This window comes from Netta rufina (assembly GCF_964035555.1).
Source record: "Netta rufina genome assembly, chromosome: 1".
NCBI lineage: Eukaryota > Metazoa > Chordata > Aves > Anseriformes > Anatidae > Netta > Netta rufina.
In genome coordinates this window covers 80,093,135-80,237,313 of record NC_140123.1, presented here as the reverse complement: position 1 = coordinate 80,237,313, position 144,179 = coordinate 80,093,135, and the positions used below count along the sequence as shown (strand labels likewise).

General features: G+C 39.2%; 4 protein-coding genes across 10 annotated transcripts; 2 read left to right on the top strand and 2 right to left on the bottom strand.

Annotated features, from left to right (window-relative positions):
* Positions 1-12,904: 12,904 nt before the first annotated feature.
* RBBP7 (RB binding protein 7, chromatin remodeling factor) lies at positions 12,905-21,090 on the top strand. The gene is made up of 12 exons (XM_084281515.1): positions 12,905-13,022; positions 13,124-13,268; positions 15,125-15,267; positions 15,751-15,924; positions 16,214-16,329; positions 16,908-17,068; positions 17,467-17,593; positions 17,687-17,764; positions 18,333-18,409; positions 18,849-18,906; positions 19,710-19,820; positions 20,623-21,090. Exons 1-12 carry the CDS (start codon positions 13,007-13,009, stop codon positions 20,689-20,691), a joined length of 1,275 nt encoding a protein of 424 aa, XP_084137641.1. The 5' UTR covers positions 12,905-13,006; the 3' UTR covers positions 20,692-21,090.
* A 7,989-nt stretch (positions 21,091-29,079) lies between these two features.
* On the bottom strand, positions 29,080-48,373 carry TXLNG (taxilin gamma; the record flags this gene model as incomplete). Of its 3 annotated transcripts, none has more annotated exons than XM_084306858.1 (10): positions 29,080-29,603; positions 30,652-30,747; positions 31,262-31,354; positions 33,499-33,573; positions 34,592-34,711; positions 36,068-36,262; positions 36,972-37,142; positions 40,341-40,432; positions 41,139-41,451; positions 48,203-48,373. In XM_084306858.1, 10 exons carry the CDS (start codon positions 48,371-48,373, stop codon positions 29,283-29,285), a joined length of 1,647 nt encoding a protein of 548 aa, XP_084162984.1. In that variant the 3' UTR covers positions 29,080-29,282. The 3 variants fall into 3 exon arrangements, with proteins under 3 accessions (XP_084162984.1, XP_084162985.1, XP_084162986.1); XM_084306859.1 differs by lacking the exon at positions 48,203-48,373 and adding an exon at positions 47,646-47,787; XM_084306860.1 differs by lacking the exon at positions 48,203-48,373 and adding an exon at positions 43,193-43,196.
* An 8,342-nt stretch (positions 48,374-56,715) lies between these two features.
* SYAP1 (synapse associated protein 1) lies at positions 56,716-74,136 on the bottom strand. 2 transcript variants are annotated; one of them, XM_084291261.1, is made up of 10 exons: positions 73,848-74,136; positions 72,161-72,202; positions 70,939-71,057; positions 68,592-68,658; positions 66,963-67,036; positions 66,487-66,626; positions 65,689-65,837; positions 60,390-60,448; positions 59,282-59,429; positions 56,716-57,856 (listed from the first exon to the last, which is right to left on the bottom strand). In XM_084291261.1, exons 1-10 carry the CDS (start codon positions 74,065-74,067, stop codon positions 57,729-57,731), a joined length of 1,146 nt encoding a protein of 381 aa, XP_084147387.1. In that variant the 5' UTR covers positions 74,068-74,136; the 3' UTR covers positions 56,716-57,728. The 2 variants fall into 2 exon arrangements, with proteins under 2 accessions (XP_084147387.1, XP_084147388.1); XM_084291262.1 differs by lacking the exon at positions 72,161-72,202.
* Positions 74,137-74,250: 114 nt separating this feature from the next.
* Positions 74,251-141,907, top strand: CTPS2 (CTP synthase 2). 4 transcript variants are annotated; one of them, XM_084306142.1, is made up of 19 exons: positions 74,251-74,286; positions 76,977-77,182; positions 79,180-79,350; positions 79,635-79,735; positions 81,551-81,667; positions 83,060-83,143; positions 87,355-87,435; positions 90,227-90,378; positions 90,627-90,759; positions 92,885-92,973; positions 93,734-93,828; positions 94,750-94,812; positions 95,431-95,474; positions 125,895-125,991; positions 126,954-127,009; positions 128,723-128,819; positions 132,171-132,315; positions 140,211-140,321; positions 141,884-141,907. In XM_084306142.1, exons 2-18 carry the CDS (start codon positions 77,017-77,019, stop codon positions 140,278-140,280), a joined length of 1,761 nt encoding a protein of 586 aa, XP_084162268.1. In that variant the 5' UTR covers positions 74,251-74,286; positions 76,977-77,016; the 3' UTR covers positions 140,281-140,321; positions 141,884-141,907. The 4 variants fall into 4 exon arrangements, with proteins under 4 accessions (XP_084162268.1, XP_084162271.1, XP_084162270.1 ...); XM_084306145.1 differs by lacking the exon at positions 74,251-74,286 and adding an exon at positions 75,015-75,167; XM_084306144.1 differs by lacking the exon at positions 74,251-74,286 and adding an exon at positions 75,355-75,490.
* Positions 141,908-144,179: the final 2,272 nt, after the last annotated feature.

Below are 144,179 nucleotides of genomic sequence, written 5' to 3'. Positions count from 1 at the left end.
AATCCATCAGACAAAGAAATTCAGGGGAAAAAATAAAATGGAGAAAAAAATAAAATGGAGAGAGAGAATGATTATTGGATCATTATTGGATCATCATTGGAGAATGATTATTGGATCAAATGGAGAGAGAGAATGATTTATTTTTTTCAGGGGAAAAAAATAAAATGGAGAGAGAGAATGATTATTTTTCCAAGATAGACCTCTTTCATATTGATGATTTTAGTCCTGTGACTGCAATTCATTGGCATTTGAAATGAATACTGTTTATTCTCAGTGATAACAAACGTTGTTTTGAGCTTGTCAGTAACCTGTAATAACTGAAAACGTGTCAAAGCCTACTGTGCTTAATCAAACGAGAAAATAATAAAGGACAAATTTTGAAAGGTTGTTGTCAACAGTTTTTCACATGCACTAAAAATGTACGACTTGAAAAAAAGGTTAAAAAAAAAAAAGAAAAAAGTGGATTTTATTCTATAAATGGCCTGACATAGCACATCTGCAGCTCTGAATATATGCAGCAAGAAGAAGCAGTTTGGCATACATAAGTGTTTGGAGAACTTGTGTTAATAATTGTTAAAGTGGTTTGTTAAAGTGGTCACCCCAAGTGACCTGCTGAAAGAACTTTGTACTTCAATGTCTTTTTTTTCCCCCCTCCAGTTCCAGTCATAAATAAATAAATAATCAAAGCATTGCTTCTTCATATAAGCTTTGTATCTGTCAAGGAATGCAAGGCATTCCCCCACTTTCTTCTTTGCGATATGGGGAGGAATATGGATTGGAAAGGAGGAATCAAAGGAAAGTGTCCAGGCATGGAGAGGGGCTTGGCAACTCCATCAGCCAGTTCCCTCAGGACCCTGGGATTCATGTCATCAGCTCCCATAGACTTGTACCTGCTTAGATTTGTCAGGTGGTCTCGAACCCCCTGTTCACTTACAGTGGGTGGGACTTTGATCCCCCAGCCTCTGTCTGTGGGTTCAGGGAAATGAAAGACTTGGGAAGCCCATCTACCGGTGCAGACGGACGTGAAGAAGTTGCCGAGTACCTCAGCCTTCTCCATGTCTGTCATTACCAATTATTCAGATACAGAAACTCATTCCTAAGATAAGAAATTAGCCACCCATAATCACTTACACACTACTGTTTTCACCCCTCATCTATTTTCACAAATGTTTAAGGCACGTGGCGGCCCTTGGGTTCTCCTCCTGTCACCCCAGTGCAGCAGCCCGAAGGGAGCTGGGTCTCTTGTGCTCTTCCTGAAGGCTCTGCACAGAAGGGCTGCCGCCTCTCGCACAAGGGCTGGGGATGGGAAAGAAGCACTCACACAGCCCTGAGAATTGGCAACACAGTTCTTTATTGCCGGGACATCCTGCAGGGGAGCCTGGTGTTTGGTGGCTCCAAGCTAATGCTGGGGATGGAGCCTGCATGACGAGCAGGGAGCTCGCCGGGCACTGCTGCTCCTGCTGGTGCGCTTGGATGGCAGGGAGCAGAGGCAGGCCGGGGCAGTTGTGGGTCTGACCTGGCCGAGGTGGATCCAACCCCATTGGTTCCTCCACATCTTTTGGTGCATCCATCTCCATGGGCTCCACGGTGTCTGGCAGAAGGACAAGCCCGTCCTTGCCCGGGACTGCCCACACAGGATGCCTTCCATCTGGAATGTTTTCGGGCCAGGGTGCCGAACCAGGGAGTCGTCCAGTCCCACGCTAAGGTCCCATGCCACTCACTGGTACCGCCTGTGAGTGTCTGTGGGCTGCGCGCCAGAGGTCCCTCAGGCACTGGTGTCTTTTGTGCCACGGGCGCTATCCCTCTGCCCTCGACACGTCTCCTTCTTGTTGGGTGCACTCCTTCTCGGTGCTTCTTTGGACTGCATTGCTCACACCAGTCCTCACACCGAGGAGGCCTGCCGTTCGCCTTGCTGCTTCGGCTCTCCTTCCTGCCACGCAAGGTGGCTGTCAGAGGGCCTGGAAGCTCAGCGAGTGGTGGCCCACCCGCAGGGGTCCTGTTTCATAGGGCCCGCGGCAAACACGCAGCAGTGGTGGCCACTGTGTCCTCAGCAAGCCCCTGTGATGGAGCAGCCCATGTGTGGCCAAAGGCGGCTGTGTTGGAGGCAGCCTAGAAGATGCCCTCATGTGGAAGAAGGAGGAGGGTTGGGGAGCTGAGGGCCCCATTTCTGGGGCTGGTTTCCCCAGGCCATTTGACTTATCTGCCTTGGCTTATCAGCCTTATCTACCTTGTTTCTCATGCTCCACAGGACATTTTCCAGCTCAGGCTGTAGCCTTTCACCAGTGTAACACAGAATCACAGAATTCAGGTTGGAAAAGACCTCCAAGATCACCTGGTCCAACCATCCCTCTACCGCCAATGTCACCCACTGAACCATGTCCCTAAGCACCACGTCCAACCTTTCCTTGAACACCCCCAGGGATGGTGTCTACCAGGATCCCCAGTACCTTTTCTGCAAACATCACTTCCAGCCATCTGGCTTCCAGCATCTCCTAGTACACGAGATTTCTCCTCTCCAGGTACAGGTCTCAGCATTTGTTTGGCAGATGGCTTGTTTGGCAGGGTTTGGCATAGGAAAGTACTGTTGATGTCTTTCTGCAATTTAGATACCTTAACATTGCCTTCTAGGCAGAATTTCACTGATACCTTCCAGACAGGCATATCATGTTCAGACTGTGTGTTTCTGGGAGGCGCTGCAGGTGGTACCGTACCCTTGCAGACCGCATCTAGTAGATGGCAAGGACCCTAAACAACCGCGCTCTGTTCTCTTCTTATCTGTTTTGCCTGCTTCACCACTCGCACTAGGGACAGCGAGTTGTTTTCAGGACCTGAACATCTCATTTCAGTGTCACTGAAAGAGTGGGAGCCAGACTCTAGTAGTCTCTCTGGTTCTTCTCGTCCCTTTTGCCAGAGATCCCAATAGGAACCATGCTCACCAAATCACATTCTACGTGGATAGGTTTGGTTGGGTGTCAGAGACCTGGCTGTTGAAAATAAAAGGAAAAAGAACTCAGTAAATAAAAGTGAAGAACCTCAGTAAATAAAAAGAAAAAGAACCTCAGTATAAAAGTAAAAGAAACTCAATTCTTTTAATACCTCTAATGCATTCTCATGCTGTTTATCCCAGACCCATGATTTCCCTTTTCTAAGCAGATTGTATAAGGGACAGAAAATGATAGCAAAAACAGCGATAAGTTTATGCCAGTAACCTAAAGCTCCTTGTTGTAACTCCTTTGTGCTAGAAGGACTCATGCTCTGTTTTCATGCCCATGCTCTATTTTCCCCATGGCGGCTGGAGGAACAGAAATGGATCCTTTAATCCACCAGATTCCCAAGAACTTGAGCTCTTGACATTTTGACGGAGGGATGTCTAATCCCAAAACTATCAATTCTCCACATACAGCTTCCATTGCATGTCTGACTCCCTCTGCATTTTTCCCTCCTATCAATACGTCATCGATCTATCATCTATTACGATGCCTGGCAGGCTGGTGCTTTCTGTTAAAACCTTTGCCAAGGCATTGTGAGCAATACTAGGGGAGTGTTTGTATCCCTGAGGCAGCCTATTCGAAGGCATACTGTATCCCCTTCCAAGCAGAAATGAATTGAGCCTTATCACATTCCTGGAGAGGAATCAAGGAAAACATGTATGTAACATCTAAAGCTGCCATCCATGGGTGTGATGCTCCCTGAGTTTGGGTTACCAATTCCACGATATTTGGCACAGTGGCAGTTAAAGGTGTAGTGTTGGCGATCAATCACCTATAATCAATCATAAGCCACCACTGTCCATTTGGATTTTTCACTGTCCAAACAGTAGAATTTTAAAGGGAATGTACACAAGCAATAATACCTCTTTTTTTTTTTTTTTTTTTTACAAGTCTGATACCACCCTGTCACTGCCCAAATGAGAAGATGCTAGCACAGGGTACTGCTTTGCATTGGTAATTTTTGATGGGAGTAGAGGCACAGAAATCTGTAAAAAGATCACAGATTTAGGTTTATCCTCTTCAAAGCATACTATTTCCCATTCAGCTCATCCCATTAAATGCCAGACTGATCCATCAGGGAATCAGTTCCCATGTTCTGCCACACAACAAATCAAACCCTAAAACATTGGTATTAGCAGCACTGACCAATACTTTAGCATGGGTCGATTTCTCTTCACCTGGGAGCCACAAGGTGATTTTTTTCTCTAGGCCATTCCTTTATAACTCCATCCATCCCTGTAAATTTTACCTTGTGTCTACCTAACTTTATATTTAGCTCTGTATTGGGTTTACATGGCAAGGTTTTGGTAGCAGGGGGCTGCAGGGGTGGCCTCTGTGAGAAGAGCCCAGCAGCTGCCCCATGTCAGACCAGAGCCAGCTCCAGGCAGCTCCAAAAGGGACCCACCACTGGCCAGAGCTGAGCCAGGGAGTGATGCTGGGTGGGCCTCTGGGAGAGCAGAGTTAAGAAAGGGAAAAAAAACTGCTGGACAACAGCAGCTGGGAGAGTAAGGAGTGAGAAGCAGCCCTGCAGACCCCAAGGTGAGTGCAGCAGGAGGGAGGGCAGGAGGTGCTCCAGGCAGGCAGCAGCAGTTCCCCTGCGGGCTGTGCAGGGAGAGGCCCCTGGTGGAGCAGGCTGTCCCCCTGCAGCCCATGGGTCCCACATGGAGCAGATCTCCACGCTGCAGCCCCCCCATGGGTGGGGGAGCCCCCGGTGGAGCAGGTGGATGTGGCCTGGAGGAGGCTGCGGCCCATGGAGAGCCCCTGCAGGAGCAGGCCCCAGGCTGGAGCTGCAGCCCGTGGAGAGGAGCCCACGCAGGAGCAGGAGGCCTGGGGGGAGCTGCCACTTGTGGGGGACCCGTGCTGGAGCAGTTTGCTCCTGGGGGATGGATGGACCCCGTGGGACGGAGCCATGTGGGAGCAGTGCTTGAAGAGCTGCTGTCTGTGGGTAGCCCCTGCAGGCACGGAGGGACCTTGAAGGGGCAGTGGAGACGAAGTGTTAGGGAGTGACCGCAGCCCCGTTCCCCATTCCCCTGCGCTGCTCAGGGGGAGGATTTGGAAGAGTGTGGACGGAGGGGAAGGTGGTTTTGTTTTTCCTTCAGTTCTTTCTGCTCTAGTCCACTAGTGATAGGCAATAAATTACATTAATCTCCTTATGCTGATTCTGTTTTACCCATGATGATAATTGCTGAGTGATCTTTCTGTCCTTATCTCAGCCCCTGAGCCATTTTCATCCTATTTTTGCCATTTTTCTTCGAGAAGGGTGAGTGAGAGAGCGGTTGTGGTGGAGTTCAGCTCTGTAGCAGAGTAAAACCACCACAGGCCACACATGGGAAAGAGGGAAAAGTGTTTCCAAATGTTTTGCTGAACACAGAAGGTATTTTTTTAACATCTAGCATTTCAAGTCAAAATCCTCTGAGGCAGAATTCTGACCTTCACTATCTTTAACTCTTCTTTTCCGTATAACCTGTGCCACTACCAAAATGCTAAGCAGTCATTTGAAATGTATCGTCAATACACCATTTCACCTAACAAGATACTTGCTGTGCATCTAGAAACTTTGTCCTGAAATGGGTGCGACTTCAGTGCAAATACTGAACAAATCATATGATACTACCTGAGCAAATGGCACTGAGGTGTTACAGAAGAAAGCATATCAGAATATTTCAGAAATTAAGCCAAAAGGCACTTGAAATGCTCTCAAAAATATATAAAATAATTCCTTTCAAAAATATGTAAAAGAAACAAGATAATGTATGTTTACAGTACCAAGTAATATCATGCAATAGGAGTGGATCTTTAGAGCAAAGCAATTGATTTTGAGGACCTTGACTCCATACTAAACATGTTTTTGTTGTTGTTTTTTTTATTTTTTACTTTACAATTATCTCTTGTTTGATTCTGTAGGCCTGATTACCCATTGGCAGTATGAACACACTTCTGATTAGTTTCCCTCAAAAGGAATCCAATTCACGTGCACAGGGACCTCTCTGCAGTGTAAAGCGATGTGCAGTAAGAAGGGACAATCAGAAGGTTTGCTTCAAAAACTTGCTCCTGATCCAACCTAAAATGTTACTGTTAACCCCAGAAGACTTACAATCAAGGTCCTGGAGCAACTCTCTTGGGAGGTAACCTAAATAAATAGCTTCTCCATAAGCACTCACTACTAAACCGTTTTGTGTCTTCTAAGTTCTCATTATGTATTTTTTCAGCTACCAAGGAGGCTGTAACCATGACGAGAAAAGAAATGCTTATTTTGCTACCTATTATTGTTGCCTTGGGCAGCTCTATCTTCCTGTATCCAACTGCCTTTGTCTCAAAATCTAAGAATAAGACAGACCTTCAAGTCAACAGCTGACGTCTTCGTATAGTGTCTGTAGAGTGCTGACAGAATCAGATTCTGACCTGTGACTGTGGTATACAGATGTATTGATAAAAGATAACAAATAACAGAGCCATCCCAGGATCCAACATACTGCATGTGAGTCACTCTTTCAAAAAAGAAACCAGGTTATTCGCACCCTCCTTAATCTTGCATGTACGAACTTTTTTAAAAGTGAGGTTATAGCCAAAAATGACTTTTCACACAGAAATACATCATCATGTAGTCCATCTTGCCTCCCTAGGTCTCAGCAAAAGAGAGGTCCTTCTAAAGAAAGAGGGCAGAGGTGTGATGTTCACTGTCTTCACTGCAGGATTGTCCCACAATGTACCTCACTGCAGGAATTAAAAGGAAAACACAAAACAATAACCCCAAACGTTAACATTCTCAGCATGTGCTAAAAACTTGAGCTAGGATTAGCAGTCAGCAGTTCTGAATCCCTAAATTACTCTGGTCAAGCCACTTAGGCCCTGTTTACATTACATTTCCAGCTGTATGGAAATATGAAAGCTCAGATTTTTCTAAAGCCCCCAGTGTTAGGGATTTCCTCAGCTGATGGATGTGTAGTGTCCGACACATCTTAGAGTGGCTTTCTGCAGTATCTCAAATCACAAGGTGCTTTTAAAATTCAGGCTTTATTTAATCTGACCCAGTTGTGCTACCTCTCAGCAAAGCATTGATTTTGTGAAATCTTTTTTTTTTTTTTTTTCTTGAAAGAAAAGGAAGGAAGGAAGGAAGGAAGGAAGGAAGGAAGGAAGGAAGGAAGGAAGGAAGGAAGGAAGGAAGGAAGGAAGGAAGGAAGGAAGGAAGGAAGGAAGGAAGGAAGGAAGAATAAGAAAGAAAGAAAGAAAGAAAGAAAGAAAGAAAGAAAGAAAGAAAGAAAGAAAGAAAGAAAGAAAGAAAGAAAGAAAGAGAAAGAAGACTCTGTGAAGAATATTTTAAATGCATGTCAAGTCAGGTCTCAGCAGTGTCTCATGAAACTGAGAGTCCTTGTACTCATATTTAGCTCAGTTGTCTCCTGCTTCAGTCCTAGTTATATATTCCCTTTATAGCAGTAACTAAGCAGAAAATGTAAAGCTTTCCTTCCACGCTAGAAAAATGAAAGCACGTGAGTGGAGTTTTCACCTTTCTCAATTTCCTCATCTGCAGAAGATGGACAAGTGGCAGAGAGACTGCACTGCTGGCTGCTGAGGGAGCTGAACACTCTGGACACTGCAGTGATGCAGCAATGACTGCTGACGTTTCTGACTTGCAGGGTCTATGTGCACAACCTCACAACCGATATAAAATATCTAAAACCAGGGCCTGAATGGAGCCATCTCTTCTCTTGCCCTCGTCCATGTGCTCCCCGCTGTGCCAGGGTCAGAGACCAGGCAGTCATGCAGTGAGTATGCTCAGCTTGGTGATCTGGCTGAAAACCAGCTCTGCTTAAAAAAAAAAAAAAAAGAAAAAAAGAAAGAAAAAAGAAAGAAAATATCATCTAGACTGAAAAAATCTAGACCATATGAATGTCAGGCCTACCAAGAGGGGAGATCAGGCCTACTCCTTGCAGCTTTATTATGTACTTAGGTTGGTTTAAGCTGCTTCCAAAAGCACGCTCTGAAATGTCATGCAAAATGCATTAACAGCATGATGAACTTTAGGTCACTTTAAGGTCTTTAGAGCTTCTGAAGACTGCACCTGAGAGTGATCTGCCAGAACAACTGAGCAAATCAAACAGAACAAAAATCTTCCTTGCCACAGAAGGTGATTGGTGAGCTAAAAGAGCCTGGCACAGTTCCTTTCTCAGTGGACCCACCTCTGAGATACCCAGAACCCTGAAGATAATGCCATGATTAATTGCTTCAAGTCTCAGAAGGATGAGGGTGAAGAACAAAGAAAGGAACCATATGGTGACCTCACGGAAGTCTGAAAAAAAGAGGCCAGGGAGCCCAGGTAGGGAGAGATTCCCAAAGATTAGAAGGAACGTGCAGAGATCGCTTTTGTTCATTGAACACTGTAGAAGTCCTCAAGTGGAAGATGAGGAGGAAGCAGGTGATGATAAACATCTCCCCTTCACCTTCTTTGGCACCTCTTGTTACAGAAGGTTTACACTTTCCTCTGCTTCACTCTGCTTCAGTGCATTGTGGAGAGCAGCAGTTTGCCTTCACTCCTTCCAATACAACTGCAAACAGCAGCTTCTGGATTAGTCTCCCCTGAGTCCTGTGACCCAGACATACGCTTGGAACTAACCCACCCCTGCTCCCCAAATTCCCCTGAGATCAGGAGGGGAAAGACCAAGGCTACAAGTGATGAGGAACTTCACTGTGCTGAGCTGAATGCTGCAAGCTTCAGAAGACAGATGTGTCCCTCCTTTTATTGCAAATCCCCCCATTTGCACTCATTTAAGCATCTGTACTTCTAGGAAAATAAATTGGTTTTGTACAAATTCTCACATCTGTTACTTCTATCTAAAAGCCAAAGCATATTGTGCAGAGCAAAATATTCTCTTCCTGTCTTCTAATACCCCTACAGGTCCACACACTCTGCTTATGAGCAGTCATCTGTGCAGACCAGCAGGCAGCAGAACTACAGCAGACTATACAACAAAAGCACACCCTTTTGGAAATGCATTGCATGCAAAACAGCACATAGTGCAGTTAGTTTCAACAAAAAAGTGTTCAGCAGGGTTGGATTTATACGTCTAGGCTCTGTGCCATAATAATGGTGTTTTGGGGGGACTGGGGTAAAGAAGGGAGACTTGCTATATGAGAAGAAGCTCTGTTTGTGTTTGTTACTTCCAGCACGAACATATTCTACACCAAAGGTAAAACATTAGGTAAAAAGGTAAAAGGTCTATTCCTGAATACTGGGGGAATGCACAAGACGGGCAGAGGATTCCTTCTTGTTTGCAGCATGAAGTTCAATATAATCTATGAAAGTCCACTGGAAGTGTGAAAACAGTGCTAGTTATCCAAAGCATGCAGCCCAGGAGTTCCTCCTGCAGTATCCTGATACTTGGGAACAACCCCACCTAGAAGCTGCAAGTGGAGAATTGGTCTCCAGTGCTGGATGTAATCTCAGGGTGAGTTGTGCCATCCCCTTAACACCGATGTTCCTACAAACGTACTTTATCCACTGTAAAGCAAAAGCTATCGTTTGCACATGGCCACGCAGGGTATGTATACTGCATATCAGGATGAAACACAGCCAGGCCCATTTAGAAGTGAAGTGCCAGAAACATGCTGTCACTAGACTGATCCCAAACTTCACGTCACATAGGACAAGAACAAGTCCAGGTCACTGCTGCAGCTCAAGATCTTCTGTGATGGCCAGGTATTGATGAGATTAGGTGAGACTTTTTAATGAGAAGGTAATAGCTGTTGAGTAAATACAGAGAAATAGTGGATGAGCAATGGGAAAAAGAATGCCATCACACTTCAGGAAATTCTGAACAGAGGTTTGCATCGATTAATCTGTGGTGTGCTTTTCTTACCGGCATGTTTGATGAAAACGATGCTTTATTCCAAACAGGCTCCCAAGACCATGCAATGGTAGCAAATATATTTGAGAATAATAAGTCATGGGGCTGCTACTTTACTTTTCCAATGACTATTTTGAGGTTTTGTACAAGCCCACTTCTCGTTAACCAATGTTCTAACCGAGATAGTTATTCACAGTAAGGCCTACACCTACTTGCTGAGTTGTTGCTATGAGCATCCATCAGCTCCACATAATGTATAAGAGACATAAGCACCGGCAAGCCAGCTCATTCTTTGCAGACTAATAAATCAGCACATGTCTCCAAGCTGAAAATTAATAAGTGCAGATAATTCTCTGTAAGTGTATCTGGCAATTTGAATCACGATGCAGCACATACAGTTGAGGATGCAGAAGACAGATTCTTTTTTTACTGAAATGAAAATGCAGTATTTCACGCTTAGGCTTGAAAGGAGTATAGCTTAATAAAATAAAGCTTATGATTCAAGTCACTGTTTTACTTCAAAACTAATTTATCGTACCTTTTACACATGCTGCATATGATGAACAATGGCCTTGGATAATTACTTTCCTCACAAAGTGTGGGATCAAAGGATATGTTTTAGATGTGTGGCCACAGATACGACCGTGCTGATGAATTGCAAATAACCAGCTTGAGAGCTGGTGATGTGTATTCTTTGATAGCTGTACGGTTTATAAACTGTCTTTCCCGTGACAGTCCCAATGTGAAAAAAGCACTAGGATTTGGGTGTTGTGTGGGTTTAAATTAAAAGCAAATTTGGCTGTGTGCAAATATAATTGCTAACAAGGAAAAGAGAACTGCACAGGTCATTTTTGATATATAGGTGTGGCAGATTTTGTTCATCAAAACTAGCACTGCTCCTTGCACCCCATTAGAATCCAGCTTGATTTGCAGATCCTAAACAGAGTCTATAAAAATTGTGGAGGGTTGAGGAGCAATTCCTGTCTAAATCTATAGTTCAGCTAAGCCTTACATGACATCATTGAATCATTGAAAGATAATTTTGTTTACTGTTCCAAACACAAATCGCATTTTTCCCACCACATTCCAGGTAAGCTATGGCAGAAAGTACTGCTATCCACAGCAAAAGGCACAAACAGCATCCCACCCCACACTCATGTGGGGTTGATCCTTCAAGAGGCCCTGTAATCACACTTCAGCGAGAGCTAACAGAGGTCACTCGCAGCCAGGAAACCCAACAGAGATTTCCTTTATCCTGTATCTGTGTTTTAAGTGATCAACACTCTGCAACAACACACAGCCTCTGAAAGGCTCAGTCTTCACTCTAACATATTAGGAAGGCCTCGGCACTTTGTAGGATTAGACACATACTTGGCAGCAAATCCCAAAACAATGAGTAAGCATCGCCAAAGTCAAGCTGGTAACACATCTTACATGATCAGGGCTCTGTGTCTGCGCTAACACATTCACCCATGCTCTCCTATGTAGCAGATTAGTTTACAGCTTCCAGTTAACAACATTTGTGTTTCGAATATACCATGCATGGCTTTAATTCCAGTTTGTGCAGGTATAAGAGGAAGACTAGTATATAGTTATTCAGCTTTTTCACTGGAATATTTCTCTTTTTTGACACCCTGGCCAAAAAGGCAGCGGTTCCTTACAGAAGGCTCCCTGCTGGGGAGGCAGCTGGCTGCCTACCTCTGACTTCTTCCCCAGTTCCCGTGCTGCAACCTTTGGCTGCTATTCCCAGCCTCGGTGCCCGCCGGCCTCTCCTATAAACATTTCCTATAACTGGGTTCCTTGCTGGAAGGACTGGAGGCCGGGCGGTGGGAGGCTCAGCCCACCAGGACTCCTTTCACAACGGGAAATTAAAAAGCACTGCCTCTTGTTCGCCCTGTTCCCATTTCATTATTCTGCTGGAAGGTGTTATTATCTGCTCTGGTTAAGGGTGACACCTGCGGCAAGCACTGTAGATTCAAGCTGAATAGAAAGCAAGTTATTTATTTATTTTTTTGTTAGTAGTAGCCAAAACAAGAGAGGAGAACAGAACAGCTGCGTGGGCACCGCGGCAAAACCATCATTCTGCCTTGTATGTGACAGCTTGGAAGAAGCCGTGTCCCCACAGCAGTCCGACACCACTACTGCCCCCATTTAAACAACAAAAGGACTTAAAACTTGAGTAACTGGAGTAACGCTGAGTGAGGGGACCACCACACCCCCGGCCCCGCCACACGGCCCTGCCGCTCCCGCCCGCCCGGTGGCACCGCGGCGCCCCCTGCCGACCGCGGCCCCGCACGGCAGCCTGCAGCCGGCTCCCTGCCCCAAAGACTTGATCTTGATAAGATCGTCTTTTAAACCGATGTTAAATATATATATATATATATATATATATATATATTAATTCTAAGCCGTTAGGATATGTAATTGTTGGAAAGCGGTCTTTACATTTTTTTTTTTTTTTTTGGGGGGGGAGGAGAAAGAGCGCGTTTGTTTTCATTCTCCTCTCGTCGACAGCACTGCCCCTCCTTCCCGAATTTACCCGGGGTCCCGTTCATAAAAACTTATAAATGTGCCAATAAATAACAGCACCGCTCCTCTCCACCCCCAGCGCCAATGCCCTGCGTGCACAGGCTGCTGCCACACGGGGAGGAGAGCTCACAGAGGGGGCCACGGCATGGCAGCGTGCTTGCTCCTCTCCCAAATCTGGCACTTTCAGGGGTGTTGAATTATTATTATTTTTTTAATATTCTCCCCCTCGCGAGGAATTTGAGCGCAAGTCACATTTGGGTCACAGAAATTTGAGACACGTTCATCACCACCGATAGATAGATAGATAGATAGATAGATAGATAGATAGATAGATAGATAGATAGATAGATAGATAGATAACGAATAAATAAATAGAGTCCTCAGCCACCACCGCCGGCGGATCTGTTTTTATTCACGTAAAGCCCCCGCAGTTTTTATTTACAGCCCCACCTCCCCTCAGCCCTCCCTCCCCTCACAGCGCCGCGGGCGCCATTGGCTGAGGTGCCCGGGCGGGGACGGCGGCGGCGCATGCGCGGGGCGGCAGCGGGCGGGCGGTGGCGGGAGCCGCGCGCGCTCCTCCGTTCCCCCCCCCCCCCCCACCCCTCCAACCGCTCCCCGGGCGACCGTTAACGGCCGCCCCCCAACATGGCGGGCAAGGAAGGTAGGCTGAGGAGATTTGGGCGTTGGGAGGGGGTGTGTGGGGGGGAGGTTGGTGTCCCCCTGCTCAGCCCCTGGCTGCTCTCCCCCCCCCCCTTATGGCAGCGCTGGAGGACACGGTGGAGGAGCGCGTCATCAGCGAGGAGTACAGGATCTGGAAGAAGAACACGCCGTTCCTCTACGACCTGGTGATGACACACGCCCTCGAGTGGCCCAGCCTCACCGTGCAGTGGCTGCCCGACGTCACCAGGTGAGGGGACGGCGGGATGGGATCCCCCCCAGCACACACACGCACACATAAGGCACCCGGCTCTGGGGGTGTTTGCCCTGCCCGCCCGAGGGTAAAACCGACCGAGGTTTGGTAAAAAAGCAGCCGTCGGTTGCTTGCTTTGGACTGTCGTGGTTTGTTGTGCTTGCAGCGGTCAAAACCCTTTGGGTATGCGGAAGCTTTGAGGAAACAAAGTCATAATTTGGTACCCTAGGGAATGGTAGCTCAGCTAAACAAAAGATGTCATGAGGTGTAAGGGAATAAATCTTTACCACTTCATAGATAGGAGAAACAACAGTCTTCTGTAGCAAATTCTCAGAAAACTAAGAAACAAACTCAACTTCCTGAAGATTTTTCTTAATTTACCCTACAAATTATTCTGTAGAAGCTGTATCATCTCTCTGTTTCCTTGTTTGTTTTCTTGCTGTTCCTAGTTCGAGCTTATTTAAGGGGTTATTGTTCTCATAAGGCTGATGTTTGTGCCTGGCTTGCTGTTGACTTCTGGTGCTTTCCCGTTTTTCCACCTCCCTCTGAAAGCTGTATGCTTGCCAGTTAATTTCTTAAAGAGTTTTGGAGAGGAACATAGATTCTGTTCATGCATCAGCTACTAGAGAGATTCAGCTATCAGAGTACCCACTCAGGACTCCAGCTGTTGTAATCCAAATACAGTCAAGTTTTCAATTATCTTACATGTAAAGTTCATGGGATAATTGGAGGATGGTCACTTCCCACTCTGAAATTCCACCTTACGTAAATGATGTTTTGCTTAGTGGCTAGATAACCAGTTTTGCATACCAGGATGTTTGGGGGAAGATGTTAAGAGATGTGAGCTAGCTAATCATGGCATGGAGAAAATGGAGTGGGGATTTGAGGGTGTGGAGCCCTTGTGAGGAACACTTCTGCTTGCCTCGTGTTTTGCAGATTGACTTAATGTTCAGTTTAAAACCTGGTATTTCCAATTACCCAGTGTCAAAATATGTAAGCCATTTAAGGCAAGGACTGTCTCTTTGTATGGCACCTGACATGATGGGACACCTGTTCCTGATGCAAGTAAGTGTGCGTGCATTCTGTGTGCATTTCCTTTTTGCTGTCAAAATGTTTGTATTGTATTACACTGCCTTGGAAGTGGTGTAACAATACCTGTGGTGGTTTATGGTTGCTTAAATGACTCCTGCTTGCTTGGATTCAGACAGCCTAATTGTTTTTTTTTTCGCTTTCAAAAATGCAGAAGCTGCTTGCTCTTGACTGTTCAATTCTTTCCTTTAGGAAACAAATGACACTGCCCCTCCAGCCTTTTGCTGGTTACCTAATATTGCATTTAACTGCCAGAAGAGGAGTTTGATCTGGTTAGACAGGTTTAGTTTAAAAACAAGAATCTGAAAACTCTAATAAAATAGTAACCAGTAAAAGCACATAAAAGAAGTAACTAAAATATGTTGCCCCTTTCCTTAGTATGTGTGTTTTATAGAACATAGCATCAATAGCTTTCTAAATCAGTACCATGCGATTGCTAGGAGAATTGAAGATAGAAATACGTGTTAGTATCACTCTGCATCTACTGTGCAAATTTCAGTTGTCCCATTTGAGTAACAGTGGCAGTTCTTACTGATTTGTATCATCACGCTGGGCTAGCTGGCTGTCTCACTGGATTGCCTGTGTCAGTCTAGCTCACTCTACTGCACAAGTCTCTTGTGACAAAATAATCTCTTCTGTGAGTCTCTTTTTTTTTTTTTTTAGCTCCCCAAAGAAGTTTGGATCTTGAGTGCTATTGATGCTAGCTCTCTAGATTCCAGAACTAAGCATGTAATTTTATTCCGTGAATTAATTATTCCAAACAGGCCAGAAGGAAAGGATTACGCGCTGCACTGGCTGGTTTTGGGAACACACACCTCTGATGAACAGAACCACCTGGTTGTTGCAAGAGTCCAGATTCCCAACGACGATCAGTTTGATGCTTCTCAATATGACAGTGAGAAAGGAGGTGGGCGGAGCATGAGTTCTTAAATTATGCTTTAGCAGTAATAGCACTAATAAGTGTCCTGTCAAAGGGTATTCTAACTTCCTGTTAAATACTAAAGCTGGTGAATCCTTACCAGTTCAAACTAATTCTAGATCATTAGCGGCAAATAAATTCTTCCAAAATAAGAAGTTCCCTCTTTTTATCTGATGCTATGATGTGCAATTCCTACTAGCATTTCTGCCAACTTTGTTATGATGAGAACTAATATACTTAAAACAGACACTAAAGCTCTGGAAGAGTTTGTCAGAGAGGATTCAACATACCTAAACTGTCAGCAGTGTTGTGCCATGTGCTGCATGTCTTCCATAGGCTTTCCTGTATTGTTATGCTAAGATTCTTACCGTTGTTTCTTGAGGTGGGAGAGAAGCCTGAAATACTCTTCAGCCCATTTTAAGGAGTTGATATAATCAACTGACTTTTTTTTTTTTTTTTTATGACAAATAGAGTTTGGTGGCTTCGGATCTGTGACTGGCAAAATTGAAACGGAGATTAAAATTAACCATGAAGGTGAAGTAAACCGTGCTCGTTACATGCCGCAGAATCCCTGCATCATTGCTACAAAAACGCCATCCGCTGATGTGCTGGTGTTTGACTACACTAAACATCCTTCAAAACCAGGTGGGTCAGACTCCATAAAGCTAAGCAAAATGCCTTGTACTGTGCATTAAACTCCAGCTTAACTGTAACTGGGAGGAGAGGGGATGGGCTTTGCAATCAGAATATGAAGCCTCAGATCTTCAGTGACTTTAAATGTCTGGTTGTTCTTAATGCCCTCAATCTCCAGAGCAGCACTCTGCTGTGAGGCTGATGGATGAAATATGATTATTGTGACAGAAACAGTGACAAATATGCTCTCATGGATTGATGTGCAAGAAAAAGTAAACAAAGGGAATTTCCTTTCTTTCAGACCCAAGTGGAGAGTGTAATCCAGACCTTAGATTAAGAGGGCACCAGAAAGAAGGCTATGGTTTGTCATGGAACTCAAACTTGAGTGGACATCTTCTCAGTGCATCAGATGATCACGTAAAAAGCACATCATTTCCCCTTTAAAAAAAAAAAGGCTGTAACAGATAATTAGGGAAAAGCTGTCTGAGTGTAACTTTGTTATGTAGGAAAACTCTAACGTGTTGTATTTCTGAAGGATGTTGGTTGGCTTTTGGCTATAATCAACAACCAGTTCTTTGTTATCAGTCTGGCTGAAGAGAGAACAGAATATTCTTACAGATGTCTGCTGGAAGAAACTGGTGTGCAACAGCCCTCTAAACTGACTTGAATTTGAGGCCACAAATTACTATGAAACTGATCCACTGCGCTAACAGCTAACTTTTTTGTCACTTTTATAAGTAAATCACAAGGTACTGAAATAGGGATGCTTTTTGTAAATTGCTGTTGTGACCTCAGAAATAATCTTTGGGCCTTGAATTTGCAGAAAACTGATCGATAACTCAATTGACTTCTCATTTATGGCATGCTATGTTTTTTAAAAAACAAAGTACTGTTTCAAGAGTGTCATCTCTGTTTATACGTAGAATGTGATCCTTTTTTTTAAAGTTAACACAGTTAAAGTCCAGATGACGATACAACGTGGTTCTTATTTACAGACTGTGTGTTTATGGGATATAAGCGCTGGACCAAAAGAAGGCAAAATCGTTGATGCAAAAGCAATCTTTACTGGGCATTCTGCAGTAGTAGAAGATGTGGCGTGGCATCTGCTCCATGAGTCTCTGTTTGGATCTGTGGCTGATGATCAGAAGCTTATGATGTAAGTTTGGGTTAGGGCAGTGTCTGGGTAGTACCTGCTGTGTGCTGTCAGTATACTTGTCCAGAGCATGTGAATTGTCATTAAAAAAGAAAAATCTGCAATGGTCTGATGCAGCTTTCCAGTGTGATCAACTATAATAGTGCTGCAGATTCTCCAAAATCTGCATCTCATTTGAAAATAAACTGTAATTAATCTGTATATCAGCTTCCTGATGAGAACTGCTTGTGTGCAACAGGCAAAAATCCTGAAAGGTTTTGAAATAGAAACGGTAGCTTCAGTCTACTTTTAGTAAAGTACTCTGTTAAACTAATGTGTAGTGTAGTTTAAAAAAAAAAAAAAAAAGAAAACTTAATTCTTGTTCTTTCTTACTCCCTCCTTCTCCAAACCCTTGACGACAGCTGGGACACAAGATCTAATACAACGTCAAAGCCAAGTCACTCTGTAGATGCTCATACAGCTGAGGTCAACTGCCTGTCCTTCAATCCATACAGCGAGTTCATCTTAGCCACTGGTTCGGCTGACAAGGTTTTTACTTGTGTTTACTTTAAATCTGTTCATATTCTTAAATGATATTTCGAAAGCCATTATAGGAAAAATGATGTGTTTTCCTTCTCCCAGACGGTGGCTCTGTGGGATCTTCGAAACTTAAAATTGAAACTCCATTCTTTTGAGTCTCATAAGGATGAAATTTTTCAGGTGGGTAAACTTTTTACACAGCCTGTAAGAAAATACTAATTAGTGACTGGGACGAGAACGTAGATTTTTCATCTGGTGACCAAACACAATGAATTCAGTGCTTAAAATTAAGCACTGAATTTTGGTTCAATTAATGCAGACTACTACGTAGTTCAACAACTGACAATGAAGCAAGTAGTCAACAACTTACTGCTGTAAAGATATTGGGAGCATGTAACTACCCTCAGTAAAGGTAGAGGTTTTCTCTAAAATGTCTTGCTGTGGAGAGAACTTAGCTTCATGTCTAATGTTGTGAACTCTGCCTTTTTAGTAGTATCCAAGTAACACTGAATTTTAGGCAATTAAGTTTCATCATAATGCAAATCTGTAACAGCGAAATAATGTTGGTTGCTTGGCTTGAGAAATCAAAGACTTTAAGGCAATCTATTTGTGCTGCTAAATGTGTGATGTACTGGAAGAAACTAATATATTGGGTCTAGCCGTTGAGAATTAGTGGTCAGGTAGTGTTTATTCAGGATATCGTTAGAAATCAATAATTGTGCTACGGTCAAATTTGCTCTTTCAATAGGTTCACTGGTCTCCTCATAATGAAACAATCCTTGCTTCGAGTGGTACTGATCGTCGGCTTAATGTGTGGGATTTAAGGTGAAGAGCAATTCCTTTCATTTGCTGTCTTGAACATCGACAAATGCTTTTTTTAAAAAAAAAAAAGCCTTCAGACTTGCTTTATCTGGTAGACTTTATTTGTACTGTTTTCTAGCCTTCCTTGCTTGCTTAACTTGGACCTGGCTGTTCAAGCAGCACAGTATTTCTGATGTTACTTTTCTGTGAGGATTTCTTGCAGATAAAATTGCTTTCTGCTGTCTTTAGTGCTTTCTGCCTCAGCGTGCTTCACAGGTTAGATTTTATTTCAGTATTGAAAACAAAACGGTTTGTTTTGTATCTGTGGCTTGTAACCGTTTAACAGTGAGGGAAACAAAAAGCAATAGCAAGTTCTGGAAACAAAGGCTAGGAACTGGTAAATTAAATTGATACAGGTTGCAATTTTGCTCTTTAATAAAAGGTATAAACTACTTTCTTGCAGTAAAATTGGAGAAGAGCAGTCTGCAGAGGATGCAGAAGATGGGCCTCCTGAACTCTTGGTATGCTTTTGTCCAGATTTCAACTGCTGACAAGCTATATGGCAGTATGATGCCTTGTGACTGCTACTAAAACTGCAGCAATTCTTGCACCTTCTCACTTACCCAGCTTTTAATGCACTGTTGTAATTTGCAGTGGCTCCCTCTGTTCAGTTCTAAAGACAGTGATTTTCAAAGCTGCACTAGATGTGATTTACACATCTTCATTTTTGATCATCCTTAGTTTGGCCATATGCTTCTCAGTATTCTCACAACTGAAAGCGTGTAAAGCCATGGCCTGAGACTGTTTATTTTGCCTTAGACCAAGTAGGTCCTGTGTAGCCAGCTTTAATGATAAAAATAAAGGAAGTCCAAAGCTTGGGTTTTGTTTTTGTTTCCTCAGGAAATAAGCTACTAAAGATGCTTATACCTCGTTTTCTCCACTTCCTGTGTAAACTGTACAAGTGCTAGTATAATTAGATGAGAAAGTGGTTATAAAATGTGGCTGGCTTTCGTAGGCCAGTCTTGTGTGAAGTAGCACCTTTTCAGGGATGTCATTTGGCTGTTGCTATAACATGAACTGCTGTCTTAAATGCTGCCTCAGCAATTGCATCCATATCCATAAGCAATGAATAAAACGTGTTATTTCGCACACACCTTCTTTACATCTGTGTTGTGAACTTCTAGCAGCAACTTTTTCATCTTTGTACAGTCGTCAGCATAACAAATTTAACTTCTGAACCTCTGTTTTTCAACAGATTTTTCTTTAGAGATGAAATGGCTCGCTGAAGCTTGTGTTCTTTGTTCATTTTTGTTGTTTTTAACAGTTTATTCATGGAGGACACACTGCCAAAATTTCAGACTTCAGTTGGAATCCTAATGAGCCTTGGGTGATCTGCTCTGTATCGGAGGACAACATAATGCAGATATGGCAAATGGTGAGTGTCAAAACAGCTCCTTAGTTCCTCTGAAGCTTGTTGCATAAATGGAACTGAAATGGCTTGTTCTTCCTAGAGCAGCTTGTGCCTTCAGTGACTGAAAGCAGTCTTTCCTCAACATTTCTCACACTATGTGATAGGAGAGTAAGACTTTCAAAAGAAAAAGAGTAAAACAGCCTGATTAGATGCAACAGATATCTAATTCTTGACTCTGAGACTTAGGTACTACTTCATGTTAATATTTGTGGCAGTTGGGAATTTCTATCTGATACTAGCAAAGACTTGATTTTTTTTTGCCTGTTGACTGAAGCAAGATGCCTTTTAACTCTGCAGTTAGTTCACAGTGTTTTACATTACAAGAACTGATCCTATAAAAATTGAATAAAATCACTTTGCAATAACAGAAGTCCCATCTTTAACCAAAAACATTTATCAAACGTAAAGTTGTGTCACAGGTCAGCCTTTCAGTTAGCTTTAATACGGGTTCTTCGGTTTATTTTGTGTGTTCAGGCTGAGGTTGAAGCATGCCCACAGAAAGAAATGTTCATGTTAAGGAATTGAATGGTTAAGGCTCATCCTACTGAAATAAAATAATGTGGGAGAGCAACTGCTGAAGTCAATGACATTGTGTGCACGTTCCAGAGTTTGGCTGCCCTTTAAGAAAAGGCAGAGAGAGGTCCCCTTAAGAAGGGGATGATTTATCTTCTTGGTATTATCATGTTTGTTTGTTTATATGTTAGGTATAGAAGTTTGCTTAAAAACAGTTGTCTACCACTTGTAATGTAACATTTTGTGTCTTTAGGCAGAAAACATTTACAATGACGAAGAACCAGATATAGCAGCGGCAGAACTGGAAGGTCAAGGGACGTAACTTCTCTTCCTTAAGGAAGTACTGGATGTGACATAGTAATATAATTTGACTACTGTATAAATTTAAGGGGGGAAAAAAAAGCAGAAGCATTATATCAAAGCAAGAATATCATTAATCGGGCACAAAAAAGGTTGTATAGTAAAACTGTCATGGGATACCCTTGGTTATTTGGGCACCTTGAGCTATTGTATGCTGTACAGCAGTTAGCTTTTAGGGAAAATAAGAGTGACTGAATACCTGTGTCTATATTTTTAAACGAACTTAGTGGGTTCCTGTAAATAAAACAGTTAAGTCTTCACTCTTCCCACAACGAAATTGCAAAAAACACAAGTTTTTATTAATATGTAAAAAGAGCTTTTCACTTTTACATAACACTTTTGGATTGGCTTTGCATAAATAAAATTTATTAAATAAAATGTGTTTATTATTGTCTGTTAACATAAGGTAAATGCCTTCTTGCCTGAATATAAGATCTCATAATAGAGAAGAGTCTCGTTTAATTTCTGTAATAAAGGTATAGAAAGTTCAGCATTTTGTTCCTCAGGAAGATGTGCTTCTGTATAGCAGGGAGAGCTAACTTCTTTCCAGCATGTCTTCTCCTTGTCTCCCTGTGCTGGTACACAAAGGCACAGCAATGCAGCAGTGCCACAAAGACCTCGTGAACTTCCTTGTGCACCGCTTGGTCAGTGGTCTTTCAGCTCAAAGAGTCAACATCTGTTGACAGTGCAGCTAAGCAGGCCAGCAGTTTTCTTTCTTGTCCTGCCTCCTGTGCACTTTGTTGGAACACAGGAAGTATTCCACAAAGGCACCTAAAGGGAACTGTTGCAGTTGTGGATGTTAATTTAATTTGCAAGTGGCTGCAGATGATAAGCATTAAATGTGCTTAACTCAGGACCTGAGCAAAAATGGTACCCACTTCCTTTAGACATACGCAGCTTTCGAACAATAGGAAATGAAGAGGTCAATACCCTGATATTTACAGGAAAAAGCGAAAGTGCTTACCGGAGGGCAGGGTAGTGGCTCTTCCAGGCACAGACTTTGCTGTGGGCTGTTACATGACTGCTCCTGTTGCTGGTGCTCTTCAGCTTTTACCTCAAGACCTACTGCATGTGTACTCGAGTCTTCTTAGTGCCTTACTAACTGGAGAGAGGGAGAAGGGGGTATGAACGACTTGCTGCAGCTCTCCCCTCATGGCCTTGTTTTAAACTCCCTGCCTGCCGTTACCAGGCCCTCCTGGAGTTGCAGGCACTCAGTTATCATGCACAGACAGATCTCCTTCTACACCTCTTTCTGGAATGGCTCTTCTACAAGTGCTGCAGGCAAATGCAAAAGCACTTGGGTATTCCAGTGGAAGGCGGCTTCAGCAGCCAGGCTAACAGGAGGAGTCCCAGCTGCTGGGGGGCAGATGGAGCACTCCCCAGTTAACTCCCCTTAACTCTAGCTGCTAAAATGTCACGTCCAGGACACCCTAAAATGTCATGTCCAGGAAGCGGAGGTGCGTGTGCTCGCTAAGCGTGGTTTTGGTCTGACTGGTAGCTCTCATGGGGAGGCCGGGGTGGGGGTGGCTGCTGCTGCAGGCAGTGATCTAACCTGGGAGGGCTGTTCAGGGGCCATGCTCACAGCTCTGCCCCAGCTGGCTGACTCACCAGCTCCAGAAACGTCTCAGGCTCCCTACAGCAAGTGGAAGCTGGTGCTCCAGTGTGACAGACCCTGGTGACGATCATTGCTGTAACTTTTACTTCAGCTTCTCTCAGCTCATTCAGGTAGGAACAACAGGGTTACAAAATATTGTAAATTAGTGGCATAGTCATAAGAGAAACTTCAATACTGATACAGTGCTATTGTACAACTGCTTTTCAACAAATAAATATAATCACAGAATCATGGATTGTCCTGAGTTAGAAGGGACCCAGAAGGCTCATGGAGCCCACCATCCCTTGGGTCCTGTCGCTGTCCCCAGAGAGCAGAGCTCAGCGCCTGCCCTTCCACCCCCCTCGTGAGGGAGCTGCCCGCCACCATGAGGCCTCCCCTCAGCCTGCTCTGCTCGGGGCTGAACACACCAAGTGTTGGTCTGTGTTCCTGGTTTCTGTTCTTGGAATTCCAGTAAAATTCACCTCACAAAGCCCTACTGCTCCCTGGGCAGCACTGAAGATTCAGGTAACTGGGGCTTAGGGATGCATGCACTGCCCATGCTCACAGCTGAAAGGCAAGAGTAAGGAGTGGCAGCAGGATGACACATGAAACATATATTATTATGAAACAAAATGAGAATTTTTCTTTCCCATGATGAAAGTGCTGCAGTAAATGCAGGCTTTATACTAATTTCTTCCCCTTGTGTCTGAATTGTCTTTTCCAATATACATGTTTACACACAACTTTCTTAAACAGTAGCAAAATTTCTTAAACCTTATTTAGGTAATTATAGGACAGCTTAGTCCCCCAACCAGTTCAAAGAATTTTTGAATTTTTTGTTTATTGTAGAAATTAGCCTATGTCTCATTGACACACACCTTGCAGTTAAGTGAGAACATGCTGCCAGGAAGATATTTTTTAACATGAAGTCCTATACATTTTTATGTGTTGCCTGGGTAGAACGTGAAACACAGGAAGATCATCATTTTTAAGTCTATTTACTTATTTGAATCCTTTAATAATCTGATCTCAAACACTGATGCCCTCCATGTTAGTACTTACTGCTTATGCACTGCACGTAGTGGTAATAATAATGGAATTTGAAGTTTAAAATAGAAGACATAAAATAGTCAACCTGATCCATGGCTACAGTAAGATACTCATTCATTTGTGTGAAACAACAGCTACTTCAGGTGTACATATTAAGTTCCCTAAGTACTAAGTTACTCCTGAGGGTAGGTATGTGCTGGGGAGTGGAAAAAAACAGCAAGTGTTCACAGAATCACAGAATTTCTAGGTTGGAAGAGACCTCAAGATCATCAAGTCCAACCTCTGACCTAACACTAACAGTCCCCACTAAACCATATCCCTAAGCTCTACATCTAATCCACCCTCCTTTATTTTCAAGGGAACTGCAGTTTGGAGACCCACTTTTTTTTTGTACTAGCTATTTCCAAGTGCAGACATAACAAAAAATACAGAAAGTAACTTCGAGTGAGGAATTTTAGAGTTGGGAATTGCTAATTTAGAGTGAAATCCTAATTTGTTCTCTCTCCTGCATACATCTTACGTAGCTTTTTCATCAAGAAAGTTATATTTTCTTTAATGTTTTCAAATTACACTGAGGAAATCTAAATTCTCTCATCTTTGTTCTGAAAAAGAAATAGAAATGACAAGAATAGGGAACAATCCAAAATTACATTTAAAATGTGCTATTTTATTTCAAGAGACCTGTTTTCAGAAGTTGAATAATAAAATATTCAGCCACACAATGTAATAAGACTAAGTAAACACTTTGGAAGAGTGGTCAGTAGCTGAAGAGAAGCAATATTACATGCTTCTAGCAAAGTGTTGTAATTTTGCTTAATTAGTCATGAAGCCACCACATTACTAGTTTGCATCACAAATGTTGGTCCTATTATTGTCTTCTCTATGAATGCTATGGGTTGGGTTATAAACTTGAAAAAAAAAAACAACACCATCTATGTGATGAGTTGGAAGTGGTTCCAGGTAACCTAGGTTAAGATATTTTAGAAGACTGATACCTATACAGGGACACAACTAAGGTAACGTGTAAAATCACTTCAGTTTGTCTCAACGAGACAATAAGTAATTTCAGCATTTTTCCTTTACTGTGCATGAAGAACTGTATTGCCCTTATCCATAGAACACTTCAATAATTATCATTGGTGTCCACACTATTATTCACACTATATCCAATATTATCATTGGTGCCCACACAAGGCTGAAGTTTTCGCTTCAGCCTTGAAATAGCTGGACGGAGTCTACTCATCAGCTGTGTATAGTCTACAGGGAATGAGAAATAGTTCATCAACACTCAGTTTGGTCTTTGGCTGTACAGCCACCCAGGATGATCTGGGTGAGCACTTTGAGCACTTTGATCCCAGGTCATTGTTTGACTAAATCCAAAATCAGGTGCAGCCTCAAAGCTAGAAAATAAGCAGTTTGAAAGGAAATTAAAGTCTTTATAGGAAGCACAATAGCCTTAAATTACTTAGAGGTGCAGGGTAAATACGTGCCAAAGTCAGTAAAATCAATGAAAGCCAACACAGGTAGATGCGGCTAAGTTAGGCTAATAAAAGAAGATAAACACTTGTTTCAAGAGGACAGGTGTAACCAGCAGGAAAAAGATAGATAATGGGAATTTTAAATGTAAAAAGAAATCACAAAAGAGGAAAACGTAACTGTGAGGAGTAACTTACTAGAGGCGTAAAAGCAAGTACCCTTTCCAAGTGCATCAGGAACACTTGTCCATCTGCCAGGGAGCGAAGCCCAGGCAAAGGTGAACTTAAGGGCTGAGGCAGCAGCTGGTGAAAGAGGTTCTCACAGGAGAGCTGCACTTCACAAGAACAGCTCAAATGTGCACACGTGCATGCACATGTACCAGAAGGGACTTCACATCTGACAAAAAAAAAAGTAATAGAACAAAATGACTCATCTATTCATGGTGATGTATAAGCAAACTTACCTCCATGTTTACAAATATGACTTTTTTAAATAACAAAATCAGGATGACTGGAGTCATCCATGCACCTACTGACAGGAGCTTTGATTTCATATCAGTATGCGCCACAGTAAAGGGTAGAAAGAGTAGAGATTTTATTTAGAGGCAGCACCTTTTGTGGAAACGGGTACTTTAATGGTGCTAACAGGTACGGCAAGGTCAGCAACTCAGCATTCCTCAATTTCCAAAATACTTGGCACATCCCTAGAAAAGGCTCAGGTGTAGGACTTGTACCACCCAGCTTTTATGAAATGGGGGTCCTCCCCCCCGTAATACTATTTCCAAAGAGTACGCTATTACACTGTATTGATGTACATCACTAGTTAAATTCATTTTTCTTCCGTACTTTCCTCCTGGTAGAACAAAACCCACAGTTCTTACAATTTAGGGAAAGCTGTCACATTTTAAGGAAGATGCCAAAGAGGCAGTCAGAGCCCTAATCGTTACTAGGGCACCAAGAGAGAATTCTGCAGTATTAGTGACGCATGACCCTACTTCCTCGTGATGGCACGAGGAACTCTTGAAGTTACTGGACACCACCACCACGTTTTCCATGCTGCACGCAGTCTAACCATGGTAGGTTACCAACTGCAAGCAGGCAGCCACAGGGTCAATCCATGCTCCTGCTCTCCGTGCTCAGACACGCCACCCTCCTCCTCATGCCCGCAGCCTGCTGGGTGCTCCTACCACTTTCTGCCCCTGAGACTCTCCTGGTAACACGCAATCCTCCAACGTCTCCGCAATGCCACCCTTCGTGGGGCACTTAACTTGAGCAGTACGCTTGAACTCACGTTCCACATCTTTTAATTTTCATTCTCGAGTTTTCAAACATACAGAAATGAGTTCGGTAGATCCGGTCAGACACGAATACGATATAAAAGAAAAACTCAGAGTCCAATATATTAAGCATACTTATTTACTTAATCTATACAGAATTGAGTAGATAAAATTTCAGATTCACATTAGTGAAAAATCTCTACAAAATGTTTTTGAAAAGCAAAACAAAGACTGCCTGTTCATTTATCATTTTTTCCTCATGAAAGCAGACATGGGTTGTAAAAATAAAGCAGTGTGTTTAGCACAAACTAGATTTCTGCATCACTTTTTTCACAGTTATTTCCATCTACAGTCCAAAGAGGTAGATTTTCTGCAACACCTGAGAATTGAACTGTAACGTAACCAGGTGTAAGTGTAATGAAAGGAAGGACAAAACACTAGATACAGACCTAACTTACCTGTGTATGTATACACATACTCGGGTCTTGCATCACGTATAACTCAGCTTTTTTCGCAGCTTAATCATGGTGAAACTGTCAATCAAGCCCCAGAGTTTTGACAATTAGACATACTTATTCCAGGCTACATCAGCTTACAGCCCTGATTAAACAGTTTATGGTAGTGGAAGAAAGGCATTAATACAAGTTTACTTAAAAACCCTACTGGAGCCAATTTGGCTGCAGACTGGCAGTGCGATAGCCTGCGGTATGGCAGATCAGTTAGAGTGCTGAGCTTATCCCTCGATAAAAATTTGTATGGGGGTGTTATTTCTTATTTAAAACAACACTCTTTAAAGCAATGCATGAAAAGGTACTGACTGGTTTCAGGAAGCAAACCATAGCTCACCTTGGCCAGATGCAAAGTTGATGTGATATGGGAATGTTAAGGGTAGGAAAGAGAGATATCCCCATTTTTAAAGCCTCTCACTTGGGGCATTCTGCTTCATTTACAAATTAAGTCAGTAACAAATATAATTATATTGCTGTTCTATACATCTGTCAGGTCTCTAAAAGCCCTTTAAAATACTCTTGCAGCAGGGTCCAAAATTCGCTCTTGCCCCCATATAGAACAAGCATTATCAAAAGAATCATTACATACAAATGTCCAAATAATAAGTCGTAAAAATAGAAAACTTCATGTCCTACCTTGCCAAGGGTATGATGCATCAGATACAAAGTTTTTTCACTTTCCCTCAGGAAAATTATTTCATGCTTAGTGTTAGCTGAAAACCAGTTCTTGCAACAACTTTTTTTTTTTTTTTTTTTTTAAACAGTTTGATTCTACAAAGCAAGTCATTTAAATCACAAGTCTGAAATACTTCTTTCTAGCACTTTTAGGCCATATGGTTAGCATGATTAACATTTCAAAGCTCTGAGTCTTCCTTGACTGACTGCTCACTGCTACCTTCTTTCATTCCTGCATTGTGCTTGGACCACAAACACAAAACTTGCACAAATCTAGGAGAAAAATGGCCAGCCTCCCATTTGCTCCACCATTAAAGAAATGTCAGTTTCACACAGTTCCTCTCAGTGGTATGAGCTACAACACATTTATCAGGCCTTACATAACCTTACTCTCTTTAAGAGACAGCTACATTATTTCAACGTACATCACTACAGGAAAAGGATCAGGAGCTCAGTGCAGCCTGAACATTCAAGTAATTTAGCCACTAAACTGTCAAGGGCAATGAGGGTGGGAAGCTCATTGAGATGTGCTTGATTCAGAAATCCCCTCCCAAGTAAGTGCAAAGAACTTTAAGTACCAGAAAAGGCTACACATTTTCATATTCCTTAAAATGACAGCAACCAAAACTAGAAAGTAAATACATATGAACTAAAGTTAAGGGTAGCTTGTAATTATTTCACACATTGCCTTGCCAAAAAAAAAAAAAAAAGTTGGTCCCAGTTTCTCAGAATAAAGTCAAAATACGGATATGATTTATTTTTTTTCTTTTTTCTTTTAAGGAAAAGCCGACATGGCTAAAGGTTAGCAAGGGTGCTTTGCTTGTGGCATGTTACTGTAAGAATTTGAAGTACCAACTTTACCAGATAACCTAACTGGGAAGGCACTCTGCCAACTGGTACAGCTTCAAGGTTAAGCGTGCAAGATATTCCACGTTGTACACTTCAGGAGAAGTATCTGACTCTACATGATCAATTTAAACAAGTATATAGTTTAACTAATACTTACATATATAGCATATATGGCTATTAAAAGCCTATATGCTAGAGGCTTGTGTCTTCTACACATCAGGCAGTAAATGCTTTTTTCCCAGCCCTTCAGATAATCCACAGATGTGTCTCAACAACATGTGATTTCTCTAGGCAGCATAATCATGTTATGGACACACTGCAGCTAAGAGGGAAGAATGTGACCAACCAATGTCTGTCTAACTGGACACTACCCAACTGCAAAACTTCACTCCGTAACATCGCTGGACATTTCCTGACACATTTCTATTTAGCATCCTCACAGGTAGGGCTACTAGTCCCAAATAACCTTTACAACACAACCCTGAGAAGTCTGCAAAGAAGTTGTACACCCTGTTTCACCAGCTGCAAACCAACGTATTTCAAAGCTGTTGTTTTTCCATACCACAAAGTACATAAAACCCCTTAAACATACATTTTTACTATATTCTGGACCTTTAGTTTTTCATATATATGAAAACATACTAGAGGGGAAAGCTGACATTTTTACTGGCCATTAGACATCCTCGTGTAGATAAATTTACTGAAAAACTTGGTAACTTTTAGTATATTGAGTGCCAACTCAATGAACAAAACCAGAATGCCATTCTTTAAACCAAAAAAAGTGACAGGCTGTCACTATTTTCCCCCTAATGATGTTACGTCTGTACACAGTCTTCAATGACAGTGATTTGTGTTGTGGGGAGGAAATGCACATGCATCCTTTTATGGAAAAATATTTTCTTTTAAAAAATGAGGCAGATGTGCAACACAGTTGTGGAAAATTTATAGTTTAAGCTATTTAAAGCTGCTATGCAGCTTCCTGTACCACATAAGTCCAGTAGTTCTAAGAAAATACAGATATGGTAGAAAAAGTAAGAAAATTTTCACCACAAAACCAATAGTTACCACCAACAGAGAAAGTTATACACAAAATATATCTCTCAATACAGTGTTTACACTTCATTTTAGTCTACAGATTCAGTGCCAGGAACAGGACTTGTTGAGACAGTCTTTTCAGAACGATTTGCCGCTTGTGATTCAACACTGGGCTGGATTCCTGGTTCCGTGTCAGTGGGACTTTCCAGCTCCTCGTGGGAATTGAGCGTGCAGGACTGCAACACCTGCACAGCTAGATCCACATCTGCTTCTCTGAGAGAAACCTGCTCCTTAAGGATCTCCACCTTCTCATTCAGCTCATTCCTTTCTGTCTGAAGGGCCCTGCATAGCTTCTCCAAACGCTCCAGTTTTATTTGAAAGCCTTTGTATTCTTTATCTCTTACTGTTTTCTGAGGGACAAAAAAACAAACAGAAGTTTCAGGATGCAACTGGTTTTTTTCACCTAAATTAATGTAAAGAATCACCATTATTTAATCCTGGAAATGAGGTGTTAATTAATCCCATAGGTCACATCCTTGCTCAGAATACTTGACACTGCACTTCAGACGGTTTGTCTAGGACTGGCAACAGACAACTTTAGAAACTTAACAGCGAGAACCAAGTAACTCCATAATGCTAATTGTGAGGGCTGAGTATCAGCAGAAATGCTGATTATGAAGTCCCATAGAGCAGTGAATCACTACACAAATAATGGCAACTAGAGGGAGCAGAAGGGAATGTAAGTGGGAAATCAAGTGAGAAATTCAGCAACAAAACAGGTCAGAAGGTACTGTATTCACGGCTCTTCAATTAGCTCTTTAAAAAAGTAAAGATAAACAGTGCTATAGCAGAACCTATAAGAAAATTAGGGATGTCCCGATACAGTTTGGCAAGATCATAAATATAATTGAGTTAGAAATTAGGAAATGTAGGAAGGCAAATCAGAACTATATGCTTACAGCTCATGTGAAAACTGTTTTTAGCTCTTCTGCTGGACTGCAATAAAGTAATAGCACCTCATGACCTCAAAAGCAGCAGCAATGCATGGAAGTAAATGTTTCCTTACCCAAAGGTTATTTCCTTCATGTGGGTCTTGTACATTTAAAGTAGATCTCTGTTGCAGCACTAATTGAATTTTGCATAGCATATTTAAATACTGTCAGTTCATTCAACTTGTATGATTTCATACACACTGTCTGACTAATTGTGGACAAACTGAGCAAGGAAAGATAAAGACTAAGGTTTTTCTGGTCATGAAAAGTCACTGCCTAAACCTAAACTCATTTTCCATGCTGGGAGAGAACAGTACCATCACACAACAGAAAATACAATGGAGACAGTCCAAGAAGAGGCTACCATCTCTTACCACCAGTCATCCATAATCCAAACACTGCACAGTTCTCCAGAGTGCAGACTCTAGTTTAGCTGTACAGCTGCTTAAAAGACAGAAATAATTACCTCTTCAGCCATTTGCAGAAGAGCCTTGTTGTTGTTTTCCCATTTTGTACGCCAGACTATAGTTTCCTTTTCCAGTTTCTTGATCTTCTTTGTCATCTTCAAAAGACAAAGGGAAGACTTATGTGGCTTGCTTTATAACAGAGATAGGTATATGTTGATAATTTGACTTGTAACATCACTTTCAAAATCCAGTTTGAACAGATTATTTTACAGAAAAATCTTTCTGCACAAAATCAACTCCATAAGTACCAAGCCTGCTGTCAGAGAAAACAAGACTGATTCATAAAAGAAATAGATTACCAACCTTCAAGAACTATTAAAATTCCACCAGAAAATAAGTTTTAAAACATAACCACAACAGAAGAGAATCAAACCTGTTACATGCCATTGATAAAACACTGACAACAGGATTTAGATATGTCAAATAAAAAAAGCACTTCTTTTCCACAATATGACAAATCCCTATTTCTCAAGATCCTAAAGAAGTGTTAACGTAACACACGTTTTCAGAGGGTGAACACTATTGTAAGATACAAAATGCATCCTACTAACAGCATGCATATATATATGTATATAAATAAAATGGTGTTCTAAGTAATCCTAAAAGTACCTTCTCCATTTCTTGCCTGAAGGTTGTAAAGAGTTCATTGCTTTTTGCCATGGTAGTCTGGAATTCCTCAAATTTATCCATGTAAAGAGAAAGCTGTTGGTAAAAGAGCAGGAACGTTAATTTGAACAGCTGTACAGGAATACAGAAATATCTGTTCAGGTACAAGAAAAAATGAAACAATATAGAAGATGAACTACTTCTAATGTTTTCCATACTACCCCACAATTTTAATCTGAGGAGTGTGCAGAGCTTGACTGAAAACACACTATTCAAATTATATATGAAAGGAGAGTGACCTGTTTTGATACAACAGTAATACATTCTAAAAAAAAAAAAAAAGGATGTAATTATTAATAAAAATGTTGGAAGTCACTGTATTTATCATCACTACCATTTTTGCCTCCCCACTGAAAAAAAAAAAAAAAAAAAAAGAGGACTTTAATACAGAGGAAACTGAGCACAAGAAAATGAGAAATTAAGCTTAGAAGATCCATTTTTCCACCTTAACCAGCCAAAACTAACAACCAGGGCTGGGACAAAGTAAGCATCAAACCCAGAATTCAAAATATACATTCACAACATACAAAACTCAGCTAGTGAGCAAAAATTATGGGAATTGAGTATCAACAAAGAATACATTCAACATTGAAAAGCCCTAGTTTTAATTAACAAAGAGTATTAATATTCAGTTACAGAAAAGTTTCTTGCCCTGCACCACAAGATTAGTCATCAGAACAGCAAAATGTATTTAGCATCATTTTCCACAAAAAGTCTTAAAATAGAAATTATTTTTAGGTTTTTGCTTTATAATCATTGTGTAATACAATGTTCTGAGAATACAGAAGTTTGAAACTACCAATACTAGGAACTTTTCACCCAATCTCAAAAAGTAATCAGTTCTTTCAGTGCTTACATGAAGGGTTGTAGGACAATTCAGAACACAGATACTGCATTTTACTCTAAAAAAATATGAAATTTCGTAAGAAAAGATTTCATAGGAAAAAAAGAGCTGTCAGATTATGACTCTCTGCCATTACTGTGACTGAACTTCCACCTAAATTAAAAAATTTCCTGCTGGCCACAGGAAAGCACAGATATACCCATTGTTACTATAAAAAAAGGCATTGGGATTTTCAACAGAAGGTAACTAATTTGAAGATAAAACAAAAAAGACTACATGTGGTATAAAACGTTTTTGGAAAAACAGCAAAAAAAGTATTTGGAGGAATCTGGACATTAGTATGTCCAATTTTAGTGAAGATGTGCATGTACACCTACTCTTAAGTATACACGTACACTTCAAATGTGACTGTTTGGAAAGCTGGGAAAATAATTAGGTAGAGTTAAGTATGAAAAAAGAGCACAAAATAACTTTCAAGGAGACTTAATACAAAACTCAAAACTGAAGCAATAACTGGCATACAGTGAAAGTAATAGCTGCTGCTTCTCAGATGTTACAATGTTAGCTTAACCTACCATTTCCCTTTGCCTTATGTGCTGAGCTCACATGTAGCCAATGACTGCAGGTGATCCAGAACAGCACAAAAACTGGAGACCATCTCTCCACTCAGAGAGGATTTGGCTCTAGCATTTACAGCAAGAAAACAGTATGAAGACAGTATGTTGTTTTTTTTGTGGACACTTAGATTTAGGTTACAAAAATCTCAGTAACTACAAGAATAAACAAAACAGTTCTTGCTCCCATTCCCGTACAGAAGGATGGGATAGAAACAGTAAGGAATAAATTTTAAGACCTACACATTTAAAATCACACCCAACTCTTTATAGAAAGAGGTGCAAAGGTCTCTCTGGTCCTGAACAGCTATAAAGAGGATAAAATACCTTTGAAAGAGAGAACAGGTTCAAAGCAGGCAAGAAATGGGAAAAAAGCATAAAGAACCAATATGCTTTCTAATATTATTGCTGTTAATTTAAAAGGGTAGCAACTCTAGCAATTCAATGTTTAGCACCTTCCAATTAACAGAACTCTCCAGAGGTCTTAAATAGCAACTACTAAATGTCAAGTCTTCTTACGTTTCATACAACACTACTGAGGAGTGTATGTATGAAACAAAAATTAAATTTAAGATTTAATTAAAAACAACGTTTGTGACAAGTACTTGGCATATCCAATGAATGATAACGTGCAGTTTTTTCACAAGTTGCGTTATATTTCACTAGCCACATTTTCATTTAGGAAAAACTGTTATTGAAGAGCATTCTGTTCCAAAAAGTACCTGCTGCTTGAGCTGAGCTTCCTGTTGCTTCATCTGTTCACACTTGTGTCTGGACTCAGTAGCTTCTTTTAGAAGCTAGAAAACAAACAAAAAAAGAGAAAATACTAATAGGAATAGCATAAAAACTTAATCTATGATAAAAAGTGAACAAAAGTTAACATCGCCAACAGACCATTCAAACCACATTTTTCTCACATGACTTTTTTGAGATTATTACTACACTATACTTTGATATATACTATTTAAAGCATGTGCTGACATACAATTTTACTGAGACTTTTTTTAGTTGGTACGTGATTCAATTATGTTTCTATTTTGGTATCAACTTCGAACTACTAAAATTATACAATTAGATCATTAATGATCTATATGTAATTTGTAAATGTTTCATAACTCTTGTAATTTGTTTTCGACCTCTGTTTCTCCAGTCATTAATATTACCTTTATAGATTGAATCAAGATTGGATTGAACCAATTTGTGACCATTTTGTAGATAAATCTTTGAATGTTCATCAGCTTAGGATTCCAAAATTTTTGAATAACTTAAGTAACTTAATACTATGTCCATTACCGGATTATCATTTTGAGATTATCTAGGCAAGAAGTCTTGCTTTTCCTGTAAATTGCAGCTCCATTAAGAACTGATTTCTTGAAAAACTGCAAGTAAACTGCTGATTACCAACACACAAGTAAAACAGACAGTTTTGGGGACAGGCAGTTCAGAAAAGCATATCATATGCTTTATCCTGTGAGCCTACAGTTTATTTTACACCAGAAGTTACAACCACACAACAGCAAGAAAGTACCTTTGGTGTTTAACCTCAACAATTCTCCCAATCTAAAAAAAACTCCAAATGATATCCAGCACATTTGCTGAGTAAATGCAAACAGTAACACTATTTGCCTGTGTATACGGACACAAATACTGTACACATCACTCAATGCAAAGCTTACATCTCAGTCTTGATGTTGAAAAATTATGCTAACTTTAAAAATACACTCCCCTTAGTTTGCTGTCTGTTGTATTTATTTTAAATCATGACAAGCATGCTTCAGCAGGTTATTTCTTTTAACATGCATAGAGTTCACTTACAAACTCCCTTTCTCGCTGATGTTTTTCTTCTGCTTCTTTAATAAGTTGGGTAGTTTGTTGTAGTTTGGCATCCACAAGTTGCTGCTGCAGTTCTTTATGTTTGAACACTTTATCAATATGCTAAAGAAAAAAAATGTATTTGTTAAAGATAAACCGTGCACAGGTCAGTTAAGGTAAGTTTTTGTGTATGGAGTGGGGAACGCATATTCTTGACAAGTTTCATGCAAAAAGAAAAAGCAGTAAGAGACTTTTACATGCTTTTTTTCTCTATTATAACTACACTTTTTTGTCTTTAATGGAAACCTTGGTAAGAAGCATATTTAATAAAATTGTTAGAATACTGTAAGTCACTTCACATTAGGTGTTTTCAGAAATCCTGTAACAAGTAGCCTACATCCTTTCTCTTTAAGCTAGCGGATCTACCTCTAACCCACTAAGTACTTTGAATGTTACTTGTAAAACCTCTCGTCTTCATAAATTATAAGAAATTCCAAACAAGCGAAGTTCACAAATCATTTGGCTCATGATACTCCGCAAATCAATTAACAAGCATGCAGTCTGACTTCCATACATAAAGTAACACAAGGCAACTTCCTACATTTTCTATTCCCCAAATTATCTCATTGTATATACAAGTATTCCATGATCACAAAAGGTAGAGAACCATACTATAGTGACCTCACTAATCCAGGTAAAAAAAACAGCAGCCATATTCCAAACCTCCTATGCCACCTAGCAATGCTGCTAGTTTGTTTTTTTCCTCCCACAAACTGTAGAACACCTCAAAACTTGGTTCTCTCTGACAAGACAAGCCTACCCTGAGTTTCCACGCTACTTTTACTTAGACTGGCTAGCTCCCACACTATTAAAAGCTTGCTCGGCCCTAAAATAGTTATTTCCCTAATACCACTCCATATATATTCTGAAAGCATGATAGCTTAGGATGCTTGAATACCAACAAGAGCTACAAAGTAGCTCAAACAAAAACAAAATCTTGATGAACTAAAACGAGAACAATTTATATCCTCATGTTATACAGTGAAATTTCACTTTAAAAGAACTGCAAGTATTAATGCATATGTGTGTTGGAAATAACCTTTGGAAGTAATTTAAGCCAAATGCCCACTGAAAGCAGGGTCAACTTCAAAGTAATCAGGTTGTGCACACCTTGCACAATTGTGTTCTGAATATTTCCAATGACAAGGATTCCACAAGTTGCCTCCAGACAACTTATTTATTTGACCACTTTCACTGTAAAAGATTTTTTCAATGCATCTTAAATATAGGGATGTAAAACCATGAAAACAAAAGGCCAAACAACTGCATAATTTTTCAAGGTAGTCAAGAATGTGGAACATTTTAGATCACATACGCAATAAACACAAAGTACTAGGTTTTTTTTCTCCCTTTAAATAATTATCTGATCCTTATAGTCAAGGAACTAACAGACTCCCATCAGAAGCATAAATCAGGTACCTCTTCCCGCAACGCGTACTGCTCAATGAGCTTCTTCAGTTTTTCCCCAAGTTCAATATTTTCCTGACGGAGCTTGGCATTATTTATATCATGCTGTTCCAGTTGAGCCTGAATTTCATTCAGTGTAATCTGGAAGTGTGCAGTTGCTTCTTTTCGCCTCTCCTCTTCTTCACGCGCTTGCTGCATGTTTTCTTCCTTTTATTAGGCAGTATGAGAAAGTAATGGTGTTCAAGACAGACCAGGTACCTTTTTCCTATTTGTGTAGGGTTTAAAGTTCTAAAATGCTAGAGTTAATGTAAGCCACAACTGTAACATCATACTGATCTAACCTACATAAAGTACATGGAACAAAGAATCTAAAAGTTCCAAAACTTTTAGAGAATTTTATTATTACCAATTCCACTGGTGTTTTAAGTTACTACGATACCTATGTAAGAGAGAATTACCCAGATGTTAAAACCAGAATTGATACTATAACGTACTTTCCTACACTAATTACAGATAAGAATCTCATGCCTCTTCCATCTCACTCCTAGCAACTGCATTCTAACACAAATAAGCCTTTTTTGATACACTGCCATTTCATGCTGCTGTTATTTCACTTGTGCTATTTTTTTTCCAGCAGTCATCATTACTGTTCCCAGATATAAATATGGCAAGACCACACACAGCAAGTAACACGATCTGTGAACCAGTCTGAGGAAAAAGTTATAGCTCACTTAAGTATCCCCATGTTCTTTACCTTAAAAATCAGGTACACTTACACCATACATTACTATCTAAAGATTTCAGTAACACAGACATGGGACGCAATAATAAGTGAAGCCCTGATTTTAAGCAATAATCAATAACCAGGAATTCAAACCACCTCCCCTAGCACTGTGATTTATGTCCATAAACTAACCTTTAAAGTCTTGTTATGACGCTGAAGCTCCCGACAGAGAGATTCCAGTTTGCTGCGTGCCAAAATGGCCTTGCTGTGCTCACTCTGCAAGTGGACTTTCTCCTTCACAACTTGTGCTTGCTTTTTCTGCAGTATCTTCATCTGCTTTTGAACATTCCGGCTCTCCTCCAACTAACATTAGAGAGTATATTTATGAAATAAATATAGCCCAAACTGTCTTTATGCATCTACACAAGCAGGCCGAACAAGCATTTAAACATTTCAGACGAAAACAAAGGAAAACAAAGAAATCAAACAATTTCATTATTTGACCCCCTACACTGATCTTTAAAGAAACTCCCATCATCTTCCATACAATTCTAAGTATGTAAGCATAGCAGAAGAAAATATACACATGACAAATATTTGTCACTGAGGACAGGGACCGCAGACCTGTTGACCATGGGCTTTCAGCTTGAATTCAGCTACAGGGGTAGGACTAGGCCTGAGAAAGGAGGATGGGGCAGACAAAAGCCAACTGAGACTGGCATTTCAGCAAATCACAATTGTTTTCACTCTTGTTTGTATGTTACACAAAATCATTTATCCAGCCGCTCTCTTTACTGTCAAAAAGCAAACCCCACAAAACTGTGCAGATTTCTTATCAGCAGGAGCTCCTACTGAAGGGCGCAGTAGGCTACACAAGTTCATAAAATGGTAAGTTACTTCAGAAAGGAACAGATACAACCAGCAGCCCTGACGTAAATCATGTCAAATGTCATTAAAGCTGCACAACCCAGGCTTAACGGTGACTTAAGAAATCTGCAGTCTCAACCATTTGCAATAAAATACCGAATCCATTTCCATTAGACAATTTAGATGGTAGCCGATAGTGCTAAACTTTGTATCAGAGCAGACTTCAAAATCTATTGTATGAACATCCAGTGAACTGAGGAGTTTCTTGCAATAATACCTAGTTGCAAATGTGTTCCACTGCATTTGATTTTTGGGCTCCTCAAGAAACCACATTAGAGTCTGATCTATTGTACAGGTGGTAACAATGTTTAGTACTGCTTCTTATTAGACAGTGCCTCAGCCTTGGGACACCACAGGAAAAGAAGGCTGGCAACCAGGAACACAATGATGGTTTTCTGAAAGAGCTCAAAATAACGCTAAAGCACAGAAGAAAAGAATAAAGTTAAGGACCTCCTCGACAACAGCAAATCAAATTTGTATCTCATCTGGTTTGGAGTAAAGGAACCTTAAGGAAACATTCTGATATCCAAACATGAAAAGCCCTTGTCTTGGGTGGCCAGAAAAAACACTTCAAGTGGCTGTGCTGTCTGCATACCTATGAAACGTCAGGCCTGTAAAAGTATGCCAGTGGGAGACATATCACCAAGGATGCAAACCTTCCTGCATCAGAAATTGATCTCCTGATAGATTCCAAACTAGGAAAAAAAATTGTGGAAGATCTTTTGCCAGGAGAGTGGCATTCCTACCTTTATTGTACAGTCCTTTTCATGAGACACCACTGAAAAACCTGACAGTGAGCTTTAAAGATGATGAATCTTTAAAAAAAGAAAACAAGCATTGTAGGTGCACTGTCATAAACAGTTCAAACCTCTGCTGGCATTAAATTTGACACCTATGCCAGTGGTTCACCACCATAACCATGGAGAAAAGAATGCATCCTACGAGGAGCATAACCAGATCAAACTGAACCTAAGGGGAACAGAGTACCTCCAAGTACTACAACTAAGCTACTCTTATTCCTGCATGAACTCCCGCCCAACTTCCCAGCAGTTCTGAGCATCACAGGGAGAGCAACTGGTTTTCTAGGATTATAATTCTAACAACAGACCAGCAGACTATGGATCCTCTACTGGAAGGGGAAAAAAATCAAAATGTGAACAGGTCTCTCCTGATTGCTGAATTTCTGGAAGGAAATTACTATTCATTTATTGTGGCAGTTCCTTAACTGGTTTGAAGTCTTTCTGTCAACAACATAAATCAAAAAAGTGAAGATGGAGCAGACTGCTTTCTTTCTGCAGAATTAAGGAACTCACCCTAACCTAGCTCCTCATGTAGGCCACCATCTTCATCACTGACTTGACATGGGAGCTGCCTGAAAAGGCACCACATGCACAAGCAATTGTTCATAAGATCTAACTCATTTACTGCATTTTCTCTCACAGTATCATTTTTATGTGGGCTTCCCATCACTGAGTTGCAGTATGGAACAATCGTTTCTCATTTAAATGAAAGTGGTTTCTTAGAGAAGCTGTTGGTTTCAAAGGAAATTCACTCGTGAACAAGAGCATGCATGTGCGAGAAAACAAAGCAAAAAATATCAACAGACCTCCAAGGAGGACTCCAGAGCTGCAAAAACAAAACTAAGCTAAATAGTTATTACTGGCTGTGTGACTAGAGAGACTAGGTACTAGCTCTTTCTCTAAGCTCTAAAAACATCACTAATCTCAAAAGAAAAAATAATTTCAAAAGATTTAGGCCATCCTGCACAGCCATTATGCCATTTTTCAGAAACATTCCCAAACGTGACATACCTGACAACAAGAGAAGGCAATCCTTGGCTTTTTCAAGCTATTCAGTTACCTATTTACTTTCGCTTTCATTTAATATCTAAATATGGTGGGAAAACACACATTTCCATTCTTGTCTGTCCCTGTCTCAAGATGAACAAATGAAGCATTTTCATTTACAGACACATACTGAAACTTATGAGCCGATTTTGCCACCAATTTAGAGAATATATTGTTTTTTTCTGCTACATTGTGGTGGGAATGCACTCCATGATCAAGTAACTGCTCATGTTTTGCCTTTTTGGTCTGTTGCTGAAGAAATACTTTTCTAATGCATTCCTTTGTATGACTGCAAATCACAAAGGAAGATTAAAACTACATCTTTCCAACTTCATCCCCAATCACTGAAGAGTTAAGTGATTAATTTTTTTTTTTCAAAAAAAAAATAAAAAAAATACACAGTATGTTCTTTCCCATTACCCTAAAGCACAGAATTTATAAAATGCTAGCACAGAAGGACTGTCAACAGACAGGAGCTAGGAAAACATTTACTTTCAAAAGAAACTTAGCTTTTCTGTTAATCCTAATGTTGTGCTTCAGTACTAGGTTAACAAAAAGGTATCATAATCCAATTTTTCTTTAGATTTAGGCAGTCATGTAGACATGAAAAGACTACACACAAGTTTGGCTGAAGCAATATTTGTAATAAGTCTGTGTGTTCAGTTTAATTTTCCTACCAACACTGTGAAACATTCAGAAATGTTAACTGTCCTGTATCAAAAGTTCTTGCATTCCACTGTTAGTATTAACACATGAATAACTCTTGCTATCTTTACAAATTACTTACCAGATCAGCATACTTTTTGCACAAAGCTGCCAACTTTTCCTCTGGAGTAGAAAGCGTGTTCAAGGCTTGCATTAATAATAGCACTTCTTTTCCTATGAAAAGAAAGGAAGACAACCATACTGAGAAAAAAATATCAGAAAAGCCACCCTGCCTTTAGAAAGCAAATATAAATCACTAATTTCTCATGCTTCTAAGCTGTTCTCTGGTTTGATAGCTGCATAATATCTAACAAGTGACAAATGGGAAGTCATCACAATAGGAACCATTTGTTTTGGCTACATGCCATTACACAACTTGGATAGCAAAAGTTACTTTAACCTTAAAACCACGGTAACATTTTTATGATTTACTATAGAAAAGAAAAACTTGAAACAAAGATATTCAAAAAGATAACAAAAAGATAAAAAGATATTTAAAGATAACAAAAGATGTTCACATAAGTGCTTTAAAACATACCTTTTAGAATTTAAATATCAGTACTGAACACCACAATCACAAATTTAACAATGAACCCAACAATCAAAGTTAAAAAAGCTTATTAGTACTGACCTGTTTTTTTAAAGCTGCTATAAAAATAGCACTACCAGCGGAAGGATTCTATGATACGTATTAAGAACTGACTTTCCCTCAGCAAAAAGTACATATTTTGTCATCTTTAACAGAATATTCTGAGATGTTTTGGCTACAAAATAGATGTGAGACATAAGAGAAAATGCATAGCCATTTTATGAAAATATTAAAGCCTGTCTTTGAAATTAAAGCCATTTAAATTTGAGAGTCAGAATGCCAAGAACACACCTAATGTTTTCTCTTTGTGTTTTTCACTTTCTGGGTCTTGTTGGCCGTCAGGTGGATCAGTCCGGGCTTCTTCTCTCCCAGGAGTCTCCTCACGAGACTCCTGAGAGCAGCACGAGGACCCCAAGAGCTTTCTGTTCTTTGTGATGTACTCAGCTTCTTCCAGCGTGCCCGCATTTTCCAGGCCATCACAGTTGGACTCCATATGCTGCAATGCTGCATCAGACGATTCATTGCATTTGCTGTTCACCAGCTGATCCTGGTTATTCATTCCCATCTCCTGAGATCCAGCTTCTTCCATTGCACCAGTAACCAACTTCAGAAGGGAAAGGAAAAAGCAGATGTGAAACAACAGCATTGAAAATGAAACTTCCATCCTTCTTTAGTATGGAAAAAAAGTAAAATTCCACTTTTATTCATGCTGATCAAGATGATGCTCACTGTCGTCAAGACAGGTATATAAATAAAAGCAAAGTGCGTAAGCCTAAAAAGCGATGAAGAAAGCAACACACAAGAGCCCAAAATATTAATTTCTATTACATAACAATTTCAGTACTTGTCACTGCAAAAATATTTACATACTAGAAATTAAAAATTCACATGGAAATCTGCTCTTTAGGCCCTGAAACTGATTTGATTTCATCTCAGTTCTTAAACCACCCAATTTTAGATGAAAATGTTCCTCCGTCGTATAATGTACTGTAAAATGAAAAATAGGATCTACAATTTTAAACAAGTACACGTTGTGATTAAGGACAGATTTATTACATACTAGTTTCAGAGAACTGAAGAACTTTGGTTATAAGATAATTTAGGAGGCAAACCAGAAGAAAAAGTGAAAAACATATCGTGCTAGGAAATCTAAAGAAACCCATAGCAATACACTGTTTCAATATCATACAAGGATAAGAGCTCAAACTACTTCAACCAGAATGCCAACAAACATGATTGTCAATTTACATTTGGAGAAAAACTGTTTCACAAGAGTGGTAAACAAGACCAGGAAGACACCTATTCTCAAAATATTACAATTAAACTCCATTACTCCATTAAATCATCCCAGAAAAGCATGAATATTAGCTGGCTTCAGATCTGGAGGTCTACTACCTATGTTTTGTAGTAGTTTGTTTGTTTTTTAAGGCAATACATTACTTCTGCCCAATTAAACAGAATTGTCTTGGGAGATTTCTTAAATACAGAAACAATTATTTAACCAAAAAGCTAAACATCACCTGTTGTTTTAATACTACAGTGATACATCCATATTTGGGAGTGGAATACATGCTGATGTCTCCATAAAACTTATAAAGTAACACCAGAATCCTTCCTCAATCATAAGAACAGCATTCTTAATCTCTAGAATCATTTCAGAGTTTTATTTGTTTTTTAAAAATACAGGAGTCAGGACTCAGGATAATACTTTGAGGTGACCAGGTATTTTTTGCTGTTTGCAATCCTACTTTATAAAGTGCATACATAGCTGAAGTATGATAAGCAGAGTTGAAGTCACTTTACTGCCAAAGTAAAGTGATCGTTCTCATTGATTTATTCAGTGAAGTGAAAGTAAATTTCCTTAAAAAGTTTCAGTCCAAGTAGTTATAAAAACAGGGCTTGTTTGTATGCTGAGTGATGCTGTTTAAACATAAAACAATTCAGATATTTCACTATTAAAAATGTGCTAATTTGTAGAAGCAGTTTACATTGGGCTGTATATTCTGCACAGATGGACCATTTTCCTCTTGAAAAGAAATTAGCGAACATCAAGGGAACGCAGCCAACAATAACAATATTTTGAGCAATAGTTCAACTCCCTAGTAGAGCTGTTTAAAATCATTACACAAACATGCATTAATATTGTTAAAAATATTCGCAAGAGCTTAGTTACTCTCTATGCTCAAAGCAAGGCCCCAGCTTTAGAGCTTAGCTTAAGGCAGATTCGTTCTCCTGAAGGTGGAATTAACGCAACACCTTTCAGGAAGGACAGTGAGCTTTGTAATGCAAATAATCTACGCAGACATTAAGGAACAAGTTTTCACTTATCAAAGAAGGTTTTTTACTTCACACTGCTCTTTGTAAGTGTTGAAATGATGCATCTCCTTCACGGAAACAAACCCACTGCAGTTTTTATCTTTCTGCAATCATGCCAGACCATGTACTTGATGAATGGCTCTGAAGGTAACACAGTAAGAGAACTGTTGCAACAAATGATCAGTCCCAACACATAACAGTTTTCTCTTCAAGCTGTAAAATTCATAATTTTTCCTTAGATTGCCTTAAGCTGTGAGGTTTCCATTGGAAAGGCTCACTGCTCCAAGTTTAGCAACCAAGAGCTTCTTCCTAAAACAGGACAAGAGATAAAACTATATTGCTCGTTTCAACTTTCTGTACATACCAATGGTTGAAATTATGGCATGGATCTTCTCTACAAAACACAATTCTTGCAGAAGCTGAATACTGAGAAATGCAGGGCCCACATTAGATCGAAGAGACCGGAAAGATCGGAGGCAACTGAGCACAAGATGACCCCCAGGTAGAGCTGCAGAACCAACGCACCAGCTGACACTTGCAGTTTTTTCTGTTACATAGGACAGAAACTTCCGATTCAGGTTCTTGTGCCTGAGAAGCCCGGTGAAAGGTAGGGAAAGCCTGCCCTAAGCTCCAAGCTTCTGGTTTGGGACTTTCTGAAATCCCTAAGCACTCAAGGTTTTCTCTCTGCAAATCAAGGACAAAATTGCTGGGAAGTGCAGTGGGCAGCTGAGGAGGCCTGACCGGGTGTGGTTGCAGGCTGAACAGGAGCAGTGCTCCTGCTGTTGTTTCTCATCCCCCTGCCCCACATCACCTCTCCCTTGTGCTGGCACCAACGTTCACACAACTTGTCCTAACAAATTTTGTAGCCAGAGCAGCACCTCAGCCCAGTTCACTGCACTGCAATAGGCAATTCTGCCAACCCAACAGCAGAGCTAGCACGATGGTTGGAGAGATGCCAAGACACGAGAGAGACTAAAAAAAGGCAGTTTGATCACAGGCAGAGCGCAAGGAACCAAGCCAAAAATACCTTATCCTAACCACAGGTGCGTAGGTAACACAGACCACTGCAGATCTGGAGCACTGTCAGCAAGAAGACACGCACAAGAAGCATCGCTTCAAATTTAGGCAACCCCAAGATTTTTAGCAGCTATTTTCATCTGCAGAAAGTCTGCCCTTTCTGGGGAAAAACGGGCAACTGGCAGGGGCACAGATGGGATCAGTGACTTAGAAATGCCCACCCCTACTGGCAAACTGTCAGCGTATCTTAAATACCTGTTATTTCAGAGCCAGCAATTAAAATGTGCATTCCTGAGCACCTGGAACTTTCCCCGAGTGAACACCGCCACCTTGGTAATTTGGCAGCACTTTTTGTGTGAGTCTGATTCCTTACTGACAATACTCATGTCTCAACCCCATTATTTCTCAATTCCTCAGTCAAAAAACCCACATGGATTTTCAGATCAGACTCATCCTCCAAAGTTGGGCAGAGAATGGAGAAGTCACCCATCAACTTACTGAATTGATAATCAAGGTTTGTGTACATGTGCCTTGCACATTTCAAATATATTTGAAAGTAACAGCAATAGGGGAGAAAAAAAGGAGAGAACTTTTATAGAACTTCTCATCCTTCTTTTGGCTTCACAGTTTTCCAATGAATACGGAGCAAATCTAAGCTTACTGGCATGCAAGCCTGTTCCCTCCAAAACTAAAGCACAATGTGGCAGCATACAGTTTTTGCTATATGATCCAATTTTCCTGTCTTAAATATGAGAAATTGGTCACCACAGGCTAGAATACTGTAGTTAGAGAAAAGGTTCTACCAGCAGCTAAAACAACCTGATTACATACACAAATAATAAAAAAATAGTTCAATTCCCTCAAGTTGTCACCCATACATCCTGGCAGGACTGACAGGCAGTGGGACAACATATTAAAACTCAAATGTGTTTAACCTAGATTGGAGAGCCTTTATTTTAAGCACTGACAAGTCTGTTATTGCCTGACAGGGGCCACAAACAATAATAGCTAGATGACCTCCTGATAATGATTAACAAAGAATTTTCTGCATTAGTGTTCTGAGCTGTCACTTCAGATATTACAAGCATATTCTTAAAGCACCAGATAATTTCAGATTTGATTTATCAATCTTCAACTTGAAGCATAACAATAATAAATGCCACAATGAAAATGTTACGCTGCACTACACCAGTGCCACTGAAATCGCCCCCCTACTGAGACAGACAGAACTACCCAGAATATTACCTTTTATTTTCCCACCTCGAACACGTGCTAGTCAGACAAGTGAACTTCTCATTTAACGTTCCAGCCAGAACAGAGCACTTCCAACAGCACATTGTATAACAGTGCTGATTCAGTACTGACTGAATAAAAACACAATAAAATCACTCCACCAAAGACTATCTACTGAAATCGCTGCTACCTTTTTCAGCTGCCGCCACGATCTCTCAGCTTCCAGACAGATCTAGCAATGTGTGGCTTAAAATTTGACAGACCAGAACTAGATAACATACCTAGAAAGACTTTCATTAAGGGACATCACAGAATCATCTAGGTTGGAAGAGACCTCCAAGGTCAGCGAGTCCAACCTCTGCCCTAACACTAACAAGCCCTCCACCAAACCGTATCACTGGGCTCTACATCTAAACATCTTTTAAAAACCTCCAGGGAGGGTGACTCAACCAAGAACATTTTGCACCATGTGGTACTTTGTAGCACAAGATCACAAGAGTTACTTACCAAAACTTAGAATTCAACCATTAAGAAGTAAGATGCCTGCTACATACCTAGCAGCGAATCCAGCTGTTACAAGACACTGACATTTCTGCATAAGCACGTCATCTTTAATCTCTTTCAGAGTTACAGACCAAATGGTTTGAGGATGCCTGTAGGAAAATTACTGGTAACATCACTCCTGCTCACCCTGAAGTTTTAGGTCAGTAGTCTGCTCTGTTCTCTCAACTCGTACCTTGATCAAAAAGGTGCACCTCAGAACAACTCTACCATACTTCATGCCTAAGAGATGAGAGCACAAAGACAAGCACCCTATTTATGGAACTGCCCATGATCACAGGAGCTTAATCCAACGTTCTTCTACGTCAAGCAGTACTGCCTCAGCAACATGCACTACACAGGAACACCTCCACAGAGTCTATCCTACCTACCATGGAGAGCCAGTCACATTTTTTTTGTTTACTACCCAAAAAAAGTCTCTAACAAAAAGTTCTATCTAAAACCACACTGTGCACAGTGTTGGTATTATGTGTACTGAAGTGCCTAGACTTTACACTTTCCACACAAGCAATACACTCGCTGTGCACATACACATTCTCAATCTTCTCTCCACCTGAAAATGAGGTACCTCTCTGTGCCTCTTAATAAAAGATAATTAGTAGCTACTCCAACTTGCAATTTCTCCTAAATTACCCTTAAAAATATTAATCTATCAAAAGGATTTCCTACACCCCCCATAGTAGTGGTTGATTTATGCTGTAAAGCTGCTTGTTTAGCCTTCGTCTTCAGAACTGTTTATACATCAAAAAAAAAATCCTAGAAGCTTTAGAAAGAACAAACGCATCACGTCATCTTTATCTTAGTTTATGGACTGGAACAAATTTTAGGCTACCTGCATCCCACCAATTTACTTTTGTCTGCTAACAGAGGAACACTTGGTTCTAAAGAAACTGTATGTAATGTATTTTTCCTTTGTGTAGATACTCAAAAATATTTTTAATATAACTATTATGATTAAAAAACAGCTTAAAGTCATTGTGGGTTCCAATTTTATCCACCTCCTTCATAAAAATTAGAATTTTGGGATGCCATAAAATTTGAGTTTCCATTTTATGGCAGGCGTACCTTCGTCCACTGGTGTAGCAACAGTAATTCAGGTGCTTGTGACCACATGACTAGTTTATTAAGCTTATTTCTTCATGCCATACTTCCACATAGTGTGCTCACCGACCTAACCGACCGTGCAGCCTAATTATACCTTTCTGAAAACCCAAGGCCTTTTGAGGTGGCTTCCCCAAAGATCTGCGATCCTAGCTGTTTGAAACAACCTTCTGGTCCCACAAGTATTCCACCTCGTTCTGCCATCGCATTTAAAGCGATGTTCTGTGTGCTCCTTTATCTGCTTTCAAAAGACCGGACTGAGGCGTTGCTCAGCATTAGTCCCAAGGCATTACAAGGCTAGGTGTCCCAACACCGCAGAAGGAAGATTGAGAAACAACTCACTTGAAAGCCCATACTGTATGCTTAGAAAAGTTAGAAGCATTGTGTTATTAATACTGTTGGCCTCATACTCGAGTCTTCAACAGTGGTTCAGACCTTTGTATTTTCATATGGCTACCTTGGTCTTTTTTTTGTTTGTTTGTGTAGAATTTCTGTGTTTGCACTTTCTCATGGCCTTGCAATGTAGAAAACTCCCGCTTTTAAAAATTGTGTGTTTTTTTTCGAATTTACCTCAAATGACCTCAAGGAAAGAAGATGCTGGATTTGTATCTTCCCCTCCAGTGCTCCTAAAGCGCTGTTTTACCAGCGAACACCCCAAAACGCTTCCTGCCGTTCTGCCAAAAACCTCCCGGAAAGAACCCCGAGCTCAGGCGGAAACTTGCAGCGCACCGCGGGGCCGCAGCCGCGCTGTTAGGGGCGAGCCGCCGGGACGGGACAGGTGCCGGCCAGGATCACTTCCCGCAGCGAGGTTTCACTTCCTCCCCCCTCCACCCCCAGCAGCAGCTCCCGGGCCGGCCCCGCAACCCTTTCAGCAGGAGCCCCGAACCCAGGCGTACCAGGAGAGGGGAAGAAAAAAAAAACACGTTAAAAACCGTTAAAACCCGTTAAACGCCGCGCGGGGGGGTAGCGCTGCCTGCCCGGGCTGAGCCCGGCTCCCTCACAGCTCCCCCCCCGCCACGTGCCCCCAACGGCCCCCAACGGCCCCCAACAGCCGCCGCGTGCCCGGGGCAGGCCCCGCCTCCCCCCTCACAACCGCCGGCCGCGGCTCGGCTCCGCGCTGCCCTCACCTCAGCGCTGCCGCCCGCCGCCGCCTCCTCTGCCTCGTCGCCGCCCCGGCCCTGGCTGTGGCTGTGGCACCGGCTCCGTGCTGCCGCCGCCGCCGCCGCTGCTGCTGCTCCTGCCCCCCCGCCGCCGCCGCTGCCGCCTCCCCGCGCCGCCTCGGCTCCGCGCGTCGCCATGATGTGACGGCAGCATCCAAACAAGCGGCCCGGCCGCCGCACACCGGAAGCCGCCCCCCCTCCTCCCCGCCCTTTTCTGCCCTCGGCGGCCAATCAGCGCGCCGCGCCGCGCCTCACGTGGGAGGGGAAGGAGGAGGGGACTACGCTTCCCGGCGTGCCCCGCGCGGCTCCGCCGTGCTCGGGGGTGCCGGGGTGCCGCGGGGGGTGCCGGGAGGTGTAGTCTCGGCGGCGGCGGCGGCGGTGGTGGTGGTGCCGCGGGGCCTGCTCGCACAGCGCTGCGGGGCGAGGAGGAGCGGGGGGTGGCGAGCAAGGGGGGGGGCGAGGTCGCCCAGGGCCCTGTGGGCTCCGGGAGGCGCGTTGGGTGAAATAAAGACATCTCCGCCGAAATCACCTTGTCCTCGTATCCTGAGTCCATACACACCTGACCTATCCAACTGCTGATTGCAAGATAATGAATAAATAAAGACATTTCGGGCGTACGCCCTGATCTTCAGATGGAGTTTTTCTCCCCCAAAATAAGCCTTACTCTTTTACAAACGTGCACAATGCTGTTACAATTATTGGAAAAATAAAATAAATAAATTTAAAAAAGGGACCCTTCTTTACCATTGCAGCCTTCTGAAGGTTTAGGATATCTGCCCTACACCCATCCCGTTTGAGACTAGGAGGAGGACTTATGTATAAAGATGAGGTGCTTTGAGGGAGAGCAGAGTCAAGAACCACAGAGTTCCTGTGGCTGTAAGCCTTTACTGCCATGAAATCCTTTCTAATGCCTGTTTCCATCAATTTGGGTGCAAAAGAAGTCAGCGTGTGTCAGGCAGCAGGAGCGTGTGAGGGAGCCCATTCTGTCAAGTAAAACAAGGTTTTCTTCAAGAAAATGCAAGATGCTGGAGTGTGTATTTTCAGCAGTAATTCTTTTCACACAGGAACTGGCAGGTTTTTTACTGTTGATACAGTGACAGTGACAATTTTAATCATTTTGAGCTTCCAGCTTCCAAACTCGGTCACAGATCTCAGATGCAAAGATTGCTTGCTGTGTTATTGCCCTCTGAAGAATACAAATGTGTAAATGAACCAAGTAACTAATTTCAGCATCTTCTTCTACACTTATCGTTGTCTTCTGATGTCTCTTCATGTGTTTTGGTAAACTTTTTTTTTTTTTTTTTCCAAAAATGCACTTAACAGTAAAGTGCGTATCAAAAGTACTTGAAATGAATATTCCAGTCTTGCAAATAAATACAAGTATTCACAGGAGAATGAGGACACGTTTGCACTTAAATCCTATTAACAGTGTTTCTGGAGATTGCTCATATGAGAGATGAGCAGCTATAGACTATATACTAACAGCAGACAAGAAATTTGGGTATTTTTTATTTTCATTTATTTATTTTTTAGGATATAACTAAGTATCCATTTGTAAAAATCCTTAGTCATCAACTTTCAATATATATTTTTAAAATATAATATTATTAACTACAACAAAGTTATGTGGTTGTTACCGTACCTATGGGTAGTCTGGCTTCATGAAGGCAGTCTGACACCTCTCAACTACTTCATTACCTTCGTTGTGTTGGGGACTCCTGGCAACTTGGTGAAAAATGAGTTGTTACAATATTTGTTTAGAAATGTCAGCAAGAATACTATGATGATAACTAGAACTAGATGCATAAAAATCTTACCAATGACAATTGAGAAACTGTGAAATAAAGGTAGTATTTTTTTTTTTTTACAGTATTTACAACATGTAAATCGGAGACAATTATTGAAATGCAGCACCAAATTTCATTGTGTCCTTTTTGTCAAGATTGCTTTTATTGTAAGTGAAAATGTCATGATTGCTTTTATAAAATTTTTCAAGAAACTATGGACTACAGGATTTTTTTTTTTTTCTGAATACTTTCTCCCGGGTACTAGGTAGAAAACAAAATTCTTCCAGCGTTACTTTGCACAAAATGACCAATCGAAAATGAAAACAGAGGAGGGAACCAGAAGGAAAAAAAAACAAACAACCAAATCACCACTCCTATACTTCACAGAATCCTAAAATTAAATGATGGCAATTAGGGGAATTGACCTGGAACCTCATGTGGACAATACAGTAAACACATACTGGCTTAACATACAACTGTAATTAAAATACTAAATAAAAAACAAGATGTCAGGATGCACGAGGAATGGGATGAGGAGTAATACAGAAAAATAAAACCCACATGTGTCAGCTGGGTGGTGCATTCACCTACATGCTTGTTGTGTATGTCACACCTCCGTCCCTGAACAAAGATGCTGAAGGTCAATGAGCTCTAAGGAAAGCTGGCAAAAACAACTTCTGGGGGCATAGAAATGCTCCTGTGTGACGAGTGGAAAGTTTGAAATTGTTTGGTTGTCTCAGGAAACCAATAAGCAGGACACTATGAAAAGGAAAAACAAACAAACAAACAAACAAACACAAAAAGGTTCTTTTATTTTTCTTTGTAGCGCAGAGTTCAGTTAAATTACAAAGTGGTATGTTTAAAGCCGGTAAGAAGATAATCCCCCCACGTACATTAATAAATTAATTTCCTCATAATACCAATGAAGTCAGGGACAAGACTGATAAAGGAACTGGACATTTGTATTGACAGGAATTATAGACAGCTACGGGTTATCGCAAATGTTTTTTGAAAGAGAATAGAGATGTCATTCATGGGTGTCTAAGGGCAAATCTTCTGATCACTCTGATCAGTCTGAGGATCTGATTAACCCTTCTCAACACTCATAACCTAATCAACACTCATGTAATCTTTTACAGCAGCCAGTACCGAAATCAGGATACCCAAGGCAGAGCCTATGCTTGCAGTGGTGGGTTAAACCTGGTTGCAATTGTCCCCCAGCACCAAGACCAACAGGATGCGGACCATGCCCCATCATAGCCCAGGTGCTTGGTCTCTGAAGGTGGGTGAGCTCCACTGGGCTCCACTCAGTGACCAGGAACGAATGGAGAGAAAGCCAGTTGGCTCAGGGCAAGCATTTTTAGGGGTCTTTCTAGAAGGTTACCTCTACAGGCATTCGGTGTCAGCATGAGCTCAGGCACTGCTCAGTGGACTTAATGCAGACAAAGCCAGAAAGACCAGAAGTGTGCCTGTTTTGATGCAGGTGTTTTTCCTCCTCCTTAAAGATCCTATGCTCCAGTATTTTTGCCTGCTTAGGCAATGGTTCCAGGTCTTTCATTCACATTCCCACTACTTCTTTGAGGCCACGTCCAAGCGAGAGAGATTATTGTTTCCACATCCACCCTAAATGTATGCAGAGGCTTCTCTCCACCCCGGCAATGCTCTTACAGTAGCACTTTTCATCCGCCCAGCACATGATGGGCTTGAAAGTCCTGTTATACATGGTACAGGATGCAAGCTGGTGATGATACAGCAGAAGCTAAACTGTTTGATGTTTAAATTGCAGGCATCGAAGTCAGACGAAAGAGCACCTGGCTGGCCAGCATTAACTTTTCTGAACTAGGTGGGAAAAGAAGCTAGATGTAATCAATCTATTCTCTGGTCATTATTTGACTGTTACATTGGGTCATTTCTCCTCAGGAAGGAGAAGATAGAGAGAAACAGTAGCTTTATCTGGCTCTAAAACCTCCTCATTTGAGCATGGAAACCATTGCTTAAGAGAACAAATAAATAAAAGTACTTGTAGAATTAGGGTTTGGTGCATGCATACAATTTAAAGAACCCCCCCACAACATTATTTTTTTATAGCATCATATATCAAAGCAGGCATCGGATCTTTACTCCTTTAATTTTATATATAAAACCCTTAACTAATTATGTTTTTCTTTTGGCTTTCCCTACTTTGCCAGGACCTCTTGCATGGAAAAAAAGCAACCTTCCTGCCCATGTAGTTTCGGATTAAGTACACTTCCTAAGTATATCTGGAAAGGTTTGTCATAGCCTCATGAATCCCTGAATTAGCACATGAAAACGTTCACAATCTGTCCCATAATGAAAACCATGCTTTTATGAAATGAAGCAAGTGATTCATTCTTCAAGCGAATTTTTGCAGGGTGCTGTCTCGTTAAAAATGACAGAGTGACAAACTAATGACAATTATTTTAGTTGCTCCTCCTCTTGCAGTGGTATTTAGTTAGAAGTAACAGCTGAAAAGTACATTATGAGTTTCGGAGTATATTTAGACACACTAGTAGATTTGTCTTTGCATTTACATATATATATATTTATATATATGAAGACCAAGCACTAAATGAATAAACTGAGAAGAAAATGAACACAGGCGAGTCTTACAATGTTTTACAGGAGTTGCCATTTTCTATATTGAAGTAATGAACTTCAATATAACACAAAGAATATGCAGCAGGAAATTCATTTGCCATGTTGTTAAAAAATAAAATAAAAATCAACAACAGTGATCTGAAAATATCCCAATATTTAAAACAAAGGAAAAAAAAATAGGATTGGAAAGGAGTAGCTCAGAACAAAAATGTACTAGTGGCTAACATCATTTGATTCTATGCTACAGAACAATTATTGTTACAGAGATATTAGTCAACATTTACTGAGACACACAGTTTCAGGCCATACAAGACTGGACATTCCTCAAGACAGAAGTCTTAAAGACGCAGAAGCAGGGTGTCCCTGTGTGCCATAAGATGAGCCGGTGGGGAAAAAGACTGATATGGTTGAACAGGGAACTTTTGCTGAGTCTCCAGAAGAAAAAGAGAGCTTTTGTCTGGTGAAAGAAGGGACAGGCAACTCGGGGAGAGTACAAGGAAGTTGCCAGCATATGCAGGGAAAAAGTCAGAAAGGCCGAAGTCCAGTATGAGCTCAACCTGGTTGCTGTGGTAAAGAGACAACAAAAATGTTTTTACAAATATATTAACAGTAAGAGGAGGACCAAGGAGAATATCCATCCTTTACTGGATGCGGTGGGGAACATGATTGCTGAGGATAAGGAAAAGGCTGAAGTTATTAATGCCTTCTTCGCATCTGTCTTTGCATCTGGCACTAGTCAGACCACTTATCCTCGGGGTACTCAGCCTCCCGACCTGGAAGTCTGGGACAGGGAGCAGAATAAATGCCCCAAGGTTCAGGTGGAAACAGAAACCTGCTGCTCCACCGGGACTGTCACAAGCCCACGAGGCCAGATGGGATCCACCTGATGGTGCTGAGAGAGCAGTCATGGTCATCCAGAGAGGTCCCAGATGACTGGAGGTGACGCCCATCTGTAAGAAGGGTTGTAAGGAGGACCTGGGTATCTACAGGCCTGTCAGCCTGACCTCGGTACCAGGAAAGGTGATGGAACAGGTCATCTTGAATGCAATCACACAGCATGGGACAAACAGGGAATCAAGCCCAGTCAGCATGGGTTCATGAAGGGCAAATCCTGCCTGACCAACCTCATCTCCTTCTATGACCAGATGACCTGCCTGGTAGATGAGGGAAAGGCAATTGATGTAGCCTACCTAGACTTCAGCAAGGCCTTTGACACGGTCTCCTGCAGTATTCTGCTGGAGAAGCTGGCAGCCCATGGCTTGGACAGGTACATGCTTTGCCAGGTTAAAAACTGGCTGGATGGCCAGGCCCAGAAGGAGGTGGTGAACAGAGTGAAAAACTGATGGTGATGGGTCATCAGTGGTGTTCCCCAGGGACTGATGATGGGGCCCATCCTCTTTAATATCTTTACTGATGACTTGGACAAGGGAATTGAGTGCACCCTCGGTAAGTTTGCAGACAACACCATGTTGGGGGAAGTGTGGATCTGTCAGAGGGTAGAAAGGCCCTGCAGAGGGACCTGAACTGGACGTCTCAATGGGCAGAGGCCAATGGGATGAGGTTCAACATGGCTAAGTGCTGTGTCCTGTGCTTTGGCCACAATGACCCCATGCAGTGCTACAGGCTTGGGGCAGAGTGGAGAAGCAAGGTCTGGGGAGCTGGGGGTCAGCCACTTCTCACAGGTAACTAGTGACAGAACTAGAGGGAATGGCCTCAAGCTGTGCCAGGGGATGCTCAGGTTGAAAATGAGGAGACATTTCTTCGCAGAAGGAGCAGTCAGGCACTGGGACGGGTTGCCCAGGGGGGTGGTGGCGGCATCACCGTCCCTGGGGGCGTTCAAGGAAAGGTTGGACGTGGTGCTTAGGGACATGGTTCAGTGGGTGACACTGGTGGCAGGGGGATGGTTGGACCGGGTGATCTTGGAGGGCTTTTCCAATGTTAGTGATTCTATAACACATCTGTCTTCTAAACTTTTGCTGAATTGAAACCCAGACCATTATCAGGGTCGAACTCCAGGTATAATTCTACAACTAGACTCTAGACCCAGAGCCTAGTGTAGCTGCTATTGCTTCTCTGCGCACTGATGAGTAACCATATGCACTTCATCCTCCTTTATGTAATAGCTATTGCAAAGTAAAAGTCAATAATATTTGAGTACCCAACAGTTCAAGGATGCATCTCACAGTCACATGAAAGGGGTGATTAAAGAACAACCCTGCACTTAGTGCTATTCTTTAAATGTGCAGGGTTAAAACTGACCAACTGTTCTGTACTACATACATAGCTCCACCAAACAAAGAGGAAGATAAACAGCAAAGAAAAAAACTAGTTTTGTGTTCCAAATGAAGTCGCAAATTAAGAAGCTTAGTTTACTGACACAATTCATGAAATAATAAAAAAATTAAAGCTAACTGAAGCTTTAAAAGAACAACTACAAATATCCGAGTAAAGTCATACATTTCATTACACTTTTTATTTCAAACATTTACAGCCTTTTAGTTTCTTCTAAACAAAACTTGTTAATATAGATTTTTTTTTTTTTTGCTTTTCCTTAATGTTTTAAACCTCTACATTTTCCATTACATTGTCACTACAATTTAGTATTTTATATATATAATATATATAAGTGCATTTTAGCATCTATTCACTTCCAGTGCTTGGAATGTTGTTGTTAAAAAAAAGCAGCATATTTGCTTATTAAATATGTTATGACACATTTGGGCTACAAAGGCCTACAAAATACACTATGAAAATGAAGAGGTCTATCTGTGTTCACCTTCTTGTCACATGCAATTAAAACTGATAGACAATTGTAACACTGAACTAAATAAAAGGTATGGAACAGTCCTGAAGACTGTATGGGGTTACCAAAATCTTATTTCAGCTTTCCAGGTTAAAACCAGATACAGAGATTTGAAAATATTAAGATGATTTTTGATAAGACTTTAAATATCAGAGCTCAGCAAAGTTAAGCCTTGCTACATTATTGCCTTTTCAAATGCAGAGCTAGTGTTTTTTTTTTTTAAACTTGCTTTTCATGCGACTTGTTAAGCTAAAGCACTGTATGTAGCAATAATCTTTTATGAAATATTGAATTTTGTACCTATAACAATTATAAAGGCTATGCTTACATGACAAGAAAGACGACGCTTGATGTATAAACTCCATGCAAATAAACAAGTCATGAATTTGAAAACATCAGTAATGATCAGGCTGGTTTTCAAGAAGCTCACACCTTTGAAGGAAGATACTGAGCTCTGAGTCATCCAGGGAAAACTTGCCAGTATCAGAACAGAACAACCTGGCTTTTCTAAGTCATATCAGGTGTCACGTCAAAATGTGTAGCAGACATCCTCATGCCTCCAGCTTAAATCTGTGAGCAATTTTATTTGTCAAAATGTAAGAGTAAGCATTAAGCTTTGAATAGTCTAATTTTAGTGAGGATGATGGATTTAACATTTGTGGCCTTTAATTCCAGATGTAAACAGCTCCTAAAGCACCCCTTACTTACTCCATGATTATTTTCCATCTGTTAACTAGGCAGGAAAGTGGGCCTTAAAGGTGAAAAACACTATCAAAATAAATTGTGCTTCAGATGATTTGTAGTTGAGAAAATGCATAGCAATAGCAAAACTAATTTTGGAAGCTGAATATATACATGTTTGAGATAATTTTTCATGAGAAATACAGAAGAGCTTCCTGTACAAGCTGCTAACCGAAACAATTGTAAATAGTATTTTCTTACAGTAAATAGCAGTTAAAACTATTTAGCTCGTTTTGATTCCCATAGAATGAACATCGAGTGAATAATTACAGCTATAATCTTTTCAGTCTCTTTCCAAAAGTTTTCTGCAGAATTATGTCATTAAGACAGAGCTTTCTGCACATAACATGGCTATAATTCAATTGTACTTAATGGTTCCTACTTCATTTTACCCATTTGCCTTCATACGTAGGACTTTGTGAATGCTTTGTCATGGTTTGTAAAATTGATGACAGAACATTAAGTTTTCATTTATATACATAAAGAAACTGACTTAACGATAAAACTACAGGAAAAACCCATACACCTAATGAGGATAAAAAAAATCCTTTAAAGAAAATTTTTTATTTAAATTCCACATCTTAGACACTGTGACAAAGTATAGTTTTGAAAACTGCATTAAGTCTGAAACTTTTGTCCCTTACCATGCCCTCCCTCCAAATAAATGAGCCAATTTTATACATATCTACAGTATTTAATAAAGATATCCAAACCAGCCAAAGTTCTACATAAATGTTTCAGCACTTAAAAAGAAACATTTAATTTCTTCTCACTCAGCAAAATTAAATGGAAACACAGCATTTATCCAAATAAAGAACGCATTAAACTGTTTTCCTCTATGAGAAAAAGCAGTATCTTAATATGATGACTTAATAAAAACAACAGGTTAACTCAAGAAGGTACAAACTCTGTTCTTGTTTAAGTATTTGCCAGTTAATCATATCTGATCAATAATAAACCAGTACTTCTTTTGGAGTCTGAATGAATGTTTTAAACATTATAAGTTATTTGATAGGGTATTCTATACATTCTTTGGCTATATATGTTAAGGAAGTTAAATACACATGAAAGCTACTAACTACAAGTACCTTAAAATAATACACATTTACAGATTATACAGGGATCAGAGTGCAAGCACGATACAAGCGTTGTTTTCAGGGACTAAGTTACAACATCCATTTTTACATCCCAAACTGAAGGCTGTAGACAATCTTAAGATTCTTAGATTTAGAAATCTCCTTGCAGAGCTTCTTCACCAGCTAAGAATGCCTCAAACTAAACTGTTGCTTCATGGACTAACGTTATCATTTTCAATTATTAGATATAACCTGCAGTGTCTGTCTTTTTTCTTTAAAAGAATGAAGAAGTTCAGAAATTGCTCATATAAAGAACAGAAATACTGGTTGTATCCCAATATGGAATTATAACAATTTTTAGATTCTTTTACGTCTTTTGAAGATCTTTAGGAAATAAAACATGAAAGCAGAAATCCATGTCAGTTTTCAGAAAAAGTTTAGGGTTATAGTGATTTTGTGAAAAATGCTTAACTTTCTTCTTGCAGCATTTCTTCTATTTCCTTATCCCAGTTTTCATCACGTTTTTCTGATTCTGTCACCACCTCATACTCTTGAAGCTCTTGTTGCAATTCCTTTTCCCAGTCAGCAGTCTCTTCTGTTAGAGAGAAATTATTTGTGAGAATAAACTTGATGACATAAAACGTTACTTATTTATACAAAATGAGATGAATTTGCACTGAGTCTCACTTATGTCCCTTGAATTTTATGGACAGCCTTCTTTAAAAACTAAAGAAACCACAAGATCAAATATTCATCTTCTGACTGACCACAGATAGGAATTAATTAATGTACTCATCTGTATTCTTGTGTGCACACTATACTAAAGAAAGATAAAAAGCAAATACATAGCTTAGCTGTAAAAAGCATCCATTTGCTAACTTGTTTCCTACAGACTTTCAGTTTACTATCAATGGAATCTCCCTGCATGCTTTTAAGTCTTGGGGGGATGTGGAGGGAAGCTGTGATATTTAGAAAATGAATGAAGTTACAAAGTTTGTTGAATATACTATTAAGAAAAAGACAGGATCAAATACTGTGGATAATTTTGAAGTGAAGCAATTATTCTCCTCACTGATATTTGTAACTAGACAAGCCCATTTAATCCCAGTTGAAGGTAATCATATTTCATACTTCAGGGCAAAAAAAAAGAATGAGTCAGAAGGCACTCCTGTGTTTTTAAGCTCTGTTTAATTAAATTTGCCTACGATATGTAAGAGCATGGGGGAATAAGTAGGTGTTTGATGTGTTACTTGTTGGTTAGTACTTCAGCCTAGAAGGTGGGTAATTCCACAGTCCAAGTCAGTAAGGCCAGCTGAGATTTCTTCGAACAAATTACTCATTAATGCCTTATTGAAACACTTCCATAACAAATTTAGATGCAAGTTTGGCTACACATTGGAAAAAATAGCAATTTCAAAAACCAAGGATTCAGCAACATCCATAACACAATGAAAAATAACTTCTGTAAAACATATTATGATTATCTACTTATAAAAGTGTCTTCACTGTAAATAGTTCATTGAGTATGGCCAGAGCCATGTCATTATAGATTATTTTTATGCTATTTTACATCAGTATTAGTTCTTCTGAACCACTTTATTCTTAAAAAAAAGACTGCTTTTTTTCCTTCTCATCATTGTGAAAGCTATTTGTTGAATGTTAACCATTCCAAACACATGTAAACCTTTTGCAGCAAAGGCACCTGGCAAACTCATACTCTGGTGCAAATACTGACTTTTTAGCTGGCATCACAAGAAGCCTGACTTCCAAATACTGTACTCTACCTACAGTAAAGAAAAAAACACATGCACGTAATGACCTATGAAAGAGAATGGTAGACAAAACAGTACTTCACCGTCACTTTCATAAAACAGCCACCTAAGAATTGTTAGTTACTTTGGACTTACACTCTTCACAGATAACATTTTGTACAAGACAGGCTGGTGGTAAGAACTACTATTATTTTCTTTTTAAATACAGTAATTCTAAGTTAGGTTGATTTAAGACACAGAAGTTTTACCTTCTACTACTGAAGTCTCTTCTTTCTTTTTGTCTAGCACCAGTTGTTCCATTTCTTTTCTTAGGTCTTCCTGATTCAGATTACAGGCATCAAAGGCATCACTCACAAATTCTGATACACCTGGACTTGTGGAAATCTCTTCCTCATCCTGTAATAAGATAGTGTTGTAAAAGCTTACCCCAAAAGTGGGAGGATAGAATGTCACCAATATAAACTTATTCTCATTCAAATGACTGCCTTTTAGTTACAGCCAGGAAAAAAAAAAAAAAAAAAAAAAAAAGACAGCAAACCAAATGCATCACCCTGACAATTCTTTGTACAGTTAAGAACAGTAGACATTTACTCTGAAAATGATCTGCTTTTCATCCTAGCCGCCTTTCTGCATTCTCTTAAAAACTTTAAAACTGTTTTTGTAGCATTCAGAAACAATACCAAACCCATAAATAGTTTAGAAAAGTACTTAAGACGTATACTAAAGTTTGACCATTAATTCAGTAACAGTTTTCTACACACAAATAAGATTAAGAGGAGTCTGTTCTTTAGAAATGTTTCTGGCTTAATTTAGTCCACTGCATATTATTGCCAAGTGAATGCACAGTTCTGCTTCTGCCAAGAGTTTTCTCTGGCACTGATTTTACAATCCAGAAATGAACAAGGGTCATTAAGTGTCTAAGGTAAAACTTTCTGCAGTGTCAAGCAAAGCTCTTCTTGCTCTTGCAACAAAATAATGTTGCTATGGCAATGCATAATTTAGATTTCCAGCACTTAAGCTTGACACTGCTGAAGAGTTGGACAAAACATAGTACACATTTTTATGAAGGTATCCACTGTGTTTAAATAGAATGCAAACCTTCTACTCTGAACATTTTTGAAATGCTTCTCCGAAGAGTAAAAAAATCTTTATTATTATAATGTACAGGATACTAATGAAAGTATACCTCAGATAAATTATTATTTCTTCTACTGAAAATTAATACTACGGCAGAACAGCAGCAAGTTAGAACTGGACTGTCAGATATTATAATAGTTTCAACTTACTCAAAAGGATGCATAATTAACTATGAAATAACAGTTTCACGTAATAAATGCCAGATAAATATGTTTTTACCTCTTGAGATTTTATCTGAGGCTTTATTGTAACAGGTGGTGTTTTTGGCCGTATTGTTTCTAGCAAGAGAGAGAAAATCATAGATTACATGTAAATACATACAGATTTCATTTAATCAAACAGCTATTAAATATAGAAAGAAACAGAAGGAAACATCGTATTTTAAATTTTAATGAATCCTGGTGGTTAGCGGTTGAATTCATCTATAGGTGGTAAGGCATTTGCAACAAACACAAAACCTAAAGAAGGAAATTTCTGATCTTAATTAACTACGGCAAATTCAGCAAGCCATTTACTTATTATGAATCCAAAGTTAAATCACTGGAACCCCTCTGCCCCATTAAGCAATCCAAAGAACCACATAAATAGGAACAGCTGGAAATGGGGAAAAATGTTTTCTATAAAAAACTCAGATTGCATCACACGCTGCGAGATCTTTCAAGTACAAAGGTGTAGACTTCCTCAGGAAATAGAGGTACCACCTACCATGGAACTTATCAACCTTCCCTGCTTGGGTACTACTATTGACACGGGTATCAGCTCTTACATACAGCAGACTTATCTGCATGCATACCCCTAAACCCACACAAGAGCACTCCAGAGTCTCACCTTCTTTCACTCAGGCAGAAGTCACTGAAAAACAAACCCTAGGAGCTGCTGCAGATTTCCTAAAACTCACTGCACATTCTCCACGTAGCAGCATGGTACTGGGAAGACAATGGTTGTTTACTAGGAAGTACAGATCTTTTTCTTGGTAGATAAATGAACACCCCAGCTTTCTTCCTCAGATTACTAGAGGGGTAGAGGGTTAATAATAAGAGATGGCTGCAGGAACAATTAACATGCTGGACAGGTTGTAGTAGTGATGGAGTGCTTGCTTAGCAGTTTATTTGTTTAAACGTGCAAAGCAGCTGTGAGCTTGCAGCTGTGTTTATTGCAGTGTAGCCGGGTGGACCTTTCCTGCTTACTCAGTGATTTCTGAAGAGGGAATTTTTTCAGGTTTAATTTCTAAAATTAAGATCAGCTCTAATTAAAATAATTCTCTAATTGGTAGCTGTCACAGCTCATACAGCTCATCTGCTAAACGGCCACTGCTCTGTCACATCCTCTTTTCTCCTTCCCCTCCCTAGATCTTCACAGCATCTGTTCTTGTACCCAACGCCATGTCCAAAGAGGCTCTGCTATTCTCAGCCGTGGGAGGCTGTGGAACACGGCACTAACACTTTGCTGCTCAATGATGAGTGCCCAAAGCACTGGGCAGGAAAGGTGCCTCAAGCTTCACCTCCTTCTCTCATGCAGAAGCAGCACAGCACTGCTGTGCTGGGCCATGCACCAGTCTAATGCGACTAACATACCATCAGCACTGTTCTGCATCTACTGGCCTGGCGTCATCTCCTCCACTGCTGATGTGCTCTCTGCCCATGTGGTAACTTAATTCCCAAGTAAATAGCCCTGCCTGAAGGAGCAGAATCTAACATTTTGTTATAGAACTTATGTGCATATAGTTTCCAGGTCAGAACATGAAAAGCTTTCCATTTTTCCTTTTTTTCTCCTTTGCATGAATCATGCTAGTTAAACTTTGTAAAAACAACATGTAAGGAGGAGACAGATGGAGATAAAATGAAGGCAATTAATTCTTTTTTGTAGATGCTGGCTTTATGAGACACTCTGAATATTAAGAAAAGTTACCAACAGGCAAGTAATTCTAGTTCTACACCCTCCCCCCCCCCTCCCCCCCCAATTAGGGAATCCAACCTTCAAAAGTCATGTAAAACAACACCAACACAGATGATTCAGAGCTCCCTACACTTATGAAGTCTTGAAATCAAACAAAACATATTTACTATAGTTTAGTAAATGTATCTTTGCCATTACATAAAATATAGCCACTAGGAAGGTTAACCTATCTGCATATCAGTCTTCTGAATCATGAGAACCTTCACAGGCCAAAAGATGCTGTATATTTTTTCTCCCCTAAATGAACATGTTTTGTTTTCAGTCACAATAGTAAGTTTTACTGGAAGAGCTCTTTGTGTATAATCCAGCAACTTTCTCTAGCAATTTCTAAGCACTTGGATGACTCAAAGATGACAGTTTTGTTGTTCAGTAAGTTCAGTTGCCCTGTTTCTCCTGTAGAGTTGAGACACTTCCACCAGAACAGACATGGGTTGGCAGATTTGAATACTGAACTTTTTTATTTTTTTTTTAATATGGTTGTAAAGGAAACCTTCAGCACTTAAATAGAAGTTTTTCTGTCATTAATTAAACTAGCCAATCAGTCACAACAGTGATAGCTTTTTTTTTCTGAAATTGGTTTACTGAAGCAGTGATATGCAGAAACAGAAATCAAAAAGCTCAGTGGTAAGGGGAAGCTTACTAATAGTAAACAGGCTTTGCAAGGAATATGCTTATCAATGATAATGAAGAAAATCTTTTGGCAGAACTAATGTTTTCTAGTCTTTCCAAATGCAATCAAAAGGACTAAAAGGCAGTAATAAATGAAAGGATTCAATATGAAGATGTACTGCAAGGCACTACAGAAACCAGAGAAGACAGTCACCACTCTTAACAGTCTACAGTATAATCCTATCAGTTGGTGTAATGCAAAATCTGAAGGAAAAGAAATCTAAAAGGGAATCCAAAAGAAAAAAAAAAAAAAGAACAAAATTACCACTACCAACAACAAAAACAAGCCAAACCCCCGAACTCTCAAAAAAAAAAAAAAAAAAAAAAAAGACATCCAAGAAGAAACAAAATGATATAAATGCATTTAGATGGCAGTTAGGTGCAAAGGTTTATGAAACAGTGAGAAACCCAGCGATTTCCTGAGTTGGATGGCACCTATGCAGAGTAACAGTAAACACAATTTGCAACAGTATGACAAAAATGGGAGCTGAATGTGGTGAGACTGTAGGAGTGCTATGACATGAACAGTTAATTAGGAAACAAGCTTAAGCACAGCCTGCACCAGAAGCTAATGACAGAAAATTTCTAGTTTGATAAAACTGTTAGTGCAGGGCACTGAAGAGCAGTTCCTTTATACAAGGAAAAAAAATAAAGTTGCAGCTTCCACAAAGCCAAATCTTGGGGGATTCTCAGTTAACATTTGGTAAGAAGTGAAAGAAGTGACTTTGTTTTCCTTTTATGTTTTCCTTCCGTCTTCCTTTTCTTTGATTTTTTTTTTTTTTAACCCAGACATCTAATTATGTGAATTTTGTCAAGAATTAACATCTCTGATGCTGTTTTCTCTTTCATAGAGAGTTGACGTTTTTCACTCATCTCAATCTATCCTTCCTTTATAATTGCTGACCAGTTTATGGCTTCCTGAAGAAATGGCTTTTTGGCACATATTTTGATAAGCATAATGGTTAAAAAAATGCATGAACACACAAAAATATTTTATGAAAAAATCAAATTCTAAATAATAATAGTTATCAACAGCATTACTATACATCTTGTCTGATTTCCAATTAATGCAATTAAGTATGGAAAAAGTATAAAAAAGGAAGAAAAACGAGGTTCATGGTTTTGGGCAAGCACAATGTAAGGCACCTATGACAAGATGCTAGATTTACATCAGAATACAGAACTACATGATGTGAAAATCAGAGGGTATACTTTAGTAATCACTGCTAGTAAAAAAAAAAAAAAGTACAGAATTGAAGCTACTTATGCAGGTAAGATTAAAAAGAGAATGTGAATGCAATTGATCAGATGGAGTCTGTCAAATAGACAGACAGATGTAACAGACAAAATCATACAGCACAGCACAAAGGGGCAGGAGACTATCTGCTGAAACAGTTACCACAGAGGCAGGGAAGGTGACACCAAAATGCAGCACCTTCAGCAGCGTCAAAGTCAGCTGTGAGAATACAACCATGGAATAAGGACTACATTGGCACCACTCTGCTTTGTTTGTTCTAGATGGGGTCTTTGCCTGTGCTAACACACACACCCTGAAAAAATCCTACGAGAAACAGAATGAGGCAAAGTGACCAAGGCATGCATACATACACAACAAAAACAAAAAAACAATTTGAGGAAACTACAATCCTTTTGTCAAAAGTACCTTCTATGCAACATGCCAGCCCAACTCTGTAATCCCCCAATAACCTTCCCTGCAACCCAAGATTCAGCTGCCTGTATCCAAGGAACCAAGGCCCAGGTGAGTAACCTTGGCTCAGATTGTGTAGAAAGTTACCAAGTTGAGAAAAAAAGCTGTGAGAAAGTCTGTAAAAAGTTAAGAAAGGTGACATTAGAAGTAGCATTACAAAGATGGGATCATTAGCAGTGTAAAGACTAGAGAGGAAAATTATCAATATGCAAAGATATATCTGAAAGGGGGGGGGGGGAAAGAATTCAGCTTGACACTGATCAGCTGGTTGTCAGTCAGGCTGGCAGTGTTATCAGAACATCAGCACCAGTGGATTTGATGATTTTTATTCATTTATTTTTGATCTGGGGATATGCAAATCTGTTCCAAGGTACAGCAAAGGCTTTATCCTCCTGCCCCAATGCCTATTCCACCTGTAAAAATTCCTTGGAGATGATGAATGTACCTAGCTTTGGCTATTATTTTATGAGCTACTAGATATCTTTTGCATCTTAGCCAGTAACTTCTTCATACTCTTAAGCTGTACATATTCCTGCTTGAAGAATTGGTTTGCATACAGGTAAAGATGCTCAGTGACTCAGAAGAAGGTCAGTAAGAATATGTTGCACAAACTGATCAGCACAACTGAAGAAACATATGTTAAGGAGGCTTTTTTATCTCAAGGTTGAATCTTGGATAACCTTACGTAATGATCTTCCTCCATTTGTATAATACACTGCATGCCTTTCCATCTCCTATGTGCCTCTGCCACCACAGTAATTTTACCCCAATATCACTAACTTACTTCTGTTTGACCTGAGGCCTAAGCAAAACAACATGTGCTGAGACAACTGAGAGCAAAGGGCATGCTGGGTTGGCTAGGACCTGTTATCTGTCAGGTGAACCAAAGGTACCTGGGACTTCTAACAGGTCAAAATAGCACACCAGAAACCACTGGTGGTGGAGAGCAGAGTACAAGATTTCATCTCTTGAGAGTTGCAGTCTTCTGGCAAAGTTGGCTGAAATTGCAAAACTGGTTAAAAGCACTGGGAGCCCCCTCCCCCCTTCTAACAAACAAAAGGAGTATGATGAGAAAAGTCCTAACTTCATAGAAAATCAAAGATAAGAATTCTGTCACCTGATGTATACAGTCAGTAGGCATGACTTTAACTTAATAAACTGTGCCAAAACTAATTTCTTCCACACCTGTCAGTTGACTATCCTCTTCTCTGCCTTTGTTCTCCTCTTTTTTTTCTACTGCTTGCTGTTGAGCAGCAAGTGCGGTGAGCTGTGCAGACTGTTTAATTAGGGACACTCTGTAGAAATAATTTCTCCAGAATACCTCCTCCTTTACACTAGAGAGAGAGAAACAGATATTGATTACTACATTTGGAAATATGTTTGCTTTCACCATCTAGCAATGAACAAAAAACAAATATGCAGAGGAAAGGGATAAACAGAGTTGCCTCCTGTAAAAACTTAGAAATTTGTGATATAAGCAAATAAAAAAAATCCATCATTATAAAAATTCTTGATCTCTTCCACAACAGTTACATTGTCTGTTCAAAACCAGTTTCCCTTGCTTGCAATACTACTGTTTTGTATTCTTTTGTCATTTCTCCAAGGGGCCTATGACTATCTGTAATCATCTCTTTGGGAGATCAATTACACCCTTGGATATGAAGTTCTTTGTTGCTGCATTTACCTTTGTTTGGGAAAAATGTTTTCAACTATTTACTAGACTAGACGTAAAAAAAGAGACTTCTAAACTAAAAACAAGGGATCCTTAGTAGTTCCGAATTTGTAAGACTTCTGTTCTTTCCTTTAATTGCTGAACTGCAATGCACATGCAATATCCCATGTATTTGAAACTCGTAGATATAAAATGTGTAAAGAGGAAGTACAGAAAAGATTGAAGGAAGCAGAAAAAAAAAGGAGTAAGTTAGGAATATTTACAGATACATTAAAAGTACTGCATTAAAGTTACCAGCAAAAGTTACTTACTGTTTAGGGACGAGATCAAACCTCATCCTATTGAGGAGCTGATCTTCTTGTAACATCACCATCGCAACAGGGTACATTTGATCAAAGTCAAAATTAAACTGAACACCTGCTGGAGGATCCCTTAGAAAGTTTCGTTTATCCTTTGAAGAACATATGATAGTTGTTAACTAATATCAGAAAAAGGTTATTGCATTTCACATACCCCACCACCAAATCCCACTTCTAACATAATTCTATTATAGCACAAAGCTGTAAAGCTTTTTTATAAAAATGAAAAATCATACTGTTGATCTACTTTGACTCAAGTTAATGCTGAAATAAATCCTGCTTACTTCGCCCAAGATCAATACTGTGACACACATTTAAAAAAAATATTTTGAAAATAAATAATTTAACAAATGTCAGACAAACTTGCTTTGGAAAAACAAAAGCAGTTTTCATCTTTCCAACAAGATAAAAATCAGATAAATACTTACTGCTGATAAGGCCAGTATTTGTTGTTGAATTGTCTCTTCTTCATTGCTGTCTACCCAGGGAGGAACTGCTGCTTCTGTTATTGAAAGAAAAAAATATTTGCATTTGTACTACTTTAAAAAAACAAAAGTCACAAAAATAAGCAGACTTGCATCAGCAAGTTAGTTCATTGTTCCTTTTTCCTGAAAAAAGCCTGAGGCATAAGACATCCATAAGATCACTCTAGGCCTGGATCTTTGCTTTTCAGAGGTAAATAAAAACTTGAAAAAGTTGCCAATTTCTGTAATTATAAAACAAAAACTGTGGAGGTTTCTTCAGTGTCAGAGTTTATTGCCTCTTTGTTTAATTACTGAAGTAAAGCTGTATAACTGGGTAAGCTGCCTGCAAATAGAAATTTCTAGATTTACTTTAAACATATAAACTTTGCCTAAATTAAAATTTCAAAATACTTATTAGCATATTAATTTTCTGATAACCAGAGGACACCAATTCTTCACCTATGGAGAAAAAAATTATAGATTTATAACAAATTACAATGAATTATACATTGAAAAAACATACTGCAGCTAACCTGATTTACATATTTACAAGAACGTTTCCAGAATAATTCTGTAGAATTACACAGAAAATAAACTATTCTAGATGTATAAAAATCTATTAATCTCTTCACTGCTGATGCAAATTCAGCTTGCGGAAATGCTATAATTCATCTGAATGAGTTAACACAACTCTTGTGCACTGAACTATCTATGCCTACTTGCCTATTCACTTGATATAAGCAAACTTTTACCCACATGGATTCATGTGCTAATGTGAATGTTAATCCTTTAGGTCATGCTAATCCATTAGGCCATCTCTCTCTCGGTCTCCCCTTTCTTGTCAATGTAGCCACCCAGTTTTATGAAACTTATAGGAATATTTCATCAGATTCCAAAGTTTACTCACAGATACAAGATTACCCATAAAGCCACTAATTATTCAAACAGTAACAAATTATTATATCCAGGTAACACATTAAGTGAGATATAACCCAAACGATGAAGCGTAAAGTAGAAAAAAGCGCCTATTTTAAAGTCTCAGATAGATCCACTTGTCTTAATAGTGCATGGGTGGATAACTCATAGGATTTAGATCACAGATAATTACAGAGCAAAAGAGTTATGGGAAAGCAAAAGAGCAATTATGCCTTTAATGTAAGCAGAGCAACTACTCCTACGGTGACTCATTAATATTACAGTGCAACCCCTAACCTGTGTTTTTCATTATGAAAACGTGACGCCATTGCCAAAACTCAGAAGAAAGGTAATCAGCATGACTGTTTTCAATAAATACACAGGCTTAAAATTCAAAACAACTGTAAGGCAGCAGCTTTGCTAGCACACTGATCTTTCAGTTGATTTCAAAAGTTTAATTTAATTAAAAAGCCAAATCTAAACTTAGTAGTTAATGCAACAACTACATCACTTAACATCATGTTCCTATCCCACTGAATATATTGAAGTTCTGCCATATAAATGTTTCATTAAACAGAGAGATCTGATGGATTAGGCCTGGACATAGCTCAATTACCCAGCTCCCAGAAAAATATAGTTTATGCAGTATTATGTATTATTCAAAATAGTGTACGTTACCTGATTTTTTTGTTTGCTGTTCTTGGACAAACTTCTTTTGTTCCTTCTGAAAGTCTCCAATAATTGTCTAAAATAAAAATTAGGGAACCACAATAAATAAATTCACTTCCTTTGTTTCATGTCTGTTCAGAAAATGCTTTCAAATGCTTTTCAGTAACACATTTTCGTATCTCTTTTCTCAGGCCCTTTCTGTAAGTTAAAGACTCTTTGTGGCAATCATACATTCTACTTTACTCAAAAATTGAATTTTGCCTTTAAACTAAATGAACTCGTTCAAAAATTATATTTATAACTTTATTAAGTTCAGGGGACAAAGATCACAACAGAAAATCCTAGTGTATGGACTTAATCTGAACATCAGCATACTATGCATACCCTTACCTCCTTACATATCAGACAGACAGACTGTTTAGATTTATTTAAACGTGTTTTCAGAAAGACTAAGAACTTAAAGATACCCTTGGTCTTACAGAAAGATTCAAGACTCAACTAAGAAATATATCCATTGCAATAAATCAGACTTACAAAATTGTTAAGTATGACTTTCAGAAGGTGTGCTTTGCTGAAATCAAATAATTTCTCCGCCTAGAAATATCCTATATAGAAATTAACACTGAAAAATAGGGAATGGTCACAGAAGAGTTATACACTTGATGTAAAACACCACATTGTGCATTTTACAGCAAAAGTTTTAGATTTAGAATCATAGAATCATTTTGGCTGGAAAAGACCTCTAAGATACCTGGTCTAACCTTTAACCTAGCACAGACAAGCCCACCATGTCCCTAAGCAAGCCCCACATCCCTAAGCTCTACATACACACATTTTTTGAAGACCTGCAGGGATGGTGATTCAACTGCTTCCCTGGGTAGCCTGTTCCAATACTTCACAGCCTTTTCAGTAATGATATTTTTCCTAATAACCAACCTAAACTTCCCCTGGTGCAAACTTGAGGCCATTTAAAACAAATTTCATAGACAGGAATGCCATAACCTATGTAACAATGCCAATGTTGTTCTGTACTTGAAAGCACAGGCAAAAAAGAAAAGGAATGTTGCTGGAAGTTAGAAGTGAATACTTAAACTTATTGTAAGACATTTTAAGATACAAATTTTAAGCAGTAATCAAATGGATCAATCATTGTGGGTGCTGCTAGGTATAAGTTACCTGAATTTTATCATTTACAGAATAAAATAATTTATACAGTTAAGAGAAAAGGTTTAGAATGCTATAGAAGCTATAATCCTATTTCTCCCATATGTAAGCTTTTACGTCAAAATACAGACTTTACATTACCTGAAGTACAGAGAAAAGAAAATGAAACTTTAGGCATAAGAAACTGTCACAAAGTACCTACAGCATATTTTGAGTGCTACTGCTTGCGTAATAAATGATCTAAGAAGCATGTGTGTAATAAATGAACCTTCTTAGTCTATTTTTCCTTTTTTTTCCCCAGCATCATTAAAATTATATCATAACAGAAATTTAGAAGTTTCTTTTGATGATTAATTTGGAAAAAGACAAACATTTATTACAACAAAAAATGAATCTCACTGTATTTAATTAAAAAAAAAAAAAAAAAAAAAAAGGGGGAATTCTTTAGTTTCTGGGAAGGGGTGTCTGAGAATAGCAGGAGGATGGGGCTGGCTGAATCTCCTGTGCCTGGCACTCCTGGATGCACGGTCCCACTACAACTGGCTTAGTTTTGGCCAGTTCCCTTCCAAGCTACCTTTGCTCTACAAAAACACTTGCTGCAGAATTAAAGCAATTGGAGCCTACAGCCAAGAAATGGGAGGGCAAGAGATGAATGGCAGGGTGAGGGAAAAGAACAGGACCATAGCAAGGTGTTTCATTAGCTCACTGGGTCTTATGAAAACATACCTGTATAGCTCTAGGCCCTTACTACACAATATCCACACAGCTGACCTCATTCTGAATCTTGCTACAAAGACATTTATGAAACATGCTATAGCATTTTCCTCCTGCCACTTAACTGGAAAAAGAAAAACAACTACACATCTCCCAACTCTAATGTCTCTAATTCTTCCAGCCTTTTCCCCTATTTCATCACTTATTGTTTTCTGCTGTTCTTTCTTATTTACATCCTGAAGGAAGTAAACACAGGTGCAGCACCTAGTAAAGCAGAGTTGACTTTTTTTTTTTGCACACCTATCCCCTGAATGAACATTTCAGTCACATCATTTATCATGACAGGAGATACCTGTAATTGAAATACGCAGTTCCTAAAACCAGCGTAAAGAAGTGTTACCCCATGCTGGATTTACTACACATTACCACAACAGTATGCAAGCAAATCTTTCAGATCAAGTATCGAGAAATAAAATACCTTATCAATGATACTGTCGATTTTTCCTTCTTCTACAGACTTCTTTATGGTCTGTGCTGTTTCAGCAACGGATTCAGATATCTTTTTTGTGGCAGCAGTGGCGAAATTGAAGAGGTAACCTTTCACAGATGAGAAGAACAAGAACTGAGAAAAGGTATCTTTACATCCAGTTCTCACACTAAAATCACATTTCTAGGTATTAATTTGGATACCTACTTGAAGTCTTCTTCCAAAATCATTTAACCTAGCTCTGACCTCCAAAGAACTGCTAAAATCCTATTTTTATCCCATTCTAGTTCACACGTTCTCTAGCGACAATGATCAAACCATGTTTGATCAAATTTTTTTTGTAAAACAAATTGTTATACTTGAATGTTGATTACCAAATCAAACACTCCCAATAGCTCTCGATACACTGCTTTCCAATCAATATTCTGAAACAACAGCTTTCATAATTTCACTTCAGCATTTGAGACCTTAAGCAATGAAGTAACTCTAGCAACAGCATTAAAACAATTATATGTTTTAGAATATCAACATGCACAATAAAGTCTGATGAAGTGAGACAAGTAAATGCATGATAAAGTCTTGGTAAGTAACACTTGACATTCCTTCACAATTCTTAAGACTGAAGCTTGCTCTTGCTGCTTGCCCTTTTCTATTTCCCACTGTGGTGTTCTTCTAGCTCCATTAGAAACAGTGTGACAATGTTTATTTTTCTAAATATGTTCAGTGGGAGAACAGCAACAACAATTACTTTAAAAACTGTAACTAGCATTTTTTATATGGGCAGTGCTGAAGGGAAGAAAGGTGGCAGAGAAGGAACGATGTAGCACAGGCAGCCACCTGGTATTGTCAGCTTTCAATTAGAGTCAGAACAAAGGCAAGCAGCAAGAGGTCTACCAGCAACCTTCAGTAGGATTAGTTTATTGACAGAGGATCTTAAAAACAACATTGACACTGTTTATTTCTCAGATAATTACACGATGTCACAAACACTTTATTACGCTTAATCAGATCTATTATTACCGTAATATCACTGCTACGGTATTTACAATGCCAGTAAGTGCCATAGTAAATAATATAATTCTAGGGTTAGGAGGAGGGAAGAAGTAATCATGGACCTAAATTGCATAGTAGCTACTGAAGTTACATTTGAGGCATTAGTAAGAACACAAAACACGTGGGACAAAAAGGATCTTTCAGTTATCCTGGAACTGACCTGCACTTTTATACATGGGGCTTTCAAAACCAAACATCACTTCTGTTTAAAAGAAACAAATGAAAAAACACCTTTGTTTTCACAAAAATTCAAGTTTCTTATCAGTTAGAAATGTAACAAATTACCTTACCATGTGAAAACAAATATTGTTTTAATGCATGGTTGCTCACCACCGGTAGAATGAATTACTTTGGAACATTCACGTCACTTTCTGGAAAGCTGACTGTCATTCTCTGAAGCACATGAAACATTCTCTCTTCATGATACCACCGAATTAATACTGAAAAACGGAGATGCCCAGCCAGCCCTTAAGCCAGCCAGTTTTTTCATACACAACTTCCTTCTGTAAGGCACAGACTGCTGGCAACCAAAATTCCTCCAACTACTCGCCTTTATCTTTGCTATCTGTTACCAGGCTTGACATCCCATCATGCGCTTCGTAAAACAAACACCTATCTTCTACCCTTCATGCAGAGAGAAGTACAGTATCCCTCTTGGGACAGTAGAGGAAGCAGCCGCCTACTGGATAGTTTCCTCCTGACAAGCTTTTATTGGTTATTTGATGCATCCAGGGAAGCTTCCTTTGCAATGCAGTTGTTTTAAGTGCAAAGGACTCTGAAACAATTGCTGCCTGGCAACTTTTTGTTAGTGTTGAGCAAAGTGCTTTTGGCCAGTCCTGAAAACAGTCTGAAGAGTAATTTTTTTTTTTCCTTTCCATTAAGGATGGATATTCTTCCAATGCCAAGGCACTTATAAAACCCCTGTACGAGGTGGTACTTAACCTTGGAATGGAATTAGTGGTGGAAAAACACTTTGACTTTCAAATGAAAGAGAAAGTTTCGGTTCCTCTTACAAATCTATGCCTGTATTAAGAACACATACCTAACAATATTTTTATTATTAATTTGGAATAACAATTTCTCCTAGCCTAACGACATAATAAGCACAAAAAAAAAAAAAAAGAACAAATATAAGGCTTCAGTTTTAGCAGTAGAATACTTTTTAAGTGCTAAGGGAGTCTTACAACTACCTTGGTCATTACTTATGCAAATATTTCTAGGGTTATCACGTGTTACAGTAGTGACGTCCAAGTTCTTACAAAAGGACCTTTCCATGACAGACTTTTCTGGTGTCACAGGGAATGTATGTACGGATCTATTTACCAAAGTTTCTTTATCAGAGCAAATTATAGGATGGACTTTTTTTATCCATAACACTCAATACTTATTCTTCTTAAAATTCAAAGTATTTTTCCCTCCTGAACGATCAGAGAGGACAGCAGATTAAGATTTATTTACAACCACCACCGGACAAGCATCTGACCAAAGTACACGGGTAACTTGCTGCGTTTCAGCAACGCAAGACGAGCACATTAAAGCAACTCCTCAGACCAATGCCACAGAAGATCAGGACGCCAGTGAGAACCCCCTTGCCTGTAGAGCTGTGTTTTGGAGGCATTTTAGTTAAGAATCTACAACCGCAGCGCAGAATCCTCGCCTACAGCGCTATCTCGCTAGGGATAAGCTCCCTAAAATCATCAAAAAGGCATTATTTTCCTAGAAACGTTGACAAAAACCCATATGCGCCACCGCTCCTGCAGCAACAGCAGGACCAGCGGCTAAGCAGGCCGCGTGTGGGCACCGGGTGTGGCGGGGCGGCGTGTGGGGTTTGCCACTCGGACACTCACTGCCGAGTCCCTTGGCCTGGCTGAGGAGCGCCTCCGAGTCCGCCCGCTCCCGGCTCCGCGCGGCTTCATCTTCATCCTCCTCCTCCTCCCGCTCCTTCTTCTGCTGCTGCTCCTCCTCCTCCTCCTCCTCAGCGGGGCCGCCGCCCTCCTCAGCCGGCAGCAGCCGCTTCTCCTCAGCCGCCGGCTCCAGCCCCAGCCAGCTGCCCAGCCCCCGCAACATGGCGGCCGGCCGCTGAACGGCGGTTAACGACAGTTAACGGCAGCACCCCACCATCCAACGGCCGACCCCCCTCGGTCTCCTTCCGTGTACGTCACTTCCGCGTGGGCGTGGCCTGGAGGCGGGGCGGGGCGGGGCTCACAAGCCCGGCTACGCCCCCCCCGCCCCCCCTCAAATTTCACGTGCGCGTGCGCGCGCCTCGCGTGGACGCCGCGCGGAAAGGTAACGGCCGCGGCGCGAGGCTGCGCCTGCCCGGGGGGAGGGGCCCCAACGGCCGCCCCCCAACGGCCGCCCCCCAACGGCCGCTCCCCGCCGCGGCTGAGGGGAGGTGTTGGGGGGAGGCTGCTGAGGGGGTCCCGGTCCCGGTGCTCCCAGCCGGGCCCTGCCCGCCCCGCCCCGGCCCCGGGGCTCTGCGCTTTGTGTGGGAGCGGGGCGAGCTGGCAGGGAGCTGATGGGCTTCGTCGGCCCTCAGGGGCACGGCGTCGGCGGCTGGAGCTGCTGGTGGAGCTTCGCCCTCTCTTTCTTTCCCTCTTTTTTTTTTTTTTTTTTCCTTTTCTTTCTATAAACAGCTTTGAAACTGGCTTAAGACGGTTATGAAATGTTAACGCTGGCAACTCCGTTAGCTGACTTACGAAGAGTCAGAAGCAGAGTGTTTCTAAACCTTAAGATCTCTGCTATTTAAAAAAAAAAAAAATAAAAAAAAATTGCCTATTAAAATTAAATCGCAAGGAAGAGTTATTTCCTAATTACGCGAATTAGGGTTTGTTTTCCTGCGGAGCGCGCTTTCCTCCTCTGTGGGTCTTTAAAATTTGTCTTAACTGCTGTCTGGTTTGGCTCGTTTCAGTAAACAAATTCTGCATGTTTTTCATTTCGTGGTTTGCTTTGTATTACTCTGCAGTTGTTTTATTGGCATGCTTGCAGGTAGTGAGGGGGAAGGTAAGGAAACTTTCTCTCCCCCATTAGTGTTTGCAGTGTGTCCGCCTATACCAGCCTTGAGTCAATTCCAAGGGTCCCTTTCTCCTGAGTTAAGTGCTTTTGATGGCTACAGTCTCCCTTTTGTCCACAGAGATGCAGAAGTGACGCTTTATTATTTGCTATTAGTTGTAAGAGCATTGATAACAACATTGTTACCTCCTTGAACTCTGTCTCTTGAAGCTGTAGACCATATTTATTTATGTTACTTAATAACCTAATAGGAGGAGCTACGACACTCATTCACAAGCTGCTGCTTACTACCAGTGTGTGGAGAACTGTGCTGCTTTTGTTTGTTGTAAGCACTGTTAGATCATGTGCCGTTACATGTTGTGTTGAACAAATTAGGTATGTTGGTAAGGAACGATGATTCTTGACCCTAAAATTGTTGCTCTGTGGCAAGATGTTCAAGCATTAATCCAAGGATTAGCCCCTACATCTGCCTGAACGTAATGTGAGTGCAGTTATAAATAAGACATGTTCAACATCTGCCAGTTTCAGGTGGGGTGAGGAGATGGCAGTAAAATCTATGCTTGTGAGAAAGCCAGAAGAGGCAGGAGTATAGGAGGGACAGCGTCAGCAGCACATGATGAGAATAGCAGATTATCGCAACAAGAAGGATGATGAAGAACTCTTAATTAGGATTGTAATTATCTAAATTTTTCATCAAAAGTCCTTGTGTTTTTGTAATAGTTCTGGGTCTGTTACCATCCACATTTGTCTTGCTCCCATGTAGGCATTCATATATTTCTGTGGTCTGGCTTAGTCTTGTCCTAAGTGCAAGTCCTTCTAGAGTAAAGTTCTCCAGCTCTAAAATTTGTATTTTTTTTTTCCTCTCACTAGTTACTTGGAGAAGGAGAGTGAGTGGGTAGACATGTGAAGAAAGGCTTCTAGACTCACGATTAAGAATGTGTTATTGTGTAAATATGGATGTTTTGGTTCAGTTTTTATTTCTTGCTCTCATGATCCATTGTTCTGTAGGATATTGTAAGACCTTTGGTGATACACTTGATACAATGTGAATTGGAGAGGGGAGATCTGCTGAAAAATAGAGCAGATGGTATAGCACTCTGACTTTAATATGTATGGTTAGCTTTAATATGTTTGATTAGCAGTCGGAATTTTTGGAAGGTAAATCTGGAGAGAGAATGTGACGCTGTGTTCTGGCTGATGTAGCAAGGAACAATCTTTGAGCTAACTGCTCAACACAAATTAATTATTAATTTATTTAATTTAGAAAGAACCCAGGGTGAGATTTGTCTTCACAGATTCGTCTGCACGTTGTGCAGGATGGCATCCGGGCGGGTTTTGAATATCTCCAGAGAAGGAGACTCCACAACCTCTCTGGGCAACCTGTTCCTGTGCTCTGTCACCCTCACGAGTAGTGCCCCCTCATATTCAGACGGAGCCTCCCGTGCTTCAGTTTGTGCCCGTTGCCTCTCGTCCTGTCACTGGGCACAACTGGAAAGAAACCGGCTCCATCCTCTTGACACCCTCCCCTCAGATATTTGTACACATTGATGAGGTCTCCCCTCAGTCTTCTCTTTTCTAGGCTAAACAGGCCCAGCTCTCTCAGCCTGTCCTCTTGCCTAACTTGTGGTTCTTGCCTAATTTGTGGTTACAAAAGATGTCTATTTCTGGCTGGCTGGCTATTCCTGTCATAGTAGAGAAATAGGTCAGATGAACAGGTCTTTGGCATCTCTACAGGGCAGTGCATTGAAATGGTGCCTCTTTTTCTACTGGCTGTGGAGAGGACTTACCCATATAGTTTAAATATGGGTGTATAAGCTGGGAGGGATTGATCCTGCTCCCAGATTCTAAAATGGTCATTTTGTTGTCAGTTCGTGACGGTCATTGCAACTTTGATTCTTGCATGCTGAGACTGTGTTCTTCCATGGCATGAATTTGCGTTATGTCAATGTACCTCTTTGTCATTTTAGATTTCCACCTGGAGACCTGTGTTCTCGTGCTGATTTTCCGATGAAGTACATCCTGGTAACTGGTGGTGTCATCTCAGGCATTGGCAAAGGGATCATCGCAAGCAGCATTGGCACCATACTGAAATCATGTGGTCTGCGTGTCACGGCAATCAAAATCGATCCTTACATAAACATAGATGCTGGAACATTTTCACCATATGAGCATGGTATGAAGGACGGTGCTGTTACCTTTTGCGTAAATTTTGTATTCATAATCATGCTTTTTTGTTTATTTTCTTTGAAAAACAGTACGATGGTAGTTATTAGTCACTTTACCACCTATTTGGCAATGCAAGTTTGTTCCCTACTGCATATTCTTAAGGACATTGTATGCTAAATAAAGAGAGGTGAAGACACTTTGAAGAGCAGCTGCTTATTTTCTATGAAATTCTGCTTTGTTGGGAAAAATCCTAGCTGTTGGCCTTATTCAGTCTGTGCTATCTTCATTTCAACTGGATAAAAGATTGGAATGGTACTGCAAAACTTCTTAGAAACTCTTTTCCTGGATGTTTCCTTGTGAATGCTCTTACTGGGATGTCAGGTGTCGGTGTCCCTGGCGTGAATGTCTTCATGAGAGTTAGATTAAGCTCTCATTTTTGACAATGAGGATCTAGTCAAAACAATCAGTGGAGCTCAGAGAGCTGACTACTGTGTCATTTTAAAGTAGATGCTTTGGTTGCTTGGTTCTCTTCATTGCTGATGAGCTGCAAGACACTCTGATTGGCATTTATAATGTTGAACATTACTTCATCTGTCATGCATATTACTTTTGGTGGTAAGACTCCTGCAACGACTTGAGACTGTGAGGGTGTATTCCTTCTGTGGATCACATATAAGGGACAAGGGGGCAAATGTGGTATCCAATTCCCTTATTACTTGTTTTTCCTCTGTTTGCAGAAGAATTTTTATAATGCTTCTGAAAAAAAAACACCAAACCAAAACCAAAACAAACAAACCACACAGGGTGGTGGGGTAGTAAGTAGAAGATCATACAAGCCAAAGTGGCAAGCCTCTTTTATTAATGTTTTTGGGGGAAATCTGATTGAATCAAAGGATTATAATTTAGAAATTTCCACTTAAAGCTGTCTTTGTTTTTTGTTTTTTTTTTTTTTTTTCATAATACATTTTTTATTCCCCAAAGGCCTGCTGTTGAGAAATGTCAGTTCCACTCTGCTTCTGTTGGCTTTAATAGTAAATTAGTGGTTAAAAGAAGGAACTCATTGCCTCATGGGATCAGGCATAAATCTTCCTCTCTGTTCCATGTATTATGATATTTTTCTTTTGTTTTGTTAAACTGCTCATTGGATTGTGGTATCTAGGTGGGATGTAAATTTTCATAGTGTACAGCATTCCTCTACCTTCAAGGGAATTGTTTCTTTTCTTTTGTGCAGAGTTTTCCAGCTTTACCCTAGCATCTAGCGAATTTAGATCCTTCAGAGGTTGATGGGCTTCAGAATTATTTAGAGACTCTTGGCTTTAAGAGAAATCTGAACCCTGAAGAATATTTTCATTAGATTTTCCAGAGTCAGAAATAACCCTTACTGTGGGCATAGTGAACTGAATATATGAGATTAAACAACTGAACAATAAATAGTTACCACACTTGAATAAGCATTTATGTACATCATAACTTCACTCCTGATCCAAGCCTTAATCATTAAAATAGTTCCATACAATAAGAATTTATCGTGAAACACTTTGAAAGTGGGTGATATTTCATGCTTATAAAAGCACAGCTTTTGTCTGCCACATGTAAATTGATGTTTTATTTATTACTTATTTATGATTCCTGAAATTACTGTCTTCTGATTGGGGATTGTAGCATGATGTTGAAATATGGGTTAAATATTTTTAAGTCACTTAAATATTTTTGGCAATATAACTTACATTCACTTTCAAAACTATTAGTGACTGAGGGATAGACATTCAATGTAGAAATAATGACTTGGATATTAAGACACAGAATGACAACACAGGTCCAGTTGCAGCATGTACTTTATTGGTATGTCATTGCAATGTGTCTTTTAAAAGAAATGTTTCTTCAATTTGAAGATATGTTTGTGGTACACCTATATGTTTAATAACTTGTGATTATTTTATTGCTTTTCTATAATGATTTTCATCCTAAACTTTCCTATGTTTTTTTTTCTCCACTTCTTTTCAGGTGAAGTTTTTGTACTGAATGATGGTGGAGAAGTTGACTTAGATTTAGGAAATTATGAGAGATTCTTGGACATTAATCTCTATAAAGATAACAATATCACCACTGGAAAGATATATCAGCATGTTATCAATAAGGAAAGACATGGTGATTATCTGGGAAAGACTGTTCAAGGTAGGATTTTAAATTCTGTGTTACACTAATCCACTCAGACTTTATAAAAATAGAGTGGGAAAAACAAGCTGTTTCTTGCTGCATCAGCTTATTCCTCTCTCCTTCCTAGGAGATCTGGGAATATTTCTGTAATGTTGGGCTTCTGGGTTCAAGGAAATAAGAAGTATAAACAAAAGAGGTTGTTTCCTTTTGACTTCCTGCTTGTTTTTCCCTCCTTGCATGCAAAAACTGGTATTTGTACATTCGAGATGTGCTTGCCTTAGTGCTTTTACTTTGTCTTATAGTTGTTCCACACATCACTGATGCAGTTCAAGAATGGGTAATGAATCAGGCAAAGGTTCCTGTGGATGATGACAGAAAAGAGCCACAAATCTGTGTAATTGAGGCAAGTATAGAGTATTTTAGGATCTATATCCATAGTGAACACAAAGAGCTAGCTTGCTTTGTCTTTTATATTTACTGTAAAAAACAAAATCAGACTGAAGTTTTATGGTGAGCAATAATACAAAACATGTTTTGTATTCTTTATAATTTGTTCTGCTAATGATAGGCATGGTCTTATTCCTGTACAGTTTCTGTTAACTTGACTAAATCCCTTCCAGAATACTGCTGAAAGGGAGTTGCTTAAGAGTTTATTAATTTATAAAATTAAGACAGTCAATTACTCTAACTTAAAGTATCTCTTCCAGGTTACAGACATTTGACTGAAGCTGCATACTGTTCATAGCATTGAGAAAAAGGGTAATACCTGAAACACCCACAGCCAGTAGGAGAGCCTGGAGCATTTTAGCTTTCTGTATGACTTCAAATGCTCCACATTGTTGCTTCTGGAATATTTGCAGGGATATACTTAAACATTGTATAAGTTAGTTTCCTTCTTCCTGTTTATGTATTTAAGATCTCTGGAAGTAACTTTGTTAATCATTTAACCCACTGATGTTTTGCAGTATTGAACTCTGGATTTTTACCTGTCCTTAGTAGTGTGTGAAGACAACTGAAAGAAAGGCAGTCATTAACTGCTAGGTATTACTATTAGAGCAGAATGTACAGAAGAAGATCACACCTGAGAAGAATGTGTCATAGATTTCATCCCTGAAGCCACAGCTGTATGATAAATTTCAAGACCTAGGTCATCAAGTTGGTCAGGATTTCTTACACAGAAAAGAATACTTTGGTTACAATATAAATATATGTATGGGTCTCTTATGATGTGGACAGTGACTCAAATGCTTCATTTAAAGTAAAAGTAAAAGCAGTAAATATAGAAGTCGCTCAAGAACATTAATAAGAGATGAGCTTGTCAGTCTTTTAACTTCAAACATGTTTTTGTTTCCTCCATGTTAAGTTTTTTTTCTTTTGTTATATCTCTAGCCTCATAAAAATACCTACCTTTACTCTTATAATTCTAATGAATTCTTTTTCCATTGCAAAACTCTGAGGGAGTTAGGCTGAATATGTGTGTCAAGAACAAATGCGGTTGTCAGAAGTTTTTCTGGTAGTGAACACAAACGTGCAGCTCTGTCAGAAGCCACATGGTGGCACAAAAGGATCATTCTGAAACTTGCTTTCCATGACTTCCATGCTAGACTGTTTTATTCAGTGTTTAGTTTACTAATGCTCTTTATGTCTTTAAAAGACATCTAATTCACGTCTTTAAGTCAGGTTTATCATGGACTTAGTCTTGGACTTTGGGTTGGTAACAGATATTTAAATGTTTATAATATATTATTTGCATTGTTTATATAGCATTTATCAACATTCAAAAGCCATGATAATACTGCTAGATGTTTGTATCTTGTTGGTTCTGACTGCTTATTAATCTGTCTGTGAGGAAAATGTATAGCTGAATACCTCTATACAAAAACAGTCACATCAGTCTAACTGTTCATTAACTTTTGTTAACTGCTTAGAAGTTAGTAAAAGTACGGTGCTTATTCCATAGCACCATATATCTGCCTATGGGAATCTTATGTGTTTGGTGTAAAGTCAATATAGAGAAACATGCAAATTGTTTTGTTTTCCACAAGAAATATGCGGAATAGATGAGGGCTCTTTGTAGAGCATGCCTGCAAATTTTAGGGTTTCCTAGATAAAAAAAAAAAAAAAAATCCAATAACTTGTCGAATCTGTAAAAAGTAGACTCTTTAAAAAAAAAAATTAATACTTCCTGCCACTGATGGATTCAACCTTTCTTTTTCAGCTGGGAGGAACTATTGGAGACATTGAAGGAATGCCATTTGTTGAAGCATTTAGACAGTTTCAGTTCAAAGCAAAAAGAGAGAACTTCTGTAATATCCACGTTAGTCTAGTACCACAGGTAAGTTATTAAAATAAACATTTTAATTATTGGCAACTTTTATTCTGTATTGAGTTTTATATTTGTTTACTCCTCTAATTAAAAAGGGATGTTGGAGGTGTTTAGAAACTGAGATGAAAGCCAGTCTCATTTGTGTAAATAAAAGCCTTGTTAATTACTTTATTGATGTGAGAATGTGTTTTAATGTTCTAAGTTATTAAAAAAAAAAAAAGGTTAATAAACACTAATTTATCTAGAAGGCTAAATAGGTTTGCATTTTGCGCTGGAAGATGCTGGTACACTATGATCCCAGTAGGAAAGGTATTCTGCCTCTGTAAGATATTATTTAAAATTGTTTGAGATAACGCTGTAAGGAATGGATAATATAGATAATCTTACATCCCTTCAGGTGGAAAGAACCCCAGATGATGTTGCATTGAACTACATGCAGCATGCTGGGCTGACTCCATCCATAGAAGGGATTCTTCCCTTTTGTTCGTTTGAACTTATATGACTTTCTTACAAGGAAACAACTCTGTCATTTCTGCTGTCAAGCACAAACAATGTTCTCATGAAAAACTTGTTGCTGCATTCTTAGATAAAGACAAGGTCAGACAGGTGATCTAAGTTTTGGTACCAACTGTGAGCTGCTTGCATGCTCGTCTGGTACAATGAGCTGGTTGAGTTTATTCCATGGCTATTTATCCTACAGCCAAGGAATTGGTGCAGAACAACGCTGTCTGAAGGCCAGGCTGGATGTACAGCATAGCTCAGCATAACATAGGTCTGGGTCTACTCAGGTCAACTGTTACGTGGATCACTAACTCCCTGATGTACAGTATTCGAGTCAGGGCCACTACAACTTACTGTATGGGGCTGAAAGTATTTTTCTTTATATTTTATTTCACGAGTAGGTTTTATTTTATGAGATAAGTATTCACTGGAGAGATCTTGTTAATGCAATGCTGATAATGATGAGAAGATCACACTTTGTATACATAAAAAGAGAATATTTATCACTGCCTCTAATATTCAGCGGGTTTTATTCTGTGAATTATTTCTGAGCACTGAAGGCTTTGTGCTGTTGGACACTGCATTTATTAGCAAAGTCCAAATTTTGAAATATTCTTCTCTTATCTGAGTCAATTATATTGTAACTTTTACTTTGAAAGACTAATAACAAAATAAACTTGACCTAAATTAGGGCCATGTGCTTCTTCACAGAATTTTTAATGTTTGTAATAGTTATAGTGCCATTTATTTTTCTGGCACATTGTCGCTCTGTTTTGATATGCTCACTTCCTGCAAGTAAGTTAAAAGTGAAAAGTCATTGCAAGTAATAATACAACTTCTCTGCTAATAGATTTTGTTTAATAAAGTTGCTATTTGAGCTCTAAAAATACGTCTTTCTAGCCTAATGCCACCGGTGAACAGAAGACAAAACCAACACAGAACAGTGTTCGAGCACTGAGGGGTCTAGGCTTGTCTCCAGATTTGGTGAGTTCATTAGTCAATAAATGCAGTTTTGTTTACAGGTCATCTACAATTATCTGTGCATAACCAGTGGAAAAAAAAGGAGCCTTAGTCTTCCGCAAGAGACAAGAAATTTAGAAGAAATGCAACATATATGCGGTACTGCTTGACTAAAGACACAGGAAGTTACTCCTATTTAAGTTAACATAATCCAAATAGCTCTTAGCAAAATCTTGAGCCTCTATTTATGTTCTTCTAATAGGATCTTTGCAGAAAAATCATTCTGTATTGCTTAAAAATAATCTTAAGTGCAGATGTCTCAGTCACTTTGTGGGAAGACCTAGAAGAGCTAGAATGCTTCTGGCTTCTAACATTTTTTTCTCTAGTTTCTTTTTATGCGTGGTTAAGAAGAAGCAATCCTACCTGTGAAGTATAGCCTTTAAAAAGGAAATATGAAACACATGGGTGAATCCTCAAAGTAAGGTTCTTCAATTTCTTTCTTTTGTTGGACTTGTACCATGTAGTGTAATGAACTCAAAGGAAACACGTTTCATGTTATGTGTTGGCAGATGATGACAAATGCTCACCTTCATTTCTCTCTCCCTGGTGCCTAGAAATGAGTATGTGCTTATTTCCTGGATGCATTGGTTGCTTCACTGGCACTGTTCCTAGGGAGCAGAGAGGAGACTTAAGTTAATTACAGCTCCCTGTTGTGATACCTGTATGCCACTGAGTGATGTTAATCTGCTTGCTCAAATGTTGCTGCTAGCAGCAAAGCCAGGGCAGTGCAGCTTCAAATGCCAATACAACCACAGTTCAAACTTATACTTTGTGTTTTCCTGAGCTGCAGGTAATGCAGCTGAACTGCATTTCTAGTTTTTCAAGAAAGAAAGAATAATTTTTGCTCTTTCATGTGAGGTTGCTTGTCAAGTCAAAGAATATTTTCCATATTTAATTCTGGAAGTCATTGAGCCCTTTCCATTGCCATAAAGTCTGTTGGTAGAAAAAGCTTCCTACCTAACTCTTCTCAGAAATGAAAGAATAGTCACTGGTTCTGTATAATATTTATATCTTCACAAAGGAGGAATGATTCTTAAAAGAATAGTTGCACAACTAGATTCTGTGTTGTACTTCTTTCTGTTTTTTTTTTTTTTTTTTTTTTCTCCTTGAACTTTTGCAAGAGGTGACTTTTTGGCTTATGTGCTTTTCTAGTTTCTAGATGTCCTAAGGGCCTCATCTTGTTGCTACTTTCGAAGGAAGAGTACAGCTACTTGAATTAGTGACAGAAATCTGGTGGGAATGGATTCGATTTAAAAAAAAAAAAAAAAAAAAAATGCTTTTATGACACAATTTGCCACATCAAGTGAAAAAATGTGAGGTGTGTTAAAAATATTAAATGTCTTTCCATCCTTTTTCACAAATCCACTTAAAAGTATAACTGAGATTTCATCAGGGTTGGCCTCCTGTAGAGCAAAGCTGTCTTGGGAGAAGCTGACTAAAGCATCCAAAGCAGAGTAAATGAGCAAACTAATGATTAAACGGTGTGGGCAATCTTGGCTCAGAGCAGACTGGCTTAAGCCCTGGCTACTACTTCAACTGCTAACACAATATGAATGAGAACAAAGAATCTGCCACACACCAGCCTCAACTCCTACTTGAAATAAACCCCCTTTTTTACACTTTGAATTTTCTAATTACAAGATAAAAACAGTTCTGTGTCAATATCTGGTATTCTGATGCAGGGTAACTTTGCATTGATAACATCGATAATGTTTTCCTGAGGTTGCACACACAACTTTTTTTTCCTTGAAAATTTCTACAATCACTAACCAGAATTTTTACTGTTAGATAAATGTTGAATGTTTATGTAATGAGAAGAGGTAGCCTGTTCTCATTATGAGAATATGTAGATACTTGTCAAGTCATCAGCAATTCACAAGGCCATTGATAATCTGTACATTATCAACTGTACTGATGTTTGTACTGTAGGCACAGTTTTCAAATAACTGTATATGAATTGGATAGGAGGGAGCATGTGCTTACTTATTTACTTATCCACACAGATTTTATTTTGTAACAGGACCTAGAGTTTTAAGTTTATCAATGTGCATGTTTTAAACTACAAATCCACTGGTTTTATAAATAAGGTGTATGAAGGATGTGTTTTGGTAGCTTCAAACTGTTGTAACCTGTTAACTATAATAGGTTGAGGAAGGAAAGGATTTTATTTGTGCAGTGCTGCTCTATGTTCCAAGCTTCAGGGCCTGAAGTTCAAAATCCCTTTTGTGGTATTAATTGCATATGGAAAGTTGAATGTGATTTTTGTAGGCCTTTAAGATAATTGCCTGTGTCCAGCTCGCCCACCCCCCCCCCCCCCCCAAAGTAATTTTTAAAGCTTGTTAAATGTTTGTGTGTGGAAAAGGAAAGCAGACTAGTCTAGTCACTCTCTCACATTTTGATTTCTTGCCTGGGGCAGTTCTGGGGCACTGTACTACTTTATTTTTTTTTATTTATTTATTTTTACTGCTGATGTTGAGCAGCAAAGCATAGGGAAATTACAGTGCGAACAACACCTCTTGGCCATGTCGGTAAGATGCTAGGGCACTGCTTCAAGAAAATCTGTAAATGGTTGCTCTTTTTCTTGGTGCAAGGCCAAGACAACACCTGGGGAAGCTCCTAGAACAGCAGTTGGGTGGGCTTCCTTGGCAAGCTGTGCCACCAGGCTGCCTGATGTAAGCTTGGCTTGACCTGTTGGCGATAGCTGCTGCCTTGCTGTCTGGTCCTAGGCGTCCCTGAGGTGGCATGCTGGGCCAGTCTCAGCTGTCTGTATACGGGAGCCTTTCTGTCCTCTGTGGAGGGTTCTAAGTGCTTAATGAATACACTGTGTCTGCAGATTTAATGGACTCTGTTGCTGCATTTTGAAAGCTGATTATATGTTTGTCTTTGCTGCCCTATTCAATTGAATTGTTCATTGTCTTATTTCTATTATGTTGCTTTGAGCTGCTTCTTGGCCACTGTTATCGTAGTTTTGTGTTTACGTGCTGCTTCTGATGTTTTTGATTTCTGTGACTCTATTAAATTGAATCTCGTCTCAGCAAGAAGGATGATAGATTCCCTAGTGGATTTGTTCATGTGCTTGTTCATACTATCAACGTTTATGAATAATATTTTCAAATAGGATCCAGTTCTTAAGTATAAATTGTGCTTAGTTTAAGAGAATGCACAAATTGTTACACAAGCCTTTATTGATTATTAGAATGCGCACTAATTTTCCCTTATTCTTGGCATCGATTTTCCTGATTCTAGAAGTTTTTGCAAGGATAGAAGTTGATTAGAGTTCATCAATATCAGTGTAGCTAAACTGCATTCTAGCAAGGTGATCAAAGTTCAGCTACAAGTTTCTGAACAAAAAAGGGCTTAATGTAGTTATGTTGCTAGAAAGACAGGGAAAACAGTGAGTTCACCTTTTAATGGTACAACTTTCTTTTAAACTTTCAAGATTCAAAATAATTTGAGGTAGGAGACTAAGTTACCAGCAGGCACATACAGAGAGCAGTTTTGCATTTAGAGTTAGTTGCCTGAAATGAGGTACTGAAAAAAAATAAATCCCTTCCAACAAACACCAAAACACACACTTGTTTTCTTTGTTGGTAAAAAAAAAAAAAAAAATTAAAAAATTGACAATATTTTCTAAAATTCACAAGTTTTATGTTTATCAGCAAAATAATTGCACCAGAAAAAGTCCACAAAGAGAGAATTTTCTCTTCTTCAGCCTCCTTTTTACAATGATTTACAAATTAAGAATTACAAAGAATGTGCTGAAGTACTGAAATGGCAGAAAACATGCATATCAGCTAAGTATTATTGCTCTGAACTTACCTGATAAGATCAAAATATTTTTGATTCATACTTACAGAGCTTCTTGACTAAAGAATATTTCAATAGTAGCTACAAGGAAGGAGAACATGAGGAAGTAGCTTATAGAGGATGCCAAAGAAAGATTAATACAAATGGGTCAGTAAGGGCAGGTTGACTGATTACTTCTGCCTTGCTAGAAGATACATGTGAGCTATGATATATTGATAGAGCTCCAAAAGAGGGCAGAAAAAAAAAGGTGTACTTGCTTGCACTATGCTTCCAAAGGATGCGAGCCTTGTCATGACCGGTATTGAGAATCTTCTATTGTTTTTTTCTGGTGAAGATTTATGATTTTTTTTTCCCCAATATTATGACAGATTGTCTGCAGAAGTGCAAAACCTATAGAAATGGCAGTGAAGGAAAAGATCTCAATGTTCTGCCATGTGGAGCCAGAGCAGGTCAGTACTTTACTCATTGTGAAATATGTGGGACAGTATACAAAGATATCTATGTACTTCTCTTTTCCACTATAGACTATTCCATTAATATGTAATCGATTTTCCAATTTTTTCTGTTTGTCATGTACGCTATAGCACTTTAGCATATAAAAATTCCCAATATTTTAAAAGTTTCATATGTTGAGCAATTGTTAACAATTTAAACGTGTGTTATATTTGGTAAAATTACTGAATGGATTGTAAAAAGTTAATAAAAGGAATCAATTTTTAGTGCATGGTTAATTGCTATACATTGGCATGAAAACCATGCACTTTCATAGATTGTTTGAAGCTATGGTTGGTTATTGTCCATAAATCATATCAAGTGGTTATAAAAATGGATGATCGAAGCCATCTCTAAAACTAGGGATTTTACTTATGTCCATAGATCATCACAGCCACAAGAATGCTCTTACTGGGGTAATATGTAATAGGTTATTCATGTCCTTAAACATGCTTAGAACATCTACAGTGTAGTTATATATATCCTTTTGTAATTCATGTATTTTGGCCTTAATTGTGGTGATTGATACTCAAATATTAATTTTGATAAATCAAATGCTCTTTAATTTTTTTCCAAGTGAGATCATGTTATTCCTCGAAGTAATGGATAATATTAAAGGGATAATAGATGCCAACAGTGATGCTGTATTTCACATACGTATTACTGTTGACCTCTCCGCAGTTGTGTAAGAAAAAGCTTTTTGTTGTAAAATCTCAGATACAGACATACAGCATAGCATGGTCATTACTTTATCCCACTTGCTGCCTGCCACCTTACTGTTAGTGGAAGGCAAAGCACTTGAACTATCTTCATGGAAAATCCTTTGTGGTTTCTCTCCAGCCCGAGAGAGACAACTAGAAATTGAATCAAACAGAAATTGTGTGCGCTTCTCTGGCAGTATCAGGTCCCTCTTGTAGCAGCACAATCCTCTGGCATATCACTCATTCTTCCCAGTTCTGTGTTCTCTCGAAACTTGCTGAGGCTGTGCTGTTCCTTATGATCCAGTTCATTAATGTGGGTGTTAAACAGGAGCGGACCAGTATTGACCCTCTGGAGTATGCTGCTAGTTACTGGCCTCCAAGTAGACTTTGCACCACTGGCACCACCCTCTATGCTCAGCCATTTGTCCAGTTTCTAATCCACCCCTCTGTTCACCCATCCCGTACATCAACAACGTATATGTGAGGATCTTGTGGGAGATGGTGTCAAGGACCTTACTGAAGTTTAGGTAGACAACATCCATGGTTCTTCCCTCATCTCCTAAGGCAACTATTTCATTGTAGAAGCTTATTGAGTTGATCAAGTATGATTTCCTCTTGGAGAATCCTTGATGACCACTCCTGATTTCTTGTTCTCATGTGCCTGGAAATGTTTTCCAGGATTGCCACAACTAGTCCTCGAAAACCACATGCTACTTTGTCCACAGTCTTCCTCTAAGTGTATTTTTTATTTTGCTTTTATCGGGTGACTCTTCCCTCGTCAGTTCAAAGGATATACTACCAAAACACGAGCAGTGTCTTTGGCCTGTTTTGGAGCTGTCACAGTAAACAAGACTAATCTAGAGCAGCTAGTGGTTCTTTTTAATGTTTTATGCTTAAGTTGGTAGCTGATAGCTACCAATTTTGGAAGACCAGTTGGATAAGCCTTTCTCCCACTGTAGGACGGCAGTGATTACACTTTTTTGCTGTTGAATGGGCACACACAGAGGTGTGAAGTAGCATCCATGTTTACATATATACGTGGTGAATACAAGTAAGTCAAGGATCACTAACTAAGCGAAGTATCCTTTACTTCTTGTGTACACTTGTACTCAGGATTCCAAACTCTACTCTCTTGCATAAGCCAAGTGCAGTGAACTTAACTACAAGCAGTTTGGACACTGCTTATAAATAAGCATTCTTAATTAAATGGCCCTTGAATGGGCTATACTTGTCATTTAATTACATAATCCAATTCACTAAGAATTCTTCTAGGAAACTTCATCACATTGTGCTTGGGTCTGTTTTGTAAGGTTTCATGTTCTTTCTTTCCCAGTTAATATTCTTCAAGTTTGTGAGAGAGGAAGAAAAAGGGTTTGTTAGCAAGCATGACTGCTTGTGTGGCCAGAGGTTTGTATTAAAACTGATGTGTCAACTGACTTGCCCATAGCCTTGACAAGCTCTATTTATATGATGGTGTAATGAAGAAGTGAAATTAATTTTTATATGTTAACTTTCCCTAGTAGATTTAGTGGAACCTAAAATATTGCCTGTACTGTGTTTTTCTGTTGGGATAGAGTTAGTTTGGGATTTGTTACGAAAATTGTGCTGATAACACAAGGATATTTTAGTTATTGTTGAGCAGTGCAAGCACAGAATCAACAGTGTGTGATAAAACCCTGCTTTACTGGAAGTAGCTCAACATCTCCTGCTGATGGGAAGTAGTGAAATAATTCTTATTTTGTTTTGCTTGTACCTTTTGCTTTATCTCTTAAACTGTCTTTATTTCAGACCAGGAGCTTTCTCACTTTTACTGTTGCAGTTCTTTCTCCCCATCCTGCTGGGGTGAGTGAACAAGCAGCCATGTGGTGCTTAGCTGTCTATTGGTGTTACATTACACTACAACAACTGCCCTGCTCATTCAAAAGAAAAGAACTTAAAAAGTAGAATGTATGTAGAATACAAAATGTATGTAGTATACAAAATAAAATGTATGTTTACCATGAGAAATATTTAGATAAGACTTTTGTATTGTGCTTTTTTTTATTAGGTCATATTTATCCATGATGTTTCTTCTACTTACCGAGTACCAATTCTCTTGGAGGAGCAAGGCATCATTAAATATTTTAAACAGAGGTTAAATTTACCCATTGATGACCAGCCAAGTGATCTGCTAATGAAATGGAGGAAAATGGCTGACAGGTATTTTAACTCCTGCTGCTCTTTCAAATGCAGAAGTGTTTGAATTCAAGTTAGGTTTTTAGCTGCACTGAAGTGAACAAATTGGGCTTGGGTCAGGAGCATGCTGCTACTGCAACACCTGTGGAAGCTCTGGGTTTAAAAGCATTGACACTTTGGGGATTTTAGAAGGTGTTTTGTAAAGTTAAGAAAAAAAAAAAAGTGAACATTGTGAAAATTGGGGTAATAACTAGATACCTTGTTTTTGTCAGATATGAAAGGTTGCTGAAGGTGTGTTCCATAGCTCTCGTTGGCAAGTATACAAAACTAAGTGATTGCTATGCATCTGTTTTCAAGGCTCTGGAACACTCTGCGCTGGCAATTAATCACAAACTGGATTTAATGGTGAGGATATTTCTGGATTTTGCTTTCAGGAATATTTTGAATATGCTTTACTAGTTTTTGTCATATAAAGTCATTTTAATTCATATGGAAATTAGAAAATGAATTGTGTATAAATACAGACTAGCTAAAAGCTTCTTTTTTTAAAAAAGACTTGTTTAGAGATCAGTTTATTAGGAACTAGGATTATCTGAAAGGAAAAGTGTGACTACTCAAAACTGGATCTGATGATTTGATTTACTCTCAAAGGTGGGTTTTATTTGTTCTAGTGAGACTGCTTATTGTTTTAAGAAGATTAGTTTAAGAAAGACAAAAGAAAATCAGTAAATTGAAAAGCAATTGACTTTCTTTTTAAAATCTGGTGTCAGAAGCTGATGTTCTTCATTGCAGTTAATTTCTTGAGAGCAGTCAAATTTATCTTCAGGATTCTAGTGACATCAGAATTAGGTCAGTTTCTCCAAGAAAGTAGTTGCTCTATTTACCATAAAGTACTATTAGAGACAAATAAGACATATGTCTTGTTTTAATGAGAACAGGAAGTTGAACTATGTGGAAATCTGTTACCAGCTTCCTATTCCTGGAACTATCCATTTCCATTGCAGAGTTTTGCTGCTTGGGGTGGAAAGGTGTGGGGTGGAGAACTGGTGTGAAGGTGTCTATTAGTATCAGTTAAGGGGTACAGAGGATGTTTTGGCATCTCGCAGTAGCAAAATGGTAGTAAATAGTCAAAGTATCAGCACTAACATGCTGCTGCAGTGTGATTCCTGTAGTGATGCAAGATATTGATTAAAGGGGGCCGCTGAAATCTTTTTTCTGTAGGTAATCTGTATAGAGAGAAGTGGGTTAATTTGTTGTCTGGGGAGGTGGAAGGAAGCACTTCTTACAGAAAAGGGGGAAAAAAACCCACAAACCCATAGAAAATGTTTAGTGTCTTTCATAATGATATGGAAGATGGGGTGGAGTGCACCTTCAGCAAGTCTGAAGATGATACCACACTGAGGGAGGAGCTCTTGGTATGGTGGAAGGCAGGGCTGCTATTCAAAGGGACCTTAGGCCATAGGAATGGGCTGACAGAAACCTCATGAAGTTCAACAAAGGCAAATGCAAAGTCCTGCATGTGACGTTGAGTAACATGAAAGTAAAGAAAGTCAACATCCAAGGCCATGCTAAGCAAGAGCGTAGCAGGCAAGTTGAGGGTAGTCACTGTTTGCTTCTGTGCAGTACTTCTGAGACCACATTTGGAGCACGGTATTCAGCTTTTGTCTCCCCAGTACAAGATGTGCACTGCACAGTGAAGTGAGTCTGAGATAGGGCCACCAAGATTAGAGGGATGAAGTGCACAGCAGATGAAGAGAGGCTGAGAAGTTAAGGTTGTTCAGTCTGGAGAAGGAAAACTCTAGGCAATCTTTATATCAGTTCAATTTCTCCATACACAAATGGGTACTGTCATTTCTGATAATATGGCTTTTTTGGTGGGTAGAGACTATGCTATTCTCAGAAAGACTTCGGTAAAACCAAGAACTAAACTCTGATACTTCATTTCTCTAATGCAGTATATAACCACCCCACTCACTTGCTCTAGTGGTACCTAAGGGGCCATGCTTAATACTGGCAGTAGTGATTCTAATGCAAGACCTCTGTTAGGACATACATAACTCCCTCTCTACAGTTGATGCTTTCAAATCAGTCCACAGGAGTACCTTTCTCGTGGGCTAGACAATGCAGGTTTATCCAGTCTTAAGGTAAGATTAGTTAAAAAGTGGCATCCAAAGCTAGTAAAGGGAACATGCTGACTACATTTCATTTGGATATCAGGATAAGGTCAGCACCAACCTTTGTGTGGTGCCCTGATGTCTATAGGAAGAAAAGCTGGGTATACAGCTGTAGAGCACTCTAGCAAGTCCGCTTACCTGGAGGGTAGGAAAATTAGGACTGGAGGTGGCCAGAGCTCTGGAGTTGCATGCAAAGAAAGAAGCAAATATTTGGGTCTTCATTGTAGTAGTTAAAGGCTTACTCAGGAATTCGTTGAAACTCTTTATAGCCATATTATATAAAAGTTGGTTATATAGTGTGTGCTGCTCTTTCTGTGGAAGAAAATACTAGTTTACTACCTATTTTTCTTTTGTAGTACATAGATTCAACAGAACTTGAACGTTCTACAGAAGTGGAGAACTCAGTGAAATATCACCAGGCATGGCACAAGCTATGCAAAGCTGAGTAAGTGGCATTGGGTATTTTGTGTCCCAAATGTAGAGTGTGATATTTACTTCATGTGATGAAAAATTCTTCAGTGAATCGTTTCTCAGTGCATCCAGACTTTTGTTATGGAAGCAGATGCATTTGCATGATTGGTGACAAGTCTTGGACATAGCAAATTATAGTATCAGCCTATATCCTTAAACTCTGTTGTAATCCCTTTGGACAAGTTACAGTTAGGTGTGTTTTTGTTTATTTTTGGATAGCTAGACAAAATACTTTCCTTACAGTGCAGTCAGTTGTCAATGATTTTTTTTCTCAACATGCATCATGGTGTAAAGAAGTTAGATAAAAGCTTAGTAAATGCCTATGGTACTCTGAAAACCTCTTTGTTAAGAGTTGTTGGGCTTTCAATTTGTACTTGTAAAGGCATGTAATTTATTGTCCGAACAGTCGTTTCTTCATTATTACTTAGTACCCATAAAGTTTAAGGTTTAAGATCCTGAAGTTGTGACTACGTATCTAGTTTATTCAAGCAATATATATTTAAGCAGTGAGAATTTCACTGTGAAGTATGGGGTAAGATGAGACAGGCTGTGTAGATGAGACAAATGTCCAAATTTAAATTCTGTGTATCTGGAATGATAATACAAAACATGCCTTTCATGCACTGTAACTGCTTGCTCTTCTGTAACCTAAAAAGTCTTTCTAAACTTGTACGGACTTCTTTTGCTGGCTTAATTCTATATGTTGGATGTTATATATATGGCTTTCATTGCAGTGGCATTCTTGTCCCAGGAGGGTTTGGAATTAGAGGAACAGAAGGCAAACTCCAAGCTATCTCTTGGGCAAGAACAAAGAAAAAACCTTTCCTTGGTAAGATCGTTAGTGTCAGAATTTACTGTGTTTTGGAGGTATATAGAAAGCTAATTGATTTGATATCTTAAAACAAACAAACAAACAAAAAACTTTGTAGACTACCTCCTCTACCCCCTCCACCCCAGCATGTGGTTGGTGAGTAAAAAAGAACAATAGAATCAGTATAATACTAGGGAGGGATCCTGTCTTGGGGAAGTACGTGTGCTGTTGTGAATATCTGCCTTGGAAATAATGCCCTGGCTCACTATAGCTGCTGTATGAGGAAAGAAGAGAAAGACCATTCCCACTCCAAAGGCTTTATTTGCTATGTTCACATTTTATTTAGAGAATCCGTGCTTCTCGATTGAATTAAATCACAGTCATTGTACTTATCAATTCATGGATAGAAAACATAGCTGCCTTTAGAGACATTTGCTATATCAAATATTTTTTGTTGATATACTGATCTATCTTATTACAGTAATGTTTAAAGATGCCATCTGGCATATGAGATAGATGCTTTTTGTGTAAATGCCTTTGAAGCTTTGGTTCCTGCCCTAGATTTCCTGCAATTTTATAAGTAACAGCGACTACTTTGGCTAGTTGCTAAAGTAAAATTTGATTCTGGACATAAGCAAAAGCTTTAGCTTTTGTTTATCTTTACAGTAATTATTAGCAAAATAGATGGGAGAGGAAAAAAAAAACAACAACATTTTTTTTGCACAGAATTGTTTCATATATATTCACAATTTGCCACGTTTTGAAAAATCTGTTTTACCTTGAATTGCTGTTTTTGTTTTATCTTTTTGGTAAGTCTGTGTGTATACACTGGGTACCAAGATTTCTAAACAAGCAGTCACATTTAAGATGAAAAGAGCAAGTGCTTTTGCTGTCCTGCTCTTTGTGCTGTTAAATTCTGTGGTTTTGTTTCTCTTTTAGGAGTTTGCCTGGGAATGCAATTAGCAGTTGTGGAATTTGCAAGAAACTGTTTAAATTGGAAAGGTAAGCTCAGAATGCTAGTGTGGATATGATTTGCTTAGATGAAATATTCTGTACCTGAAATATGTATCTATTATTAGATATATTATATAGATCCTATGATTATTCTTAGCTCAAACTGGTCATGTTGCAAGAGCTAAGCACCCTGTGTAAAAAGGAGTAGGTTCTATGCCAATTGCTTGAAACCTGCTTCCTGACTTAAAGAATGTAGCAGAAAGTGTGGTCATGGTTCACCCCTGTGGTCTTTCTCTAGAGTGCACAGGTGGTGATGAGTAAAAGGTGAGGAGAGTTTTTCTCTCTTTCGCATACTTTCTTAGTTAGAATAGCCAAACCATAGCTGTTGCAGTAGTAATTTGGAGAGATTTAGCTCACCAGCAAACTATTACCACTAAGAACTGAGAGGAAGAAAGTTTGGGAAGTAGGAAGTGAAGTATGAGTATGTGTGACTGAGGCCATATAATCCCTGTGGCTGTTTCAAAAGTGGTGCAATATGTGTTTCAACACATGGGATTGCAGCTCAGATGCAGGCAAGTCCTAAAATGATGTAGAACTGTTCTTGTGAGCCTGTAGTGTGTGTAGATCAACGTTAATGTATTGAGTTTGTTTTGAACTTTTTTTCAGATGCAAATTCTACAGAATTTGACCCAGACACAAAAAACCCTGTTGTAAGTACTGGTTTTTCTCCTACTTGTGTTTTGCGAGCATAAATCTTAGGTTAAAAAGAGAGTTAACTATGTAAGTTAAGGTTTATCTATGTTTTTACGTGGTAGGACATGAAAAGCTGTCCATTGTCCTTATTCAGTATTGCTTAAAAAGGTATTTAATTTTTGAATAGTCCCTTGCCTTCACCTGCTAACTTCTCAAATTTGCTGTGGCATTGTTTTTGTAAGTTGTGTAATGGATTCCTTGGCTGTAGACAAGTGGGAGTAGACAATGTTTAAATTGGCTTTACTAGTAATAAAATATAAAGGGAAGCTGGAAAGTGTAGCACAAAGCTATTACCAGAATATAATTTTATATATAAAAAAAAAAATAGATTATATGGAAAGCTGTTGATTTTTTTTTTCTTTCCTTTATTTGAATAGTATTAAATAGGCACTCCTTCCCCCTGCCCCCACCCCCAAAATGCATATGCATCTCACAGTTCTCTGCTTTAGAAAAATTGCAGTGCTGTAAATAAGACAGGGCTCTCAGTATAAGATGCCAATGGTAGAATTTTAGAGTGGAGTTCCTACAGATATATTCTAGGTCAGGAGAGTATGGTATCATGTGACCATAACGTTAAAGCTTACAAATGATCAGTAAGAAAAACAACAGAGAAGTACATGTAGGAAAACACTACCTTGGTGCAGGACCTTTTAGTGGATTAGGTGGATGGCTCACTGTGCAGAAACAAGTAGCTTATTAACTTCCTTCACAATAATTTTGTTGGGATTTGTAAGTAAAATGTGTTTATATTCACATCTACTTAGTCTGTAACATGCAAATAGTTTTTTTTTTTTTTTTGAAGTATTTGACCTGTTTGTCAATATTGCTTATACACATTGTAGGGATAATCTAGTGTGAACTTGTGTGAACTTTTGAAAGGTAGATTAGAGACCTTCAGAGTTCCAATCAGTGTGAGACTTCGTGGTGTCTGGACATGTACTTAAGTGAATAAACTATGTATTTGGCATCAAATCTGTGTTTGGCATCATAACAGGTCTCTTCTTTCACCTTTCTTGAATGTACTTTTTCTCCATTTCATAATAGCAATGTGTTGTAAAATGTGGAAATTGTTGAAAATTTACTGTAAATTTTTGGGGAAGCAAGAATGATTCTGGGACATCTTTGTTTCTAGGGCGTTTCAGTGATAGTTTTAAATGTACAGGATACTTTGCTATTGTCAGGTAGAATAAGGCAGAGTTTCTTCTTCTATTGCCACCTTATGTTTATTTAACTGCCAAAAGTGATGTTTGAAGTTTTTCAAGGTACTTTTATTTTTCTAGTAATTCCAAGCATCTTTGCTTCAGTAGGCAATGGCTGTAACGCTATTAGAGATGATTTTTTTTTCTTTAAATAACTGATAGACCTTGATTTTGTGTCTGAATCAGCATCAGCTTCTTTGACAGAAGTTTGAGTCTAATCTGGATCATAAAACTGGCTATTTGGACTCATGATTATCTTTACATTATTAACTGTGATCTGCTGTAATTGCAGAAAGTTTCTGCTCTTCCATTCTAATAAACTGTTGGTTTTGGATAAGTACTGGCTAAGTTTTGATGCTGAGAGCTGGTGGTCTAAACTAGGCTTGTAGGTCTCCCCAATAAAATTCAGCAGAAAATGCTTGCAAATAACAAGTTGTTCAGTTTTGCCCACCTGCCCTACTTCACTGCATGATGGGAGATCCTTCTGCCTGGTGTAAAGTAGGCTCCTAATTTTCAGGGACCTGAAGTCATGGAGTGTGGGGTACATCTTACGTAACTTCAGATGACTGCATTTCAGCTGGTCCCCTCAGGTACCTTTTCAGGATGCAGTCAGATCATGTATTTCAGAAGCCTGCTTCAGGAAGGGGTGAGTCACCCATTGGAATTGCCTGTTTGTCTCCAGTATTCTGAGGATTGTTCACGGTAGCTGGCTCAGATGGAGAGCTCAACATTTAGCTGAAGTCTGCAACGTGGAAGCTTGTCTGCTGCAGCCCTACTGGCAGTTTTTTCTGTTATAGAAATGGTAGCATTTATCGGTACTATATAATATCTTGACATCTCAGTTCTGTGTGAGAAACAGCTGTGAGTCATCCCTGTATCATTGCACTAGAGGAATCTTGCACTATCAATAATTATAACTGTGAAATAATCTGTTTTAGCAGAGTCTGCCTAATGCTAAAAAACTTAAGATATTCTATATAATAACAAATCAATAAAAATGATTGGAAGAGAAGCAGATTAGTAGAGTTTGTGAACTACTGAGCTGATGTAGCTGTTTCATTATCTATGAAAGTTGGGAACACCATATCAGCACTAATAATATCTTGTGATGCCACTGTGATTTAGCTGAGTCCTAATTTAGAACCAAAGCAGTGTACTTTTCTTTTGATTCCTGCTCCTTTGGAAACTGAAGGGGGAGAAGAAAGGCACTAGTGAGTCATCAGTTCTATTTTCTTTAATTTTTTAGAAGAAGGAAAAGATGGAAAAATGCAGTTCCTCAGGAGAACTGAGGGGCAGCTATAAAATATGCATCTCCCTATATCCCTTCTCAGTTTAAGCATTCAAATACTCAAAACAGTTTTTACCAAAATAGGTATTTTCTTCTGAAGTACACATGAAGTCTTGGTGTACTTTGAAAGTCAAAAGGCAAATAAGGAAGCAATCTCTAAAAGTTTTTGTTCTCATTCACCTATTTCTCTGCATCTCTGAAAACAGGATTTTTTTTCAATTAAAAATAAAAACTGAGATTGTCAAGTTATAATGTAACTTGCAATTAGGCTTCCAAAGGAAATGCAAGTGACTGAAATGGCGAGAAATGATTATTGTTAACTCTGTCTCTCAATTAAAATGGCACGAGTTGTACTATAGATGAGCATCGTATGAATAACAAGTCCTGAACACTGTTACTTTTAAAGTTTTTAGTGTGAGACAATGTAACTTGTTCTGTTTTGAACAATAATGCACAACTGAACATGCAAATGCAGTGTTGCATGCAATGCTGAATATCTTTTTCATTTCAGCTATGCATCCATTTCTTATTCTATTGACTACCACTACAACAATGTTACTCAACCTGGGCTCTGCAAAATCATCTGTGAGAAAAAAAAAATCCTAAAGCTGAATATCGATGTGGTGAAAACTTAGAGGAAATGCCAGCTAGAATTTGAAAATATTAATAGTCTGCGGGTAATAAGTTGTATTTGAGAGATTTGAAATAATTTGATATTTTTCATTTTTCATGATACTTTCATTTTAAGTTTAAATTTGAGATGTTTACTCTGAAGAAAAAAGAACAATCGTAGAGTCACAAAATCATTAAGGTTTGAAAAGACCTCCAAGATCACCTGGTCCAACCATCCCCCTACCACCAATGTCATCCACTAAACCATGTCCCTAAGCACCAGGTCTAATCTCTCTTGAAATGCCCCCGGGGACAGTGACTCCACCACCTCCCCGGGCAACCCATTCCAATGCCTGACTGCTCTTTCTGAGAAGAAATGTCTGCTAATTTCCAACCTAAACCGCCCCTGGTGCAATTTGAGTCCATTCCCTCTAGTCATATCTCTAGTTACCTACGAGGAAAGGCTGACCCCCAGCTCCCCACACCTTCCTTTCAGGTACCTGTAGAGAGCAGTGAGGTCTATCCTGATCCTTCTCTTCTCCAGACTAAACAACCCCAATTCCCTCAGCCGTTCCTCACAGGACTTATGCTCCAGGCCCTTCACCAGCTCCATAGCCCTTTTCTGGACACGCTTCAGGGCCTCGATGTCCTTCTTGTAGTGAGGGGCCCAAAGCTGAACACAGCACTCAAGGTGCGGCCTCACCGGAGCAGAGTACAAAGGGATGATCACCTCACTGGCCCTGCTGGCTGCACTATTCCTGATACAAGCCAGGATGCCGTTGGCCTTCTTGGCTACCTGTGCACACTGCTGGCTCGCGTTCAGGCAAGCATCGAGCAGCACACCCAGATCCTTTTCCTCTGCACAGCTTTTGAGCCACTCTGCCCCAGGCCTGTAGCACTGCATGGGGTTGTTGTGGCCAAAGTGCAGGACCCAGCACTTAGCCTAGTTGAACCTCATCCCATTGGCCTCTGCGCCTTGACCCATCCTGTCCAGGTCCCTCTGCAGGGCCTTCCTACCCTCCAACAGATCCACACTTCCCCCCAACTTGGTGTCATCTGCAAACTTATTGAGGGTGCACTCAATTCCCTCATCCAAGTCATCAATAAAGATATTAAAGAGGATGGGCCCCATCACCAGTCCCTGGGGAACACCACTGATAACCAGTCGCCAGCTCTGTTCACCACCTCCTTCTGGGCCTGGCCATCCAGCCAGTTTTTAACCCAGTAAAGCATGTACCTGTCCAAGCCATGGGCTGCCAGCTTCTTCAGGAGAATACTGTGGGAGACTGCATGGGCTGTGCTGAAGCCTAGGTAGACCACGTCAACAGCCTGTGCCTCAACCCCGCAGTGGGTCACCCAGTCGTAGAAGGAGATGAGGTTGGTCAGGCAGAACTTGCCTTTCATGCGCCAATGCTGACTGGGCCCGATTCCCCTGTTGTCCTGCACATGCTGTGTGATTGCAAACAAGATGGCCAGTTCTGTGATCTTTTGATATAGGAGTTTTTATCTGTTTCCGCCAGACCATGCATTTTGCGTTAAATTACCATGTTAAATTTTTAGGTTCAGTTTTTCTTCAATACAGGTTTGATTTCATTAAGAAAAATTAAGTGTAAGAGCACTGATCAGTCCTGCACATTTCTCATCTTGGTTGATTATTTATAGGTCATGTTCCAATTACATTTTCCTAAACTTTCTGCTCTGCTTTCCAGCCCTTTGGATAATGACAATAGGTAAATTATTATTGTTCTTTGCCGGAAAGGTAGCTCTTTAGAAAAGTAATGCTTCGCATGAGTTTTGCATTGCAAATGATAATTTTAACTAACAATACTTCCTTTAAGATAATAATAATTCCTTTCTAAAGGAATCTGTGTATTCTGTGAGATGCTAGTGAAGTTGATTCACCGGGTGGCAAAACCGATTTGCATTTAGTTCCATCTTCTTTGTCTTTCCTGTTCACTTCTTCTACTTTTAAACTTTGATTTATTTATTTTTTGTTGAAAAAAATGAAAAGGCTCATAAATTTTATTTCAGGTGCATCTGGTACCATTATAGAAAAAAAATAATTTATGAAGTAATCGTTCTATTTAAAGCTACTCTTAACTGTGACCATGGTTATTCATGACCTATTTCATCTTATGTAGCATCATGAAACTTCAAGTATTGTATAGAATAAAATAAAGTGCATGTTCTACAAACTCAAGAAATTATGTAGAAATAGATTTTGCCAGTAGGTGACGCTCTTATAACACATTTATGGATGCTCACTTGTCCCATTCAAGATGTCAGTAACCTGATTGAACTCTAAAATGTAAAATGTTCCTTTTCATCTGTTAGAAAACATGTGTCCTGCTCATGCAAAGGCACTTCTTTAAGTTCTGTGATAGTGTGTGAAGTAGCTAACATTGATTAGTAAGCAAATATGTATGTGGTGCATTTTGTATTAAAATTAAAGTATATTGTTAATTTAGAAAAGTATTTTTTTCATAAACCAGAAAAAAATACTGAGCGTTATGACTTTAGTTTTCTCCCAAGAAACATAACACACTTTAACAGCTAAAGGGTTTGTGTAGAAGTATGGCCCAGGAACCTGTAAGAACATTGATATTATGTTTAAATACCTTAATTTTTGAGGCTGCTATGCATGCAGCACTGCTGTGAAGTGCTTTATTCTGCATTCTTTAGTGGGGAAATTCAGGCATGGGAGTAACTCATATGGGGGCTTCAATGCACTTGATATGCTTTCCCATTATCTTGAGTCTTAAAGTCCTTAAGTGACATTGAGATCTGGACCTAATTGGTCTGTTAGGATAATGGGTAGATGTTGGTGTTAAAATTAAGTCCAAAATTTTTAGTTTTATAGTAGGATTAGTGCCTAATCCAGTGAGTTAGTTTCCTGTCAAGTGTACTGATGGCAAGGTTTTGGTAGCAGGGGGCTGCAGGGGTGGCCTCTGTGAGCAGAGCCCAGCAGCTGCCCCACGTCAGATCAGAGCCAGCTCCAGAAGGGACCTGCTGCTGGCCAGGGCTGAGCCAGGGAGTGATGCTGGGTGGGAGAGCAGATTTAAGAAAGGGGGAAAAAAAGCCTGCTGTGCAACAGCAGCTGGGAGAGCAAGGAGTGAGAAGCAGCCCTGCAGCCCACCAGGTGAGTGCAGCAGTAGGGCAGAAGGTGCTCCAGGCAGGCAGCAGCAGTTCCCCTGCAGCCTGTGGAGAGGCCCCTGGTGGAGCAGGCTGTCCCCCTGCAGCCCATGGGTCCCACATGGAGCAGATCTCCACGCTGCAGCCCCCCCATGGGTGGAGGAGCCCCCGTGGAGCAGGTGGATGTGGCCTGGAGGAGGCTGCGGCCCATGGAGAGCCCCTGCAGGAGCAGGCCCCAGGCCGGAGCTGCAGCCCGTGGAGAGGAGCCCACGCAGGAGCAGGGGGTCTGGGGGGAGCTGTCGCCTGTGGGGGACCCGTGCTGGAGCAGTTTGCTCCTGGGGGATGGACCCCGTGGGATGGAGCCGTGTGGGAGCAGTGCTTGAAGAGCTGCTGCCTGTGGATAGCCCCTGCAGTCTCGGTTGGGGAAGGACGGCATCCCGTGGGAGGGACCCCACGGGGAGCAGGGGCAGGGAGGGACCGTGAGGGAGCAGCGATGAAGCGTCAGGGACTGACTGCAGCCTCAGGGACTGACCTCAGCCCCCATTCTTAGTTCCCCTGTGCTGCTTGGGTGGTGGATGGAGAAGAGGGTGTATGGAGGGGAGGTTGTTTTTAGTTTACTTTTAGTTTCTCACTGCTCTAGCTTGTTTGTAATAGGCAATAAATTACATTAATCTCCCTACTCTGAGTCTGTTTTGCCCGTGATGATGATTGTTGAGTTATCTCCCTGTTCTTACCTCAACTCCTGAGCCATTTTCATTCTGTTTTCTCCCCCTTTCCCTTGAGTGAGAGAGCAGTTGTGGTGCAGCTTGGCTGCCCAGCTGAGTAAAAGTTCCCTTTCTCCTCCTTTCTCTTTTTCATTAATTTCCTTTTGATAAAGTAAATAATAATCCCCAAGAAATATGCTGAAAATATGTCTCACAGGGAATCATGCAATTAAAAGGTTTAAACCATGCCAAATAGATGTAATGGATGTTTTAATTTGAAAAGCAATCACTTAGTTCCTATATATACTTATGCATTCTCATTTATAAGTTTTGTAATAAAAAGGAAATAAATGCTTATGTAAGTATAGCTTGAAACTAAGATGGAAATTTGCAGTCATCATATTTAACATAGCAATTTTACCTTGTTATTGAAAATAAATACCTTGTGTTTTGGTTTTTGTTTTTTTTGTTTCTTTTTGGAAAGTTTGAAGTGCTTGCCATATGGAAATGTCATCCTCTATGAATGATGAAGCTGAACTGGACAGACTATTAGATAGTATACACTAGGGGGACACCGTCCAAATGGAATGACATATCTTCTTTTGTATGTTTTCTAGAAAGCATTTTATTTGAATTGCTCTAGAGGTCAAAATAATTAACTCAGGCAAAGCAGGGTTTGTTAAACAACATTTTCTCAAATAACATTTTAGTAGTGTGAAATAAAGATGGTTAGTTCCAAACTAATTTTTAGGCAGCCTAGCTGGAAAGTGTGCCTAACCAACAAGCAGGGAACACAATGCAAGACTTAATCCGTTGTATGTCGTATAAATCTTTATTCTGTATTTTTTAAAATCGCAACAAGGAAATCTGTGGATTTACATTTGTACATATATCGTCCGTGAATGCCAGGCTCTTCTCCCACGAAGCAGCGATACCCATTCTTGTAGACGCCTCACTGTCCTGTACCGGTTATCTTTTTTATCAGCATCACAAACTCATCAAAGCTGACACTTCCATCATTATTTTTGTCCAATGATTTAATAACGTTGTCAAGTGAGAATGAGTCCTGTTTTGGTAGAGGAAAAAAAAAAAAGTGAATTGCCACAACGATTTTCCTATGAGGAACATTGCCAAGAAGCAATCAGTCAGTAAGAGTGTTGCTTGAAGATGTTACTAATTGTATTTACCAGTTTTACTGGTTGAACTGGAACTATAGTGTCTGCTATTGCCTGCCAAAAATGTTAACAAAGTTACAGCAACAATTTGAGAAGTATAAACTATTGTTTGCTTTTTCACTTGCCATTTCAGTAGGTGACTATAACCTGAGTGCTCCTAAATAATAGTTTATACTACCAAGACATCCACATATACCTTGTGAAAAAGCCAGTGTATCTGTCATAACCAAACTACAAGTATTACTCAGACAGGTTACTTCAGTTTTGTGGGTAAATTTTGTTTGGGTTACATTACAAAATATAACAAAAAGAGCAGGTGCAACAGCTGCAGCATGCACATAGTCAGCATTGAAAATTAACATGCACACCACCTACTGCTTTATTAGATGCTAATCTAGGGCGCACATGTGCTGTTTGAAAACGTGTTGCTACTTTCAGCAATCTTTGGACCAGGACCTGAGAGTCTCATTCCTTCCCCTTTTCTCCTCTTTAGTAGGAATATTGTGTTCACTGTTGGAAAATTCATGTTAAACTAATAAATCCAGTTTACATTATTAGCTTCTCTTCTTCATATGTGACATTCTGGTCCTCATTATAAAAATAGCTTTGAATATAATATGTATATATGTTATTCTTTTTTTTATGTCTGTTTTGTACTGTTCTGTCCTCCTTTTATGTTATTAATATGGTATATTTCTGCAAGCAGAGTAAATGGTTGAAAATGTCTGATATCCAGATGAAAAAATACATTATTTTTTTTTCTGAATGCTTCCATTTCCACATACCTGTGGAAATAGGCCCTTCCCTAATGGTCTACAGCTAATACAAAAAGCATGATCTTTCTGAATTTACCATCACATTTCCTTTAAACTTTGGTAATTAATTTCTTCTGACAGTTGTTTTTAAAAGGGAAAACAGCTTCATGTATTCTATGAAGTTGTTTGTTTGAAGAAGCCACTTCCTGCTAGTGAAATAACTGAACTGGATTGCAGTTCTTAAAATACTGGATTTTCTAGTGAGATGCAACTTCTTTCCGACCTCTAGCAAAAATTGCTCTTTTTTTGTTTTGCTATCCAAAAGACATTATTTGAGATGTATTTTATCTGCCTAGCAAGGGAATGTAGATTGAATCCTAATACGGTTTACGAAAGATCTGGCAGAGAATATATATGAAATCAGAAATTTCTTTTTGAAGAAAGAAAAGAAAAGAAATTTCTTCCAGTGACAGGAAATTGATTTTTCTCTCTCTGGTTTGGTGGCATCTCTTTTCTTCGCTTGGCATTTTTCTGAAGTTTGCTTAGTTTGTGATGGTGAGAAAGTTGACTAGAAAGAAATTGGACCATGTCTCTTACTTTTAAATTTGCCCTACTGTTTGACTTATAGATTTTTCTATATATTTTCTAGATTGAAAATACATTATTTAGATTGAAGCAAAACATATAAGACTCAGATGCGGTATTCTAGGTTAAAAGTTGGATAACATTAAAAACTTTTTTAGATTTTTGTATGTTATTACGTAGGACTTTTTATTTTTATAAACTCTCTACATAGTTATCTGTTTGGAGCTGTTTATTAATGTGAATAAAGTTTCATAAACCAACCCTTAAGGATTATTTATGGAGGTTGTGAAACCATTTGGGCACTTAATCTGCCTTTCAAAAGATACTTGCAAAAGTATCTCCTTTTTCCTATCTATTTCATAGGAAGTATGATGAACATAACAAGAGTGAGACTCACCTTCAGGTACTGTGCAAATTGATTCTGAAGCAGATTTTTCAGTCCACCGATGGACAGTGCAGAGGTGCTACCCTCCATTAAAGCGTATTGGGTAAAATATTTCAGAAGGTTATCATTGAGTAAATGTTCCATGTTTCTCGGATGTTGTCTTGTAGAATATCTGGAAACAAAGCAGACAATAATAATACCATGTATCAAAATGTTTTTTGAAATACATCTGACACCCAGTTTGTTGGATTATTAAACATGAAAAATCATCAATACATAACCTAGATAAAAAAAATTATTATTTTTTTCTGTAAAACTAGCTTAACTCTTATGGGGAAAAATATTTAAATTAGATTCAAAGATTAGAAGCACCCAAGGTGTTTAGGTCTTGCTTACCTCTCTCAAAATCCAGAGCCTTCAAAAGTATCCAGCACAAGTGAGAGTCTCAGACTGGGGCTACCTTTATAGTTGCTTGCATGCTCCACCCCGATTATGAAACTAGTATTTGTCATTGAGTCAGTGCAGTAGTTCTATTGTATTTTCAGTAGTCAAAGGAATAGGGTACCTTGGCAGTATAAGTGACTAATTTTTTATTTTTGTTTTTTATTTTCTGAAATAGGCCACAATCAGCACCTACTACTGCACTTGATGTAGGTGTCCTTGGTCTTTATAGGCCATCCTGGAGAGGTTTTTTTCTCAATTTGTGTATTTTATACTTCAAGACATATCATACTCAAAGCAGCCTGAAAAAGGCTTCTGTGGGGATACGTATAGCATTTGTTCTTGTTATATTATTATATAGACTTTTGGAAATGCTAAAAAAAAAAAATAAAAATGTTTTTAAATAGATTTAAGCATATATAAAACATGAAGGAGACTATTGCCCTTTTTATGAATTGATGATTACCAACGCCAAAGCCTATTCTCCAAATTTTGTGCTATTTCTTAGCATAGGAGAACAACAAATGTGCTCAGGGATGAAATTTTGGTTGCCAATATTAAGAATCCAAACACCCCATGACGTGAATGGAAAAAGAATAAGCCATTCTTAATGGGAAAGTTAAATCTAAGGTTCTGAAAAATTGTTCCTTTTTGGGGAGCATTATTGAGTATTGTGTTCAGCAGGTTCTGAAATCATGTTCAACTGATGGTCTGTGGGGCATGTTTGAGTGATGTTCTGCCCCAGAGGCTGATGCTTCAGAGCCCAATGCAGAGTGAAGTACTGATGCTGTTTTTGCGTAGTGTGATGAGTTGGTGGCTCTGGCTGTGGTTTCCAATCTACTTGATGTCTACTATTGTTGGGTTCTGGTGTTTAGCTCTGTGCCTGCTGACTAGATCTTTTGCCCTGAGCATCACTTACTGAGAAAATTTTGCACGTCTCCTGAACCAAGAGCTTTGTGGGTCTGTAAAAGATGGATTTGCTGGGGGGTGGGTGGGGGGGACATTTTTTTGAAACTGCAGGCATACGGGTTTAAGATACATGCCAGGTAAGTTAGAGGTTTCCTGGGTAGACTTTCTTCAGCAAACTTTGCTAAATGAATCATATAGATGTACACCTTGCATTAGCAGCCTACTTACATGTGCTTATACTCAACTTCCTGAAGTGTCATAGCCAATAGAATTGGGAAAGTCCTCTAGAGATCATCTAATTCATTATTCCCTTTCCCCTAGATTGTGATCACTGCTATTTATGTTGGATACCTGCTTAAGCTATTCTGAAGTGCTTAAATAATGGAGACTCCCCAGCCTCCTTATCTGCTTTGGTGCTTATCTTTATTATTAGACAAAAGCCAAGTGTCCAATAAGACATAGGATAATGTCTGAGTGCCTTGCTGCACTTAAACCCTTTTTACTACAAATAGGGAAAACAGACTATTGTCTATGTTCTTAAAAAGGTGTTTAACGTAGAGAAATTCCATTTTCCCCCCCTTTTTTTTCTTGTTCAGAAATCCTTGCTAGTTTAATCTTCCTTTGGGAGTCCTTCTTCCTAGATCTACTCAGCTTCTCTTGGCTTTCTCCAGTTGGTTTACATCCTCCTCAAGATGCTGTTGGAAGCTGTAGGGATTGTTTACCACTCTGAATGGGTGCTCATGGTGTTGCAGTTTAAATTAGTGCCTGAAGCACTTGGTTGATGGTGGGAGCCTGTATGTAATTTTACAGGAAGGTATCAGGCTACAGTGTTTCATAGTAGAAGACGTTGTCAAGTTTCCTGTTGCTTTATTCCAAGCTTGTTGTGGAGAGGACATATATATTGTTTTCAAATTCAACACAAAAGTCTGGTGTTAGCTTGAGGGTCAGAGAACTGGGGTCAGGCATCCCCCAGTCTGCGTCTGTCCAACTGAGAGATGAAGCTGGAAACACACTTTCTCCTGTTTGCTTCTTGACTCAAAGTCAGTAGCTGCTGCTGTCCTCACTAGCAGAACCTCTACTGCTGCCACTGTAGAAGATGGTATCAGTGCAAGTAAGTCTATGAGTCTATAATGTATTGTATGGATTGGGACAGTCCCATACACCAAAATGAACCATGAACTCTAAGCTCATTCATGACAATAAGATAGAATCCATTTTCTTTTTAATTTCTTTTCCTGAACAAAATGAAAAATATCTTTCTTTCTCCTGCTATCTTGTTCTTAACTTCTGGTAGATGATGAAATTTTAACAGTAGTGAATTACCAGGTGATCTGCTAATGCTCCTACTTCCCTTCTGCTAATTTACCTTGCTTATAGCACCTGCATGTAGGAGCCTTGCAACACTTTGTCCCTTTCAGAAGCAGTGTCAGGAACCTGATGTGCCTGATGTGTATTATCATCATAGAATCATAGGATGGCTTGGGTTGGAAGAGTCTGTAAAGATTGTCTAGTTCCTAGTATTGTTGACATTACAGTATTTGCAGAATTCCTTTAAATTTCAAATGGCTTGTCTTTACTTGTACCACAGGCACTTTGCTGTCACCAGTCTTGAAGATGTAGTGGTAACTTGCTTAGTAGTATGGAAGCAGAATTGTATTTCGAGGGATAACAACTCAAGGAATTCAGCACATTAGCCTTGTTAACCTGTTAAGGATTCATTAAGAAAGAAGATCTGATTGCAAAATAGCATAACCAGTTTTACTGAAGCATCTACCCATGGCAGTGAGAGACTGATGTCTGGAAATGTAGTGACCCACTTAAGAGTTACGCAGGAGTTGTAGCTGAATCTTGGGATGAATCCAGTCTCCTCTGATCAGTTTTATTCACTAAATACTATGATCTGTGAGGGGTAATCTGAATGACGGAGAGGAAGAGTTGGGACCTGTAGTTTGATCTCCCAATTCTTTGTCCTCTTCTCTCTCAGACTGACCGCCCCCTCCAATGATTTATGTGGTATGTCTGTCTGAGCTCTGTATCAGAATCCTAACAGAGCTCAGTTTGACAGGCCCCTGTTGATTCTCTACAACACCACTTTGTACAACATAACTGCTGTTCTGAAATAGGTACAGAGTTTATCTGGTGCCACCCAGCATTTGCAGAATGCTGTCCAGAGGTAAGGAATTGTGGTCATTATCTAAGAATTTGAACAAAAGTTCAAGTATGTTACTGTTGCCACTATTAGGTGATGTGTGACTAGCAGGCAGCAGCATTTATCTATGCTGAAGAACAGTTCTTGGTATCAAGCTTTGACTGATGTCTGTGCAAGCTGACTTCCAGTGTAGAAGAAGCATTCCAGATTTGGTTACAATGTTTTGCTGTTCTTTCTTGGGTATATGAATATATATTGTTCCTGCAGTTTATGGCATAATTCAGTTGGGTTTGCCCTGGGCTAGAGAAGTCATGTTAACAAGCCCTGCATCCTTTTGGAATTGACATTTTCACTGTAGCTTAGATACAAGGCCATTAGCAAAAACAAACAAAAACCCTGAGCTGATCATGAGTTGTCAATCTTTTTAGGGATGCACATCACATATGTTCCTGTGATAATTGTGTTCCACTTTCTGTGATGGTGTCTGCAGATTCAAAGTTCACTCAAAATTAGCTGTTGCTGTGTATTGGCCCGATAAACTGTCTTACTGGCATATTTGAAGCAAGCAATTCCAATCATGCTGGAGAGTAAGAGAATATGAGCTGCAGGGATGGCTGAAGTGTGGGCACCGCTGCTAGTGGTAGGAGTGGTGGAGCTTATGGCATCATGGTCACCAGATCTTGATGCATGTTTAATTATGGATTAAGTAGAGTGTTAACTCGGGTGCTATCATTTTTTGTCTGTGTCACATCCTTTTTTCCACTGTGGATTGCTGAATGGCATGTGAATCTGTGCACCTTGTTTACCTTAACATGCTGGACTATAAACTGGGTTAGTCTTGGAGTAGATTTCCATGCCACCGACACTGCTGGAAGGGACAGGGCCTATGCCAGAGAGGTGGGGCTGCTGTCACCTGGGGGCAACAACTGTCTCAGTCATCCTGTTTAATCCTCTGCTGATGGGTTAACACCCTACCCATCCAGTATTTTTCCAGTTTCCCAGGTGTATTTTTGACTACTATCACCACTGTTACTTGCATGGGAGTCCTGATGAGTTAAGAGCTATCTGAGGAGTGTCTGAGGCCTATGTTGCAGCCTGCCTGCGGTATAGAAATGTCTACTGTCAAGGTGAAGTTGGCTATAACTGAGAACATATGATTGTGATTGTTGTACACATGGAAAGAAAGAGCAGGGGTTGTTAATGTGCTCAGTATTCAGTTATTTCTGCTTGTATACTGCTTGTGCATCATCTCTAGCTTCCAGGCATCAGTCATTAGATCAAAGCCCTCTGTTTGGTCAGTTGTCTCCAGCCATTCTTGCACCATCTACAAAAAGAAAAGGTTTTAAAGCTGGGGTGCTGGTAGTCTACACGTAGGGCCTTTCACAAGGTGTACATTGGTAGAGGTGAGAGCTAATTCTAGTGCAAATCTGGGGAGTTGTGGTAGAACTTTCTGATGTTGCCAGTGCCATGAGATCTTACTGTCATAAAAAAAAGAGAAAGGACAGATTGGGAGATAAGGAGCATCCAGTTAACAAATTCTCTGAAAATGATTAAATAATTTTGTGTGAGAAGTTCAGAGAGCTGCGCTACAGCCATTGTAGTGAACCTGCCATTGCTCTAAGGTATGACACTGTTATATGCAAGTTGAAGATGAATTATAAAATCCTTTATGTGTCACAAGTGATGCATTCCTTATGTTAACATTTCTATTGTTGTCAGGCTTTAAGTGGTGATGTGTAAAAGGGCTGTCTCATCTCACAAATGAAACTTGAACTATATGGGTTATCCTTGTTATACTGTAACTATACCTCATAAGATGTTGAAGGTGTCTCCCTAAACAGGACTGGGTGGGGCTGCTACAGGGATGAATAATTTAATATGATGCATTGTTTGTAGTCAGCTTTAAATTGGTGGTGTTATTCATTGTAGCTATATGTGTCAGCTTATGTTGTCATATGGACACATCTGGCAGACAAATAATGGTATCGCAGAAGCTCTCTGTGATACAGATATTCCATACTACATGAGAGTTTTTGAGGGAGAATGTGTTTCAGGAAGAGGTTTTGGAAGGGGTTTTATCCTTCCACTTTCTGAGCCTTGGCTCATGTAGCAGTACAATAAGGCTGCTGTTTATAAATATGCTGCAGCTGAAATTTACAGTTAGTGTAATTGGTAAATATATATATTTATTTGTTCCTTCCTAAACAGATTTGTTTTTTTGAATTTGAGAGTGCTCAAAAATGCATAAATGTGCATTTCAGCAAGGCACATGTGGGTTTACCAAGGAGTAACATTTTGTTGAGTTTCTCATAGGGCAAAATTAGGTAAGTATAAGTAAGCAAATGCAGTAAAAGTGGCATTAGAAAGTTCTTTATTTTCCTGGTGAGATTGTCTGCTCTCAGCTGTTGTCTGGCCTTGCAGGTTCCTGAGCTCTCTAGATGTTTCAGTTGTATCTCAGAACCCTGCCTCAGCATGAACGTGAAGCTGATGAGTAGGATCAGGTTCGGTATTTTTTTCAAAGTGTTACTGCTCTCATTAGTGCAAAACCTGAAGGACGAACAGTTCAAAAGAGGCCTAGAGATGCACTTTAATAAACAACATGGTCATGTAATGTTGGAATCACTTGGAATTGAGATGTCTAAATCCCAAAGCATGAAAGATGCTAGTAAGTAACTCCTTTGTCCAGCTTAATTTTATCTAGAGATACCTACGTTCTGCTTTCATGCAAGTTCAGGACTGCTGTCAGTGAACAAAATAAACCAGCACAATCCCAATAGTGAGTCAGAAACTGTGTCTGATTGTCTCGATCCTGGAAGGGCCTTATCCAATATGTATTCTTGCATCTTATCTGATATGCTTTGAAAAGGGGCCTGATATGAGTTAATGATGCTTGTTTACAAAACAAGCCAACAGCTCAAGGTGGCGTTTTGTATATTAATGTGGTAGGTTACTCTTGATTTTGTTTGTGTGCATGTGTTGAGGATGGGGAATCCTGGGTTCTGGCTTCTCTTTCTAAAACTATTTTGCCTTTTATAATAAAGATCAGGAGCTGGGAGAGTGAGAACTCTGAAGTTTTGACCACATGTGGCAGTGTGTGCTGTTGAACAGGATGCCTGGATGTCCTTTTACACTGAGCTGGGACAATGGGCCCTCAGCACAGTTAAAATGTTCAAGGCCCTGGAAGTAAAACTCTGAAGTCTTTTTAACACAATTTTGCTACAAGGAGCCTTTGGGGCACTGTGACCCTGTTGCAGCTATTCTGGCATTTCTGCTGAAGTAGAAGGGAATTTCTGAGACATTACCATGGTGCTTCAGTAAAGGTGCTTGCCCTAGGAAACAAGCACTTTCCTGCAGGATTGAGTGCATTTGGGGAAAACGTCAGCAACTGTGTGAGGTGCTCTTAAGGGAGACAGAAATGAAGGTAATTCTGTAATTCTCCGGTAGCCACCTCTAAATCTATGTTCAGTTCCTGTGCCTTCAGCACCCTTGTTAGAACAACCAGGTCAGCCTCGCTGTCCTGGCCACTCAGCAGCACAAAATGCAGAGGCAAAGAAATAAATAGCATAGGTGACTAGGCAGTGGTAAGAACCGTAGACTCTCCCTTTGATTCAGAGAAAGGGGTGCTTATGTGCTCTGTCTGAGCTCCAGTAGTTGCTAATTCTCAGAAGTCTGCAAGTGTAAAATGCCTAGCATTAGTAAGATTATTGGTTGTATTCTGGGATATGTTTGATATTTTTATTACCAGTGTGAACCATAATAAAAATGATATTATAAAGTAATGGCTTTACCTTTGGCATACAAATCTCTCATTTCTTAGCACTACAGTGTAGTGATTTGTAGATATAATAGATATTCACTGATTTCTTTCCAAGGGAAGGTTGTCAAAAAGCTCTCTTAATAAATTGCCACGAATAACTCTGCTTGTCATCTCTGTTAGGAGAATTTGGGACAATGGAAGCAAAAGATGCTTCTTTTTTCCTTTTTTTTTTTTTCCCCTCTCCATTTTGACCAAGTCAAGTGTTACCCTAGGACATGAGGAAAACCAAAGCTTAAATCATAAACCCAGGATTATGGTCAGAGTAGCTATTGTCTAAGAATACCAAGCAGGTGTCTTTGTGATTATGGCCTATTGACAGACATATATCTGTACAAAAGCTATAGTCAAGAACGGATAATGCTTATGCATCTGGCTTAATTTTAGTTTTTCTAATTTAAAATAATTATTCAATCATAACTTCAGTAAGTAACAGCAGTAGTAGTTTGGAAGTTCTCAGTTTACACAAATACATCAAATGAGCAGTTTTTATACATTGTAAAACAGAATTTCAAAGAAGTAGATCTGCATTTTACTATAAACTGAATTTAACAAGTTATTCATGTCAGTCATAACTCATTTGTAAGTCGTGCCAGTGAAGAACCTGCCTATCAATTAAGTCGAATTTAAGATTCAACATCACAGCCAATTTCATTTATTTTTGGTTGGTGACTAGTCTTACCTTCAACACAGAAAGGCTTTTCCTTCTCACCAATAACATGAGGAATTTCACAGCTTTTGTGTAACAAAGTACAGCATTAAATATTTTCTTAGCTTCTTGAGCTTATTTTTCTTAACTTCTTAAAGGTAACTCCTTGGATTTGGAACCAAGAATGGAGACAATTCTATAAGAAAGTTTTAAGTGCCTTTAGCTTATACGGGTGCTTACCAAGTGTAAAGTGGAGCTAGGCCTTAAGGTTAGGATCAATTTGGAACAGACCTATGTAAACCAAAGATACCTGTGCATGCTGTGTATTTCAGAACTGGCATAGCATCGACAAAAAGGAGAAATATTGGTTTTCCTCTGAGACATTACTAAAGATGATTTTTCCCCCCATCTCTGCACATGTCTTCTCTTGTCCATTGCATCGTACAATTAAAAAGCCCCAAAATCTAGCCGTGAAGAACGTCGAATTATACATTTGAAAATAATGAAGATTTATGTATAAAAACACTTGGTGATTATTTGTTGTGGCTAAAATATAATATAAATTTAATTAGCTGTGGCTTCTATTGGGATTATCATTTGGCCTGGCTAATTACAGACAGCCTGAGTAGGGATTGGAGATTAACTTGCCATGAAACTGTTAGCATTGGTCTTCACTGATGAAAAGGAAGCCCAACAGTTGCCCAAGAGCCTGGCAAAAATACGAAAACCTCAGTATTGCTCAATCTGTAAACTGAAAAATAAGTTTTGACAAATCACAGCAGACATGCTGTGTCTGCAAATAGCAGATCAGCAACCATTGCTTTCTTGCACAGCTTGACTCTGTGCAAAACTTCTTTTTTTTTTTTTTTTTTTTTTTCCCTTGTGGCAAAGAAGTATCCTAAACTTTCTCAGTATAATCCATTTTAAATAGAGATAATTAGATAAACCTTTTTGCAAAGCTTGTGTTCTTTTACTGTAAGTGATAGTAACAAAACCAGTATGAATTCTGCAAGATGAAGTAAATTACTGTTTTTGAAATTTATTATCTTTAGCCCCATTACGTGTTGGATATATTTATATTAACACCTCCTCAGCTAACTTACCTGCTTTTTCCCTTTGTTGTCTCAGCTGGAACTTAAGTGACAGGACAAATTTAATCATCTGTCTTTTGGGGGTGTTAGAAAACCAGTACTTAAGCAAGCAGCTGAAATAGATTCTAAAAGTTTTTTTTCATTAGGGACTTGATTTTATTTCTTTTTCATTCCACCATGTCCTTGTAAACTAAGCAAATCCTGAAGTTTGAGTGGCAAGTGACACTGAGAAGACACTTATTTGAGAATAAAAAAATAATAATAAAAGGGAAGCACCTTGCTTTCTTTTTAGAGCCATGGTAGAACTGATGAAATGTATTTGTGAACTGTTAGAGGCTTGCCTGGGAATCGATTGGATTGTACAGTACGGAGATATCATTAGCTGCCTTGTTTCTAAAATGTAGGAGTAAGATTAGGTATCTCAGAAGTGCTCATTTCTTCTACTAGGTTAAATAAGTCACTTAATCTATATTAATTTTCTCATTCACCAAAAAGAGATAATGAAACATCCTTGTCTTTGTGAAGTGCCTTGATGCCTACAAAGGAGATGTTTTATGCAGCAGCTGAGAACTTCCATCATTTTTGTAACAGCTTTGCAGACATCTGGAAGTGAGAACTGGAATTGAACATATGCCTAAGGGTGCAAGGGGAAGAAAAAAATTGAGGAATTCAAATCAGTTGCATAGTTTTATTGGATTTAATGAGACGTGAGTGGTCTATTCATTATGTTTGTAACTATATAATTTTAATAACAACAACAACAGAAAACTATTAGCCAAGGTTTTCCTTTTAATAAATATTTACCCTTTTTTCCTCCCCAATAAATTTATCTGCTGAAAGTGAGGTAGAAGGAGATGAAAAGGTTACCCAGAAGGGAAAACTTAATTCTGTATATATTTGCCTGTCATCCTTGACTTGTATGTGGTAATAAGATAGTGTGCAGTAAGGTAGTGGACAACAGAACTCCATTTGCAGTGGTTTCCATAGCGGTTAATTGTAGACCTATGCTTTGTAACTTAACATTTTTTCATGTGCTCTCTGACTTCTCATTCTGCTGTCATAGATGCAAGCTGTTAGAGGTGCAGGTGAAGGATAAAAATGATTTTCATAGGGGCACCATTAAATGGAGGATTGCTTTGGCATGAGAGGTTGTAGCAGCTCCGTGTTCCTTTGTTACCTGCTGTGCTGGCTGCACTTTGTGTCCCGTCCTGTGCCAGCTGGTGACACAGCCTACAGCTTCTGCTGTGTGGCAATACAGGCGTTCTTTTGCTGGTTGCTTCGTAAACATTTTGAGCGTAGCTTTTGAGGGGACTGTTGCATTATCTGCTGCAGTGATCTGTAGCCTGCCACCCACACTTTTCACAGAGGGTGTCTGAATTATTTTGGGTGTGTTCACCTGATGTCATGCTAATTAAATACCTGCTTGATTTGTGGCAGCGTAAAGGTGATATTACTCTAGATGTTACTTTCTTTGAAACAATATAGGTACAATGCTTCCGGTAGGCTTTCACCATATGGTTGCTAAATGAGAAGTGATCTAAAGATCCATTTCTCCTCTCTGGCCTTTTTGCTAAGAGTTCTCCACATGCGTGCACACATCCTCTTTGCTCCTTTCTTCCTTTTTGTTCTTGTCTTATTTTCTCATGCTTTTCTTATCTGAGATGGATTTTATTTTTTTGTAGCGTGTTCTATGTTCATCTCTACAAATCTACATATTCATTTTTAATTCTTTTGGTTATGTGGTCTGTTAGCAAACCAGAAGTGCAGAGGTATGTCTGTACTGTCATGTTAACTCCAGGCTGGAGCCCACAGTCTAATCCAGGCATTACAGTGGTCCTCACAGGCTCTTTGTGGTGGGAGAAAGTGATGGACAGGCAGAACTTGACCCCAGATACCTGTGTAGATGCAACTAAAGAAAGCATATTCCAAGGAATTTTTGTTATTTGATGTTGAGGGCAAGAGAGTTAATGTAATAAGGGAAGGCTGACAAGAAGTGCAGAACTACGTGAAGATCTGGACAACGATGTTTATCAGATTTCTGGGGGAGGCAGAAGAGCCAAGGCCAGACAGGAAGGATCCTGCTTAGAAGGAAGACATCATGGCTTCAGTTTGAAGTAAAAGGGATTTGGATTGTAGGTCATAAATCATCTTCCAGAGTTAAGATTCTTCAAGGCAAGATGATCTTTAGACAGATGAAACTTCTCTGAGTGGAAACAGGAAATAATTAAATGTAATATAGAGCGTGTGACTTGAAGCATCCCTGAAGTGGCTGGCAGGTGTAATTAAGGTAATTTATCTTTGCTATGAGGTTAATATATATATCATTCCTTTTTCTGAAAGGTTTTCTGAAACTGATGAGATGTGTACAGTTGTTGTATACACAGTAATGAAAATGCCAAGGTACTTTTTTTCTTTTCCTAGGTAATCTAACTCACAAAGTTGTATCTTTGAAACAATCTCCTTATGCTATCTTCTTCTTTTGGTTCTAATATAGTTCACAATATTCTTAGGAAATCCTAGAATTCGAAGTCAGTGCCTTGATTACCTTTCTACGAGATGCAGCAGTTGCTTTAGTTCTTCCAGTTCTCCAGCTGATATGAGAAAGGTTACGGTGTATTTGTGGCAAGGAGGATAACAACTCCTGGAGGTAATCTGCACTGCTGCTCTTCACTTCATGGGGGGTGGGAAAGAAAATCACATTACTCATTGCCGGAGAGCTTTCCAGGGGACTAGATGTCTGTTCTGTATGACTAATGATATATCCAGCATGCAGATTGTTCTCTGTAACTTTGGGAAAGTTACAGACATCGGAGACTAGATAGGCCAAGGTACGTGTATTGTCTCAGGCATCCCATGGAAGACAGGAATAGGAGTAGATAAAATTACAGTGATTGTGCCAGAGGCTTTCTGACAAAAAATTCCCTGTTATAGTATGTCTATTCTGCTATTAGTCCATAAGATTATCGCTATTAGAATCTCTCAAATTGGTAAATCAAGTAAATGGGAGGACCACTAGGTAACGGGGCAGCCAACTTCAGTTCCATAAGCTCTTTCATTTTGTGTGGTTTTATTATGAGTAACAGAATGTTACTGGGTGGAGGCATGACTTTTAAATGACGACTTTCAATTTATTTTAAAAATAAGCTAAAATAGAAGCTTTCAAAGAAGAATGTAAAATATTCCAATATCTGCATAGTAGATATGAGTTGCTGTTCAAACAGAAAAGTGATCCTGCTTGCCTTCTGAAAAAAGTTGCTATAGCTTGCATAGTGTTGTTTCTGGTTATGATACTTTGTCAGATGCTATTTCAAAGTTTAAAAAGAGAAACCAAAGAAAAGGAGATGGAAGATAAATGTGACATTGCTGTAAATGAGTTTGAGACTTACTCTAGCCTTCATTATCTTCTCTAGAAAGTTATAGCTTAAGAATAAAAGAAGAGTTGAGAAGAAAACAGGCTTGCTCATCAGAACAAATTGCTTCAATTAAAGTTACAGTGGTTGGCCTGAATTGTTTCTTTGTGTGGTTTTGCAGAGTGGACTCAGCTGAGTGCTTGTTAAGCTAATTAGATTTGTCACAGGATTTTGGCACTAGGACTAGAGTAACATTTACTTTCACAACTGTCTGCAGTAGTTCTATATCACTTCAGTGGTGTGCTTGTTTGTTTATTTTTTTTGGCAACAATATGCAACCTACAAAATACTTTATAGAAGAAGTTTGATGTGTTCACTCAGAAGTGTCTTTAAGTCTTTAAAGCATTTCAAGATATTTTCTCACTGCTTTGCTTTTTATTGACATCTTGGATTGTGTTTTTTTTTTTAATTTATTTATTTATTTAATGTTTTTGTTCTTAGAAATTGCAAATTAAAAGATTAGGAATGTTTTTCTGAGTGAACATATTTTTTCATTCTATTCAGCTTATTTTCATAAAACGCTCACCTACCAGAGACACTAATATAATTCAGCTAATAGAGAATTCTCTTCTTGATGTAGAAATGTCACATTTTAAATTCTGGTGTCTATTCAAAAAGTGTTTCAAGAGGTGATCAATCAATAAAGCTCATGGTCTGCCTCTGATATTTGGGCATGGTATGAAGCCTAATAACTTCATTGGAAGTAATGACACTGGACTGTTTCCTATATATCTGTGGCACAGAAATCTTTATGGACTTAGAATCCTTTTATTTTTCTCTTTCATTCATTTACTCCAAATTTTTAAATGAGGCATTTCTTAAGGCAGTGTTAAGCAATGTGATAGTATGTGCTTTTTTCCTCTTCAGTTTAAAGCCTCAGTTTAATGATATCTTAACCAAAGGTACAGTAACTAAAGCTAATTGGTGAATTCATCTTAAACTTCATGAAGTTTAACTTGGGCAAGCATATTTTGTTAAAGAAAAATGATTTATCAGACCAAACCACAGATGGGATAAAGCTATATCTTTGAAAATAGAAGCTAAACCACAAAAAATACAGATACGTTTACGTTTGTATTCTTATAACTGATATGGATTTCATCCTCTGGATGGTGTTTGCCCTTTTACTTTCATCTGGGAGTAGAGCTCTCGCATGAAAACTTTCAGTCTTTTTCAGTATTGAAGAACTATTAGCTTTTTTTGTTTGTTTGTTTGTTTCATCTAAATAGCTATCCTTTCAGTAGGATGTTTTTACATCACCAATAAATGAAATAAATAATCTACAGATGTATTTATTTTCTATTGCAATAACTGTTTTATTTTAGCATGTGCACGTAATTTCAGCACATCTGTGGCAAATGTTCCTCTCTGACTGTTTTGGCAGGCCTGGAAAAGGAAACAAATGGCTGTGGTGAGATTACTCAAATGAAACTTTTGAACTGATTCAGGACTTTTCTAGGGATTTGTTCTCCCCTGAAAAATGTTAGCAGGGAAGTTTTATACAATGGCAAAAGTACTTTCCAAGCACAATGAAAACAAAACTAGGGCAATCTACAAATTTCTGCTTGCTGAACACTCTTTTTCTAAAAGAAATGGCTTTGCTCCTGGATCAGGAGCATTTCGGATCCTGGATCATCAATTACAAAATTAACCACTTGGCAGGTCTGGAACATAGACAGGATATTGGGGTGATCTGTGACACCATTCTGCGGTAAGGATTAGAGGTTGGAATCCGGGCAGTCTTGCTTGCAAGTCTGGAAGTGTTCGGATTATGCTGGTGAAATGGGATGGAAACCAGTTGCTAGTTCTCCTTGTGTTACCTAAGGACATATTCTTTTTTTTTTTGTTTGTTTTTAATGGTAGATAAGTAGAATTTGTTCAAGAAATGCTAGGAGAGTGTAGGTCATGCTATTGAGTATGGTCTGGAAGTTGATACTACAAATTCATCTCGGTGAAGGTCTGGAAGAGCAAACACCTGAAGTAATCCATTTTTCCTGTGGCTTAGTGCTTGCTGATAATGAAGTGATTCTGACTAACGCTATCTTGTTAACAAATGAGAAGTAAGTAGAATGGATGCTTGCTTGTGCAAGATAACTCAGGGAGGGTAGAGAAAGTACAGAACATAGTGGATCATACGTTGTGCTTTGTCTCTGCTAAGGACAATCTCACCTCTCTTTGACTACTTTGCATGGCTTAGGCAGTGGACTGGTCTGTGCTGAGTCTTCTGTGGCAGTTGCTGGTAAGACAGAAGCAGTCTCTTGGTCAGGGACCATAAAGTATACTGCTGTTTAACCAGCCTCAGGCTGTGTGTGATTATCCCCATGTCAGCTTCGTGCCTGGGGTGTTTGATGAAGAGAACACAAGACTGTCTCCCTCTCTAGGGTCCTTCTCCTGCTTCAGAATGCCCTGAGAGAGATTTGCTTATTGACTTCTTTTTTTCTGACATATTTCATGTAGATTTAAGTGACTTTGGTAAAGGTAAAATTTAATCTAGTGACTTCAGCTGAAGGTCCCCCTCAAATGCAGTGACAGTTTTGATTGTTGAATAGTTGTATGTGGTAGGGAGGGAAGACTTTCTCCTAGCTGCAGGTATCCTCCCGATCATACTGAAATTACATCAGTGAGCATTTGGTCATTAATTGCCATGTGAACTGGACCAGTCCAAAGTCTGAGAACACTCGTCCATTTACAGTAACTCAAGTCTGTAGCAAATCCTGCACTTCCTGGCATGGCACGACTGGCACCCTGGTATCTTTCTGTAGCCAGCACTGTCTAATCTTGTTTATTTCATTAACGTTAACAATCTGAAAGCTTGCATTGGTTAAGTATTTAAGCTCTGGGATGTGTGGTTGGCAAAATTAGAGTGAGTTCTGAAATGCCGTTAGGCAATATCTGTATTGCTCTGCATATCAGCATCTCCATTAGCTTTCTTAGTTCACTGCATTACAGTAATGAATGAGTGAGTGAGCAATGTTTGAAAAAGCAGTACACCTTTTGTGACATTTTTCCTGAAGAAAATACTACAAAACATTCTGTACCAGAATTTCTGCTTATTCATGCAGAATCCTTCTTAGAGAATTTTTTCGGATCTAATTAAATAAATACCTTAGGACAACTATTTAATCCTAAGATGGGAAACAACAAATTTCTGGAAAAGAGGATTGTCCAAACTGGAAAATGGTTGGCAATAACATGCTGCAGGATGGTCACAGACATTCAGGATAAAAGGAAACCTTGCAAGCAGAACAATAGCTTGGGTAAAGAAGCCATGTAAATTAGTTTCCAAAGTTTAAGAAATTTAAGCTGATATTTGTTGGGATGTTTGGATACTGTGCTGTGGTTCTGTGAAGAGGCAGAGGACAGGATTTTTCAAGCTGGTTACTCAGATCTCTGTAGCTGCATGAATCAGCTATTGATGGTTTCTGCTTTGATCTTACACATGATGGTTGTCATTTTTTTGGAAAACAAACATTACTTCAAAAGTAAACCAGAGTAACAGAGCACTGAGTATTCTGAAAACTTCAAGTACCTTTATGGCAATTAATTGTATCCTAGAGGGCCAAATGCTTTGGATAGGTGGGCAGTGGTGGGGTTTGCTTGGAACTTGGAGAGCTTTAAGGGGCTAAAGGATTTGGGCAGGTGTGCTCACTTTGCACCTTCTTTTGATAATTGAAAATGTTAAATCCCTGGCTTTGTATGAATGAAGAGCAGCTTAACTTGACAAGTTGGAAGCTCTCAGCACCCCACTCAGCATTGCATCACTTTTTTTTTTTTTTCTTAAAAATGTATATATATAATTTCTAAAATGCCACTGTAAGTGTTCCATTTTTAGCGATCAGACCTGCTTGCTGGTGAAGTTACTGTGACTGAAACAGATCAGACTGAATCTAGCAAGTGTTGCCTAATTCTGCAGAGAAACAATGCAAGAGTTGATAAATGAACGGGTCCTCTAGTTGACATTATATCTTTGGTTTTGTGTTGCTGTGCTTTTTTTTTTTTTTTTTTTTTTCTTCAAATCCTTGCTCAGCAGGGACTCCTACACAAGAGTGCTTGCCTTTGTATTCCCCATTCCTGACACCTTTGCCTATGCACATCTCTTAGGTGCTCGTTCTTAGGGCCTCTTTTCAGTGTTCAGTTTATCTTTAGGATCAGGGCTTGTCCTGGTGCTCTAATCAGCACTTACATGAACAGTGATTTCTTTCAGCAATGGCATTTGGTTACCAGACAAGAACAGAGAAAAAAAAAGAAAAAAAAGCAAAAACTCTAAAAACCCACTTCCAAAGATAACTTACCAAACAGTTGTTCAAATCAAACAATTCTTTCCCCTTCTTTCCACCCCCTAGCCCTCATGCTCCTCCCCCCACCCCCAGCGTAACCAAGGTAGATGTATTCTTCAAAATGGCATTGCTGGATGTGAAGCAAAACAAAGACAGAACTTAATGGTCCTGTGATGGTGCTGTGGCGATTAGTAAAGTGATACGTGTTGGATTTTCAGAGCCTTGGTTGCTGTACGTTGAGTGTCTGAACTTTTCTCATTAGCTTTAATATGTTTTCTAATGACAATGAAACAATTCAAGCAGCAGATTTCTGAAGGAAAACTGTATTTCATGGGTAGTTAAAGTTGCTTTTCATCAGTACTGTGATTTAATATCCATCAGACTGTTTTATATCTCGAATGTGCTTTGTGGTATGTCAGTGATTTGTTATCTGTTTCATGTTGGCTGTCTGGTGTGTAATATGTGATCTCTGTAAAATCCCTGTAGTGTTAGCAGTTTTCAGAGATTTGAGTAAAAAAGGCCTAATTAATGCCTTATCTCTTCCTACACCCTCCTTACAGATGCTTTTTTGTTGCTTGTGGTGCCTCTTGTTCTTTGCTGTTTTTGCTCTTCAAAGAACTAATGCACAGTGACAGCTGATGTATGCTGTGGAGGGAAGCATAAGCTCTTTGAAGAATCTATTCAGTTATTCAGAGTAACCACCACTTCAAGATTTGTCTTTTATCTGATCAAATGAATTCCATAAAATATGGCAAAGTTTTCCATAATGCGAGTTGATTTTCTGATGCTTATTACTATCCTTGGGCTGTAGGGCAGCAGTGTTGCTTCTTTGAAAGTTGCTTTCACAGACCTTGTTGCAAACTCACATAACATATAAACATTGAAGGTTGTGCTGTGATAGCTGCTGAAATCGAGCAGAACCACAGAACATACCAAAACGTAAGATCCAGAGTCAGAGTAGCCCTGCGTTACTAATTCAAAAGTAGCTTCTTTCCTCACCCGACTACAAAAACTAATATCAGAAGCCTTTTTTCTTACTATGATAAACCTAGAAATCTTGGAGAAGATTGAGAGCTGGTTTATAATGCAACATATCAGTAACAAAACATGAACACGCAGTAAGTTGCTTGATGTTGAAACTCGATAGGGCTTTTATATTGGTACAAAATCTGCCACTGATAGAAACAAGATTGAACAGTTGTATAATGCAATATTTCTTAAAATACATCTCAGTTAAGACTTAGCAGACATTAATGCACATTTTAAGGTTGTATCCTCTTCTGATTATGTGACCCTGACCACAGATACATGAAGCATACATTTGACAACTGATGGTTTTGAGTCTTCCTGAAGAACACATTTAAACATAGTAAATTAGTGAAATTTTCTACGGCCTGCATAGGTGGGTCCACTTAATTTGGAACCAGTGTTTTAATTAAGCAGTTTGAGTTGAGCAATGTCTTTCAAGAAGTTACCATCTCCCATATCGTATCCCCATAGTTCTCAGAACTATGGTATTGTTCTCAGAATATTTTGATAGAAGATCTTAGTTTAGCAAATAATGAAAGGCAAGAAAACAGTGAAATATAAATTTCTCCGGGGGGCGTGGGATGACCTCAATATTACCATGATTCAGTTAACAAATTTAGATCAAGACATTCAGACTCAAATTTTTAGGATGGAGAATCTGAAGGTGAGGTTAGGGGGCAGTAGTTAGGTGCTTGATATACTTTTGAGAATGAAGGAATGTCAAGTCTTCACTTTAGCCTCCTTTTGTTTTTTTTTTTTTTTAAACCTTATCGTTTTTCTTGTCAACTGCAAATGCTCATGAAACAGCCACTGAAGTGGATTTTTTATGTTTTTGTGACTGGAAGAGAAGCATGTGCTTGAAAATATTTGGTAGCTGCTTGGGACCATTTCATCTCCATTTGATGGGAATCAGGAGTACAACTTTAAAATTATCTGTAGTGTGGGTATAAGCAAGTAAATAAAATCTCCTGGAAAACTTGTGTGTGGTTTCAGAGGGCCAGAGTATTTGACGTATACACACAGTTTATTGTAAGCACTCTTAACTGCTTCTGTTGTCTTGTGCTGTGTGTTTATTTTTATTTTATTTTATTTTATTTTATTTTATTTTATTTTATTTTATTTTATTTTATTTTATTTTATTTTATTTTATATCTACTGTTACAGAAAAGAAGTGAAAGTAAATGGAAGGAAATAAGACAGTCTTGTGATTTTTAAAGTAGCATGGATTTAATGAATGATTTTGAGTATTTTTTGAGTTTATTCTTTGAGGTGTGTTTTTTTTAGCTGCACAGTCCACCTTTGGGTTTTTGGGAGGTAATTAGAGGATATGTAATACCCTACTGGTTTGATCACAACTTCTGCTCATGACATTTTATAATGAGTATATAGTTTATAAATAACATTTCGAAGGTATAAGGTTATACAGAGATAATTGCACAGCTGAAATGCATTGGCACAAGGCCAAAGGCTAAGCACTTTCCACCATCCCTTGTAAATTGAATAACTTCACTTTATGAAGTGTATCATCAGAAATTGTTTTCATTACTCCCAGAGGGCAAATTAAGGTTAATAAAAATCCACTTCCAGATTACCCAGATGTGTGAATCTTTGTATTTTTAGAACCTTTCCTTGTCAATCATATTTCTTACTGAGTATGTATATGCAAATACAGGCATGTAGGTCATAGTTTCAGCTCATTTCTACTATTCTGAATGGTTTTACCTCTGTGAGACAGACTTCCTGTAAACACAACTGTGAGACTCATCAGGATTATTCAGATTGAGTAAAATTAAACACCATCCTTCCCTTAAGCTGTCCTTCCTCACATCCACTGAATTCCATTGTTTTGGGATTTCGTTTAACCCATGAAGCAGCCATTTGACCCATCTGCTTCAGTCCACAAAACCACTGTATATCCTCTTTTTTAAATGTTAAGTAGCACGTTCTCCATGTGAGGCAACCCAGTATTCTGTGGATGCTTAGGCCATCTGAGAAACAGAATCACAGCATGGCTGAGGCTGTTGGGGCCCTCTGGGCTCACCTGCTCCAAGCCCTGCCCAAGCAGGGACACCCAGAGCAGGCTGCCCAGGCCCATCTCCAGGTAGCTTTTGGAGTTCCCCAAGGAGAAGACTCCACAGCCTCTCTGGGCAGCCTGTGCCAGGGCTTCGTCACCCACACAGCACAGAAGTGCTGCCTGATGCTCAGAGGGAGCCTCCTGGGCTCCAGTTTGTGCCCAGTGCTCTTGTCCTGGCACCACTGAAAAAGTAACATTTTTGTAAAAGTGATTTAGGAGGGAAGTTTCATCAGTTTTCTCCCTGTCATAAATTAATTATGCATATAATCTGAAATAGCACACATGTAGAAGTCATCTCTTTTAGTACCCTGCTTTAACAATGTTAAAGACTTGTTACAAGTTCTGTCTTCTGTTCATTCTGCTTCCCTGTGTCCTCCCCTTCTCAAAAGAAAAAAAAAAAAAGGAAAAAAAGAGAACTTCCACTGTCTTACCAAGACAGCTGTTTCTGCCTCTTAGTGTAAGAAAGAATATTGTATATATTTAACAGTATAAGGAAAAATATAAGAAAGGGCCTAGTGTACAGTAATACTGAGAATAAAGCATTAGGAAAACCAAAGAGAAATTCTAATCGGAAATTCTTGGAAGAAAACTCGATGATGTTACAATTTATAAATCTATGCAGTCTTTTATGTGATTGTTGCATTTTATTTTTTTTTTCTTTGTTGGACAAAACAATGTTTAAACAATTTTTCTCTAAAGGTCATTGACATGCCAGAACACAATCCTGGAGATATGGGTGGAACCATGAGACTGGGGAAGAGGAGGACTGTTTTCAAAACACAAAATTCTATTTTAAGTAAGTTATATTTTTGCTCTTATCACTTGCCTTTTGGATAGGAACTCTGTAACATGGCAAAGCAAAAATACCAAAGTACATTTTGTTAAAGGACTACAGCCTCAAGCAAGCAGTTGGGTGGCAGCTTCCTTGAGCTCATACACCTTGAGCTTTACACCTTGAGTGGCACTACTGTTTTTGAAAAAGTATCTCCTTAGAATTAAGTCATATGCTGCTTTTTGAAAAATTCCAGTATTACTGCTCTACAAATTTTTGGAGATCTTTTTGGCAGTCCAGTTCTTGTCCAAACCTCCTAAGTGAGACGGTATTCCAAATGATGCTAGAATAAATTAAAGTGGAGTTCAGGCCATGGCTGTGATAGAGATGATTAAATGCCAGTTTACTAAATATCTTAAACTTACTCCTTGTTGGTTTTCAATGTAGAGCATTCCAGATTAGGCTCAGAGGGCTGCAAGAATCATTTGGGTAAAGAGATCAGGAAAACAGAGAGAAAAACAACATTCAGTTTGTCACTGGAGGTATGGCAGCTGCCAGGCACAATCTATTAAAATGGAACAGATGTTAATAAAAGGCTGCAGAGCTTCCTTCACTGCATGCACATTTTGCATACAAGTGTTGTAAAACCTGCAGGGATTTTATGTTGCTTTTTCGTTCTTTTTTTTTTTCTCTTCATTATTATTAATTTGTGTATTACAGTGTAAATTAGTTTACTCGTGGTCTTCACACTCTAAAGTCTAAGCTACTTGTGTTTGAGGAAAGTTGAGTATGAAACCTGAATAAACTCAGGTAACTGTAAATTCAAAGAAATTAGTCATCACTCAGAAAAACAGAAAGCTGGAGTGAGACAAATAGTATTATGTGTTTTCCATGTGAAAAAAGTAAGGTTTAAATTACAAGCCATATTTGTAACAGCTATTAAAGTAACACATCAGTGTTAATTGCTTCTTTTTTTGTGTATTCAGGGAAACTTTACGGCGATGAAACGTTTGTAGAGGAGCGACACAGGCATCGATATGAGGTAAGCTCTGCTCATACAATTTGTGCTCAAAACTTAAATCTTAAGCAAATCATGTTTCTCTTTGTAGGCATGATTTGCTTTAAAGCCAATGAGAGATTTCTTAAGTAAACTTAAAACAAGGTTTACTATGGTAAGGTAGAGACATTTAGGTTGGAAGGAACCTCTTTATTTTGTTCACATACATGCCTGGAGCTGAGTCAGCTTTAAAATTAGATCAGGATTCTCAAGGTTTTGTCCCATTTTCTCTTGAATTTCTCTGGAGAGGGATGTTCCACAATATCTTTGGACAATTTGTTCTAATGCTTAAACACTTAGTTTGAACCATTCTTCCAGTATGTCTAATAGGAGATTCCCTTGGGCACTTTGTCATCTATCTCTCACTCTTCTGCTGAGAACTTCTGAGCAGAGTGTCTCTCCATCTTCCTTATACTATCCCATTAGATAATTCAACAACCAGATCCATACTTCACCTTCACTTCTCCAGGCTGAACAAACCAAGCTCCTTCAGTCTCTTCTCCTGTGTTGTATGTGCTCCAGCCCTCTGACCATCCTGGTGGACCTCTTCTGGATTTGCAATATTTTGTCAATGGCTGTCTTGTACTGAGGGGCCTGAAACTGGACACAGTATTGTAGAGGTGTTCTTGCAACCATTCAACAGAGGGGAGCAGAGCAGTCTACTGTCTTAGTAAAACTTTTTGAGAGTGATGTTAGCTACTGACTTGACTTCCTGTGAAGTATTTGAAAGGTACAGGTCTATAATCCTTAAGGAGATTGTTCTTGGTCTGCCTAGGCTTAGATTATGCTTAGGAAGTCCACATTCTTCCACGGTCTAAATGTAAGCAGACTTCAGGCATTCACAACTCGGAGGCTAATTCAGATCACTTGCTTCTTCGTAGTCATCCAGGGGAATGGTTGGGTTACATGATCCTGGAGGTCTTTTCCAACCTTAATGATTCTATGATTCTACAGGCCTTTGATATAGGTCCACACCTCTGCTATAGGAGCACACTTCTGTTTGAGAATATCTGAGCAAAGGTGTCTCTGTATGTTCAAAATTCTATCATCCAAGTAGACAGGCACTAGCTGGACAGCATCTCTGGGATTGTTCAGAAGGCACCTGAATCCATAAGCATCTCTAGAGTAGCCTGAAGTATCAAATGTATGCATGTTACAAATTGATTGAGTCAGCGTTAAGTTTCCTTAAAAAGCTGGGAGGAGAATGTGATGGTAGTGCTCAAAGTCTGAATATTAATGGAGTGGTTAGATCATCAGCAAGGAAATGAAACAGCTTACTCCAGAGCTCCTGTTTGAGGGATTTTGAACCACAGCTCATGTCAGAGACTGCTGAATTGTGGTATGCAAAGAGGAAGTCAATCTTCCCCTCTGCTATGATAAACCATTTCAAAAACGAGGAATGCAAGCTCTTCATCAGGAGGACAGCAAGCAAGAGGGACCCTGGCTTTAATCTTCTGTATGTATTTATTGTTAAGGTTTTAAATTACTGGTTCATCTAATATAAAATGAGCGTGCCCATTTCTGAATACTTCTACCAGAGAGTTGTCAAAACAAGAAAGCAAAAATTCCTAATTCTTTTCCCAATTATTTTCATTCCTTTATACATACTAAAAGCGCTACAATTAACTAGTACATATTGTTAAATAATAATAAAAAAATAGAACCACAATTTTATTATTATAATTTTCAATATTTCAGGTGAACCCCGAACTGACTCACAGCTTTGAAGAGAAAGGTTTGAAATTTGTTGGCCATGATACAGAAGGGAACAGAATGGAAATTATTGAATTGGAGAGTAAGTGTCTCACTTGTCTGTAGTACTTTCTGCATCTATTCAAACTATGTAAACTATAGGTAGCTAAATGGCACGTAGACCAACACATAGCTGTCAAAACAGCCAGGATCATATTAGGGAGTACTGTTGACTCCACTTGTGTATTACAATAGGTGAAGATTCAGAGGATTTTATCAGCCAGTGTCTTATACTTCTCAAGGACTGTGCATGTATCAGATTATCGGGGAGACACTTACTCCTTTTCCAAAAGGTCATAGTTCTAGCTCAGTGGCTGTGTGGAATTATAACATGATTTGGGAGTCTGTCTAGTTCAACCCTCTGTTCAATACAGGGCTACCCTCAAATACAGATCAGGTTTCCAAGAGCCATATCCAGTCAAGTTTTGACTGTCTCCAAGTTGGTTATTGGTTGGACTTCAAACCACTCGCCACTATTCTTTGAACCCAGTCTAGACATTTTTAACGCATTTTGTAGTCTACACATTCCATCCATAGCTCCCAACTTGGGTGCTAGGAAACTGTATCAAAAGCCTTGCTAAAGTCAGAATTAAGGAAAGCTACTGCTCTCCCCTGATCTGAAGACTGATTATTCATAGTTCCTTTACTGTCCTTTGTGGGTCTGAAAATGGCTTTATTTTGCATTCTTGCCATAAACCAAATTTAGGCTGACTGGCCTCTAGATCCCTAGATCCTTCTTGTCTTTGTTGAAGATGGGCATGGTGACTCTCTTTTTCTAGTCATCAGGTACTTCTCACGGTCACCTTAACCTTTTAAAGGTATAAGCCAGCTTTGCAATGATGTTGGCCCTAAGCACCTTTGGATCTTCTCAGTCAGGTTTCAATAACTCATATATACTGAGTTTGCTTGAGTTTATGAAATATGCATACATGCTATATAACCAAAGTATAAAACATCACTGTAAAACTGTGACATCTGCATTCTTGCAGATAGAGACCTTTAAAACTTGACTAGGCAAAGTTGTCAGCAACCTGATTTAATTCTGAAGTTGAACCTGCTTTGAGCAGGAGTCAGGACTAGAGACCTCCCAGGGTATCTTCCAAACTCAGTCAGTTTGTGTCCGATTACCCCTTGTTTATAATCATAGGCAAAAAAAACACAAGTATGAATATCATATAGAAAGCAAATTCCTTTCTTTCATAGAAGCTACTCAGATAAATGAGAGTTTGATTCTGTAGAAATCTGGTAGCATTGGACTACTTTAGCAAGTAAAGCTTGATGTATTTTCTAAAGCATTCCAAGACAAAAAGGAGCTACAGTGCATATTTTTATTGAAAATTTATACAGAGCAGCTGTTAGAAATAGTCGTTTTGGTTTTGCTTGAACCCTTGAGTAACTCCTTGCTTTTAAGTCACTGTTGGCAGGATGAGTACCAGGCACCTGAATATGTTGGCTACCTTACAAGATTTTTTTTTTCCTTTTCTTAAATGGCCAAAAATTACCATTGGTTTAGATAAACTCCATGCACAGAAACATATCATGAGAACACGTTATCATTTTATATAGAGTGCTATTTCTGACATGATGTGAGAATTCATTTCGTACTCCAAGGTATATTGAAGAATGGTCTTGTGATTTTGAATAAGGGTTTGAATGTAGACGTCTACTTATAGTTTCAAGCAGCTGCACCATAGAGAGTAAAATGAGAGCAAAAAATACATAAACTACTAATTGTCATGGTATTCTTTATTTAGTTTGTTCCTGGTAGATGCATGTTTGTTCCTGTTGTGCATGTTGGTGACTGGTTGGGAGGCTATTTTGTCTGTCCTGCATGAAACAACTTCTATAGAGAGCATCATGAAATAAATCAGGCAGGATTTTTAAATTGCATGTTACTGTGAAAAGAATAAAAGCAGCAGTATAACCTGGAATTATTTCACAATGGGCTGCTAGGAGACTCTGATTACTAAAGAAGAAAAACAATCATCATAGGGAGGAAGCACAGAAATAACGTTATACCAGATAGCTCAGGCAAAACTGTTAGCAAAATATCCCCACAGGAAATATACGATACTTTGTCATTGTCTTGTTTTACTGCTTTAAAGAGCTAAATTGCATAGTAGAGAGAAAGAAGTTATGGGATAATTTTAGGATTCCAGGTTCTTTTTTAAGACATAGCAGCAGAGGGAAAAGCAGTATACTTGTTTATATTGTTTATCTTCAAAGAAGAAAACCCCTGCTTTCTTGTTATGCCTTATTCTGTACTGCAGAGAAATTCCTTGAATGTTTGGGATTGTTTTGGAAATTGTCAAACCAGAAGGGGTCTGTGGTTAATTTCATCCAGTGTTCTGATACAAGAATTGGTTAATGTTAGCTTCTTTCAACTCGTATTCAATGAAGGAACAGGTGCACAGCATGGAAGAGCATGAAAATAATGTTCTATCCTTATTTTTCCAAAGAAGACAGGAGGGATACAGAAGCAGTTGTAACGAGGTGCTGTGACTGGAGAAACAGAAAGCTAAAGATTTAAGAGAAGACAAACCAGCACATCTTGATTAGTGCAATAAATGGTGTTGAATGATGATGTTACTGTCATCCTTCATCACCCAGGATAAACTGCAGGAAAGAAGGGTACCATAAGAAATGGACATAATTTGGCTGTAAAAAGCGTGGCCTGTTAATTAGGAAATATTTTCTAAGCAAAATGAGGGACTATCAGAAGAACTTTCCAGTGGGAGCAAAAAAATCCCAGTGGACGTTATGAGAGAGCTTTGACCATTTGTATGTGAGACTGTGATGTCACTGCATTCAATAACAGGAGACTAGACTTAACAGCCCAGTAGATCTCTTGCAGGCCCAGTTATCTGAAGCTTGTTTTTCCCTGTTTTCTGTGTATATTGCTTTCATATTCATCTCAGTGTGTGTAAATAGTTGCTGTAAGGCAATGCCTCGTCTTTCAGGAAATTCTATTTTCCCTTCAGGTATGTGTAAGTGCATGTTCTGAATATGTATGCATGCTTAAATGTAAATAAATGTTGGATACCAAAACATTATGAAAAATAACATGAAATAGGTAAAATTAGGGTTGCCTGTGCAGCGTTTTTCTCCTTATATGTCTGTACAGATTTATTATTCAGCTTTTAGTTACATCATTGTGCACAGTTAAGTTGAATCACAGGATGATTTTTCATGAATTTGCTTTATTAACCGTCTGCCACTGTTGTCAGTTGCTTTACATGGAATAAAGTTGAGGTTACCACTGTCCCACCCTTAAATTCACACATGCTGATCTGGTTTCTAGACTGCTGTGTGAAATCTTGAATAAACTTTTGTTCTAACAGTTCTATTATTCTCTTCCTACATCTTTTAATTTTCTTTGACATCTGTCTTGTAGACCACCCATATTTTGTGGGAGTTCAGTTCCACCCAGAGTTTTCCTCAAGACCTATGAAACCTTCACCTCCATACCTTGGACTGTTACTTGCAGCAACTGGAACACTCAATGCATACCTGCAACGTGGTTGTAAACTGTCTCCAAGGTAATCTTTCCTTCTTACCTGCTTGGAGTTTCACAGTCACTTTGCTGGAGGGATTATCCTGTCCAGCTTTTCAGAAGTCCAGAAAAGGAGTTCTTCATATATTAATATATTCTGTGCAAGCCTAGCATAAACCCTGGTATAAAAGTATCTGTAAGCAGTGAGCGTATTCTTTGATTTCCCCATTTTCAGAGACTAGTAGGGCTACAGTCAAATTTCTACATTGTAACCAGAAGGAAGTAAAACAAACAAACAAAAACCATTAATAAACCTAAGTTTCAAGCCTACTGTGTTAACTTCTACGAATGATAGTCTTACAGGGAAAGAGATTTGCTAGAGGATCAAGCAATGAAGCATTCTTATCCAACAGTATTTTAATGGCCACAATAACAAAACTGAAAACCCTGGTTCTATTTTGCAGAACAGACAGTTCTAGAACTAGACAGTTCTAGAACTAGACAGTTCTAGTAGAAAGAGACCTGAAACAAAACAGCTGTAATATCTTTAAAGTTATGGAAAAGTTTGGATCTAGATTAAAACTGTGGTTCAGCCATACTGGTGGTTTTATGTTTTCTTCAGGCATCTCAGTTGTTTTGGTCATAGAGTTTTTAGTGTGTTTGTGGAGTGTAGCAATACTTTTCAATCAGTGTTAGCTCATTTTTGTTTATTTGAATTATATTAATAAAAGTTACAATTTTGTTAATAAATTTCATATTAATAAAGGTGTCAGAGGAAATCCTAGGGTACAGTAACAAAAAGGAATAAAAAACTTTCAGAATCATTAACCAGTAACACGGAACAGATCCAACCCTGGCTTGCGGGCTTTTCCTATAAACAAGGCATTGAACTTAGTAGTTTTGTTTTCCTTGAGCATTGCTTTTTATTCTTAAATAGAGCTCCTTTTCTTATGAGAAAAATAGAAATTTTAGAAATTTTACTGAGGTTTTAGTAGGAATGGAGCCAAGCCAGACCAGAACAATCCATTTTGTTACTTCTCTCCTTACGGATATCGTCTGTCTTTCATAAATGCAGTTTGTCTTCGCTTATTCTGGCCATTCTGCAGTTGCGTACATACAGAGATAATTTTTCTGATCTGCGAAGTACAGTGTGATCAAAATATTCCTGTTACCTTAACCAAAATATTCATGTTACATTAACCTGTTACCTTTCCCTAAAGGGGAAATTGGTAATATGGTAGTTTTCAGCACAATGATCTTCAGGCGTTTCCTCTTGTGAGTGCTTTCTGCCTCACAGCTGGTTGTGTTTCCCAGCTCCTGATATCCTTCTCTTCCCACTTCCTCCCATGAATATACCTATTCATCTCTCTGAGAGAAAGAAGAACTTGCTTTGAATAAATAGTCTGCATGTGTCCTACTAATTTCGATTGAAATCCCTTGGCAATGTAGTGAATGTTTTCTAACCTTGCCCTGAGGTTGCAGCAATTACTGAATGTGCTGCACTTAACTTCTATTGAACATATATTAATTCAAGTAAGTTTATACACAACTTTTTCCTTCCTGTTCATACTAAAAACTCCAGCCAACACTTTAATATTTAGCAAAGACAAGTTCAAACCCCAAAACTTTATATATAAAAGAAAATAAAACAATCAATCAAACATACAAGAAAATAGATCTTAGCATTTACTTTGTTACACAGGAAACAGGCCCCTCTGTCCCCACCTAGAGAGAAATAGCATAGGAAAAGCAAAAGATTCTGAGGCTAAAATAGGAGCATTTATATTACACCACAACCACTCATATTAACCTATCCACCTGCTGAGTGGAAAGGATTTCCAGTTTAAACCTTTAAACCCCAGAATGGTAATGATGTCATTGAACAATGAAGCTAAGACATGCAGTAACAAGACTGTTTGAAACAAATTTGAGAAGAGGATTTTCTGTACACCTCACCCTGTACTGCCTACGTGAGTTGTAGTCATGCTGTTGACTGCAGCAAAGATGTAACCTGAAAAAGAATTTGTGGAGGCCAGCAAGTTGAGAAAAATATTACCTAAACTATATTAAAAAGATCAACCAACCAACCAAAAAAATAAATAAAAGTAAAGTTAATGTTGCAGCCCTGAGACAAAGGGAAATGCATATTTCAGCATGAGATTCTTAACAGGAAATCATTACGTTAGAATGTTTAACAGCCCCATAATTAGGACACAATTTTAGAACATCTGACACATGGACAGAAGCCCTAGCTTCTAAGCTAAGCAAACAGTTGATTTAAAGATGCATCACACTTCTTAGGAGAGTGTCCTAAATAAATTAAAGCAAATAAAGCTTCACTTAGAGTTCTTTTTGTGAGGCTTGCTCTGGTAAATGCTCTGAAAATGCTTACACGCGGGTATAAGCCTACATATTTGAGAAAGGAATGCCTCATCTGGGATAAATTTAGTTCCTAGGAACTTTGATGCTTGGAGGTAGTCAAGAACTATGGATCAAAGTATCTCAGTGGTGAGATATTACTTAGTTACCCAAATTGGTAAAGTGGTACTTGAGCATCTAAGTTGCCTTTGTGACTTCCAGTGCTTAAAGATGTAAGTGCCTAATGATCATTCGCTTCAGTTCCTGGTGAATGTTTTTATATCATGATCTTTTCCAAATCTTTACATGGAAGTACTGAAGTCACCGTTTCACACAGAGCAAAGGTAGATGTATGGCTGTTTACGTGATTCATTTCAAAGGACAGAGAAGACCAGAACCACAAGAAACTCTCAAAAAGTATAGAAATCCCTCAAATGCAGAGCTCTTCTTTAAAATAAACCAAAATATTTTAATACAAAACTAATGGAGGAAGAGGGAAACTTCAGATGTAATGTTGTTTTTTAAAGAGTCTTACGGAATTTCACTTGGAAAAAGTAACGAGAGCTGTTTTATCTTTGGGCACTATCCTATGGAATGCAAAACCACTAATGGACAACAAAGCCATGCTGCAGTGGGCATTTTTTCTTCTTTCCCTGAAGCCAACATCTTTATTAATGGCCAGCAAAATTAGGCTATAGCACATTAATGATCATTGCAAGTAGTTTCAAATAAGGGAGAGCTGAAAGCACTATTCCGAACAAAGAAATAGTATAAACAGATCCAGAGAATTTAGAAACTTAAGCTGTAAATAATTAAATGCTATGATTCTGTGAAGGAGGAGGGCAACTGGGTAAAGGTAAATAATTTAAACACAAATGTTTAGTAAAAGGGGAGGGTATGTAGTAAATGAGATGTTCCTAAGTGAGAAAGTATTGGCAAATAAGACTGCTGCCAACATAAATTTCTCCAAATCATTTGTGAACATGCTGAGGGAAGAAACCAATGCAGCACCATTTAGTAAGAGTAATCTGTTAAGTTCTGGGCAGGTTATTAATAAAAGGTGTCCCATAAGTCATATTCAGGGACAAAGACCAAAAGTGGTCAAAGGATAGAAAGTAATCCATAAAGAAAAGAAAAATCAAACAAACCAAAAACCTTAGAAGATAGGTTTGTCCATGTGGTGCTCACTGCACTGACACTAGTTCTATAGGGAGGTTTGGGCAAGCACATGTAAACAGAACAGGAAAAAGCCTGTGTGACTTTTTCTGGTGTGTGAGTGACAACGAAGATATTGGTAAGGCTATCCCTGATGTCCCCTGTTAAGTACTTGGGTCCACCTACTCTGCAGGTGGGAAGAGGGAATGACTCATGGTATTGCAAAAGGACCTCTCAGAGTTGCTCCAAAATTAGAGTATGGCATATAGCATTGAAAGGGTTGGACCTCTTTAAAACTGACAGTGGTATATGATGTGTCATATTGATAGTTTTAAAGGCTAAAGGATGTTATCAAAGAAGCACTGTTGAAGAATTACAAGTAGCTGTAAGGAATTCATTTTTTTGAAGGTGAAAAGTGAGCTGCATCAAGAAAGATTTTGTGAGTTACACTTTTCAGTAGCATAACTAAGAATGTGTCACTTAATACTTCATAAACTAGAATGTGTGATATCCTTAGCAGCATAAGTTAGCAGGACAAATAGGATGAAAGGAACTGTCCTACTTGTCCCAAACAATAACGCATCTGGCCATCTGGCACAGTGTTATATTTCTGCTATTAGCAAAAGCCTGGCACTGCAGAGGAAAGTGAAGGAAATCGTGTGGCTTGAAGACTAGTCAGAGAGTAGCAGGAGAGGGACTGTTTCACTTAAAAAAGAAAAAAAAAAAAAAAAAGAAAAAGACAATTCAGAAGCCAGGGGTGGCAGCTGTACTGGTAGGGGTTGTATTCTCACCAGCAGGAAGCAGTGCCACAATCCCCAGAGGAGGCAAGAGGAGAGGCTCCAGTGGCAGTCACTGCAACTACTGTTGCAGTTCACTGCAAAGTGAAATACCAGCTGGGTACTGTATTTCTGTTAGCTATGGTTAGATTAGGTAAGGATCAAAGTGACCAAAATTCTTCATCTCTGTAACCTCAGTAGACTGTCTTGAAGATTGACCAGAGGTAGTGACACTATGAACTCCGTGTTTTGTTCTTTTTTTTTTTTCTTTTTTTTTTCCCCCTTCTTCTTCTTGGCCTTATCTTTATACTGCAGACCTCATGGGGGGAAAAAAAAGGACTAGAACTGCTGTGGTGGCCACTGAGTTTCTCACTATCTCCTTTTTGTTATATGAATCTAGTGTTGTAAGAGTGGTTACAAACAAGATGTATATCTTGGCCAAGATGTTTATTAATTTTTGCAAAAACTGAGAGAAAAGTTGCTGAAGGAAGTTATAAGCATATTTTTTCATTTGAGGATTCACTGTGAAAAAGAATTTCATAAAGGAAAAGCCAGGCTTATATGATTTATTTCCCATCACCACACATACACACTTTCATAGCCAGCACATTTAATTAAGATTTATACAGCATATGAAATAGTAGTAGATGTGAGCACAAAATATCCACTTCATTTTTATGTTTAATATCTGTGTAGCAACTCAGTGTTGTTTGGAAGGAAGAAGACATTTATTTACCTGAGAGGTAATGGCTATTTTGTGGTTAATACCACCTGGAGTTTTTCTTCACATTATTTGTCAGTTGAATATAGTTCATATCATAGGAAATGTTAGGAACTTCACATCACTGTTGGTTTGAGGCGATAGCACCCGGGCCCAGATATACCAAGATTCATGTGTGCCTGTTTGTAGCTTAGCTCTTGAAGGAGTTCAGGTCTTCTGGGAGCCTAATTTCATCTTGTTAACATGATGCCACAGCTTCTGGGGATGCTTAGAGAAACAATTCAAACAGATGAAACTGTGAGACTGACAATTACCTGTGTATGAAGCCCAAGGGTTGACCATTACCTCGGTATTTCCCCTCTCTTTCTTGCCACCGTGGCCTGCCTGTTAGAAATGAAATTGACTTACATCCAGCACAACCATTCTAAATTAGGAAAGACAGTGGGGTGCTACTGCAAAACAGTCAAAAAAAGTAGTGACAAGAGCCCTTTTCTGGGAAGTGGATTCAAACCTTGTACTGACTGGGCAGTGTGGGAACAGGAACAAAGTTGTCATCTGCCAAGTCGGTGGTTTAGCCTCTGGGCTAGTAGCTAGTCAAGCTGCTAGCCACCCTCAGCTTCTGCAAACAGAAAACGGATTGAAAAGTTGGGGTTGATAAGTCAAGGAAGTGACTGAAGCATCCAGCAATGTGTGACAGCTCCTATGGGTAACTGGCTCCAAAACCTGCATCACTGAGGGGGGGAGGGCTGATGATGAGAGTGTTTGGTGGAGATAAATGCCTAACTCTCTTCAAGAGATGAAGATAAGCAGCTCTCCATTCACTTCATTGGTCCCTGAGTATTTTTACTTAGATGCCTGAGGGCCTTATAAGGGTATAGGAAGATCTGGGTTATATTTTTGTGCTGCCACTAGGCAGCAAAGACAATAAAAACATGTAATGCAGAGAGCACTCGGTTCTCTGAAGGTTTTGGGCTTAAACCAGAGTTATCATGGGACTGCACAGCTCTCTGCAATCAGTAATTTTGCTTTGTGTTCTATGGACAATTTTTGCTATTTTGCTGTGATGTGAAAATGTAAAACTGTTTTAATAATACTGAATTTTTATTCCATGTTTCCACGGGTACTTTCAGAAAGAAGTAAGTACAGTGTCAGTGATGTTGTGTTTGTGTGTGTGTGCATCTGGCATGCTTGATCATACTGTTAACAACACTTTCCTCACTTGAACTGTGTAATTGTTCGGCAGCTGGAAAAATAATTGAATTGAGCATTTCTAGTTAGCCTGATATGGCACAGTCTTTACAAGATCCACATCAGCAACATGCAAAGAAAGGGCATAATACTGTAGGCAAAGTCTTAATAGTTGTTAGAACAGTCAGAATATCTACCCTGTCTTGTACAGAAGTTACTACAGTGGTTTGGTGTAGTTGTGGGAGGCTCCCTGAACAGTCAGAGGTAGAAATTAAAGAGATGGCTGTTGGTTCTTCTCCTCCCCTCTCACTCTATTAAAATGGCTATGTTTTTATTTAATCTTTACACTTTTGCAAAGTGGAGGAGGTGAAATTCGGTCTAGAAAACAGTGCTTAGTAACGAGCATGAGTATGACTGAGTGCAGTTTGTTCACTATTCCACATTAGAGTCTGGATCAAAGATCTCCAGCTGTGGGGTTACATAGTTCCCCTTGAAACACTACAGTCACTGCAGGTCAACTGATAAGGCCGTGTCTAGGTGGGTCATGGGTTGGTTTTGTGCTTGATGACCCAATGGGAGCTCATGCCCAGAGGCAGGGAGTGTTACGTGACTGAGGTCCTGTTGGCTTGGTGATTAAGAGTAAGATGTAACAAGATAGGTATGTGATGGCTGGAGTAGAGGTGATACCCAAGTCTGGCACCCACGCAAACAAGGTCTGACATCCCCACCTGTGTTCTGTTAACCATACACTGCTCTCCGAAGTGTTGCAGAACTGACCAGCATTATTGCTGTTCACATATACTTGTCAGTTCCCCAGACTCCCTTTGCTGGCTTCTAATCTTGGGAAACTCGGATATCTGGAAAACAGACTGTAGAGGTGGAGCTTGGTGAGGAGGAGGTTGAGTCTGGAGGTTTTTCTGAAGAGGTGCAGTGTGTGCACTCACAGTTAAGATAAACCTGGAGACCTGATAGACATCACTGGGTAGATACCACAAGGCCCTGTCCAGCTAACTAAGAATTTGTGGTTTGTGGGTACTTCTTTCTTTCAGTCACTGTGGTGATTTCCTTCCTTCACTGTTTCCTTGTTCTAGCCACTTATAAAATGATCATTTGCATGGCAGCTTGTTCTGTGAAAAACAGTCTATTTCTCTCAGGAAATAACAGAAGAGGGTAAAACCTCAGGAAAAAGTGTCAGGATAATGCGTGGTGGAATGGAAATGATTGATGTTCTTACTGGAAAAGCAAGAATCATAATTTAAATATAAATGTAAGCTTTCTGAGTAAATAAAGTCGTCGTCTTTGGTCATTTTCTTTACCATAAAAAATAAATTCCTTCTAGTCTTACGCTGAATACCTGCTATGCTCCATGCTGTTGATTATGATTGCATGTGTATGGCACTAGCAAACTATAGAATGAATATAGAGTATCCAAACAGAAAACAAACAAACAAACAAACCACAAATAGAACATATATATTTTTTTTTTTATGGTGGAACATTGTCTCTTAGACTCTAGAACATCAGTTCTTAGACTCCAAACTTTCTCGCAGAAGCCCATTTCTATAGAGAAATAAAGTATTATATATTCTAAAATACAAAAATTGAGCAGTAGGTTAATATAGTTTTCTGGAAATGGGTTGCATTTGAGGAAAGTGTTTATCATACTCATCATCTGGGTTGGAGGGCTTGAAGTAAAACATGTATTGCTGTTCATATTTTCTAACTGTGTATTGCTTTTAACAGTGACAGCTACAGTGACCTCAGTGATGACAGCTCTCCAGAGAAAGAGTTTCCTAATTCAGAAACAAGCTGAAATGGTTGTATGAGAATACAGAAATGGACAATGCTATTGAGGTAAACTGAATTGTTTTGATACTGCTTTATGACATTTATTTGTTCTTGACTTAAAACAGGAGACAAAGTTACCTTGATTCTCCCCTTTGTTTCAAATCCCGTCTGAGAGCTTATGTTTTCTTCCTTGCCTGCAGCAGTTAATTATTCTCCTTTTCTGCTGCTTAACTCAGCAATTACATTATTAAAGTCTGCTAAGTGTTTTGGGTACAGCTTATATGTAGGATGCTGTACAAAATCAAGTTGTGTTAGTGTTACAAGATACAATGAAAGCACGTTCAAATATCGTGTTTTCTGTTACTTCAGTTTGCAAGTTTGGATCACTTTGAGTACACCATGTTGATACAACTTTTTATTTTGCCTTAATATAACAATGCATAAAATAAAATTACAAGTGAATATGAAATACATTCCAAGATAAATACTTGGAGTCAATCTGCATAGTGATTAATACACAAACAAGTTTTGTAAAATTGTGTCTTTGTTTGCCACAGTGATGTTTCTTATAGGGCTGGTTGTTTTTTTTTTGCCTGTAAAGATGGTAGCCTAACATTGCTGGTAGGTGAGATTCCTTTTCAGTCTGGAGATCATATTTCCTGTGAGCCACCTGACCTCTGCAGAGTCTGGGACCACTGCAGAATCTGGGTCTGAATCTCAGTATCACTTTTCTCAACACATGTTCATCAGAGTTTTATCTGGCAAGGAACTCTTATCCATATGTACATTCACGCTTCTTAGTATTTCTGAGCACTTCTGTAAGCAGGATACAACTTTTCCCTGCTCTGATTTTATTCCAGTCACATCGTGTAGTTACTAAGCAGCTGTGCTTAATCACTAAGCTAGTGATTGAGGCTGTATATGAATGATGCATTTCCACCTGATGATTAAAATACTGGTGAGATGCTAGAAATTGGAGTTTTGTCCTTAGCCACAACATGGGTTTCTTCTGTGACATTTATTTATTCTTCTCTCTCATGCATCACGTATTAAAGATGATACTACATCCCTAAATCGTGAGAAAGGAGAATAAAATGTTGAATGATTGCATGATCTGGTGCATGCAGGTGCAGTACTGATGCATGTCCAAGAATGACCAAAAAAACAAGTAGACATAATGTTTCTTTTCACTCTTGCCCAGATCCTTCCTACGTCCAAACATTGCTATGGCTCTGTTTCTTCAGACTGTCATATAGTGCAGGACAGGCCCTTTAGCTCTGATCTTGCTTTTCTCAATAGGACTTATGAATGACAATTGTCTGTTTACCATAGCAGTTGTGACTTTTTCAGTGCTTGGATGAATGTTCTTATGTGATGTTTTCAAGCGCAGTAGCCAGTAGTCACAGACATGTCACTGGTGAATACCAACTGTATTCAACAGAATTACTCCAGAAGGAATTCCAGATCTAAACAAATGATAGAATACCTGTAGTGTTTACCATGCAACTACTTTGGAGTTGAAAGAAACTGGCATAAGGATAAGGTAAACTGAGTTACAGAAGAAATGTTTTTAATAATTATTTTTTTTCCTTTTGTTCTTCCTTCCCCTCCCTCTTTTTACGTTACAGAAAGTTGGAAATGGGGCAATACTGAATAGAACAAAGTGGAAGAGTAAGCTGCTTGTGCTCCTTACTACAAGAATACAGTATCTCCTCACATACTATTTTCAATTATTCTCCTTACAGAAAACAGTTCTTCTGTCCTTTAGCAAAATCTGTTTGTATAAATGCTGTTTCTCTTTAAAGATGACGTAAATGGTTGTGCACCTTGGCTGTTAATCATTATTGATCTTGTTCTGTATTTCAGAATGATCTCAGGTGAATATGCATTATTTCACCAGTTCACAGTTATTCTTGCTTTGAAGGAAGGCTTGATTGTTTTCATTTCACCTTAGAACAATAAGATGAAATACATTTGTCTTTGTCAATGAGGAGGGAATACATGAAAAATTTAAGGGGCAGTTGTCCATGAGCAGTAGAGAAAGGTTTTGGGTTTGTTTCCCTGTTAAGCTTGTTGTATGTATGTGTATATATATTTTTCTTTCCTTTTTTTTTTTTTTTTTTGCTGTTCAATATGTACAAATGAGAAATTGTTTTTGTATTTCAGCTGTTTGTGATTATAATAATTGATGTCGGATATGCATGTCTTTTCTCTTGGCTTTTATATGTAATTCCATTTGACAAAAATTCAAGTTTGTTTGCTCTGTTTCCCCTGAAAGTCTGATAATATTGAACCTACCAAGTTACAGAAGTGATATTAGAAGGCGTTTTTGTATTCATATTTTGTAAGAGAGAAAGTAAATGCACTCATATTTTAAAATGCAAGCTGTATGCTTGCACAAAAGTTGTAGAAGAACCAGTCATAAACATGGAGCATAATCTGGGATCCAGTTGTATGACACTCATTTAATTTCAACAATTGAATATAACACTGAATTAAAGTTCACCCTTGTTTTCCCTCATCCAGTGACCACACCATGGTGATGGGACTCACTTGCAGTAGGACAAAACAGTGTATTTAAATTTAGAAATCACAAGTTACTTCATTGTGTGACACCTGCAGGCTGCTCTTGCAAAGCCAGGACAATAGCCTGAATCACTGAGACAGAAAGGGAAGGTGAGAAGTGCTGTACTGTCTGTAAGGCTGGATCCCATTAGCACAGTGGCATCAGAGGAGATGGACCTAAGCTATGTAATTGATAGGCCCCAAATGCTTGAGGCACCCCTTCCTATAAAGCATTTTAATTGTTAGTTTTGTTTCACTATGATTTTGGGCAAAGTGGCTTTTTTTTTAGTAGATCAAAAGGTAAATATCTGTACAAAAACAAAAAGCACCATGTCTCTTTTACAGTTTTGTAAAACAGTAAGTTTGAGAGCTTTGTATTGCTTTATGAAATCTCAGGTTACTCAAACAATATCTCTCTTCACTAAAGAAGCTTTAATGGTAATGAAATAAAAAGTGTTCCTATGGAAGTGGTTGTTTTAAAGTGTTTTGCAAATATGTGCCTTACAAATAGCAGGTATTGTCAGAACTGGTATCACTTTATGTCTTTCCCAATGAGAGAGACTGGCTACTGGTTTGTGAAAATCAAATCATTTCCTAACTCCATCTGTAATGTTCAAATGTATTTTCAAATATATTTAATGGTATTATTCAGAAGTGTTTAGATGCCGTCTTAAAGAATCTTGGTGCCAGTTGTGAGCTGTGGTGTCAGAGAGGGAATTTTTCAGTCTGTCATTTCCAGTTGTATTGTCTGTGATGTGGCCACATCTGTCTGATGTGTATGTTCCTGGTTCATCAAGATGAAACAGTAGGAGTTAAATGTCCTAGGAAACTGCTAAAGTTGGTTTTTTATAGCTGTGTTACAGAGAAGTTGTGATTTATCCGCCCAAAAAATGAGGGAGAAAAAGAAACACAACATGGAATGGAGCTGGAAACAGCACCTTAATCTTCCAGTGCCCTTCCCAAACCTCTTCCTGCTAACTATGCTGCACAAAAGACTCTGTCCTGGAGATAGATTCCCTGTGGCAGTGATGTGTCTATCTCCCACTTGAGCTGATAGAGGCAGCACATGCCATTTCCAAAACTGAAGAAGGCAAACAGGCCTTTTCCAGCCAATTCTGGGCTACATTAGGAAGAGTGTTGCCTTCAGATTGAAGATTTTCTCTCTTCTCTACTCAGTGCTGTTAAAGCCACACTTGGAGTAGTATGTCCAGTAATGGGCTTCCCAGTACAAGAGGAAACATGAGCATACTGGAGAGAGTCCAGTGAAAGACCACGAAGATGAATAAGGGAGTGGAGCGCCTCTCATGTGAGGAAAGGCTGAGAAAGCTGGGACTGTTCAGCCTAGGGAAGAGAAGACTC

Coding starts and splice junctions, on each gene's coding strand:
- RBBP7 (XM_084281515.1), top strand. Junction 16,330..16,907: donor TCAGTGCATCAGATGATCAC/GTAAAAAGCACA, acceptor TCTTATTTACAG/ACTGTGTGTTTATGGGATAT. Junction 17,765..18,332: donor ATAAGGATGAAATTTTTCAG/GTGGGTAAACTT, acceptor CTCTTTCAATAG/GTTCACTGGTCTCCTCATAA.
- SYAP1 (XM_084291261.1), bottom strand. CDS start 74,067: ATGTTGCGGGGGCTGGGCAGCTGGCTGGGGCTGGAGCCGGCGGCTGAG. Junction 68,659..70,938: donor TCGACAGTATCATTGATAAG/GTATTTTATTTC, acceptor TTTTTATTTTAG/ACAATTATTGGAGACTTTCA. Junction 65,838..66,486: donor TTTGATCTCGTCCCTAAACA/GTAAGTAACTTT, acceptor CTCTCTCTCTAG/TGTAAAGGAGGAGGTATTCT.
- CTPS2 (XM_084306142.1), top strand. CDS start 77,017: ATGAAGTACATCCTGGTAACTGGTGGTGTCATCTCAGGCATTGGCAAA. Junction 83,144..87,354: donor TAGGCTTGTCTCCAGATTTG/GTGAGTTCATTA, acceptor ATATTATGACAG/ATTGTCTGCAGAAGTGCAAA. Junction 87,436..90,226: donor GCCATGTGGAGCCAGAGCAG/GTCAGTACTTTA, acceptor TTTTTTTATTAG/GTCATATTTATCCATGATGT.